This window comes from Toxotes jaculatrix, chromosome 14 (assembly GCF_017976425.1).
Source record: "Toxotes jaculatrix isolate fToxJac2 chromosome 14, fToxJac2.pri, whole genome shotgun sequence".
NCBI classification, from domain to species: Eukaryota; Metazoa; Chordata; class Actinopteri; family Toxotidae; genus Toxotes; species Toxotes jaculatrix.
Genome location: NC_054407.1, coordinates 25,255,435 through 25,380,027, shown reverse-complemented (window position 1 = coordinate 25,380,027; position 124,593 = coordinate 25,255,435). Strand labels below are relative to the sequence as shown.

Here is a 124,593-nt window from a genome sequence, read left to right as displayed (position 1 = left end):
TCAGGTCTAACTCCCAGTCCATGTTCCAGTTCAGCCCAAAGGCGCTGGATGGGGCTGAGGTCAGGACTCTGTGGAGTCCAGTCCAGTTCGTCCACACCAAACTGGGAAGACCTTTTCTTGATGAAGCTGCTTTGTGCACAGGAGCTCTGTCATGGTGAACACAAACAGCTGGAGAAACACTATTGTTTAAAACATCACTGTGTCTAACTTCACTGGAAACACAAGGCCCAAACCTCAGACCCAGTCCACAACACTGTCCACACAGTGCAGTAAGTGTGGACAGACATGGACAGCAGCGTCACAGAGCCATGAGTCACTTCACACCGCAGACCCAAAACCTGCTCAGACTCCTCTGGATGAATGGACGACCTCTGACCTGTAAACTCTGTACTGTGCACATGTCAGTACATGTACAGCTGAAAACCCTTCAGTCAGTGTTTAAATGCAGGAGACGATTGTTTACTGTTCTGTTTGTGCTGTAACATTAAAAACAAAAACAAATCAATTCATTTTAGAAATATTGAAATTAACACAGAGACTGTGGGAAGGTGCCAGTGGAAAACAGGTGGAGTGGAAGTGGGCACACACACACACACACACACACACACACACACACACACACACACACACACACACACACACACACACACACACACACACACACACACTCACACACAGCTGTGCGTTCACTCTGTGGTTTTCATTGTTTCCATTCAGTCTGGCTGTGTAACCTGGAAGTGATGACACACATTCAGCGATCAGTGATCTGAATCAATGTTTTTATAACTGTAAACTTCAGCAAACAAAAACCTTCATCACAGCGTCAGTCACACACTGATGAGCGAGAATTCTCCTTCATCTGCCTTTTGTTTCATCATCATCAGTTAAAGCTGTTTTTCTGTTTTTTAAGTCCCTGAGTTTGTGCTTTGACAGTAACTGGATCTCTGTGTTCTGTCCTGTGGACAGAAACAAAGACAGAGACAAATGTCCAGAAAAACTTCACCTGAAAAAGCAACTTCAGAACACACAGAGAAACACAACGTTCTCACTGGCTCTAATGTTCTCTGGTGAACTGGGACCCTGTTGCCAGAGGTGACTCGAAGCACTCGTTAATTTAATTAACATTTAGCTCAAACATTGACCATTAGCATGACGCAGGCCTCAGGATGTGAAACCACCCTTCACCCTGTGTTTGGTCCATGAACGCAGCGTTTCATTCACCTGGAAAAATGTCACCTGTGGACATAATTCATGCAGCCACTACATTTGTCACTGAAACCAAAGTGCTGGACCTGACACGTACTTCATGCCAAACACTGCAACAGTAAATTCAATATTTAAATGTACTGCTGAAGTTAAAACTTCTCAGACTCAAGGTCAAAAACTCTGACTGGTCCTCACAAAGACGGAAGAGTGAGTGCAGACACACACACTCTCTTATCTCTGTGTTGCTGTTGTGTTTTGTGCAGCAGAACAAACAGGAAACCACAGCGAGAATCGCAGCTCGTTCCAGTTCAAGCTGCTCTGCTGATCACAATCACTGATCAATGATCGGTCTCAGTCATTTTATTATTCACATTTAACATCAGCAGCATGTGGAGGCGTCACCGAGCTGCTCAGGCCTCAGGACGACAACACAACAACACACGAGCAACAAACGAACTCAGAGACGAAGCTTCACAGATGAGCTGAGCTGAGCGTTGATGGACAGGTCGAGCTGTTGCTGAGAAACTGACAACGAAGGAAATGACTGAACTTTTTCCACATGAAGAGTGTTTCTCAGTTTCACATTTCAGGGTTTTTCAGCAGCAACATTTCAGTTCGTCAGAGCAGGAAAGGAAAGAATCACTAACATCAACGGCTGCGCCATTTGAATTGGAAGCTGATGATACGAGATGAATTAAATCTCACAAAACTACAAAAAGTCACAGGTAAACATAGTAAAATGTAAAGTTGCAGTTACCGACCACCACAGAACTACGAAGCAGAAAAGAATAAAGACACAGGAAAGCAGATGAGATGTTCACTCCACGTCAAATAACAAAATAAATCACATGAAAGTTTTACATTTCTGTTCTTTGTGACTCTTCTTTGAAAATATAGATTTTTTTTTATGTGCCGTGTGAATTTATAAATGCATATTTATCTGTGAAAATAGAGATTAATTCTGTAATTTCAAAACTGAAAAATAAAACAACTGTTTATGTTCTAATGAGACACTTCATTAGAACTGAACCATCATTAATGTTAGTGGTTCCATTGTGTGGTTCCAAAAAAATTATAATCTTTTCTAGAGAAATTTATAAAATATATATAATAATTATTATTATTCTTATTGTTATACACATACAGTAACACAGTGTCCATCTTCATACAGACGACACTGTCTTGTTTCCGTCCGGCTTCTCTCCAGCTGAAGCTAAATGAGGAACACGTCTGTCCTCGATGTTCCTCAGAGTCTCAAACTCTCTCTGAACACTGGTGAGACAAAATGCATTTTATTCTGAAGGTCCCATAATTCCAGTTCACCTCTCTGCTCACAAACATGTAATGGTGCTGAATTTCAAACTGTCCAGTCTCATATGTCTGTGCACTTGTCTGCTGCTATGTGTGTATGTATGTGTATATAAGACTCCCTCCTGTATATAATGTGTTTCTTTTCCAAGTTTATTTTTCCTTTACAGAGTGTAGTTATTGTCTCCTTGTGAACTGCTGCTACAAACGAATTTCCCCACGGGGATTAGTAAAGTATCTCTTAATCTTAATCTTGATCTTAATCTTAACAAAGATCTGGAAGGCAGCAGTCTGACTTTGAACAGTGGGGTTCTTCTCTCAGGACGGGAACGTGACTGAACAGTCGACCATCGTGTGCGTTTCACTGTGATCTCCTTTATTCTCCTGCACGCTCCATCACTGAGCTGTGTTTCATTACAGCAGATAAATGTGCTTCTCATCACTGTGATGTGATGAGTCACTTTATCTCTTCCCACATTTAAAAGCACTGCTCACCACGGCTGATCTCAGGTCTGTGCAGGTCTGGACTGACGGCCTTCGGTCTGATTTTACGAATGAACCTCAGGAGGTTAAAGTAAATGTTCCTCTGTCTGAGTTTCAGGGTGAAGGTCAGAACAGGAACAATCTCATTCGACACCTGTGTCTCGAAACGAAAGGAAAACAGTGGAACATGTAAAGTGTTCAGGACTTGTTCCTGTAAACCTGCAGGTTTCACACTGCTGGTGCGTTCACAGACACACTCTGATACCACAGTCTGACTCACTGTTCACAGAAACAATTGGTTTTCTGATCACATGACTCATCCTGATGACGCACAGAACATGAACATGTCTCTTTCATATTCTGATAATCTCTGTGTTCATCTGCTGATCAGAAATCAGTTCCTCTGTTTCCATATTATCTGACATGAGTCCACAAACACAGCAGCTTCCTGGTTTGTGCTCCTTTAGTTCTAATGACAGCATTTCATTAGAACTAAGGCGGGGGGTGGGGAGGGGGGGTCGGGGCTGTTTGCAGGGGTTCCAGTGGGCTGTTTTCTTTTTCTTACTTACCTATACTTAGTACTTATGTAGTATTTATTATTACAATTTCTTTTGCTTTGACCTTCACTCTCCTGATCCCAGGAAACACTGTCTCATTTTGTCTACGCTGCAGTTGTATGTACAGCAAAGTGACAATAAAAACCTGATTTCTGAAAACTCTCATTGGGCCTTTTAAAATCCCACCGCTCTGTAACAAACCCCATTTTAGTTCTGAATGTTTCAGTAATCAAACACATTTTTTACTCAGACAAAGAGCCTTTAAAAATGTTGCTTGATTTGATATTTCTCATCTTCAGATGCAGCTGTGGGGCAAGTGGAGCCAATGTCAAGCCAACACAAAGAGTTATAGAATAAAGAACAGGACAGAGATTCAGTCTGTTGTTCAGGGTTTATTGTAACGTCACACAGGAAATGTCTCACAGCTGTTTTTCAGTGAAAGCAGGACGATCAGTGTGATATTTACATCAGCAGGACAGAAAGAGGAAAAACTCCATCATCAAAACAGCATCGCCGATAATAAGACGCAAAAAATCAAGAAAATCACAGGAAAACTTGTGTCACACAGAGAGATGATGTTAACAGGTGTATGATGAACAGCTCATATGATATTTACATGTTATTATACATGATAGAGGCACAGTGCTGCTCAGTGACTCGATGTTTCCGTGTTCAGAAAGTCGTTTGCCAACTCGTCATCGTCGTCTTTTTGTGTTCCTAAAAGACAAAAGAAGAAAAAAATATGAAATGAAAGTTTATCACACAAGAATCAAGAGATGCAGATTTAATCAAATGAACTGAAAACAGAACGTGAACAGTTTTTCAAAACTACGACGCACGTTGAACAGGAAGCTCCAGAAAGTTGTCGACAGAAAATGTGAATCAGTGATTAAACATTTTTTCATCAAAGGTGAAGAATTCAAGAGCTTTTTCATCTTTTTTTATTTTTAACCAGAAAATGTCGGGACTGTAGAACGAAATACTAATGTCGAAAACATCAAAGGAATTTTTGTTCATAAAAAACAAAAATCTTGAGATAATAACTCTGAGGTTCACCTTGATTTTCTCCTTCACATCAGTAGTTTAGATGAAACTTGTCTTACGACTCATGGACGACGCTGCGTAAAATTCTGTCTTCATGTGTCCTTCCCCTGCACTGTGCACCATAAATTGTGTCCACAGTGCCAACCCTGTCTCCTAACAATTATCTTCACATAGGACTGACACCGTTTGGACAGCTCAGCTCTCGGTTTAGGTTCTGGTCCCAGTTAAATTATAGGACAAGCCTACGCTGACCTGAAGCATGAGACAGGTTTAATTAACAGTTCAACCAAAACCACCATCTTGTCTTTGTTTCAACCATCCACCTCAAAATCTTTATGAATCCACATTTTGTGTGGTGAGAGACTGGGTTGATACTGGATTATTATTCAGGTTCTCTGAGGTTTTTATTGACTGATATTTTTTTTCTTCCTTCACCATCAACCTTCACCACAGCCCCGGGAGAGGAACCTCCCTATAAACGCAATCCGAGGTTTGACCGATCATCTGAGAGCACGAGGTCGTCATCGCTGGTGTGAACGACGGAGAAACGACCGAAACAAAAGGCGAGTTTTAAATGAAACAGACTTTATTTCACTTTGTTTGATTTTTAAGTGTTGTTACTGTCAGTCAAGCTCACCACTTCCTACTGATGTTTCACATTAAAAGTCTCCCGGGGAAGGGAGGGATTATGTCTTTTAAGATGCTAGTAGGCTTTTAATCTGAAAAATCTGGGCAGGAAGTGTTGAGTGTTATTGACATGTAGACATGAGATCAAAAAGTGGAAGAAATTTAAGGCTGAAAATAAATCTGATGCTCATTATTAATGATCCAAATGATTTTTCTCAGTTCAGACATGGATGGAAAGTTTGACTGAAAGGCTGTCGTCTCGGACACAGGCTCATGCTGTGGACTCGTACTCACACTGACTGATCCACAGCCGCAGAGTCATCAGGACGTTGAAGACGACGGTCTTGAGGAAGAGCAGTCTGAGGCACAGGATGGTCAGAGACACTGTGTTCACAGTCACACCTGCAAACAACAACAACAAACACACAAAGATGAAGCCAAAAACCAAACAGAGCTTTGACACTTTTAACCTGTTCAGTGAGATTCAGTACAAACCTGGTTCCAAAATGTCTCCACACTGAACAGACCCAGTTTCCCCTGAAACAGATCAGAGCAGTGATCAGCTGTGACTGTGATGACTCAGATTCACACATCACTGATCAAAACACTGAGCAAATGGTGTGAAGATACAAAATCAGGTTTCCTTTATAATCTCTATCATTTTTACCATTTATTGTAATTATTCATACACCGCTCACACGTTTTTCTCTTAGTGTTTATAAATCATGTTTATTTATTATAAGTCTGAGTGATGAATGTTCTGATAAAGATGATGTATCTTACCTTTTGTATCTTCTTCACATTTGTCTCCGTCTTCAGCCTTTACAAACAGAATCACGCTGTTGTACAGAGAGTCCTCTGAGATCCGAACGGCCTCTGTCTTACTGAAGTTGCTTCCATAGGTTTCATGTTTCTCCGTTGCGTTGTATCTGCTGAAACCAGTGGCCAGGCATGCGGTGGTGTTACCATCTGACAGTTTGTAGTAGGACGGTAAGAATTCCTCCCCTGAAAGACACAAAAGAAGAAGAACAACACATAAACTCACAAGAACAAAGTCCAAAGATTTGCAGCGAAACGACGCATCAGTGTGATGAAATCTGAAGTTTCCCAGTCGCTCGGCTTCATTTCTGTTTTCTGTTCAGGTCTTTTGGGAAAAGAGCGAGTTAAAGATGGGAAGTGACAGCCACTGTGACTGAAAAGGAAAAAGAAAAACTCAAACTGCACCAGAATCCAAAGAAGAAGAAGTCACTCACAGACGCACAGTGACTGAAACACAGCCTGAAACATCCACATCCAACATCCATCTGCTCGTTTACACTCAGCTTCCATGTTAGAGGCACATTTTTAGTTTTTCTTAATTGATAGAATCTGAAGTCTGTTAAAAACGTGTCAGTGTACTTTTGTCCAGTTCATGAAAATAAAAAGTCATAAAAGTCAAAGAACAGTTTTTATGTGATCTTTACGAAGCTGCTGGAAGTGAAGTGAAATTCATTGATTGAGAAAGGACAGACTTTACTACATTTAAGAGTTTTTTTATTTTTAGATGTGTATTTATTCATATATTCAGTATACCTATAGTATAAAATCTAATAATCTAATAATCTTTTGTATATTGGTTTTTAACTGTGTGACTCCGTGGTCTCTGAGCAAAGCTTCAACACAGTTTATTTTGTTTTGCACAGTAAAATAAAATCCTCTTGACTTTGAGGTTAATCTCAACACTAACGTCTCCGTGGACGATAAATCAGGATTTATATTTTCACTGGATGTTTGATGGCTCACGTTCTTCCACCGTGAGTTTAGCTCCAGCAGCAAACGTCAGTGTGTTTCCTCCGAGCTGTGTCGCACATTGTTGTTGTGTTGGACGGTTACTGCTCGGCTCAGTGTCAGAATATCAGGTTTTACTTCCTGATCAAATGTAAATGGAACATAATTCACTTTGTACTGTGACGTTTTTATTGTTACTGTTGAATAAATAAATAAAGTTTCCTCCGACGGGAAAAACAGCAACTGCATGTTAATTTTAGCTTTTCATTTTTATTAATATTAAAGACTTTTAATGAAAAAATTACCTTCATAGATTATTATTATTATTAACACTGACTCTGAAAAGCTATAATATACTGAAATAACTAGTTCTGTCATTGTACAGCTGTCAGCTGTCAGAAAGTGACAAGTTTAACTTTTCATTTCCGTTTTGTAAAAGTTTAAGATTTGACACAAACAACAAACACAAGATGCTAAATACAGTTATTTAGTGATTTCTCTCAGGCCTACGTCTGTGTGTGTCTCTGTGAGTCAGTGTGTGTTTCTACCTTCATTTAAAGTTTCTGTTAGTGTCACATGAATGTTGTGAGTCTGCAACAAGAGACGTGTGTAATCTAAATGTTGAACTTTGGACTGAACATCGTCCAAAAACAAAATCCCTGCGGCCGTTTTTCACGTTCACGTGTTAAATGTCACTCACGTGACAGAACTCTCAGTCTGATCCCAGATCCAAACACGATTCTGAAGTTGTTGTTATTCACACAGGAACTAAACCAGTAACAAAAACCAGTCCAGGACTTCAACATGAAGAGTCCCTCTCAACGCTGCACGAACCATGAGTCTTGGTTATTTTAAGTGTTTGTTTGTTTGAATGTGAACTGCAGGTTTCACCGGGTTCAACAGGATTCATGCCACTCAACACACAACCTAACACTCGCTTTGTTTTACTGTGAGATGTTAAAGTTTGAGTTTTAAACCTTGTTAATAATAAAAATTCCACTGTAAAGGAAATTTCCATGAACACCTGTGTGATATTTGTTAACTTACGTTTTTCTACCTGAACTTTGGTTCCAGCACCAAACAGGAGCTTGGCGACTCCGGACTGTGTCACACATTGTTGTTGTGTTGTACAAATAGAACTGGTTTAAGTTCCTGAGGTTCGCATTTTGTTTGTTCAATAAAACTTCTACATACGAAGAATCAGAAACATTCAAGCGTTAACATCAAAGCACAGTTTCAACGAGTTTTAAACGTTTGTGTGATTTAACCGACGCGGCTGAAGAGACCGAGATCGATGAGCCTTCTCTCAGCAGCTTAGTGTCACATGATACTAAACGTCTTTTACAGCAGATTGTGTGAGTTTCAATCTCACATTAAAATCTGAGGGAAATATTTCCTCACACTTACTTGTGATGATGATTAGTTTGATTCCTGATCCAAACACAGTCCTGATGTTATTCACACACACATTTATCTCCCAGCAAAAACCCAGTGGACTGAGTGAGGGAGGTGGTTTATATGTGTGTGTATCTTTAAACATAGTTAACTATGGATTTTATTTTGTGTCTCTGTTATTTAAAGGAAGTTAAATATTTTCTCTGCATTTTGCTTATTTTACTTTCGTCTCCTTTTCACCAAACGACTGGTTTAGTTTAAAGTTTGTCCGTTTGCTTAAACACGTTCGTCCTCTGAACAGCACAGACTCACTTTACTAAGATTACATCATCATCATCATCATCATCATCATTACATATTTTTATCAGTCTAAAGCTTTGTGTTATGTCCTGTTCTGTTTAGAATAGTTTAACTTGTATAAATGTGATCAGATGTGATTATCTGGGATTTTAACTCTTAACAGTGAAAATTCATTTGAAAGTGATTGATTACTGAGGAAAAGCTCTGACAGTAACAGTGATTATTAATCAGTAACCAGTCGGATTTTAACACCCAGCTCTTTCTAACACAGATTATCTGAGTAAACTTACGTGACGACACTGTGACTGTGACCCCAGATCCAAACAGGAGTTTGTAGCTGTTACTATTCACACAGTAAATCAGCAGCATTCAAAAACCAGTGGAGCTGCTTCATTAAACCGAACACTGCACACACCAGACTCAGGCTGTTTCACAGTGTCTCTTCATTCGTTGTTGTTTATCGCTTATTACACTTGGATCCTAATCCTTTAATAAAAGCTGGACTCACTCAGAAACACAGTTAATCTGATCCCACGGCCGAACGTCATTTTCCATCCACCTGTCACACAGACATTCACGCCCCCACAAAAACTCTGCTGCTGCGGATGATTCAGGTGTTTGTTTGTTGGCGTCTTTTTCAAATGACAGGGCTGGAAATATGATTTCATTATTCATACTTCACAAATTGACTGAACATCTGATCAAAAATGGTCACAGCTTCAGTGGCTCTCGGTTCAGTTTTCAAATATTTGCCTCATGGTTTGAGTTCGATGTGAAAACAGCAGCTTTCCACAGACAGGTACAGTAACTGCAACAGAAACACTGATGACGTGTTCATGGATCAGCTGATTGGAGAGTTAAATGGATTCCAGCAGCTCAGATTATCAGTGTTACTGTCCAACCATGTGTCAGTACATCAGTGCATGAGTCACTGCCACTGATGTTAGCGTGTTCTGACATATGACAAACTGCATGAACTGAATCAACATGAACGGCATCGCGATCACGTCATGATTTTACTAATTACAACTGTTCAACAACAAACGCTTCAACACAAACACAGATGGAGGTTTATCAGTAAATAACAAACATCTGTTTGTGTCTGTAAACAAACTGTTTGTCCGTCTCAACAGACCAGATGACACTGACACTGATCAGCTGATTTATGGTGTTTGACAATAACATGTTAAATCAGCTGAAAGCAACATGAACAGTTTCAGAGAACAAACACAGCTTCCTTCCCTATCATTTACTCTACGTGTGTAATTCAGTTATTGTCGTATGTGAAGAGAAACATGTTCAAGTTGTTCCAGCTGATAAACAAACAACAGCACAAAAACAAACTAAGACAACTTTTTATAAAACTTTCTACTCACGTGTTTGAATTCTCAGTCGAATTCCTGAACCAAAAATCACTTTCAGGTTGTTACTATTCACACTCTGCATGAAAGCTCAACAATAACCTGCTGACAGGACGCACACCGACGACCAGTGAACATGGAGTCATTTCACAGGAACTAGAATTTCAGTGTTAAACTACATGTGTTAACTTTTAGCACAGTAATTGGTATTTTGTAGTTTTGTGGCGTGTGTGTCACGTGATGTGTGTTGTCTGTCGTTTTATCCACTAGATTTTGCTGCTTGACTTGTTTTTGTGTGAAATGTGTCTCAGCTGATGGTTTTGTGTATGTGTTTGTGAGTCTGTCATGAAGAATGTTAATGTTTATTAAAACAATATTAACGAAGTCTCTGGTTCAAGCTCATTTTAGATTTGAAACGTTTTAAGTGAAAACAGCAGCAGATTCATAAAAACTGACGTGAAAAGGACACGAGTCCAGTTTCACCTGCACATTTAACCATGAACATGACAACTCACTGACCAATCAGCTGCTGAGTGAACTGAAACTGGACTCACTGGTTTCCACTGAGACACGAATCCCTGATCCGAACGAGATCTTTTGGAGTCCGGACTGAGTCACACATCAGTGAGAGCTTTAACGAGAACTGCAGCCTGATACTGTCGCTGTGTTTCTAACTATCTGTGCTGATTGTGTGACACTTCAGTTAAACCTGTGTCATCAGTTATTCTGATTTCAGACATGTTCATATATTCTAACTGATGTGCTGGTTCACAGGTCTCATTCGCATATTTTGTTCCTTATTACAACATTTGACTTATTGACACGAATGTGAGATGAAGCGATATCTTCACATAGAAATAATCTACATGTTCCTGCAGTGACCATCCTGTGGTTTGTTTTTGCAGTGTTTAATATTAGTTTTAATTGATAACTGATCAACAGAGCAGTTTGTCAATATCTAATTACAGCTGCATTGTTCACCACAGATAAACAGCTTCTGTAGTTGAATTCCATTTTTTCAACTTGTCAGTTAATAAGCTTTAATATGTAATATATGATATAATAATTTATTTCAGCCGCGTTCTTTTAAAGACTGTAAAATCTTACTGTTTTGTATTTTTAGCCGAGTTCCTCGTCCAAAGATCAGCCTTCGAGTCGCATCATTCACACACTGAGACACTTCAGAACACAAACTCACTGAGCAGCTGATTCAAGACATGAACACAGTCACACATTTCCACATGTTTTCAAAATGGTAGATTTTCACTAATGAACTAATATTTGCTGTTGATTCTGTTCTGTCTGAGGAGCTGTACACTCAGATGGATTTGACTGACAAATGAGTTCCATGATAAAACATTTCGTTCTCGTGACTCATCATCTCAAGATTTAATCTAATAAAGAAAACCTGTTTCTTTGTCCAAATAGTTAAAGCATTTTTTCATTGTAATGGAAGGAAACGAAATAGAAAAAGAAATATTTTACGTTGATTTTACTTATAAATTATTTGGAAATGGAAACTGCATTAATGGAAACCTGAGTCAAATATGACAATTTAAAATGCGACAGAAGAACAGTAGAGTTGACTAAACTTAATAAGTTCACTCTAAGAACAAATAACGTTCACATAAAAGTTGTTCGAAATATTTGTGCCCCTATAAAAATCATTAGTTCACAGATTATCTGGAAATTAACTTTAAATGAACTATGTAGTGATAAAGTGACTTACTGGTGTGAACTATCAGCTTTGTGCCTGATCCAAAAGTCAGTTTGTTGCCACCGTAATTCACACAGTGTCACACTTCACTGTAAATACACTGAGAATACACAGAGTCTCTTAAAAACTGCCCTAAACTTTTACAGTAACTATGAAATGTGAATGAAATCACATAAACTCTGGGGTAAAACATAAACTCTGACCTTTAATAGATGGAAATGAATTATTCAGTGTTGCATCTGTGGCTTAGTCTGTTTTATATTCAGGGTTGATAGGATGCAACTGACTCCTATCAAACTCTTTCAAATACATAAGGGGCTTATTTTCCACAGTGACCTCCAATATTTCTGTTAAACAACACGAAAAATTAGTCGATATGTAAATTTAATATTTTCATTGGATATTTCTCCCATAGAGATACAGAAGCTTTTAATGCCATTATCAGTGCCAGTGTCAGTTCATGTTATTTACTGATGCAACAACTCGCATGTTTTTTTTTAAATTTTGCTTCAGGTTTCTTGAACTCTGTGGGTCAGTTGTAATAAACAGTTTTTACTCACTGTCATGGACGATGAGTTTAATTCCAGATCCAAACTGGAGTTTTTGGAAGCCACCATCAGTCACACAGTTCAGGAAGTCTGAACAAGAACTGAGATTCTTCTTGACAAGAAGCGAAGGTTTTAAAGCCTTTGTTTATTTTTTCTCTTTATACATTTTTGAGTTTTCTAATTAGAGAAATTCTTTAGGGTTAAATTGATTAACTAATCAAAAGCAAATGTAAAATGGTCTCGAAAGTGCATCTTTTTATACTATTAATAAAACTTGTTCTTACTTGACTGAGTTTTTTCTATAAAATATCAATCAGTGTTAAAGTAATGATTGAACAACTCATTTAGTCTAACAAACAGTTTCACTTTCTGCCATTTCCTTTGGTAAAAAACACTAATTTATCCAAACTTCATTTTCTGCCAATTTTCTGTTAATTTGTCATTTCAGCGCTTTTCATCACATTTAACTGCAATTACATTTTTAGCAAATCTGCTATTGATATTCATAGCTATAAAAACAATATCTATTATTAACGCTTCAGCCTTTGGTGAATTATTAGTTAGCAAATGTTCAGTGATTGATTTCGTTGTTCTGTGTTTCATTATCTTACTGTTTTGTATTTTCAGCTCAGTTCCTCGTCCAAACATCAGCCTTCCAGTCCCGTCATTCACACTCTGGGATGTTTCATTACATAAACTCACTGAGCAACTCAGTGTGTGTGTGTGTGTGTGTGTGTGTGTGTGTGTGTGTGTGTGTGTGTGTGTGTGTGTGTGTATACTCATGTTTTTTTTTTCACATTAAGTGCTGAATCAGTTATATTTGAATATACTGCCGTTTTATTTGTCTTTAAATAATAAACAGTTTTTACTCACTGTCACGGACGATGAGTTTAATTCCAGATCCAAACTGGAGTTTTTGGTAGCCACTTGTAGTCACACTGTTCAGGAAGTCTGAACAAGAACTCAGATCCACAAACACTATTGCATTCAAATACTTTACAACATAAGATACTTGTATGTATTTTCTGTTGTATTTGTGATTTTATTTTGTAGATTTCTGGGTTTAAGTTATATCTGATGAAAGCTCTAGGCACTATTTTGATTGACGTCTGGATCAACAGGCCATCAGACGTTTGTTTGGTGAGTGTTATGTGGTTGGTTGATAAGCGGAGAACTGATACTGAGTAAATGGAATTATATCACAAATCTAAAAATGTTGAAAGTTTAATACGAATGTGATTTTGCTTATTGTGTGAAATTAGTTTTAACTCACAGGCTTCAATTACTAACTTGGTTCCTCTTCCGAAGCTGAGTTTTCTGAGTCCAGAGTCAGTCACACCATGATCGACCACCAAGCAAAAGCTTCAGATACAGAGTTTTGATACAGAGTTTGAAAGGTGTTTTCTCTAACACACACGTTTACACTTTTATAAGGAAACAATAACTCATTTGGTTCTACAGACAAAAAACTGAGTAAAGTGAAGTGACAACAAACTATGAAGTCAATTATTAACTACAGTTATTGTCTTCAGAAATTTTTAAAGAAGGTCATTTTCTTACTGCTTTGTACCAACAGAGTTGTTCCACTGCCAAAGAGAAGTTTTGCTCCTCCGAGATTCACACAACAACAACAGGATGAATGAAAACTGCCTCCAGCTGCTGACTGGTTTTAGTGAGAGCAACCAACAAAACCTGAATTTAGTGCTGATAAAAAAAGGCCTTTTAGAGAAATTAACTACTTTAAACCTGGTATAAACCATCAGTTGTTAGGTGATAATAAATTAAACAAACTTACTGGATTCAACTGTCAGTTTAGTGCCAGAACTGAAGGTGATTTTATAAACTCCAGAGCCAGTCACACCGTGATGGCAACAACTACAGGAACTCTGATCTCAGCCACAGGGGTCAAATTAATGTAATAAAATCTGCAGACCTGCCATCAATGGAATAAGAAATCTGTTTGTTTTTACCATAATGACGCAAGTAAGCAAGTGTTTGCACCTTAAAACAAGATTTAAATATATTCTATCAACACTAAAATAACAGGTAAACCTTTCTTGCAAACATTTGGCAGGATTTTATTTTGTCTGGATGTATTATCTGAAGGGAGATTGAAGGTGTTTGCATTTTCAGCTTGTTCTACCACCGTCTGTCATCAAGAAAATCCAGTTAACAAGTAAACTTTTTAATGAGTTTCACTGATCTACACTTGCTATATATTTATTTATTTACGATATAACTGAAGCCTTTTAAAATAACCAAAATTCTTTTTTCTTACTTGTTTCTACATGTAGAGTTGTTCCACTGCCGAAGAGGAGCTTCACTCCATTATTCACACAATGGTAACAGACTCAGCAAAAACATCCGGAGCCAACAAAGACAAACAGATCTTAGAAATATCACTCTCTGTATAGAAATTAATCTAGAATTAAAAACGTAAATAAACACTTGTTTAAAAGATATTTCTCATATATGAAACATGATGATATGTAAGAAAGAAAACATCAGGCAGTTAATAGTTGTCAATGCAAGAATTAACTGCGTAGTAAAGCAGGAAAAGGGTGTACTAATTCTGCGGTGGACATTATGTTCTTATAGTATTTGACTTTGATTTTCCACAGAATTCAGAATTCATTTCCACTCTCTGTGCCTCCACCAAAGATGAAGCTCAAACTCTGAGTGTTTCTGTCCTGAACAAATTATATTGTGGGAAGTTTCTCACAGTATCGTTAGTATAGTAAAACAGTATAGTTAATCACATCGTCTACAACCAGTTTGATTGTTTGACTTATTCTGCCCAAAGTTAGATGGTTAATTGTTGTTATTTTTATTACTGACTATTTCTCTGAGTGAAAAAATATTTCAAAATGAGTGTCTGTTCTATCACTGACTTTACAGTGGCACTACAACGCTCATTGTAGGAGTGTTAACATGGAGATGGACATAATGTTTAATAATATTGAAATTTCAAGACTTAAAGATGACTGTGACTGTGACAATGTTTTGTTTTGTATAGTATGTAATGTATGAATTTGAGCTTTCAAAGTTAAGGAAATACTAAATGTTGCTTGCCATAAACAAACTAACTGTAACTAACTTTACGTACTGAAGATTTCTACTCACTGCTCTTTACAATCAGTTTGGTTCCTTTTCCAAAGATAAGTTTCCAGTTTGATCCTGAAGCAGTCACACAGTGGATCTGCTCGAAACAATAACTACAGACTGTTTCCTCCTGAAACTTCAAGAGTGACAGTCAAAATATATTATTTCTTTTAAATAACAAACTGCTTTGTCTCCAAACTATGCATCTTAAATACCAGAAGAATTTCCTATTTGACACAGAAATCTGTTAATTCTACATTTACTGCTTCCCAACCTTGTTCTTTACTCTCATCATTTCAGCCACTTTCCACCCATGAATCAATTAATTAGTCAATAATTATCTTAATTCCATTCTCAAAAGCACAAACATGTTTTTCTTCCTGAACAAAATCTACAGTTTGAACAAATGAACAGTGATGGACTAAATTAAATCATTTGCAAACAGATGTATATTAAGAGTTTTTGAATTGAAATTCCAGCAGAATTTTCTACTGGATGTATAACGTTTGTTAATTAATACATTTTTTGAAAAATGTTATCATTAAAATGTAATGATCCTAAAATTTGTTTTCAGATCCATTTATCATGTTCCTTCCATCATAAGTTTTAAACTGTTAGTACTCACAGCTGTCTGTATCAGCTTCACAGTTCCTGTTGAAGCAGTCACACAGTGGATCTGCTCTGAACAATTATGACGTTACTTAATGTCATATGAAGATATTTGGTTCTATTTTGTGATATTTTATTAATATGTAAAAATACATTTTTACTAATCCTCTATGGGATTGTTTAAAACAACTGGATTAAAGTACAAGAATCATGACATATGATTAATCACAATAAATGTAATATTTCATAAATGAAACATTTACATAGGTCTGAAAGTTGTTTTTGGCTGAAGTTTAAGTTTATAGCATTAATAGAGGTTTTGGGGTTTTTTTGCTTTTTGGTTACTGAATCTGCTAGTGGACATTTCAGAAACTGTTAAACCAGGTGAAAAAGATTAATTCAATGTTACTTGTTTGTTATTTCTTACAAATTAATTAAATAACTTACTTGATTCAACCACCAGTTTCGCACCAGAACCAAAGATGAGTTTGTTGCCCGAGTATTGATTCACACAGTAACAAACCCAACTACATTAACCCTGAGGTCAGTGACACTGGTTATTTCCTCATAATAATTCTGTTTATACTTGGAACAGGTTTTTGTTTTGTTTTTTGTTTTTTTTTTTTAAAGGTGTTTCTTGTAATTCTTATTTGGCTTAAAAGTAACTAGGTTTAAGAATCAACATGAATTACACAAAGGTCTGTACAGAAAGTCAAATATTGATCAGTGTGTTGGGACCATAGAGGAGTTTTAAAAGCTGTTTTTATCTGAACTAAAAGGTTCATCTAGCATTTTTTCCTCCATACATGAGCTGCTCGTGTGCATTTCAGCCACTGTAGAACCAGATTTTTTAAAAATTAATTCAAAGAGTTAATTAGATCAAAGTTATTATTTTACAAATTAAGTAACTTACTTGATTCAACCATCAGTTTTGCACCAGAACCAAAGATGAGTTTGTCATTCGAATAGCCAGACACACAATAAGAAACACAACGACACAAACCCTGAGGTCAATGACATGGACTATTTCTTCACGAAGCTATCTACTTAATAAAGCAAGAGATAAAACTATTACTACAGTTATGTACAGACAAGGTAGGAAACCATGAAACACTACAAAACCTTTTTGTCTGTAGTCAAAGGTCAACTAGTGTTTCTCATTTGTACTGAAGTTGCTGATGGACATTTCAGCCAGCTGTAGAATCAGGTGATAAATGCCAAATTCTTAGATTCACATTTTATCAAACGCATCAGATTACATATGAATAAAAATGCTTACTTGATTCAACCAGCAGTTCTGTGCCAGAACCAAAGATGAGCTTTGAATTCCCAAAGTTAGTCACACAACAAGAAAAGCAGCTACATAAATCCCGACATCACAGACACAAACTATTTCATTACCAAACTAATCGATTTATATCTAACTAGTCACAAGTAAAAATTTATTCAGAGTGTACAGAACTCGTATAGAAGGTAATATTTCAGAAATGAAATACTTTGTCTTATGGTCCATCTTTTTTTTTTTGTTTTGGTCTGTGTGGAAGCTGCTGGTGGACATTTCAGCTACATTACAGTTATGATACCCGAACTAACAATGAACTCGATGCACTTTGGAGTTTTAAAGGCCACGTTTTAATTAAGTCTGCCATTGTTTCTTGCAAAGGAATAAAATAACTTACTTGATTTAATTCTCAGTTTTGTGCCAGATCCAAAGACGAGTTTTGAGTTTCCATAACCAGTCACACAGTAAGAACCTCCTCTACTTAAACTGAGGTCAGTGACTCTGCGTGTATCTGAAAGGCTCTATGGAAGGAATATATTCCTTATTGATCTTATTTGGCTTAAAAGGAATTTAAATTAAAGATGAGAATTGTAAACATATGACTAAAAAAACCAAAGCACCATAAATGTGTGTATGAAAAATATGAATGTTAAAACGTGGGTGAAAGGGAGTTCCTATCTAAAGTAAAAGTCATCTAAAAGTTTTTGAAGTATATAAGTTTCTGGTTTAGGTCCAGCTGAAAATGCTGAATTCCGAGAGTTCGAATAGATTAAACATGATTACTCACAAAGGAATAAAGCAACTTACTTGATTCAACTCTCAGTTTTGCACCAGAGCCAAATGTGATCTTATTCCCATAGTCATTCACACATTAAGAAACCCAGTGACACAAACCATCAGATCAAAACACTGAAAGTTTCTGGAGCATGAAAACAACACAGCAGTCAACTAACCATCAGTTCAGAAACACAAATAAAATTATTTTGCCACTACCATTTTTTTTTTTTTGTTTAAATTTCACAAATTTATCAAGTCATTTACTCAGAGTGGGTCTGGAGAAAGTCATGGAGGCATATTGTAAAGCAAGCTGAATTACATCCACTATTTAAAATTTTACCTTGCTCATTTTAAATGTTGTATGTCTCCAGTTATGATTTGGAAACCTGTCTGTCTCCTACTGAGATTGTAGAAAAAATAAAATGGGTGTCATCAGAAATCAGTGGATTACTATACAATGTAATAATATATGTACATGTATATATTACACTGAATGGGAACAGACAGGTTAAAGTGGATATTTGTCCTGTCATCAGTTTTTAGTTTATATGTCCTCTGTGGATAAATTCTAGATGATTTACAATAATAATAGTTGAACTTACTGTCCTCTATGGTCAGTTTGATGCCATCCCCAAAAAGTATCTTCCAATTTCCCGTCCCAGTCACACAATGTTTGTTCCCTCAACAAAAACTGCCAAAGGACCTGACATGAACAAATTTAATCACATCATCTGCAAACAGCTGTATTTTTACTGATAGATTCTTAATACTTTTAAGGATCCAGGATTGTGTTACATGACACATACTAATTAATTTTAGAGAGTATTCTTAATTATTTTGGGTTCATGTGACTTGTGCTTAAGAGATTTGCATCGTTCCTTGAAAATCTAAACATTGTTTTTATTAAAATGTAGCATTAGTTTGTATTTCGAAGTATGAATGGTGTTTGTAAAGCAAAAAATAAAACGTCATGAAAAACAGACGTCAGTCATTTTTTCTTTTGAATAATTGATTATTTCTTAATACTCACTGTTTTCTACTGTCAATTTGGTCCCTTCTCCAAAAAACAGCTTTCTGTCTCCTGAAGTAGTCACACTGTGGATTTGATCTGAACAATAACTACATGGACTATTTTGTTATCAAGGGAGAATAGTTACAGCTAACAAGAAAAAGATACTGCTGTTTAACTGCAAACTATTAAGTAAGATTAAATGATTGCATTTGATTACATAATTTAGAATTAAAGGACAGAAAGGGACGATCTGTTATTGTGAAAACCATGTATCTCCCTATGGCATTTTGTGGTGCAGAATCTTTATCTTCACTGTCATTGTCGTCATTCAGGGTGTTCGAAAGCGTAAAAATCATTGAAAGTACATTTTCAGTGAAATCAGTGATATAGTTTATCAAGTATCCATCTAAACTATGTTTCTCCAGCTTCAAGTTTTAATTAATGCCAGAGCCAAGAATGAGTTTAGACACTGTGACAGCAGGAGTAATGAAAACACACGAACCGAGGTGGACAACTGAGGGGAAAGGACCAAATGTATGTACAGCTAATGATAAACTAACAAAATGCACAAATGAAGGACTTTGTCTTCAGTTTTGATTTGTGATTTGTGGCTAAAGAAAATAAAACCAACCTGACTTGACATTTAGCTGTCATGGTATTTACTGTAACCATAAAACACATTTTAAATCAGTGTATCATGTAACTAGATAAATTCTTAATACTCACTGGTTTCTACACTTAGTTTGATTCCTTCTCCAAAAATGAGTTTAAAGCTTCCTGCTCCTGCAGTCACACAGTGAATCTGACTCAACAATAACTACATGGACAATTTCATTATGAAACTCTGCTATGGTTTTAGCAATGCTAAAAACAAAGTCTATATGAAAAAATATGTTGTTAACTGCAATAATTTCTATTATGTTACATTTATGCAGTTTAGTTTTGAGCAGCTGCAGTATTAAATTACAAGCAAGAAGATTATGGAGTTAACTTACTGGAAACAACTACCAGTTTAGATCCAGATCCAAAGATGAGTTTAGAAATTCCAGAGCCAGACACACTCTGAGAAATGCAACCACATGAACCCAGAGATGGACTGAATGAATTTAGTTGGTTTACTCCAGTAAATTTTGAAGAACGATTCTAAATAAAGTTAAATGGGTTAATACATCAAATATAATATGATTAACAGAATGTTATAATTCTGAATGAAATGCAGAAGCAATTATGGTTAAAAAATAAGGTTAAAATCATGGTGGATAGTGTGTGTATATAGTGTGATTAAATATTTTCTGTTCACCAAGTGACTTATGTTGTAATTTGAGAAATGTCTGTGGAACATATTTTTATAGCACTAATCCTTTACTTTTATAGACTTGTTTTCCAATAGTCTGACCTTCATTACATATACATATAGGTTAAAGTAAAAAGCCAACAGACAATAATAACCCTGAATAATCATGATACTCACTGGCCTCAGCAGTTAGTTTAACTCCTTCCCCAAAAATGATTTTCCAGTTCGCTCCCCCAGAACCAGTCACACATTGTTTCTTCTCAAAACAATATCTGATGTCTAAAGAAACTAACGGCGAGGGATTTAAGCACATACGCAAACAGTAATTCTGTATTTTTCTGTTCTTACTAATGACGCCAAAGTGTATAAGAGCCACAGTTATCATCGGCTCATCTCATCAATAATTAACACATCATGTCCAAACGCTACACACAACCCATTATTTCAGATGCATTAGCCACATCTGAACATTATTCTGACCACTGTTAATACGTTAAGTGATTTTATCTAATGAATACATGAATTCTTGATACTCACTGATTCCTACGGTTACTTTGGTTCCGTTTCCAAATAAAAGTTTCAAGTTTCCTCCTCCAGTAGTCACACAGTGGATCTGATCTGAACAATAACTACACAAACTGCTGCTGTTTAAATTAACACAAATTACAGCAACTGACAACAAATGACCTGATTTAATAGTTAAGAGCTTAAATTAGTTAAAATTTCTGCACCTGAAGAAGTTTATTAAGCTTCATAGCGAAATTGCTTGACAAAGTCAACATACAACATACATGCTGCCAAAATGTGTCATTACATTTTACTGTCCTGTTTCTGCATGAACTCACTGTTTTCCAGACCAACTCCCTAAAAATCCAACTATATTAACGTTATCTTTATAAATTCTTGATACTCACTGGTTTCTACAGTTAGTTTGGCTCCATCTCCAAAAGTTTGTTTATAGTTTCCTGTTCCATCAGTCACACAGTGGATCTAATCTGAACAATAACCACATGAGCTGCTTCTGCTTCAGTCACTAAGTATAATATTTAGTCACAACAATCTAGATGTAAAAACAGGAGAAATATTTTGCAATTTAAGAGTTTTTTTTTTTAGTTTTGATAGTAAAAGAGTCTGATCGAGGCCTCGCGTTAAATATATTAAAGAGTTGACTCTAAGACACGTTTGACATATTCTGACGAAAACATGCATGTTGGCAAAATGCGTCATGACAGCGTAGCTTTACTTAGGCTATAGGTTTTAATTTAAACTGTGTCAATGCAATGCATTTATTTATTTTATATCTATATTTATATGTATAGAAGTAAAAATGAAGGCCGCCTTTTTTTTTTGCTGGTATTATGTTGCGTAGTTTGTCTAGTTTGAGTTTGTGTTATATATCGACAAGGTTCTGAACATTTAAGCAACAAAAAAAATATTAATTCAGAATTAGGTTCAGAACAGATAGTGTAACTTACTTGAAGCAACAATGAGTTTTGTTCCTGAACCAAAGGAGAGTTTAGTTGCCACAGAGCCAGTCACACTCTGACAAACACAGTAACATTAACACAGTGACAAGCAGCTAATATTTTAAAGTTATAAAACACAGACATTAATTTTATGAAAGTTTTCTGAAAGTAACAATAGCATTACTAAAAATGTGTTTTTTTAAACCATTATGACCATAAGGCCATTTTAGCTCCTAGTAAACAACACCATGGTCATTAAGTGGCTCATTTTATTACTGGTATTTGGGATACTCACTGCTCTCTGCAGTTAGTTTGGTTCCTTTTCCAAAAATGATCGCCCAGTTTCCAGATGTAGTCACACAGTCAGTCTGAGCTGCATAGTAACTACATGAACTGTTTCCTCGTGCAGATACAAGCGTTACAGTTCACAGGTCAGGGCTCAGTTTTTTAAAAAATCTAAAGGAAAATTACTGCCACAACTGTAAGAAAAGATGTTTCAGAAATTGAAATCAGCCAAACGGTAACTGATTTATCATCATAAAGAGTAAAGCCACTCAATATATTTAAACAAATTTTTAAAAATATTGTAAATGTACTCCAAGTATTCGAGCAGATCTCAGATGTCAGATGTCACAGCAGAAACACCTTCAGAGTTAAAATTATACTCACTGGATTCAATAGTCAACTTCGTTCCTTCACCAAAAAGTAACCTTTGGTTTCCAGTTACAGTCTCACAGTGTTTCTGCCTTTAACAGTAACTACAGAGCTCACATGAAAATGAGAATATGATCACATCAACTGCAAGTTTTATTTTTCTACACTCAATTTTGTTTGCAGAGTTTATGGTTTACCAGTTTCTACCAGTGACGAAACATTGTTATTCAGTATCTTAAATTATTGACTTTTCTGTTAAATAGAAATATAGATAGAGATACTTTATTAATCCCCGTGGGGAAATATGACAAATGTTTCGTCACATATAGAAACTCAAAAAGAACTTATTAATCAAAGTTATGTACAGTCAATCAGCGCTGGGCCATGAAACCTTAGTCTGTAGAGATGGAGCCACTGGTGGGTCAGAGTCAGAGGGTAAATGTCCTGAAGGTCAAACCATTATAACCTTTGATCATTTTTGCAGTTGGATAAAAACCTTTAATCTCTTCAGAGAAATTGATTGATGACCTGCTCCCATGTGGGTGATGTTACTCTCCTTACTCCAAACAGACAGACAGTTTGGAGCTTTCCAAAAGTTAAATGCAGCAGATTTGGCAGAAGGCAGAAATACTCACTGCTGTCTACGGTCAGTTTGGTTCCTTCTCCAAAGATGAGTTTGTAGTTTCCAGAAAAAGTCACACAGTGAATCTGATCTGAACAAAAACTACGCAGACAGCTGTCCTCTCAAACTCACACTAACTGCACGCAACAAAAAAACAGGTAAAACTGTGGCAGCTAATTTGTATTTGGCTTCTTCACTTCTGCCTCCTCTGCTACGACTCACAGTTAATGTGAGTATTCAAAGACTAAATAATTTTTTATCTATATTTTTACGTAGTTTGCCAAATGAAAATACTTGAAACACACATGGTAATATCAGAGCTTCGACTGGAAAGGTGAAGTATTCGCAAACATTAAACTTCAATCTCAGAAAAACTTTTCCTCCCATCATCCTCTGAACTTACTTGTATCAATGATCAGTTTTGTTCCTTGGCCAAAGGTGATCTTAGTATACGACACACTGTGTTTGTTGCCATTACAATAACTGATGGAGGAAAAACCATCAGAGGACATGATGCATGTGGACACTGTGAGGAAAACTGAAAACTAAAACTAAAGACAAATCACTAAGATTTGAGACACGAGGTTTTTACCCAACAGCAATGATAAATCATGATGGCATCAATTTTAAGGCATTTAAAGAAACAGTGCACTCAAACTGACAGCTCTATTTCTATTCAACCAGGGATCCACCATTTTAAAGATCGCAGGGATCGCATGGACATTTAGCTTCAAACTGACTAGCTCTCCTGAACTTTATGAAATAAAACAGTTCGCAGTCGTGTTTTAAGCTCTAATAGTGATGGAACTGACTTACTGACTTCAAGGTTCAGCCTGATCCCCGACCCGAAGATCAGCTTGTAAGTTGCAGTATTCACACAACAGAGGACACCATTACACAAACTGCAGGCTACAGCTCAGCAGCTTCATATCAACAGTGAAGCAGCTCACAGTGCTGTAATACAGTGAACTGAACTTTAATGAGGAACAGCTGCTGTTAACATCATGTTTTATCTGTCCATGGAAAAATCTCTGAACAATCTCACTGTGACCCTGAGCTGAGTGTGACAGAAGTCACTAACTCTAAATGTGAAAATACAAACATGTTCTAATTTTCACTGAATGAGTTCTTATTATATTTATGTTTGTTATATTTTCTCAGTGGAGAAAAATAGACTGAAATGTTTAAATAATAATAAAAAATAAAGTAAACCTGTGACGTGTCACTGACTGAGACCAGAGAGTTCAGCTGAGCGGACTCACGTTTATCTACCGTCACTTTGATTCCAGATCCAAACGTCACTCTGGGGTTGTTTGTCCCACAGCACAAACCCACACAACGAAAACCTCCTGAGGCTTGAACACTCACGAAGTGTTTTCATGTGAAAAATGATAAAATCGGATTTACACATGAAACTGAATGAGGTGGTAAAATTTAACGTTTTAAACTCCTTTAAATAAAACGTCTGTTATTTCCTCTGTCGTCTGCTTCACACACCTTCTCAGTTTATGATTTCATCTGTTAAAACCTTCAAAACAAACTTTGATTTTCATCATTTTTCAGGAGATAAAAGAAAAGCTGGCTACCAGTTTACATTACGCTATTTTTAATATCTTCTGCTTTTATCTGGTTTTTGTTTTCGCCTGTAAAGTGTTTGAAAACTGAGTCTGTCGACTTTAAATGAAGCTTTAAACTTTACAGAATGAAAAGAATTCAACTTACTGGCATTAACATGCAGTTTAGTGCCACTTCCAAAGATGATCTTGTTCACATTCACACAGTCTGAAGCCTCAGTGCACAAACCTCACTGACTCAGCTAAGCTTGGAGAGGTGACATGAAGTGACAGTAGTGTTGTAATGTTATCTAAAAGTTCACACAGGTTCAGGTTAACTTCACATTCTGGTTCAGTCAATGAACAAAAAAAGCTTTGACACAGCAAGTGAGTAAATCAGTGAACAGCCACTTCAGAGCCTCAGAGTCCGACTGAAGGACGAGTCAAACGGGAACGCTCAGCGTCCACAGCGCTACCTGATGTTAGCCATTTAGCTCTTATCTCATTTACGGGCGAGATTGGAGAATCAGTGGGAACATAAAGTCTCAATAACTGAATTTACTTTGGTATTAAATCTCTTTATACAACATTCATTAATGCATCTATATTTCCTACTTTTCATATCTTATTTTTATCTCATCACTTGTGTTTTTTAGTTTCCGCTCTGTATGTTTATTAAATCATTTCAGTTTGTCCTTTTTAAACTGTCCCTTATTAACACTGTTCATGATGTGGATCAGTACTCACTGGGTTCAATGTTTAATCTGGTTCCATTTCCAAAGAAGATTTTAAATTGATTTCCAGAAGTCACACAACATGAAGCACCTTAACACAAACTCAGCAGACTAACAAACTGAACATATTATAGATAAACTAAACGTTGGGATTTACTGTATGTTAAAGAACTGAAGTCAGTGCTTTTCATTAATAAAGCGACGAATCACCTGATGTATGTGGTTACTAAGATCATAACAATTTTCCAGCAGTTTACGTTCATAAAAACTCTTTGAGTCTTTGTTTTATCTGAACGATTCTTCATTTTCAGGGTTATCTAAAGACGCGTTTTCCACCTGACAACAGAGGCAAACTTTCTGTGGAAAACACTGGCAACATCTGCTTCATTTAAAACATGTCTAACGTATCAGTACTCACTGGGTTCAACGTTTAACCTGGTGCCACTTCCAAAGATCAGCTTTCTTGCAGATCCAGTATTCACACAACATGAAGCATCATAACACAAACTCAGCCGACGAGGAAACTGAACCAAAGTTCATTTAGAAAAAAATATTTTAAACTGCATCATGAAAGAGATGAATCCTGATCTACAGGCATCGATATATTTATTATGATCATTTTTAAGATAAAAATGATGAAGATGATATTTTAACCAGTCACAAAAAAATGACTCTTTAAATTTTTGGATGACACCTAAACTGCAGCAACTTCATATAAAACATGATTTAAACCAGAACTAAATGTTTTAGTCTTGATTAATATATTAAAGATTCAGCTGATGTGTTTAATAGATTCATAAATCTTATTAAAATCACTGTCGCAACTTTTTACCAATCTATTCCCGTCCATCACCAGTCAAACCTGCTATTAGCAATGCTGCACATAAAACCAGTAAAATTCTGTATCAGTACTTACTGGGTTCAGTAGTTAATCTGATTCCACTTCCAAAGACGATCTTTTGATTAGTCACACAGTGTGAGGCACCATGTCACAAACTGAACCAAACTTCATTTAGAAAAAGGGGAAAAATAGTTTATATATTTAGCTTCTTTTTCATTCAGCATAACTGAAAGCACGTGTCCTGGTGTCTCATACAAGCTGTGTTTTATGTTGGACACTTTTGTCTGAATGATTATTGTCCAGTTGAAAAATAACAGCTCACTATTACACCAACATTTATGTGTCCGTTATCAGTTTCCATCAATAATCACTTTTACATGTTGATTGGATTTACTGTGCAGCAGAGAAACTAAATTAACTGATTTTGTGATGATGCTTTTGAATGTTACACTGATGCTTATAATTAATCTGACCTGGATCATTACAGCTGTGTTTATGATTTATATGATCCACACAGGTTTGCTGGGAAATATGCTCCATATAATAATATTTATGATGTGTTTTAGTACTCACTGGGTTCAATGATTAATCTGATTCCTCCTCCAAAGATGAGCTTATTTCCAGTATTCACACAACATGAAGCAGCATAACACAAACTCAGTGAGCGACCAACTGAACCAAACCTCATTTAAAAAACATCATTTTAAGATTGTTGAGACTTTTGTTGGGTCATAAAAATAGATTACCATTTTCATTAAGAGTACTACCACATGATAAATGACAAATGTTATCAATTATATGTAAAATCTCATTTTTACATGTGAGACTTTTGTCTGAATGACTATTGTCCAGCTGAAGAAAACAGGTCACTGTTTCATTAAAAATATGTTGTTATTATTCTTTTTAAATCATCAGTGAGTTTTAGATTCAGACTTTTACTGTGCAGCAGAGACGCTAAACAAACCAGTGATTAACAACAAAGCTTCGATGTGTTTTTGATTTCATGATTCATTTCATCAACACAACTTTGTTTTTAAAGATGCTGCATATGAATAATATTTATGATCCGTATCAGTACTCACTGGGTTCAACGTTTAACCTGGTGCCTCTTCCAAAGATGAGCTTTCCTACAGTTCCAGTATTCACACAACATGAAGCATCATAACACAAACTCAGCCGACGAGGAAACTGACCCAAAGTTCATTTAGAAAAAAATATTTTAAACTGCATCATGAAAGAGATGAATCCTGATCTACAGGCATCGATATATTTATTATGATCATTTTTAAGATAAAAATGATGAAGATGATATTTTAACCAGTCACAAAAAAATGACTTTAAATTTTTGGATGACACCTAAACTGCAGCATCATCCAAATAAAACAGAAACTGTTTTTCTTAGTTTGTGAAAAGTTGAAATCGTAGGTATACAGACGTTTCACCAATAATGTTGTATCGCGTTCATTTCTACTGCGCTGATAATAATTTAGATTTAGATTAGAACTTACTTGTTTCAATAATTAATGTGGTTCCTTTTCCAAAGAAGATTTTATATCCACCTCCAGCATTCACACAACATGAAACACCATTACACAAACCCAGCAGTGACCTGAACCAAACTTCATTTAGAAAAACTGTATTTTTGCAAATGAGACTTTTGTTTTCATGACATTACCACACACAACAATAAGTTGCTTAATAATGTGAATTAAAAGTCAATTTTGTTCAGAGGAGACACTGAACTAACGATACTTCATTTAGAAAAAAAAACATTTTTACATCAGCTTCAGGTTTTGTTTTTTTTTTAAAGTCACTATTTTCATCCAAAATGAAAACTAATAATATTATGAATTAAATGTAAATGATAATATTTTCTGTTCAGCAGAGACACTGAACTGAGTAGATAGATGTACTTTATCTATTCAGTTCATTGTCTCTACTGGACACAAATAGTCTTGATTACTACATTAATGACTCAGGTGATGTATTTAATGTGCTCATGAATCTTATTAAAATCTTTGTTGTAGTTGGCAGATTCTTCATGTTTGTGATCCAAATATATTTTCTACCTGACACAGTGTTACACTGAATTATTTTCTACTTTGATTTAAGAGCCTGAAAAGTCCACTCAGTCATTTCCATCACTGTCAGTAACTGTTCACTCACCAACGACCGCGACTTTTTACCAATCTATTCCCGTCCATCACCAGTCAAACCTGCTATAAGCAATGCTGCACATAAAACCAGTAAAATTCTGTATCAGTACTTACTGGGTTCAGTAGTTAATCTGATTCCACTTCCAAAGACGATCTTTTGATTTGTATTAGTCACACAGTGTGAGGCACCATGTCACAAACTGAACCAAACTTCATTTAGAAAAAGGGGAAAAATAGTTTATATATTTAGCTTCTTTTTCATTCAGCATAACTGAAAGCACGTGTCCTGGTGTCTCATACAAGCTGTGTTTTATGTTGGACACTTTTGTCTGAATGATTATTGTCCAGCTGAAAAATAACAGCTCACTATTACACCAACATTTATGTGTCCGTTATCAGTTTCCATCAATAATCACTTTTACATGTTGATTGGATTTACTGTGCAGCAGAGAAACTAAATTAACTGATTTTGTGATGATGCTTTTGAATGTTACACTGATGCTTATAATTAATCTGACCTGGATCATTACAGCTGTGTTTATGATTTATATGATCCACACAGGTTTGCTGGGAAATATGCTCCATATAATAATATTTATGATGTGTTTTAGTACTCACTGGGTTCAATGATTAATCTGATTCCTCCTCCAAAGATGAGCTTATTTCCAGCATTCACACAACATGAAGCAGCATAACACAAACTCAGTGAGCGACCAACTGAACCAAACCTCATTTAAAATATGATTTTTCACTTGATTGAATGATTGAAGTCAAGCTACATAAAAGCAATTTGTTCATTGTACATTTAAATGATAATTATGATATAAACTCTAAAATTAATTGTAAATTAGTGATACTCACAGTTTTCATGCTGTGAATTAATACACTGATAATTATTACTCTGCAAACAGTAATTATGATTTTCATTGTTCTGATTGAGGAAACTGTTCAAGCAGTTTGTCAAACAAAACTCTAATTTGTGAAAACTTAACATGAGAAGACAGAGCTTCCAAACCGACAGCGCTGTTACACTCAAACGTTTTCTACTTTGTGCCGATTTTTAAAAAACTTGTTTACGCTGAGTATGATTTATATCAGTACTCACTGGGTTCAATGGTTAATCTGGTGCCACTTCCAAAGATGAGCTTAGAAAATCCTCCAGTATTCACACAACATGAAGCATCATAACACAAACTGAGCAGTGACCAACTGAACCAAACCTCATTTCAAAAATGACTTCTGACCAGTTAAAGTCCCTATTTAGTTTTTATAATAAATGTATTATAAATATGTTATAGATAAACTAAACGTTGGGATTTACTGTATGTTAAAGAACTGAAGTCAAAACATTTCTAACGTATCAGTACTCACTGGGTTCAATGGTTAACCTGGTGCCACTTCCAAAGATCAGCTTATATCCACTTCCAGTATTCACACAACATGAAGCATCATAACACAAACTCAGCCGACGAGGAAACTGACCCAAAGTTCAATTGTAAAAGCAGCAACTGCAAATATCAGCTCAAACTTCAGATTTGATTCAGCAGTTTGTTCCTCTCATATCACCCGTGTTTTTACAGCTGAGAGTCTGAATCGTTATGGTTCAGTCACAAAAACTGGTTTCTATTAAAACAACAGGACATTATTGAAATTTACTGTAGAGACTCTACTGTGTGGTTTCATGAACCAAACTTCACTTAGAAAAATATAGTTTTTACATTTGAAACTTGTGCCAGAATGCTCACATTCCAGTTACATGAGTGAGACATTATAAATACATATCATAAAGAACATGTAAATCTTCATATTCATGACAAACAGTTTTCAGTCAGTTCTCTTACACTGATAACTGTTAAAAACGGATGTTTATGTTCATTTTTGTTGCAGTGCGATGATTTTGGATTTTTTGGTGTAAATTTGATGATTTTTCTGTCTGAATTATTTTCTACGTGATCATGAGCTGAATGAATCATTTCCATCGTCAGCGGCTGTTCACTCATCAATGAGTCCAGATAATTACAACTTTAAAAAATATATATTCTTATGTTAACAGGTTTAATTTTCTGTTAATGATGCTCCTTTGAAATCATTTTGAAATGAGTATCAGTACTCACTGGGTTCAGTGGTTAATCTGGTTCCACTTCCAAAGATGAGCTTATTTTGATTGACATTAGTCACACAACATGAAGCACCATCACACAAACTGAGCAGTGATGAACTGAACCAAACTTCAGTTAAAACTTAATGCTCTCTCAGCTGATGTGTTTCTTATGATTCTAATTAGGATCAAAACAATCTTTTAACCATTGAGTGTAAATCTTTGAACAGCTGCAGCATCATGTTCAGCTCACAACAACTTAACACAACTTACTTCAACTAATAACCATCTGTTTTTAATGATCTGTTCTGGGTTTTATGGGTGATTAGTTTTTAAAGATGCTCCACATCAAACATCAATGATTAATATCAGTACTCACTGGGTTCAATGATTAACCTGGTTCCATTTCCAAAGATGAGCTTATCTGCAGCATTCACACAACACGACGCATCATCACACAAACCCTGCAGTGACCAACTGAACCAAACTGCACTTAGAAAAATATCGTTTTTAATCTAACTGAATGATCATGTTCCAGTCACATGACCAAGCTGCTTTGTACATTTATATCATAATTAAAATATAAATGTCGATATTTGGTGTATGTGTGAGTTTATACTTGTTCCAGTCACAAAACAAACTCTGCGACCTGAACCAAACTTCATTAAGAAATTTGAGAATTTCGCCTGAAATTTGTGCTGATTTTATGATTAAAGAGTTCAAACGTTTTCCATCACTGTCAGCAGCTGTTCATTCTGCTTTTATATGTAAAACACGTTTGTTACATGTTTTCATGTAAAGACGCCTCATTAACACTCGTCATGATCTGATTCTCTGTGAATTTCCATGAGCCACACAACAAGCTGTTTTACCAGCGATGCCTCTGACTGATACACTGCACAACAGTTGATGTGTTTATGATTTTATGATTCATTTCATCAACAGGAGTTTGTTTTTAAAGATGATCCATATAAATAATATTTATAATCTATATCAGTACTCACTGGGTTCAATGGTTAATCTGGTTCCACTGCCAAAGATCAGCTTAGTTGCACCTCCAGCATTCACACAACATGAAGCACCATGACACAAACTGAGCAGACTGATAGACCGTTATCAGTTTCCATCAATAATCAGTTTTACATGTTGATTGGATTTACTGTGCAGCAGAGAAACTAAATTAACTGATTTTGTGATGATGCTTTTGAATGTTACACTGATGCTTATAATTAATGTGACCTGGATCATTACAGCTGTGTTTATGATTTATATGATCCACACAGGTTTGCTGGGAAATATGCTCCATATAATAATATTTATGATGTGTTTTAGTACTCACTGGGTTCAATGATTAATCTGATTCCTCCTCCAAAGATGAGCTTATTTCCAGTATTCACACAACATGAAGCAGCATAACACAAACTCAGTGAGCGACCAACTGAACCAAACCTCATTTAAAAAACATCATTTTAAGATTGTTGAGACTTCAGGTCATAAAAATAGATTACCATTTTCATTAAGAGTACTACCACATGATAAATGACAAATGTTATCAATTATATTTAAAATCTCATTTTTACATGTGAGACTTTTGTCTGAATGACTATTGTCCAGCTGAAGAAAACAGGTCACTGTTTCATTAAAAATGTGTTGTTATTATTTTTAAATCATCAGTGAGTTTTAGATTCAGACTTTTACTGTGCAGCAGAGACGCTAAACAAACCAGTGATTAACAACAAAGCTTCGATGTGTTTTTGATTTCATGATTCATTTCATCAACACAACTTTGTTTTTAAAGATGCTGCATATGAATAATATTTATGATCTGTATCAGTACTCACTGGGTTCAACGTTTAACCTGGTGCCACTTCCAAAGATGAGCTTTGTCCCACCTCCAACATTCACACAACATGAAGCACCGTAACACAAACTGAGCAGACTGATGAAAGGAGCCAAACGTCTTTTTGAATTGAAAACAGCAGAGATACTGAACAAATTAGCCACAATAATTTTTGCTCCTGATTTTGATGAATTATTATTATTATGGTCATGATAAGTTTTCTACTGAATTATATCGTGATCAAAAAACCTTTGTAAACATGAACAATATTTATGATTAGTATCAGTACTCACTGGGTTCAATGGTTAATCTGGTTCCGCTGCCAAAGATCAGCTTTTGGTTCCCAGTATTCACACAACATGAACAACCATAACACAAACTCAGCTGTGACCAACTGAACCAAACTTCATTATAAAAAAACTGAATTTACACCTAAATGTAATTTCAGTGGTTGGTTCTTCTAATGTAATCGTTTTTATTTCTTTTCTTTAATACTTATTTGGTTGATGTATTTATTATAATTACTGTTCCTTAAATCTTTGGATGGCACCTAAACTGCAGCAGCAGCCAAATTAAAGAGATACAGGTTTTCCACCTGAGAACAGTGTTAAACTGAATCACTTTGACTTTCTGTTGGTTTTATGAGTCTGAAAAGTGGAAGGAATTTTGTGTTTATCCCTGAAAAACGCTGAAAAGTTTGCTTTTAGCGACGCCTTCATGTTAATAACATGTATGACATATGTTAGTACTTACTGAGTTGAACATTAAGTCTGGTTCCATTTCCAAAGAAGATCTTATTTTGATTTGCACCAGTCACACAGCACAAAGCTCTATGACACAAACTCAGCAGGTATGAACCAAACTTCATTTAGGAAACAGGATTTTTTACAGTTTTGTCCAATCAGAGAAATATTGTACATATCAAAGAAAGTCCCTGTTTCCCTTTGATGAACTGAATGTAAATGTTGATGATAATTATACATTAAAGCATTAAAGTCAAATGACTTTATTAATACGTTGATGAATCTCAGTTTGTTTGTTTTTTTTGTTTTTGATTATTATGATCATGACAGCACATCCACACTTTGTCTCTATGTCTCTATTCTTCATTTTTGGTGTTATTATGGGATGTTTTCTTCGTTACTGAAAAGCTTACATATAGATGATGCAGGTTTTGTAACTGACAACAGTGTTATGGATCATTTATGAAGTATATATGAATTATTTTCCACTTGATGAGGATCTTATGATCCTGAAAAGTCAAATCAATCATTTCCATCACTGTCAGCAGCTGATCACCCACCAAAGACTCTGACTACAACCTAACACAGCTTACTACAACAACTGAGCGTCTGTTTGTCTGCGATCGCTTGTTTTTAAAGAAACCACATGGAAAATATTTCTGATCATGTGTCACTTTCAAAGATGAGCTTAGAACAACCTCCAGTATTCACACAAACTGAGCAGAGACCAACAAACCAAACTTCATCTAAGAAATTAAGAAATTAATTTAACATGTAAATATCCAGAATGATTTAAAACAATGTTTATGCTTAACGTACCTACTGATGTGTTTATGATTTCATGATTCATTTCATCAACAGGAGTTTGTTTTTAAAGATGATCCATATAAATAATATTTATAATCTATATCAGTACTCACTGGGTTCAATGGTTAATCTGGTTCCATTTCCAAAGAAGATCTGATATCCACCAGTATTCACACAGCGTGAAGCACCATAACACAAACGCAGCTGTGATGAACTGAACCAAACTTCATTTAGAAACATATCATTTTTACATTTGAGGCTTTGGCTGAATTTTTTAGATAAATGCTGCCATGAAACATAACTGTCTGTTCTGAAGTTGTTTTAAATGAAATGTAAATTCTGATCTTTACAGCAGAGATACTGAACAAAATGATTTTTGGGTGAAGCTTTGGATCAATACTCTGATTCTGATTAACACAGTTGATTTATTTTATTCTGACAATCATGTTATTTTCTAACCTAATTTGGAAGCTAAACTTTTTAAAGATGTCTCATATAAATAATATATATGATCGATATCAGTACTCACTGGGTTCAACGGTTAATCTGGTTCCACTTCCAAAGAAGATCTTATTTTGAGCTCCAGTATTCACACAACATGAGGCACCATGACACAAACTCAGCGCTCGGTGATGAACTGAGACCAAACTTCATTCAGAAAACTGAAAACTAATTTTACACTTAAATATTCACATTTGATTTTATATCAGCTACTTTCAACAAATGAAACGAGGCCAGTTTGTTTGTTTTTCATCATTTGTGAATGAATGAATGAATGATGATATAATTCACCCATAAGCTGCTTTGTTCACTTAAAGTAACTGTTGAATTTAATATATATAAAAAAATTAGATATAAATTTTGTTTTAGCAATTTTATATAGTTTATCTGTAAAACACTGTAAAACTGATTTTTAATAACGTTCCACATAAGTAATATTTATGAGTTATATCAGTACTCACTGGGTTCAATGGTTAATCTGGTTCCACTTCCAAATGTCATCTTACTTTGACCAGAATACACACAGCGTGACGAACCATAACACAAACTCAGCAGTGATGAACTGAACCAAACTTCATTTCATAAAAACATGATTTTGTTTTAAAGACTCGAGTTGACATTCACTGCACATCAGAGCTGCTGATTAATAATTAATGATTCAGCTGATATTTTTGATTATGATCAAAGAAACGTCTTTAAAGTTTTGTTTTTAGCTAAATCATTTTTCTTCTCTTTCATCTAAAGATGAAGAAAAATATAAATACACATGTAAACGTTTTACTTCACAGGTTTACCTTTATGTTTATGATGCTTCATATAAATAATATGTATGATCTCAGTACTCACTGGGTTCAACGGTTAATCTGGTTCCACTTCCAAAGAAGATCTTATCTCGATTTCCAGTATTCACACAACATGAAGCACCATGACACAAACCCAGCGCTCGGTGATGAACTGAGACCAAACTTCATTCAGAAAACTGAAAACTAATTTTACACTTAAATATTCACATTTGATTTTATATCAGCTACTTTCAACAAATGAAACGAGGCCAGTTTGTTTGTTTTTCATAATTTTTACGTTTGAGGCTTGTGAATGAATGAATGAATGAATGATGATATAATTCACCCATAAACTGCTTTGTTCACTCAAAGTAACTGCTGAATTCAATATATATTAAATATTAGATATACATTTTGTTTAAGCAATTTTATATAGTTTATCTGTAAAACACTGTAAAACTGATTTTTAATAACGTTCCACATAAGTAATATTTATGAGTTATATCAGTACTCACTGGGTTCAATGGTTAATCTGGTTCCACTTCCAAAGAAGATCTTATATTGATTTCCAGTATTCACACAACATGAGGCACCATGACACAAACTCAGAGTGACGAACTGAACCAAACCTCATTTACAAAGATGAAAAAAGCTGATTTTTAAACGACGACTCGAAAACAAATAAATAAAACTGAAATGAAGCCGGTTTGTTCTTCTCTGACTTGAATTTTCTGATTTTCCTGATCTCCCGTGTTCCATGAATAACATTTGGTAATAATCTGTTTCGGTACTCACTTGCTTCAATCATCAATCTGGTTCCATTTCCAAAGAAGATTTTAAATTGACTTCCACCTCCAGCAGTCACACAACGTGAAGCATCATAACACAAACTCAACAGAGCGACAAACTGAATCAAACTCCATTTAGAAAACTCACATTTTTAAAATGTGACTGAATGTTTACGTTCCATTCACACACGTAAGCTGCTGTTTGGACATTACACACTTCCATTATAATCATTATGTGCATTTAAGTGTTGATGTTTCAGTGAAGATACTGAATTGATCATTTCTTCGTTGACGTGTTTATGACTCTGATTCTCTGTCGTTCATACACTACGCTCTTTATAAGCGACTCTTTGACCTTTGAGTGTGAAATCCGATCAGCAGCGTTCGGCTTTGTTGTTCATGTGTTCATGTGCCGTTTTAAACCCGTTTGTGTGTTCGCTCTCTGGTTGAAAGGAACTGAACTTACTGTTGTTAACATGTAGTTTAGTGTCTCAGTGCGAAGCCTCAGTACACAAACATCACTGACTCGATGCCAGAACACGGTTTAAAACCCACATGTAACTAGAGGAACAGCCTGAATCCAGCCCAGCATTCAGCTGAATCCCAACTCCAGCTCAACAAACTCTGCATCATTTCAAAGCACAAAACCTCCTGAGCTCATCTACGCAAATATCTGTGCAGCAACAGGAGTGAACACAACACATCCCAGGAAAATGGACAAAGGAAGGGAGACGAAAACTGGGCCCGTCAGAAACTGAGTCAGAGTTTTACAATAAAGAGCCTGATCATCACTGGACCCAAAGCAGCTCAGAGTGAACAGAAGTGTCAGCTTATTGTTTGAGCTTCATCATTTTCAGGCTGGTGCATTAAAAGTCTCCTGTTCAGAGGCTCAAACTCAACATGTCCAGTTTATCACACATGAAACAACATTTGACATGTGAACCTTTCACATTCTGCTCTGATGCTTTTAAAAATGCTCCATATGAATATTTCTAATATACATCAGTACTTACTGGGTTCAATGGTTAATGTGGTTCCACTCCCAAAGATGATCTTATACACACCTCCAGAATTCACACAACACGAAGCTCCATAACACAAACTCTGCTGAGTGGCACCCTGAACCAAACTTCATTTAGAAAACACCATTTTTAAATTTGACTGAATGTTTATGTTCCAGTCACATGACAAAGTTGCTGTTTGTACATTTTATGTTTAGGTTTTAAGTAAAGATGCTGGAGCAGATGTTTGTCAGTGATTCTTTCAGGCGTCGGTGTTTTGTTTTTATAACTGTTGTTCCTCGCTGTGTTCTGAGTGTTAATAAAGTTTAAATGAACATCAGATCAGCAGCCTGTGTGTCTGTGTATGAACCCTGTTACAAACTGAACTTACTGTCGTTAACGTGGAGCCTCGTGCCGTTTCCAAAGACGATCTTGTCACTGCCTGAGCCGTATGTCACACAGTGTAAAGCCTCAGTGCACAAACCTCACGGACTCTGCAGCATCGTCCACATTAAAAAACACTGCTCCACTTTGTGTCTTTAAGGTTTGGAGATGTTTGGTTTCCATATCATAACATCAGTAAAGTGGATTGTAAACTGAGCAGCTGCTGAGTCATCACAAAGCAAAAACAGCTGATGAAGGATGAGACTTACTGGACTGAACCACCAACAGAGAACCAGAACCAAAGATGAGCCGCTCACGTCCACCAGCAGTCACACAGCATGAGAGGCCTGAGCAAAAACACTGCAGCACAACCAGCACCACCATTACAGGCTCAAAGGTCAGAGGTCACAGCACAGAGACCACAGCTGGAACCAACGTGTCTGAGGCCTGCCACTGCAACAGGTCTGAACATGTGAACGCTTCATGTATAGATACAACAATTCATGATCTGACACTTTAAAAATGTAAATTCAATTTCTGATCAGGACTCACTGGGTTCAATGATTAATCTGGTTCCACTTCCAAAGAAGATCTTATATCCAGCGTTCACACAGCGTGAAGCACCACAACACAAACCCGACAGCGACCAACTGAACCAAACAGAATCTGTAACTGTTCATGCTCCTGAGGTGAAGAGAACGTCACTGAAATCACAACTGAAAACAAAGATTATATTTGATAAATTCACTGACAGAGACTTTTTTTCACGTATGAAATCTGAATGGTCTGAGGTCTGAGGCTCAACACTTTTGTCATGTATGCAGTATAAATGTATAGATGTGTATAAATCACTGAGTGTGAGGAATAACAGGCTCAGTGGACTCACATTAAAGCTGTAACATCACATCATCAGTTACTCACTGCTGTTAATAACCAGTTTGGTTCCTTCTCCAAATACAATCTTCCGTCCTCCAGCTGAAGAAGTCACACAGTGTCTCTGTCCTCACACAAAATCTGACTGCAGATCAGCTCAGCAGCTCACATTAGTACATGAACATGCCAATAAGTTTAAAATGAGTCTTTTCTGTGTCATTATATCATGTACAGATGACTCACTGCTTTGGTTCATAATGATATTATTGATCTGCTTGTTGGGATCAATAATCTCAGCATATTAAGCCTGAATTAAACTGGGTTTCTAACATCTTCAGTCTGTTCTGTGGAGAATTCACATGCATGAAGTGAACACGTTGGATTTACTGGATCAAAGTGACAATAAAGTTGTTGAGAAGTGAAAGTGAAGTGAAGTGAAAAGACCAAACGAACGGAAACAGAACAGAGACTTACTGGAGTCGACCGTCACTTTGGTTCCAGAACCAAACAGGATTTTATCGTAGCTGTCGCTTTTCACACAGTGTCGAGTCTCAGAGCACAAACCTCAAACTCTCACAGCTCAGAGCATCATCAACTCTTTACCAACAAAATAAGAAACCAGCAACATGAAAATCATCTACGACGTGATGAGAAGGACAGAAGCTCGTCCACAGTGTCCTGATGTTCACAGGCAGCAGCAGGTTTCACATAAAGTACAGTGAAGGTTCAATCAACCAAACAATCACATGGAGGACGTCTCCAAATAAAACCTACAGCTGCCTGGAAGATCATTTTTATTATTATTATTATTATTGTTGTTGTTATTCTGAGGAAATGATGCGATGCTGCTGGTTCTGACGGTAGCTGAAGGAGCACACTTACACGACTCCACGCTCAGTTTAGATCCAGCTCCAAACACAGCACACAACAAAAACACAACCCGACAGACACACACCGACTCTGCTCCTCAAAACTGACGACGAGGACAAAAACCATCAGACTGAAACAACTGGACTCATCCAACCCCAGTTTCTCCGTCAGGTCAGAGGTCACCTGAATGCAACGCGACATGTTAAAGTCGTGACGTGCTGATTGGGTCTGAGCTGGACTGAAGTCTGTGCTCAGGTGAGCTCACCTCTCCACACACCGACAGCCTGACTCTGATTCTTTACTGCTGCTGTTCCTCAGGTTTTTAGAGGGAATCAGAAAGTTTCTTACTTGGTTGGACAGTCAGTTTAGTTCCTGCACCAAAGATCATCTTCTGTCCTCCTCCAGTTTTCACACATCAGGAAACACTTCAGCAAAAACCCTCCGACTACAAACCTCCACAAACTAAACACAGCTACTGAGAGTTTGTTCTGTCGAGCTGAACCTGGCGGCGCTCAGGTATCAATAATCCTCTGCTTTTAGTTCAGTCACTGTTTCTAAACGTGTTTGTAGCTAAGGCCAGTTTGTGAAGTGAAATCTGAACATTTTGAATAATTATCACATTAAAAATCCACGAGTCTCATTCAACGTGATTAAAAGACAAAATATTAAAGTTTAAAATCAGTTTTTTGTTCATTAATAAATCCTTCAAGTCTTATTTTTCAAATTCTGTTTTTAAACAAGTTATAAAAAAACAAATTAAAGTCGTTTCCAATAAAAATCAGTTTGGTTCAAGAATTTTCTGGAAGTTAGAGGGTTTTTTTTGTGTAGCTCTGAAACATGATTTTTTAAAATCGTGTTGAAATCTTCAGTAAAAATAAAACATTTAGGATTAAAACTGTTAGCATCTTAAAACGGGAGCATCGCGTTGAATCACATCTGGATGTTTCCGAGGATTCGTTAACATCAGGAGGGAATGTGATCAACTGAAGACAGAAAGAAACCGAATGAATCATTTGACTGATTCTGATGTTGAACTCACGGCTCTGGACGTTCAGTCTGGTCCCGGATCCAAACACCAGTTTACCAGTACCAGCTCCAGTATTCACACCATGAGACACCACAGGACAAAAACTGATCTGAGCTCAGCTGTTTAAACCCAAACTGCTGCCGTTTGCCTCAGCATCTGTTTCTCAGCTGTTGATCTTTAAATATCACAAACGTGTGAGTGAAACTTTTCACTTCATTTCTGTTTCATGATAAAAACTTATTTCTGTGAACAACCTGTAAAACACGAAGCTCAAACCAAAGTTTCACAGCTGAGCTGAAGCTGTTTCTAAGACATGAACTTCACATTGACTGAGACTTTGGTTCCTACACTGAAGTTTGAGGAGCTTAAATCTGAATCTGATGGTTTTGATGTTAAACTTACGGCTCCGGACGTTCAGTCTGGTCCCGGATCCGAAAACCAGTTTACTGTAAGAACCAGTCCCAGTCACACCGTGAGACACCACAGGACAAAAACTGATCTGAGTCCAGCTCCACATTCACACAGATTTCCATCCTGTTAAAGCTCCAATGTTTCTTTTTGTTTTAGCTCGTACGTGTTTTCACAGTCAGCAGCTGTTTGTGATGAAATTCTCCAACGACCTCTCTGAACACTCAGCATCAGAAAACTCATTTTACTTTCCTTACAGTAAATTTCCACCTGATCAGGTTACTCATAACTTTAACTCACTCACTCACTCACTCACTCACTCACTCACTCACTCACTCACTCAGCGTCTTATTTTCCCAAAGTGAAGAGGAAAAATCTGCTGGTTAATGGTTAATTCATCTGATTCATCACTGAACAAACACCTGTCAGGACTCAACTACAGACCAATAATCAGATTTTCGGATTTTTCCATCTTACCTGATTCAACATTCAGCTGAGTCCCTCTCCCAAACATCAGTTTCTCTGCACCAGTTCTCACACTGTGACTGACAGCTGACTGAAAACCTGCAGCCTCTCAGCTTCACACTCACTTCTACAGAAACAAGCTGAAAGATTCTCAACATTAACGATTTATTCTCCTAAACCTTCAGGGTTCAACCACAGAAGAATGACTCGGCCACACGCTGATTATTTGCAGTTTAAAAATGTTGTTTGACTTTCTCTCTTCTTAAAAATGATAATGATGATTTTTTCCATCTTACCTGATTCAACATTCAGCTGAGTCCCTCTCCCAAACATCAGTTTCTCTGAGTTTCCTCTCACACTGTGACGAACAGTTAACAGAAAACCTCAGAGCTCCTCGTCTGTCTCAGGCTCAGCTGTTAATTTACTAATCCTATTTATCATTTTTACAGCCGTGCTTATTAATCTGTATGATCAGATCATGGAACAAACACTGAACATGAATAAACATGTTCTCACATCTGCAAACATTTAAAGTTAAATGACTGAAATTTCAGAGAAAATGAGGTTTTAGAGTTTTTCTGTACTTTGAGATGAAAGAAATGAAAAAGTCTGAGTGTTAACGGCTGTAAAACATCAATTTTCTGTTTTTATTTTCATTTTATTTTATTCAGTTGTGTCTGTATAATTCAGTGATGAACCTGTTGTGGGTCTTTTTGTTGTTGATTATTAAATCCTTATTTTTTTACTGTTTACTCTTCAGTTTAACACAACATTTAAATCTGGATCAAATAATCTGGGTTTGAGGAATTCAGTCTTTCAATGTAACTATTATCATTATGTCATTATTCTGTATTTTCTGATCCTGATGATTACCACAATTTTATATTATAAATAAATAAATATACACACACACACACACACACACACACAAAAGAAAAAAACACAGTCTACATGTTACTTACTGGTTTGTACAGTCAGTTTTGTTCCATTTCCAAACACAGTTCTGTATCCTCCCTGACCAGTCACACCGAGACACACAGCTCAACAAAAACCAGTCAAACCACACACTGGACTGGGATCAGTTTACGTCACATGACTGAAACGTTTAAACTGGATTTTAATCTTAAAAACGTGTTTGTTTGTTTGTTTACTGACCCGTGGACACGACGAGCTTCGAGCCGCCACCGAACACCAGTTTGTCTCCAGTTCCATACACACCACCGCACACACTCATACACAAACCTCATGCATTCAGATAAACCTGACAACAAGAACCAGTTCATGTTTTCATCTACGGTACATGATGAAACCCATATATTTTATATGTGTGTGTGTGTGTGTGTGTGTGTGTGTGTGTCTTTCATTTAGGCAAAATTTTAACTTTCAATTCTTTGATTTATTTTAACTTAAAATGTGTAAATCTCTCAGTTTTTGAAAAAAAAATTAATTATATAATAATTTGAATTAAAAATTTTCTCATTTCATAACTTTTTAATTTTGTATCATAATTATCACTTAAAATCAGCGTATTTAGTTTTACTTTAAATACTTTCTCCATCCTTCATCTTTCTACAGCCTGATTTTTAGAACATGGATTTTTTTAATGTTGTTTTACATGATGTTGTAATATGTTCATGTTTTAAAGAAATTGTGTTGCATTGTGTTTAAAACAGTTTGATCCTCGTTACTCGTCAGGATTCTGTGATCATTCCACAGAAAACAGCCTGCATCAGTCAGACTACACAAACAAACAAACAAAAATAAAACAGTTTCTCTGTTCAAACATGTGAAAGCATCAGAAATATAAAATCTCTCACCAGCATCAACGATCAGTTTGGTTCCGATGCCAAAATAAAGTCTGTCTGTTCCCTGATTATTCACACTGTGACACACACTCTGACAAATACTGCTGCACGACGCGTCGTCTCTGTCTATCTTCTATCAAACTGCTTGATAGAATTAATCTGAATTATTTATTATGTGTTATTTTAAAACAAACTTGTTAAGTTTTCCTGTTTGTTTTCTTTTATATTCATCATCAGGATTTTGTGATAAAAGAAGAAAAAAGATAAATTAAAGAGTTTTATCAAAACCTTTGAAAGCGTGAATCTAAAATTGTATTAAAAATATAAAATCTCTCACCAGCATCAACGATCAGTTTGGTTCCGCTGCCAAAGTAAAGTCTGCCTCCCTGATCCTTCACACTGTGACGCACACTGTGACACATACTGCTGCTCTCACACCGATAAAGAACCAGATTATTATGAATAAAATTTCTTTGTTCCTCATTTGTTCGAACTTTTCCTGGTTGTTTCCAGTGTCACGTGTCCTCGTCTTATATCTTTATCATTGTTTTTAACTTCATTACAACTCGTCAGGATTTTCTAAGCGTCTCAGAGCCTGAGGACTATGTCCATGTCCACACTGAATTTACAAACGTGGAGTCAACTCAGTGAAAGTAACCACAGAATCACAGAGTGAGACCATGAAAAGATGTTAACAGTCACTTTGGTTCCACTGCTGGAACCTCAGCCAGATGGAAGATTTCATCTTTTCTTTTTCTGTAATTTTATCTCAGCGTTTCCTCTTTTATAGTTCACCCTTTCATTCATCACTCTCTCATTACAAACAAACTCTCAGCTTCTGCTGGTTCTTAGTGTTTAATCCAGTTTGATCCTTTCACTGATTTGGCTCTGGAGCAACTCAGATGGAACAGGAAGCAAACTGCTTCTATCAACACGTGTTAAACTGAACAAAATCTTCATCTTACCACTTTCAACACTCAGTTTGGTTCCACTGCCAAAATACAGTTTGGTTCCTGCCTGATTCTTCACACTGTGACACACACTGCGACAAAAACTGCTGAGTCATGTTGTCGCTCACTTTTTGTTTCTATCCATTTTCCTGTCGTTTCTTCACTGATCTTTATTTAAATGTGAATGTTTCTGTCAGATTCGCAGATGATGTTTGAATATTTCCACTTTAGTTTCTGATTATTTGTGTTTGTGTTTTGGTTTCAGTGCACGGCCTGCTGCCTGCGTGTGTCCAGCTCAGTCTCTGACACACACTGTGACACACACTGTGACACACACACTGTGACACACACTGTGACACACACTGCTGCACTCACACTCTGACACACACACTGTGACACACACACTGTGACACACACTGTGACACACACTGACACACACTGTGACACACACTGTGACACACACTCTGACACACACTCTGACACACACTCTGACACACACACTGTGACACACACACTGTGACACACACTGTGACACACTGTGACACACACTGTGACACACACTCTGACACACACTGTGACACACACTGTGACACACACTCTGACACACACACTGTGACACACACTGTGACACACACTCTGACACACACACTGACACACACTGTGACACACACTGTGACACACACTCTGACACACACTCTGACACACACACTGTGACACACACACTGTGACACACACTGTGACACACTGTGACACACACTCTGACACACACTCTGACACACACACTGACACACACTGTGACACACACTCTGTGACACACACACTGTGACACACACTGTGACACACACTGTGACACACACTCTGACACACACTCTGACACAAACTGATAAAGAACCAATTATCTGTTCATTTTCTCCTTTTTTATTTATCTGTTCCGTCTCTGCTGGGACTCTGTGTTTTCACTGATCTGTGCTGTGATGTTTGACTGGTGCAGCTCTACATTAAAAACATTGTTAATGGTTGTGATGATCCTCAGCAGAAGGTGAAAACCTTTTCTGTAACAGTTCAAGCGTTTAATCAGAAACTCACCAGCAGCTGCTCACACTGACCTCACAGAGTCCCCATGTCCACCGTGTCCACTTCAGGCTCTGTCTCCTTGAAGCTCTGTCACATCAGGTTGACAAACAGCCATCCTGTCCACAATCCAGTTTGCTGTCCTCCGTATCCCATAATCCACTTTTGTTTGGTCACTTGTTTGTTGTGTCCCAACTCAAGCTCCGCCTCCACCGAAGGGGCGTGGCCTGAACGCTAACAGAAGGAAACCAGATGTTTTGAGAATGTTTAAATCTGTAAGTCATCAACTCTAACATCAACATGATCGATCAATCGATGGGATGGATAAATCAGTCGCTGCTGATTGGTTAGAGCAAAATAGCCCCTCCCTCCCCCACCCAGAAAACAGCCAACATGACCTGTGTGTGACGCTGAAGCCTGAAGAGGAAAAACTGGAGATTCAGTCTAATTATTAGAATCTGACCAATAATCTGGTCGGCGTCATGTTTCCCTGAAACTTATTTGCTGGAGCAGTTTTGTTGTAGGACACAGAGTCGAGCCTGAACCAGCACAGCAGCTGTTGATCTCATCATCACGTCACTGTTAAAACCTAATACTTTAACCCTTTGTGCAGATCTGTGGCTGCTGAGAAAAGCTCAGTAATCTGTTACTGGGTCGAAGGTCCAGGGCGGAACACTCAGGGAAACACGGGCAGGAATTCGGATCGGACCGTTCCTTCCTTCACACGCTGATACCTGAGGTAAAACTAAGCTTCCCATTTTTAGGTTTTGTTGTTCTGGTGTTTAACATCTCACATTTTCAGACTGTCTAAATGATCCAACTCTGTTTGAAGTAACCTGAGGCGTTAACTTCATGCACACAGCACCGGACTCTCACAGTGGAAAGTTTGTGTCACGGTTACCTGTTGCTCTTCTCCTGGGTTCCTGCCGGTGCTGATCAGGTCCATGACGCCTCCTCAGCTGCTCCTCCTCTGAGATAAAAGCTGTTCCAGGAGTAAATTTATAGCTTCTGTAACAGGCAGGAAGGAAAGAGCAGAAGGGATGTGACCTGTTTCTGAACCAAACGTCAGCTCAGAGAGGAAACTGCAGCTCTCACCGTGTCTCTTTATGTCCTCCATCCTTCCATGGAGGCTGAGCAGGGCTCTTTAATCCACTCTGACGATGAGCAGCGGTCAGGATGTCCAGGGGCCCCACATACCTGAGGGCCCAGAAACAGAAATGAGTAAGGAAGGCCAGGTTTCTGATGACCGTGGGACGTTTCTTCAGTAGGACAGGTTTATTTGTACAGCACTTATACTGCAAATAACTCAATATGATATCTGATCTTTTCATTGAATAAACTGAAGAAGAAAAACACAGATTTTATCCCTGAACATCAGTTTGATGGTGTTTAATCAGTTTGAATGTTCCACTGACCGATGGAAGGAATAAACACATTTTCCTCACCGACGTTCAGCAGCTAAACTGGGACACTAACTGAACACAGGTCCTGTCTGTTAGCACAGCTTCCCATGATGCAGCAGGAGCCTTACCAGGTGCTTCTTGTCCTCTTGTCAGGGATGATGGGCGTGTGCCTGTGAACCTCACTGACTCAGGCCTGGGTTTTCTCAGACTGACATGACAGAAACCACAGGATGGGAAATCAGATTAGCATTAGCATTAGCATTAGCAACTTAAAGCTGTGTGTACTGCTTCACCTGTACAGGTGCTCGTGCACAAGAAAAACCAAACAGGGACCCACTCGTAGAAAACCGGCCCACAGTTCCACTCTGATCCAGGACCAGCATGAGTGCAGGGTCCATCAGCTCCATTCTCCACATCATCACATCATCTCCAGGGAAAAACAGAGTCTGAGCTGAAACAGGTGAAACAAACAGCTGTTTCTGTTTCTGCTGCTCACACAGGTTGGATTTTATTTCAGTATCCGAGCTGATATTTGACACAGCACTGACACAGAGCTTCAGAGTTCAGAGTGAATGGATCCAGTGTGTCTCGACACCAGGGGGCAGCCTCCCTCTGAGGTTTCCTGAGACTGTGTCTTACTTTTTGTCTCAGGTCTGAAACTTGTTGTTTTGAGTCTCACTGCTTTTGTTCAAGTCAAGATCAGTAAGAATCATTCATTTCAAATAAAACTCAACACAGTTTCTTCAGTCAGTGTGTGAAATGTGTGGTGATGTTCCCTCTCCCTCCTTCTCTTCATCCAAAGCTTCTTTAAAATCACTTCTGTCACAGAGACTTATGGATTTAGTGCAGGTTAATTCTTCATAATGATGTTTTCATTCGTGGAAAATCACCAGAGACACAGAATCATTGTGTTTTCATTAGTTCAGAATGAGCTCTTCATACCTACACAGGGAGCAGCTCCTCTTCCACAAAGCCCACCATGTTGCACCACCATGTTTCTACAGTAGCCCTGAATGGACAAACCAAACACTGGCTGTAGAGAGGCTCAGGAGAGGGGGATTCACCACTAGATGGCACTCAGTCTTACACACTGCTCCTTCAACCCTCCTGGAAAACATCATTTAAATGTTCTCTGAGTGTTAGTCTGACGTTGACTGTCAGCTTCTTTTTCTTTGTTCAAAAGCTAAATTAGTTTGTTTGCTTGTTGTTGTCTTTTCTTTGTGGTGGGTTATTTGTGATTAACTTGCATCTGATGACTGATGTTTCATTACCACTGCAAAAACCACTTCCTGTGCATGTTTGCACAGTGGAAACAGAAATGCATTGTTGTTCTGATCGTGTTACCTGTGACAGAAGCTGCTGCGTCTGTCGCACTGAAAACAGAGAGTTAAACAACATGTGGATGTTTGTGAAGGAGTCACCTGAGACGACGTGAGACGGCGTGAGACGACGTGAGACGACGTGAGACAGCGTGAGACAACGTGAGAAGCAGAGCAGAGGTGTTTTCTGTTGATGTGAAACTGAGCTGCTGTTGCTTTCTGTCTGATCTTTATCTGCAGCTTTGGCTTCGACTGTTGAAATGTGGTTCCAACCGATGAAACTGCTGCTCAGACACAAACCACGTCAGACCGTCAGCGAGCAGGTGGCCGTGCTGCGAGTGAATACAGGCCCATGTGGAAAAACTCAACACTGACTGTAGAAAATACCCGAGTCATTATCTGACAGTCATGACGGAGCACTAGTGTCCTGTTACTCCTGCTCATACTGAAATCCTCCCTCAGCCTATGTTCATTCAAACAAAGGTAAAAAAGGTATTTCACACATCAAAACTTTATTTACACAACACTTCAATTCACTTCAATTTTATTTAGATTTCAAAATAAAATGAATTCTTCACACATAATAATAAAATAATTTTGATAATGAAAAAAAGAGCTTTGATCCCAAATGAGTGAAATTAATCGAAAAGAGACCGAGTACAGGAAAATCATTAAATACAGAGATGAAAAATTTAAAAAAAAGAAAAGACAAAGGACTGAAACAGTCTCACGTCTGATCAACAGATCATCGTTTGACAAAAACAGAAAAATCCTTTTTTAAATGTTTGAAAAGTAAAACAACCTCTGATGAAATCAGATTCGAACAGTTTGATCTGAAGTGACCACAGCCCTCACACGATCAATCAATCAATCAATCAATCAATCAATGAGTCTGATTAGGTCCTGGTCTTACTGGTGGACCATCACTGGTTGGTGGGGCGCTGCTCTGAGCTGGCTGTTAGAAGAGCAGGGCTCTGATGGTGAGGATGGTGCTGAAGGCCAGAGCCTTGGTGAACACCACTCTGACTCCGTTCATCACCAGCAGGTAGAAGTTCAGCTTGGCTTTCTCTGCACAGGAGAGAGAGACAACAGCTGATTCCTACCCGAGTTCAACCCACCAATCGCTGATCAATCACAGAGTTTGGTGACGGACTCACCTGGACGAAGGTCGGCACAGAGGTCCACTGTTTGGTGGAAACAGAAAACACATGGGTCAGAGACACAAACACACAGAGGATCAGTCTGTGAGCACTCTGCTGAAAACCATGAGCAGAAAGCTGTGATAAATAAAGGCCATTTAAAACTTACTGCAGACTCACTGAGCGGAGTAATAATTTATCTAACCTGGACTGGCTTAATACTCTGTTTCCCATGAAGTTGGAATGAAATATATTTTCCCTCTTCCTGTGAAATGATTGTGACTGTGATTTATTATTGAAAGATAAAGTTTCTATCTTCTCAAAACTTTATTGATCCGTCTCCTCCAGTGTGATTACTGATGTGTACAAACAGGAATGAAAAGAGGAATGTGTCTGAAAACAAAATTACTCCAGCGTTATGGGCAACAGTGTGTTTTATATATACACAGCGTAATATTTCATATGTGCACATACATGTTGAATGAACAGTGATGATTTAGATCAGTGCTCACAGTCACTAATCACAGAGTAAAAACCAGAACAAGCCTACTGCTGACTCAGCAGCTGAGCTGTTTCAAACCGGGACATACAAACACATTGGCTGATTATTACCTTGATCAAGAATCTGACCATCACCTGGTTGAGGACTCTGATCATCACCTGGTGGAGGACTTTGATCATCACCTGGTTGAGGACTCTGTTCATCACCTGGTGGAGGACCCTGATCATCCTTTGGTGTGTTGTCACAGTGGAGTTCGGGGGGTCTCTGAGCCTGTGTGCCGTGCAGCTCACAGGAGTCGATCTGGTCGATCTGTTTGCTGAATCCAACGTAGAAGTACGTTTTCTGCTTCTCGAACAGAACAGCGCTGCTTGTTCTCAGAGTCACTGATCTGTTCTGCATCTTCAGAACCATTTCACCAGTCTGTGGACGGAAATAAGTAGCCAGACAGACATCTGGACCCACAGCGTCTGTCGACCCTGGAGGGCCCTGCAGAGGACTCAGGACAAACAGCGCTGGCTTCACAGGGGGCCGATCTGAAAAACCAGATCCACAGCTGGTTAGTGGACAATGGATAAAAACAGATCCAAAGATTTTATTAACACTAAGGTGGAGTCACAGCCCGACCCTGACACAGAACATTCTCAGCCTTTCAAGCATCTACAGACATCACAACATCGAGGTGCAAAGTCTGACTGACTGAGTTACTGTAAATGTCCTTGGACTCTTCACTGGTGATTGTTTTACATTTTTCTTATTGGTTGTTTCTGTATGAAAAGCATTTTTAGCTCATTGTCCAATAGATTCAACACCACTCTGACTTTATTCTAGAATCACTAAACGGTTCAGTTCAGTTTTAGAGTAAATCATAGAACGATTCCATCTGTTTCCTTGGTTTTTAATGATTCACTTGTTTAGAAAATAAATGTAAAAATCTGCATAAATAATAAACACTGTATCCTGATCTTATGTATTTTTACAAAGATTTATTGGAGTGGGATCTCTTCTGCGTGTGATTGTAAAATTCGTCTTTATGCAGACGATACTGTTTTATTCTCTGATTCGCTGCTGATTCAGTTTTATTATCTGCTGAGAAAAGTCTTTCTTACTCTCCTGTTTTCTGTCAGTTTGACTGATTAACCTGCTGCAGTTTTATTCTTTGTTAAATTTGGGACAACTTATTACTGCACTGTAACTGAAGTTACTTTTTTTTGTGTATCACTTTTGGCCTCTGCTAATGCAAAATAAAGTTTCCTGTCATTAAAATTATATTCATTAATATTAGTATTAAATTTGTTTGTTTCTCCACAGACAAATAATTTAACAACAAAGACATTTCTGAGACTATTGAAACTGGATTTAACAACCTATGTTTCATTCAACTGTTCTTAAAGTCACTCAGACACATTTAGTCACAGTTATTGTACAAATGAACTTTACCAGTATTTAGTGTTATCATTATTATTAATATTATTATCAGTCTGAATTTTAATTTCTCAGACGAACAGCGCACTAAGAAATGATGACATTTTTCAAACTGAATTTGAAACCAAATGTATTTATCTGATGCTCCATATTTAAAACCACTTAAGTTGTTCACCCCTTAAAAAACATTATTAACATTTCAGGACTTTTCAAAGTTATTAGACCGTCTAGATGAAGGATTTAGCTCCTGTGTTTAATACACCGTCAATATTATTATTATCATTAGCAGATTCTGAAGTGCACAGAGACAGTGTAACATGTCAAAGACTTAGATTGAATTTAAGACTTAATATATTTTCTTTAAACCCACATAAGTCCCTTCATTCACAAACACAAATGTTAGACTTCAGAACAGATTGAGTTTCTGTTCTGGCTTCAATAAACCAGTAAACACATTTATCATTTTTACCACCTGTTACTTTTCCTGCTTCTTTGCTTTTTCATATAAATATATTTCAACCAATGTTATTTCAGAATTTCTCATTATTATTATTTTGACAGTCTTCATTGTTCCATCACAAAGAGCACACCAAGACTTTTTAAAACCCAATTTCAGACCTAGTAGATTTTATTCGACAGTAGGAACTTAAAACCACTGAAGTATGGAAAGAAAAAATCATTCACTGAGGACTGTTTGGGGACTTGAAGACATCCTGGAGGACAGATTTAACTCCTGGCTTCAATAAATCACTACACATTTAAAACATTTACTGATTTGATGTTTTCACTTTAAGTTCTGTTTAATTCTTCATCTCTGATCAGCTTCTGCTTCACAGCCGCTCGTCGTCTAACGGCTCAACTTTAAGCTTTAAAACACAAAGAATCGAGTCCTAAACCAAACACAGCCTGTGAAAAGAATGAATTCTCGTTACGTTAAGAAGAAGAAAGTTTGACTTCTTACCTCTGGGAATCACGGTGAGTTCGATGCGTCTCCCGAATGTTAATGGATCACAGTGTTACAGCCTCATACAAAAACCTCAGAGCTGTCAATCGTCCTCAGAGCAGCTGAAAATGTTCAAAATCCACTTCCACAGACAGACACCGAGCTGTGAGACACAGAGGGACAGACACACAGAGTCTGAGGGGAGTTTTCATCCGTTACATGTCAGAAAGAGGAAGATTTCAGCAGCGCATGCAGCAGCAGAGCAGAGACATGAAGCTCAGGAAAGTCAAGAAATGGATGTTTTGATGGAGAAGAGAAGCAGCTGAGGACTCACCTGTTCCACACACTGGGTTCCTTTGCTTTCTGATGGTTCTGGATCTTTCCAGACTCAGACAGAGGCTTTAGAGGAGACGGGAGGTTTTTGTTCAGCTCTGTGTGGACTTTCACACAGCGTGGTATACCAGCCCAGCACAGTGAAAAAACCTCGTACAAAAACCACGACGACACTCTGCTGCCACCAGAACAGAAGCTACGGCACTCTGCTCACTTCATCCTCCAAAGGACAAATTTCTTCTTTCTTACATCCAAACACGTTACGTTAGCATTTTTCTCTCCTTATCACAACATTCCTAATTATTCTGTTTTCATGCAAAAACCTTTCTTTTGAATTTTGAATTCTTGTTATCATCACATAAAAACTTATCTCATTAAAGAAGCTTTTTGTTTCCAGCTTGTTTATTATTTTATCTTTATTTTTCTGTAACATGAAAGCATTGTTAAAAAAAGTTTTGTTATACTAATATATTTCATTTACAACATTCCTGTTGGAACAACATCCAATTTCTTTTCTGTCTCGTTACACAAAGAATCTGAAGAAAATGTTTTTTGTGTGTGTGTTTTGTTGTTTGGTCCTTGGAGGCCACCGTAGATGTCAATGTTATCAAATTTTAAGAAAAAACACAGCACAGTATCAGTGCTTAGTCCAGCCCTCACTCAATCAATCAACCAATCAATCAATCAATCGATCAATGAGTCTGATTAGGTCCTGGTCTTACTGGTGGACCATCACTGGTTGGTGGGGCGCTGCTCTGAGCTGGCTGTTAGAAGAGCAGGGCTCTGATGGTGAGGATGGTGCTGAAGGCCAGAGCCTTGGTGAACACCACTCTGACTCCGTTCATCACCAGCAGGTAGAAGTTCAGCTTGGCTTTCTCTGCACAGGAGAGAGAGACAGCAGCTGATTCCTACCAGAGTTCAACCCACCAATCGCTGATCAATCACAGAGTTTGGTGACGGACTCACCTGGACGAAGGTCGGCACAGAGGTCCACTGTTTGGTGGAAACAGAAAACACATGGGTCAGAGACACAAACACACAGAGGATCAGTCTGTGAGCACTCTGCTGAAAACCATGAGCAGAAAGCTGTGATAAATAAATGCCATTTAAAACTTACTGCAGACTCACTGAGCGGAGTAATAATTTATCTAACCTGGACTGGCTTAATACTCTGTTTCCCATGAAGTTGGAATGAAATATATTTTCCCTCTTCCTGTGAAATGATTGTGACTGTGATTTATTATTGATAGATAAAGTTTCTATCTTCTCAATTCAATTCAATTCAATTCAATTTTATTTATATAGCGCCTTCCACAATCAAAATTGTCTCAAAGCGCTTTACAGAGACCCAGAGCCTGACCCCAGAGCAAGCACTTAAGGCGACAGTGGCAAGGAAAACTCCCTTTTAACAGGAAGAAACCTTGAGCAGAACCTGGCTCAGATGGGGGACCCTCCTGCCGATGGCCGGGCTGGGTGAAAGGAGGAAAAGGAGGAAGATAGGACAGCTAGGAATGGAGGAGAGGGGGAGAAAGACATGCAGCATAATACAGACAATGTGGGTCAGTATTTACATTACAGTTAGTGAACAGTTATTGGATAATGTGTGCTCAGCAGATTAGAATTATGAAACAGAGCACGGAGGCAAAAAGCTGTCATGACTGGTAATTATTTACATTACAGTTTGCAAAGAATATTAATCAAATATTTATCTGTAGCAGAACGGAACATTAAACATGTTAGAAATAGATCATTGTAAACAATAAACAGCAGCAGGTGGGTGGAGCCAGGACCATAGGACAAGCAGCTCCGGAGCCAGAGGTACCTGCAGAAAGGTACAGAGAAAGAGAGACCAGAGAGAAACAAGCACAGGACTACGGGACAGAGAGGACACAGAGTTAATGACATGTAATAAAGGCTAATAAATTTGAGAGTGGGTCTGAGGAGAGAAAGAGAAAGAAGAAGAAGTGCGCAGTAAATCATGGGATGTCCCCCAGCAGCCTAGGCCTATAGCAGCATAACTAGGGGATGATTCAGTTGCCTGAGCCAGCCCTACTAAGGGCTATATCCTTAACTGTAACAGTGTCTATAGAGATAATTGTGACTAACTATAAGTTTAATAAATAACTAGGACTGTAACTACAACTAATTATAAGCTTTATCAAACAAGAAGGTTTTAAGCTTCGTTTTAAAATTAGAGAGGGTGTCTGCTTCCCGAACCCAAACTGGCAGTTGGTTCCATAGGAGAGGGGCCTGATAGCTAAAGGCTCGGCCTCCCATTCTACTTTTAGAGATTTTGGGAACCATAAGCAAACCTGCATTCTGGGAACGAAGCAATCTGTTAGGATGATATGGTACTATCAGCTCTTTGAGATATGAGGGAGCCTGGCCATTGAGGGCCTTATATGTAAGGAGAAGGATTTTAAAATCAATTCTGGATTTTACAGGAAGCCAATGAAGAGAAGTTAGTACAGGAGTAATGTGATCTCTCTTGCTAATTCCAGTCAGTACTCTCGCTGCAGCATTTTGGATCAGCTGGATGCTTTTTAGAGAGTTAACTGGACATCCTGATAATAGGGAATTACAGTAGTCCAGCCTAGAAGTAACAAAAGCATGGACTAATTTTTCAGCATCACTCTGCGACAGAATGTTCCTAATCTTACTGATATTGCGCAGGTGAAAGAAGGCGGTCCTAGAGACTTGTTTTATATGTGAGTTAAAGGACAGATCCTGATCAAAAATAACTCCAAGGTTCCTCACAGTCGTACTGGAGGCTAAATTAATGCCATCCAGAGTAACTATATGATTAGATAAACTGTTTCTGAGGTGTTTGGGACCAAACAAAATAACCTCAGTTTTGTCTGAATTCAGAAGAAGAAAGTTACAGGTCATCCAGGCCTTTATGTCTTTAAGACATGCCTGAAGTATGGTTAACTGATCTGTTTCGTCTGGTTTCATAGATAAATATAGCTGGGTATCATCCGCATAGCAATGGAAATTTATTCCATGCTTCCTGATAATATTGCCTAGGGGAAGCATGTATAAGGTGAACAGTATCGGTCCAAGCACAGAACCCTGTGGAACTCCATGACTTACTCTGGTATATATGGAGGGATCATCATTAACATGAACAAACTGGTATCTATCTGATAGATATGATTTAAACCAGCCTAGTGCTGTTCCTTTAATCCCAATAACATGTTCCAATCTATCCAATAGGATATTATGATCAATGGTGTCAAATGCAGCACTAAGATCTAGCAGGACAAGTATAGAGACGAGTCCATTATCTGATGCTATAAGAAGGTCGTTGGTAACTTTCACCAGTGCTGTCTCTGTGCTATGATGAACTCTAAATCCTGACTGAAAAACTTCAAACAAACCGTTCCTATGTAGATGGTCACACAACTGAGTTGCAACAGCCTTTTCAAGAATTTTAGAATTAAAGGGGAGATTGGATATAGGTCTATAGTTTGCCAAAATGTCAGAGTCCAGAGAAGGCTTTTTAAGTAAAGGTTTGATAACTGCAACCTTAAAAGCCTGTGGGACATATCCTGTAACCAACGAGAGATTTATCTGATCTAATATGTGAGTGCCAATCAAAGGCAACACATCTTTAAGAAGTCTGGTCGGGATAGGATCCAAAAGACATGTTGATGATTTAGATTTAGAAACTATTGAAGACAATTCAGCTAGATCTATGGGAGAGAAACAGTCTAACGACAAATCAGGACTGGCAGACATTTCTAAAGATGCTGTTCTAGACATACCTACATCATTAACAGTTGTAGGCAGGATGAGATGGATTCTGTCTCTAATGTCTACTATTTTGTTGCTAAAGAAGCTCATAAAGTCATTACTAGTGAGAGCTAGAGGGATGGATGGTACAACAGAGCTATGGCTCTTTGTCAGCCTGGCTACAGTGCTGAAAAGAAACCTAGGGTTGTTCTTGTTTTCCTCTATTAATGATGAGTAATAGGCAGTTCTTGCCTTACGAAGGGCTTTTTTATACGTTATAAAGCTGTCTTTCCAGGCTAGGCGGAATTCCTCTAAATTAGTGGATAACCATTTCCTTTCCAGCTTTCGTGATATCTGCTTTAAAGTACGTATTTGTGAATTGTACCATGGAGCTAGCTTCCTCTGATTACTGCCCTTTTTTTTCAAAGGGGCAACAGAGTCAAGGGTTGAACGCAATGAAGCAGCAGTATTATCAACTAGATAGTCTATATCTGCTGGAGTAACGTTTAGGCCATTGCCCTCTGTAAGACTGGCACATGGCAGCGGAGATAATAAAGATGGAATAGCTTCCTTATATTTGATAACAGCATTATCAGACAGAAATCTACAGTAGTTAATTTTTTTCTCAGATGCTGTGCAGTTCATTATTGTAAATTCAAATGTTACTAAAGAATGATCAGATAAAACAGGGTTCTGAGGGAATACTGTCAAATATTCAGCTTCTATGCCATAGGTTAGTACAAGATCAAGGGTGTGATTAAAACAGTGAGTTGGTTTGTTAACATTTTGTAAAAAGCCAATTGAGTCTAATACTGAATAGAAAGCAGTCTTAAGGCTGTCATTGTGGGTATCGACATGAATATTAAAGTCGCCCACTATAATTACTCTATCCGTACTAAGCACTAAATCAGATAAAAATTCAGTGAATTCAGACAAAAACTCTGAGTAAGCAGCAGGTGGACGATACACCACAGCAAATAGTACTGGTTTTTCTGTCTTCCAATTTGGATGTGAGAGGCTGAGGATAAGGCTTTCAAATGTACTATATTTCGGCTTAGGTCTAGGATTAATTAATAAACTTGAGTGGTAGATTGCTGCCACTCCTCCTCCTCGGCCTGTGCCTCGAGGAATGTGATAATTAATATGACTAGCAGGGGTTGACTCATTTAGACTGACATACTCTTCCTCCTGCAGCCAGGTCTCAGTCAGACAGAATAAATCAATCTGCTGATCCATTATCAAATCATTCACTAACAGAGATTTAGACAAGAGAGATCTAATGTTTAATAGCCCACATCTGATTGTGGTGTTTTTAGGTTCAGATGCTTTTGTAGTATAAATTTTTTTGAGGTTTTTATGAGTAACACCTCTTGCATTTTTTAATTTATGCACTTTTTGTTGACGGGGAGCAGACACAGTCTCTATAGGATAAAGGGAATCGTTAGAATGGTAGGAATAATAAGAATCATGAGAATCATGGGTGGGTGACAGCTCTAGAGAAACTGCAGAGAAGCGTGTAGGACTGCAACTCTGCATCCTGGTCTCAACTCTGGGTTGTCATGACTTTGGTTTTCTAATGAAATCTGTCATATTTCTAGATATGAGAGCTGCACCATCCAAAGTTGGATGGATGCCGTCTCTCCTAACCAGACCAGGTTTTCCCCAAAAAGTTTTCCAGTTATCAATGAAGGCCACGTCGTTTGCTGGACACCACCTAGACAGCCAGCGACGGAATGAAGACATACGGCTAAACATGTCATCACTGGTCAAATCGGGCAGGGGTCCAGAGAACACTACAGAGTCCGACATTGTTTTGGCAAAGTTACACACCGACTCCACATTAATTTTAGTGACCTCCGATTGGCGTAATCGGGTGTCATTACCGCCGACGTGAATAACGATCTTACCAAATCTACGTTTATCCTTAGCCAGCAGTTTTAAATATGATTCAACATCGCCCGCTCTGGCCCCAGGGATGCATTTAACTATGGTCGCTGGAGTCTCTAACTTCACATTTCGCAAAATGGAGCTGCCAATAACCAGAGTTTTTTCCTCAGCGGGTGTGTCGCTGATTGGGGAAAATCTGTTTGAAACATGAAGCGGTTGATGGTGAACCACGGGCCGTTGTTTCATGCTATGTTTCCTTCGGACTGCCACCCAGCCGCCCTGGCTTCCCGGCTGCTCGGGAGCTGCCGGGGAACGGCTGACAGGAGCTAACGTAGGACGGCTAGCTGTAGCTAATTTAGGCTGGTCCGCATCAGCTACAGGGGGCTGACTAGCTAGCGCTGCTGCGGGGCGATTATCTATGGTGCGGAGCCGAGCCTCTACTTCCCTAAGTCTCGCCTCCAATGCTACAAAAATGCTACATTTATTACACATACCATTATCGCTAAAGGAGGCAGAGGAGTAACTAAACATCTCACACACCGTGCAAGAGAGAGGAGAGACAGCAGGAGAGACAGCAGGAGAGAGAGAAGCCATTGCTAACAGCTAAGCTAGCGGACCAGAGTTAGAGTGATTAGAGTGTAGTGTTAGGTTCCGAGGGACACGTGCACCACAGATGTTTAACTAAAGCAATATACGTGTACAGGAATTCAGAGATTGACCACAGAACACGGCAAAGTTAGAGTTGATTAATAAGCTAGGATAACACTCGTAACACCACAGTGCAGAAGCAGCAAACAGGAAGTGACACAATACGTTACCACCTGGTCGGGGACTCTCAAAACTTTATTGATCCGTCTCCTCCAGTGTGATTACTGATGTGTACAAACAGGAATGAAAAGAGGAATGTGTCTGAAAACAAAATTACTCCAGCGTTATGGGCAACAGTGTGTTTTATATATACACAGCGTAATATTTCATATGTGCACATACATGTTGAATGAACAGTGATGATTTAGATCAGTGCTCACAGTCACTAATCACAGAGTAAAAACCAGAACAAGCCTACTGCTGACTCAGCAGCTGAGCTGTTTCAAACCGGGACATACAAACACATTGGCTGATTATTACCTTGATCAAGAATCTGACCATCACCTGGTGGAGGACCCTGATCATCGCCTGGTTGAGGACTCTGGCCATCACCTGGTGGAGGACTCTGACCATCACCTGGTGGAGGACCCTGACCATCACCTGGTTGAGGACTCTGACCATCACCTGGTGGAGGACTCTGACCATCACCTGGTGGAGGACCCTGTTCATCGCCTGGTTGAGGACTCTGGCCATCACCTGGTGGAGGACTCTGACCATCACCTGGTGGAGGACCCTGACCATCACCTGGTTGAGGACTCTGACCATCACCTGGTGGAGGACTCTGACCATCACGTGGGGGAGGACTCTGTTCATCAACTGGTGGAGGACTCTGACCATCATCTAGTCGAGGACCCTGACCATCACCTGGTTGAGGACTCTGACCATCACCTAGTGGAGGACTCTGACCATCACCTGGTGGATGACTCTGACCATCACCTGGTGGAGGACTCTGTTCATCACCTGGTCGAGGACTCTGACCACCACCTGGTCGAGGACCCTGACCATCACCTGGTGGAGGACTCTGACCATCACCTGGTGGAGGACTCTGACCATCACCTGGTCGAGGACTCTGTTCATCACCTGGTCGAGGACCCTGACCATCACCTGGTCGGGGACTCTGACCATCACCTGGTCGGGGACTCTGTTCACCACCTGGTCGGGGACTCTGACCACCACCTGGTGGGGGACTTTGACCACCATCTGGTCGAGGACTCTGACCATCACCTGGTCGAGGACTCTGTTCCTCACCTGGTCGAGGACTCTGTCCACCACCTGGTCGAGGACTCTGACCATCACCTGGTGGAGGACTCTGACCACCACCTCGTGGGGGACTCTGACCACCACCTGGTCGAGGACCCTGACCATCACCTGGTCGAGGACTCTGACCATCACCTGGTCGGGGACTCTGTTCACCACCTGGTCGGGGACTCTGACCACCACCTGGTCGGGGACTCTGACCACCACCTGGTCGGGGACTCTGTTCCTCACCTGGTCGAGGACTCTGTCCACCACCTGGTCGAGGACTCTGACCACCACCTGGTCGAGGACTCTGACCATCACCTGGTGGGGGACTCTGACCACCACCTGGTGGGGGACTCTGACCACCACCTGACCGAGGACTCTGTTCCTCACCTGGTCGAGGACTCTGACCACCACCTGGTCGAGGACTTTGACCACCACCTGGTCGGGGACTCTGACCACCACCTGGTGGGGGACTTTGACCACCACCTGGTGGGGGACTTTGACCACCACGTGGTCGAGGACTCTGACCATCACCTGGTCGAGGACTCTGTTCCTCACCTGGTCGAGGACTCTGTCCACCACCTGGTCGAGGACTCTGACCATCACCTGGTGGAGGACTCTGACCACCACCTGGTGGGGGACTCTGACCACCACCTGGTCGGGGACCCTGACCATCACCTGGTCGAGGACTCTGACCATCACCTGGTCGGGGACTCTGTTCACCACCTGGTCGGGGACTCTGACCACCACCTGGTGGGGGACTTTGACCACCACCTGGTCGAGGACTCTGACCATCACCTGGTCGAGGACTCTGTTCCTCACCTGGTCGAGGACTCTGACCACCACCTGGTGGGGGACTCTGACCACCACCTGGTCGAGGACTCTGACCACCACCTGGTGGAGGACTCTGTTCCTCACCTGGTCGAGGACTCTGACCACCACCTGGTCGAGGACTCTGACCACGACCTGGTCGAGGACTCTGATCACCACCTGGTCGAGGACTCTGACCACCACCTGGTGGAGGACTCTGACCACCACCTGGTGGGGGACTCTGACCACCACCTGGTCGAGGACTCTGACCACCACCTGACCGAGGACTCTGTTCCTCACCTGGTCGAGGACTCTGACCACCACCTGGTCGAGGACTCTGACCACGACCTGGTCGAGGACTCTGACCACCACCTGGTCGAGGACTCTGACCACCACCTGGTGGGGGACTTTGACCACCACCTGGTCGAGGACTCTGACCATCACCTGGTCGAGGACTCTGTCCACCACCTGGTCGAGGACTCTGACCACCACCTGGTCGAGGACTCTGACCACCACCTGGTGGGGGACTCTGACCACCACCTGGTCGAGGACTCTGACCACCACCTGGTCGAGGACTCTGACCATCACCTGGTTGAGGACTCTGATCATCACCTGCTGGAGGACCCTGATCATCCTTTGGTGTGTTGTCACAGTGGAGTTCGGGGGGTCTCTGAGCCTGTATGCCATGCAGCTCACAGGAGTCGATCTGGCTGCTGAATCCAACGTAGAAGTATGTTTTCTGCTCCGGAGACAAAACAGCGCTGCTTGTTCTCAGAGACATTAATCTGTTCTGCATCCTCAGATTCATTTTACCAGTCTGTGGACGGAAATCAGTAGCCAGACAGACATCTGGACCCACAGTGTTTGTCAACCCTGGAGGGCCCTGCAGAGGACTCAGGACAAACAGCGCCGGCTCCATAAAGGACTGATCTGAAAAACCAGATCCACAGCTGGTTAGTGGACAATGAATAAAAACAGATCCAAAGATTTTAATAACACTAAGTTGGAGTCACAGCCCGACCCTGACACAGAACATTCTCAGCCTTTCAAGCATCTACAGACATCACAACATCGAGGTGCAAAGTCTGACTGACTGAGTTACTGTAAATGTCCTTGGACTCTTCAATGGTGATTGTTTTACATTTTTCTTATTGGTTGTTTCTGTATGAAAAGCATTTTTAGCTCATTGTCCAATAGATTCAACACCACTCTGACTTTATTCTAGAATCACTAAACGGTTCAGTTCAGTTTTAGAGTAAATCATAGAACGATTCCATCTGTTTCCTTGGTCTTTAATGATTCACTTGTTTAGAAAATAAATATAAAAATCTGCATAAATAATAAACACTGCATCCTGATCTTATGTATTTTTACAAAGATTTATTGGAGTGGGATCTCTTCTGCGTGTGATTGTAAAATTCGTCTTTATGCAGACGATACTGTTTTATTCTCTGATTCGCTGCTGATTCAGTTTTATTATCTGCTGAGAAATGATCAGTCTTTCTTACTCTCCTGTTTTCTGTCAGTTTGACTGATTAACCTGCTGCAGTTTTATTCTTTGTTAAATTTGGGACAACTTATTACTGCACTGTAACTGAAGCTACTTTTTTTGTGTATCACTTTTGGCCTCTGCTAATACAAAATAAAGTTTCCTGTCATTAAAATTATATTCATTAATATTAGTATTAAATTTGTTTGTTTCTCCACAGACAAATAATTTAACAACAAAGACATTTCTGAGACTATTGAATCTGAATTTAACAACCTATGTTTCATCCGACTGTTCTTAAAGTCACTCAGACACATTTAGTCACAGTTATTGTACAAATGAACTTTACCAGTATTTAGTGTTATCATTATTATTAATATTATTATCAGTCTGAATTTTAATTTCTCAGACGAACAGCGCACTAAGAAATGATGACATTTTTCAAACTGAATTTGAAACCAAATGTATTTATCTGATGCTCCATATTTAAAACCACTTAAGTTGTTCACCCATTAAAAAACATTATTAACATTTCAGGACTTTTCAAAGTTATTAGACCGTCTAGATGAAGGATTTAGCTCCTGTGTTTAATACATCGTCAATATTATTATTATCATTAGCAGATTCTGAAGTGCACAGAGACAGTGTAACATGTCAAAGACTTAGATTGAATTTAAGACTTGATATATTTTCTTTAAACCCACATAAGTCCCTTCATTCACAAACACAAATGTTAGACTTCAGAACAGATTTAATTCTAACCCAAACAGCCTGTGAAAAGAATGAATTCTCGTTACGTTAAGAAGAAGAAAGTTTGACTTCTTACCTTCAGGAGTCACGGTGAGTTTGATGGGATCCCCGAATATTAATGGACCACAGTGTTACAGCCTCATACAAAAACCTCAGAGCTGTCAATGGTCCTCAGAGCAGCTGAAAATGTTCAAAATCCACTTCCACAGACAGACACCGAGCTGTGAGACACAGAGGGACAGACACACAGAGTCTGAGGGGAGTTTTCAGCCGTTACATGTGAGAAAGAGGAAGATTTCAGCAGCGCATGCAGCAGCAGAGCAGAGACATGAAGCTCAGGAAAGTCAAGAAATGGATGTTTTGATGGAGAAGAGAAGCAGCTGAGGACTCACCTGTTCCACACACTGGGTTCCTTTGCTTTCTGATGGTTCTGGATCTTTCCAGACTCAGACAGAGGCTTTAGAGGAGACGGGAGGTTTTTGTTCAGCTCTGTGTGGACTTTCACACAGCGTGGTATACCAGCCCAGCACAGTGAAAAAACCTCGTACAAAAACCACGACGACACTCTGCTGCCACCAGAACAGAAGCTACGGCGCTCTGCTCACTTCATCCTCCAAAGGACAAATTTCTTCTTTCTTACATCCAAACACGTTACGTTAGCATTTTTCTCTCCTTATCACAACATTCCTAATTATTCTGTTTTCATGCAAAAACCTTTCTTTTGAATTTTGAATTCTTGTTATCATCACGTAAAAACTTATCTCATTAAAGAAGCTTTTTGTTTCCATCTTATTATTTTATCTTTATTTTTCTGTAACATGAAAGCATTGTTAAAAAAAGTTTTGTTATACTAATATATTTCATTTACAACATTCCTGTTGGAACAACATCCAATTTCTTTTCTGTCTCGTTACACAAAGAATCTGAAGAAAATGTTTTTTGTGTGTGTGTTTTGTTGTTTGGTCCTTGGAGGCCACCGTAGATGTCAATGTTATCAAATTTTAAGAAAAAACACAGCACAGTATCAGTGCTTAGTCCAGCCCTCACTCAATCAATCAACCAATCAATCAATCAATCGATCAATGAGTCTGATTAGGTCCTGGTCTTACTGGTGGACCATCACTGGTTGGTGGGGCGCTGCTCTGAGCTGGCTGTTAGAAGAGCAGGGCTCTGATGGTGAGGATGGTGCTGAAGGCCAGAGCCTTGGTGAACACCACTCTGACTCCATTCATCACCAGCAGGTAGAAGTTCAGCTTGGCTTTCTCTGCACAGGAGAGAGAGACAGCAGCTGATTCCTACCAGAGTTCAACCCATCAATCACTGATCAATCACAGAGTTTGGTGACGGACTCACCTGGACGAAGGTCGGCACAGAGGTCCACTGTTTGGTGGAAACAGAAAACACATGGGTCAGAGACACAAACACACAGAGGATCAGTCTGAGTTTGACAGATTGTTTCCTGCTCATGTGAGGAATGCTGAGACTCTGGGTTTCGTACTGTTCTTGTTGTTCGTGAAAGCCTTGTGCATCTCACAGGAGTAGATGGTCTCATTGCTGAATCCAGCGTAGAAGTAGGTGTTCAGGTTCCTGGACAGAGCCGCGCTGCTGGTGTTCAGAGATTCTGAACCATTCTGCACATTCAGAATCATTTCGCTTGCCTGTGGACGGAAACCAGTGGCCAGACAGACATCTGGACCCAGCGTGCCCGGCGCCTTCCCCACCCACCCATCAGGCTGCAGAGGACTCAGGATAAACAGCCTCGGATCCACAGGGGACGGATCTGAAAACCCAGATCCACGGCTGGTTAGTGGACAGGTGGAGTCACAGCACAGAGTCACAGCTGAGCCCTGAAAACCTCGTTTACCCTGCAGGGTTCAGCTGATCAACACGAACACGAAGCACCGAAAACACGACGGCAGCAAACATCACTCAGCACATTTACTCCAGTCCCTCACTGGAGACACTTTACACATCTGTACACGTGTGACAGCTGCGTGATCAGCATGTTCAACATGTTATTACACATGAAACGAGCCAAAGGTTCGAACAGCAGAGCTGAAACAGGGTTTGCAGGGATCCAGTGTGTTTGGTTTTTTCTTTAGTTTTTATTTAGTCTTTATTATTACGATTTTTATTTTATTTTTTTTTTTACCTTCACTCTCCTGATCCCAGGAAACGCTCTGGTTTTGTCTGTCAGTTGTTTGTACAGCAGACTGACAATAAAGCTTGATTTGATTTGAAACAAAGCAGAAGTGTTGAAGCATCAGGTTTAACACACATATGACCTGTAACACAAAACCCTGCCGTCAGCCTGTGCTGCTGCGTTACTGTCAGCCACAGAGACGACCCCATGAAGTGTGTGTGTGTACACTGTATGTACGCACACACTGTGTAGCATTCCACACTGATTCTTATTGTTATATTAGTATCACAGCTTAGTGTCATATGTTTTTGATATTTATCATATTGATTGTTGTTATTAGTTATTTTTACAAAGACTTGTGATTTTTTCCGAGACGTTTGAATTGAAAGAAGTCTGTGATGTTTGAAGCGTGTTCGTTTCCTTCAGCCTGTGAATGTCTCACGGGCGGTTTCAGCGTGTGTGGAAACACTTTGCTGTGTCAGAGATTCAGTGCCAATAAAGTTTATTATAAATATTAGTTGATGAGTTTTGTGTGACTTCTCATCAGAGAAACAACAAACCTAATATTTTTTATTTGATCACATTGAAAACGGAGGCGACAGGTTTCAGTTCAACTCATGTTTCTTTACTTTATCATGATTCAATGTTTTATTATTAGTCCGAATTTTTATTTCTCAGCAGGAGATCAACACAAAAACACCACACCTCAAAGGTCTTTGAATTAAAACCAGTTCAGACCAGTTCAGACTAGTTCAGTCCAGACCAGGACAGACTCAGTTCATGAATCATGTTTCATGTTTTTCTCCTCTGTAACATCTGTGAGCTCTCAGCCTGTAATTCTTCCTCCGATGAATTTATCATTCATCAAAATCTCATTTTTCTTACACACACAAAAAACAATTGTAACGTCTGTAAACGTAAAAACGTCCTCAGGATTTTTGGAAACAGATTTAAATGAATCACTTTTCAAACTCAAACATTTGATTGTTTCAGGTTTTCACTTTTCTCTCTGACGCGTTTTAACGTCTGGAATCAGGTTTTGGTTCATGTCTTTTTACATATGAGGCGTCAAGAGCTGCATCTCATCTCAGCGACTTCTTACTGTCAACATGGCTGCTCATTATTCTCATTATTCTCATTACTCTCAGGGTCAGTGCTCGAACCAGCGCTGCAGTTTCAGGACTTTGTCTGTGTGAATACAGACGTCTGCTTCACAGCCGCTCGTCGTTCGACTGTTCTTAAAGTCACTCAGACACATTTAGTCACAGTTATTGTACAAATGAACTTTACCAGTATTTAGTGTTATCATTATTATTATTATTAATATTATTATCAGTCTGAATTTTAATTTCTCAGACGAACAGCGCACTAAGAAATGATGACATTTTTCAAACTGAATTTGAAACCAAATGTATTTATCTGATGCTCCATATTTAAAACCACTTAAGTTGTTAACCCCTTAAAAAACATTATTAACATTTCAGGACTTTTCAAAGTTATTAGACCGTCTAGATGAAGGATTTAGCTCCTGTGTTTAATACACCGTCAATATTATTATTATCATTAGCAGATTCTGAAGTGCACAGAGACAGTGTAACATGTCAAAGACTTAGATTGAATTTAAGACTTAATATATTTTCTTTAAACCCACATAAGTCCCTTCATTCACAAACACAAATGTTAGACTTCAGAACAGATTGAGTTTCTGTTCTGGCTTCAATAAACCAGTAAACACATTTATCATTTTTACCACCTGTTACTTTTCCTGCTTCTTTGCTTTTTCATATAAATATATTTCAACCAATGTTATTTCAGAATTTCTCATTATTATTATTATTTTGACAGTTTTCATTGTTCTGTCACAAAGAGCACACCAAGACTTTTTAAAACCCAATTTCAGACCTAGTAGATTTTATTCGACAGTAGGAACTTAAAACCACTGAAGTATGGAAAGAAAAAATCATTCACTGAGGACTGTTTGGGGACTTGAAGACATCCTGGAGGACAGATTTAACTCCTAGCTTCAATAAATCACTACGCATTTTAAAACATTTACTGATTTGATGTTTTCACTTTAAGTTCTGTTTAATTCTTCATCTCTGATCAGCTTCTGCTTCACAGCCGCTCGTCGTCTAACGGCTCAACTTTAAGCTTTAAAACACAAAGAATCGAGTCCTAAACCAAACACAGCCTGTGAAAAGAATGAATTCTCGTTACGTTAAGAAGAAGAAAGTTTGACTTCTTACCTTCAGGAATCACGGTGAGTTTGATGGGATCCCCGAATATTAATGGATCACAGTGTTACAGCCTCATACAAAAACCTCAGAGCTGTCAATCGTCCTCAGAGCAGCTGAAAATGTTCAAAATCCACTTCCACAGACAGACACCGAGCTGTGAGACACAGAGGGACAGACACACAGAGTCTGAGGGGAGTTTTCATCCGTTACATGTGAGAAAGAGGAAGATTTCAGCAGCACATGCAGCAGCAGAGCAGAGACATGAAGCTCAGGAAAGTCAAGAAATGGATGTTTTGATGGAGAAGAGAAGCAGCTGAGGACTCACCTGTTCCACACACTGGGTTCCTTTGCTTTCTGATGGTTCTGGATCTTTCCAGACTCAGACAGAGGCTTTAGAGGAGACGGGAGGTTTTTGTTCAGCTCTGTGTGGACTTTCACACAGCGTGGTATCCACCCCAGCACAGTGAAAAAACCTCGTACAAAAACCACGACGACACTCTGCTGCCACCAGAACAGAAGCTACGGCACTCTGCTCACTTCATCCTCTCAAAACCAGATTTTTCTCACATTAAATCATTTTCATGTTGGAATTTGAGAGTTACCACATAACTTTCTAACCTCATTAAAACTGATTTCATGTTACAGCTTCATCTTCATAAGAAGAAACTCTGTTATCACATGATGCCACATTAGAAGGAGAAAACGATTGTTTAGAGCTGCTCTGGTTTTCTCTTATTTTATCCCTCCAATCACAAAAATACATTTTACCATTTTTGTTAAGTATAGATACATATATGCAAACAGACAATGAACAAGCTAACCCTGTACTACAGGTTACTTATACATTATAAGGTACAACAACAACAACAGGCACATTCAATTGGGCAGTACTGTCAAATATTCAGCTTCTATGCCATAGGTCAGTACAAGATCAAGGCTGTGATTAAAACAGTGAGTTGGTTTGTTAACATTTTGTAAAAAGCCAATTGAGTCTAATACTGAATAGAAAGCAGTCTTAAGGCTGTCATTGTGGGTATCGACATGAATATTAAAGTCGCCCACTATAATTGCTTTATCCGTACTAAGCAGGTGGACGATACACCACAGCAAATAGTACTGGTTTTTCTGTCTTCCAGTTTGGATGTGAGAGGCTGAGGATAAGGCTTTCAAATGTGCTATATTTCGGCTTAGGTCTAGGATTAATTAGTAAACTTGAGTGGTAGATTGCTGCCACTCCTCCTCCTCGGCCTGTGCCTCGAGGAATGTGATCATTAATATGACTAGCAGGGGTCGACTCATTTAGACTGACATACTCTTCCTCCTGCAGCCAGGTCTCAGTCAGACAGAATAAATCAATCTGCTGATCCATTATCAAATCATTCACTAACAGAGATTTAGACGAGAGATCTAATGTTTAATAGCCCACATCTGATTGTGGTGTTTTTAGGTTCAGATACTTTAATAGTATTAATTTTTTTGAGGTTTTTATGAATAACACCTTGCATTTTTTGGTTTATACACTTTTTGGGTGACAGCTCCGGAGAAACTGCAGAGAAGCGTGTAGGACTGCAGCTCTGCCTCCTGGTCTCATGACTTTGGTTTTCTAATGAAATCTGTCATATTTCGAGATATGAGAGCTGCACCATCCAAAGTGGGATGGATGCCGTCTCTCCTCATCAGACCAGGTTTTCCCCAAAAAGTTTTCCAGTTGTCAGTGAAGGCCACGTCGTTTGCTGGACACCACCTAGACAGCCAGCGACGGAGTGATGTCATGCAGCTAAACACATCATCACTGGTCAAATCGGGCAGGGGTCCAGAGAACACCACGGAGTCCGACATTGTTTTGGCGTAGTTAGCCCAGAACTCTTCCCTTTCCCAAGCATTCCTAATTTTGGTGCTCGACTGATTATTTAGTGCCAGAATGAAGTCATGTACTTTGGAAATGATTCCTGTCTGATGTGGAGACGGGAAATTAGGGAAACACTTAGAATGAAAATTACAAATTTGAAAATAGTGAAAGAACTGAGTAACAGGGAGGTAAAACTATCAAACACACCACCTACACATACAGTTATGAACTGTTTAACACTGAAAATTAAAACACCACCTAAACTGATACCAGATCTGAAGTGTGTTAAGAACCACGAGATTATCAGTGTATGTAGAAAGTTTGGTGGGTAAAGAGGAATAAAGTAAAGAAACTGGTTCTGGTCCTGTTCAGAGTCTCTGAGCACCGGGTTCAGGTCAGGGAAGGATCCTGGTCTGGTTTACAGAGAACGTTCAGCCTGTTTATTTACACTGAGCCTGAAGCTGCATCTCTCCTGAACCTCAGCCACAGAGCTCTGGTTCAACCACAGCTCATAAACCTTGGCAGCCTGTTGGTGGAGGTGGATTCTGGCTCCAGCGGAATCCGTCTTCTCAAAGCTCTCAGCAAGAAAACGAAAATCAAACTGTTTCCTTTAAACCTGAGAAAGTTTCCAGTGTCTGTTCAAAGGGAAAAGTCCTGAGCTAAACCTCCTGAGTGGAACCTGGCAGTCTGCAGAACTTTGTGAATGGTTTGGGGAACTTTCTCTGGGTCTCGGGTCTGTGTCAGCTTGTTCTCCAGCAGGCGTCTGTGGAACTGGAAAAGTTCCCGACGTCTCTGGTTCTGTTTGGGGGTTGAGGGGGGCGGGCGTGGGGGGGGTTGGGGGGTAAAAGGTTTGGTCAAAACTTTCCAGGTGAAGAACAGTAAACGTGTGAAGTTTGCTGAGACGTGAGGCTCCGACCCTGGACCCAGCTGTTCTCTAAGAGAAGAATCTGGATCTGGTTCCAGTGAAACCTGGTAAACGTGTGAGCTGCTGTGCTCTGAGCAGGATCTGGGGACCTTTCCTCTGAGGTCAGGACCCTCAGACCGGACTCAGCTGCTCTCTGTGAGGACGTCTTAGACCCGGAGAACGTCTGACAGGTTTTTGTCGAGGCGTCAGGTTGACTTCACCCTCCGTGGTACGTATCCACTGTGAAAAACAGTCGTACAAAAACTGTTGAACTGTTTCTCTATGGCAGACAGCGAGCGGCAGCTGAACGCGGCTTGAGGGTTTTTCCCATCAACCCCTGTGGCTGCTTTGAAGAGAGGAGGGGTCTTATCTGATGGGATTCAACACTCGCGAGCTGCAGAAGAAGCCACGAGTGTCGTCTGTGACATTTAAAGACACAGGGACAAATCTGATGAGGGTCATGTGACCTGATCAGGTGACCTGATGACATCAGAGAGGTCACTGATCATTAATTGCTGCTGCTCTCATTTAATAAAAGATTTAACTTGAATTTTAAAAGCAGCTTTTTATATGATCAGCAGTGAACCTGCCAGACTCACAGCAGAGTCCCACTCTGAGTCCAAGTGTTGGACTCAGTGATACTGGTCTTCAGGAGCAGACCGGCCTGACTGAGACGCACAGGTGAGTTCAGACCCTGAGGTTAGAAACCACGTCCCATCAGCTGAGACTGATCCACGTTCGCTGTGGAGACGAGTCTCTCTGACCAAAAACCAAAATCATCACTGTTCAGGAAGAGCAGGAGAGGCCACGCCCCTCCCTCCATCAGCAGGGTGTGTGGAGATGGTCTCCACCTTCAGGTTTCTGGGCGTCCACATCTCTGCTGATGTCTCATGGAGGACAAACACAAGGGCCATCGTGCAGCGGCTGCACTTCGTCCAGGTCCTGAGGAAGAATGACCTGGAGAGGAACTGCTGCTGGACTTCTATCAGTCTTCTGTGGACAGTGTCCTCACGAGCTGTTTGGGTGTGTGGTCTGCTGGCTCCACGGCGGAGGACAGAAAGACTGAGTGTGATCACGGGCTGTCCCCTGCCTACCCACAGACCCCTCACATCCAGACTCACCCCTGGACCATGAGGACTCTGATGACCCCGTGTGTCGGAGGACTCTGATGTCCTCGTCTGTCTGAGGACCTCCAGGATCACTGAGGGTTGTCTGGGTCGTTTCACTGCCTCTGCTGAAGCCGAGCAGCTGAAGGATTCTTCCAGCACAGACTGCAAACGGCACTGAACAAAGAAATGAAAATGGACACAGAGTGAAGGGAGAACATAGTTTACATTTATTTAAAGGCTGATTCCACCAGTTCTGAAAGTTTACAGAGAGACAAACACAAAAAGCCTCAGTTTCCCGTCAGAAACTCTCAGACTCCACCACAGATCTGCCGCCGACAGCCTGAAGCCTCCTGAACACCTCAGAGAGGAAGCTCACCGCCAGGTCACAGTCCATTTAGTTCTTACTTCAAAATAAAAGACCAACCAAAAGGCAACGAGAAGCGGCCCGGTCCAGATCCAGGTGTGAGCTTCAGACAGAGCTAACGGCTCTCTGCTCTCCTCGGCGCTGCTTCTTCTTCCACCTCACATTCAGTATTTTATCTTTATTAGTTTTCAAATACATTTTGTAAATGCAACATGAAAAGCACAATCACAGGGAAAACAGACACGTCTCTGCAGTCTGCTGTAATAAAACGCCCTCGATGGGAAAATAAAAACAGGCTTTTATTTTTTAATCCCTCACAACTAAACGATGAAACTTACACTTCCAGATAGAAAACCACTTCCTGCTTTAACCCAGACAGGAAGCTTCTTACAGTGCTGCAGTCTAAACCACCTCATCCTGCTAAAGCCCAAAGCCTCGGAGCGCCGTGATTGGCTGGCTGTCACTCGCTGCTTTCTGACTGGCTCTGAAGCTACGAGGGCTGACGGCAGGTAGCTGCTGTACACGGTCAGTGGAACCTGTTCAGGAACCCAGGAACCTTTTCAGAGAACTCAGAAACTTTTCTTAGGTTTGATAAGAAAATGAAAACAAAGATGGAGCAGGAGCTGTTTTCTATTTTTATACCTGCGGCGTCTTCAGTCCCACCTCCCCCCTCTGCCTGTCTCCTGCCAGACAAAACGCAGGGCTGAACAATTAGCTGATTAATCAATTAGTCCAACAGCAGAAAAATAATCACCAATATATTGATAAAGGATTAATCCTTCCTGCTCCGGCAGCCTCAGCAGAGCTCAGAGCTGCCAACACATCAATCGACAGCTGATAATCACCAGGAGATGAACCGTTAACAAACATAACCATTAAACAGCTTTTTCTAATCTGTTACAGACGCTTCGGTTTCACCGTTCAACACATGAATAAAAGATCAGATCTTCACTGCACAGACGGGACTCTGGGTCCTGAGCTTGGTTCTCTGTAGTTCCTGGGACTCTGAGGCTGAACGGGTTCTTCAGGTACCAGGTGAATGACAGCAGAGCTGCGGGGCCTCCACACACTACAGTCCATTACACACCAGCTGCACAGGGTCGAGCTGCAGTCGTTCAGCGGTTACTGAAGAAGAGATAGTGGAAAACATTCAGGCTGAGCCAACGACCTGTACACACCTGTCTGTCTACCTGTCTACCTGCCTGTCTGCCCGGCCCTCCGCCCGCGGCCTCGTGCTAACCTTTACAGCGGTCAGTAGTAATGGGACAGTGAGCAGGCACAGAGCAGACACAGCTGCTTACAACTAGTAAAAAGGCCGAACATGAACAGAAAGAAACAGGAAGTGCAGGTTCAGAAAGCGAGCAGGGTTCCATCTTTTCTTTAGTTTTTTTTTTTCTTCATTAAATAAAGAAGAAACAGGAAGAAGAGGCCAAAGAGGAAGAGAACCAGGAAAATATTTAAGCTGAAAGCTAACAGACACACCTGTGTTCACCTCAGAGGGCATGAAGCTAAAACTGCTACGAACAAATCACAAAATACAGGTTTTTTTTGTTAATATCTGCGACTCTGTAAGCTAACGATAATACTACCCCTAAGACTGACGGGGTTTGTGTCCTTAGCCCCCCTCCCTCGTACGTCTTCCTTTCCCATGACGTTTACTGGCGACACAAAGCCGTCCCACGGTCGGGTCTCACGGCTCTTCCCTCAAAAACATCGGACGTCGAGCGAGCATCGGTCCAGGTGAGGTCACACACCTGGCTTCACAAAGCAGCGTCCAGTCCTGATTCTCACAACACGGCTAAGAGACAAGGCCCGTTTAAAGTCCAACTATGGCAATATATATTTATTTATATATTTATATAGCTGTAACCCAAACCGTCCTTTCTTTCCTTCATTCAACCAATCAGCTACAGAGCCTTCCCCCTCCTCCTCCACAGTAATGAAAATGAATGGAGAGATCAGAAAGTCCAGTCTGTTATTTTGTCCCCCGGTGCTTCACCTGGCGTCCCCCCCTGAACGTGACCACCACACCGTCCTCGCTCTCTCACAGCGCCCTCGCTTCAGTCTGCGGCGGTGGAGACGCTAAAAACCGGCGCTCCGACGGGACCGAGCAGACGTCCAGGAGGTGGCTTTTTTTTTTTTTTTTTTTGTTCCAAGGAAAGAAGGCGTTCTTCCAGATGAGAGAGGAGCTGTGGAGATGTGGCGTCTGTCCAAATCCGGGGGGACAATGGTGGTGAGGGGGGGTTATGTTCCTCAATGTTCAGATTTCCGCGGGTTGAAGGAAACCTGGCGGTGGCGTGACACGTGACACCATGGGTGAAGAGATCCCGCGCCCTCCGATCCAGGAGGGGCGTCACCGCTCCTCGACAGCCGAGGGGGGTGGGGTGGTGTTTCAGCCTCGTCGGGGGGTCGTATCACCTCCCCAGCCTCCACCGATTCTCACCGGTTTAATTTTCCATTTTAATTGGAGCTCGTCTTCGTCAAACTTCGTTTTTCTCCCTCCCGTTTCTCCTGGTGGTGGTTGTTTTGACGTCCGGACACAAAGCGCCGCCTCCGGCTGCCATTCAGTGAGGCGGGTTCATGGTGCCGTGACCTCGCTGCTGCTTCTGCTTCTGCTGCAGGAGGAGCTGCTCCAGCGCCGACGGGCCCGGCTGCATCATGGAGCTCGACCAGATGGACTGCAGAGGAGAGAGGAGAGCACGGAGTCAGACGGACACACTCACCTGTCTGTGATTTCAGTCCTGTATCCACAGCTTTAACCTTTTGTTTATTAAAGAGCTGAAACAAAGCATCGGTAAATGAATTAGCAGCTGTGAGTATTTCCTGCTTTTTGGTTTCGAATGTGACGGTAAAGTGAGAATGTTCTGGGGCTTTGGGCAGGAGGATCAGATTTCAGCAAAGCTTCATTTAAATCATTTAAATAAAAGTTTTAACTCTGACAGAGAGAAAAGCCTGAGCTGTAGCTGGACTACGATCAGACCAATCAGTAATCAATCAGTATCAATAAACCTGCTTCTGGTGTTGAAAGCAGTGAAGCTGAGTCTAACGTCACGTGGTGTCACTGTGTCTGTTTCTGTGCAACGACGCTTCTCAACAAACTGTGTCAGGAACGATAAAACCGAAGCAAAGCGCCCGCAGGGACGTGTAGGACCTTGAAGCTGTCGAGCAGCACGGTGGAGGACGACTCCTCCATAGGAGACTCCTGATTGGTCCAGGAGCTGCCGCTCGGCCCGGTCTGGTGCCAGCTGGTGTCAGAAGCTGCAGAGGAGGCTGCAGCCGGCAGGTAGTCCAGGCCGAACCCAGTCACCGCTCCTGAAAAACAAAAATAAACATCAAACATAAAAAGGCTAATTATTCAGATGTGATACTGTTCATTACAATTATTCTGTTTCAGAAATCAAAATCCTTTTTTTCCTTTTTTGCATCTCAATGTAAATATTTCAGTTTCTTCTCAGTCTGAAAATTAAGATTTTAAGTGTCTAAATTATCCCTCAGGACCCTGAGGACCCTGTCCCACCCTCACCGGTCTTGTCAGCCTTCCAGCGGTCCACTACCCTGCGGTCCCGGCTGTCCGGGGTGCCAATGGGCCCAAAGTTAGAGAAGGGCATGGCGCCGTGGTTGTGTGTGGGTGGGGAGGACGGCAGGCTGCTGGGGTTGGAGGAGTGAGGGGACTGGCTGGCTGGGGTGGAGTGGTCTGCCAATCAGAACACATCTCACATCAAAGACATGCTACAGTGATTAAGGTGGAAATGTTCTACTTTATGTCTCTACAGGTGTGATGTACCTGAGCTGGCAGGGAGGGAGGGGGACCACGGAGTCCCTTCAAAGAGGGAGTAGAGGGACGGCTCCTGGTGCACCATGGGAGCATCGGGCTTGGAGCTGGGTGGCAGGTTCTTGCCGTAGGCCTGACTGAAGATGCTGTTCTGGTTGTACTCCTGAACACAAAGACAAACACGGAGACGTGAGATATTCTGATCCAGGACGTGACATCACGCTTCTGTGTCAGGGGTCATGTGCGTTTGCTGGATCCACTGTGAATAAATACCAATGCTGCCCTCCGGTGGACAAACCAAGATACAGTCACACCCGACCTCTGACTGACTGTCTTCATCCCTGTCCTGCAGGGATCAATCATTTCTGGACATATTCTGTCCTTTAGCATCAAACACCTGCAACACCAGATTGAGCATCCCCCATAATGCACCTTGATGGCGTCTCTTACTCACTGTGTATAGTATTTATTTTTCCGGTAAATGAGTCTTTACATTTTGGACATTTTGATAAATTGTTGTATAATCCGAGTGACTCTGTCTCTTTGCTGCTGTGACGGATGCTGTTTCGTCGTCGTGGGACGAATAAAGGTTTGTCTCGTCTTATCTAATGACGTCATCAGGCCACAGAAAACATGAATGGTAGTTACAGCAGATCAATGTTCAACCATCATGTGGTGCAGTGTTCAGCTGTCCACATACTTTTGGCCATGTAGTGTATGACTGTTTGTGATGTAGCTGCTGCTCTGACCTGCATGGGGAAGCCAGGAATGGGCAGGAGAGAAGATGATTGGCTGACGACGTCGGGGCCGCTCTCCATCCTGGTCTGATTTGGCAGCTGCAGAGACGAGGGACAGACAGCATGAGGACAAAGACACAGCTGCTGGACAACATTGCACACTTTGTTTCACTCCCTTCATACAGCAGACCTGCAGGAAGTCGAGCACAGTCCTGCGACACAGCTCTGGATTTACTGAGCTGCTTTTAAATTCCAGGTTAACTCGAAAGCATCAGAGCGAACCATGTTCCAGCAGCTCTTTCACAATAAAAGTCCAGACACAGACTGTTTGAGGGATAAAGGTTAGAAAACCCTGAGCTCATTTAAAATCTCTTCTCTGTGCTTTTATTTTTTGGATTCCTCCTCTTTGATCTGTCACTCTTTCATCATGACTTCATCACGCCATCCGCTGTATTTTGAAATGCAGATTTTCGAACACATCACATCATGCAGGATATGAGTAAAGCCACAACATGCAGGTTGTTCAAAAGCCACTTCAACTCACACAAAGCTGAAATAAATCCTGACAGTGTCACAGCCTCTGCTCAGCCTCAGGTCGGACAGCACAACAGACAAGCTGCATTTTGGACTGACTGCCTGACTGCCTGACTGCCTGACTGACTGACTGACTGACTGACTGACTGACTGACTGACTGCCTGCCTGACTGACTGCCTGCCTGACTGACTGCCTGCCTGACTGACTGACTGCCTGACTGACTGCCTGACTGACTGACTGCCTGACTGACTGACTGACTGACTGCCTGACTGACTGACTGACTGCCTGACTGACTGCCTGACTGACTGCCTGCCTGCCTGACTGACTGCCTGCCTGACTGACTGCCTGCCTGACTGACTGCCTGACTGCCTGACTGCCTGACTGCCTGACTGACTGACTGACTGCCTGACTGACTGCCTGACTGCCTGCCTGCCTGCCTGACTGCCTGCCTGCCTGACTGACTGCCTGACTGACTGCCTGCCTGCCTGCCTGACTGCCTGCCTGACTGCCTGACTGCCTGCCTGACTGCCTGACTGCCTGACTGACTGCCTGACTGCCTGACTGCCTGACTGCCTGACTGACTGCCTGACTGCCTGACTGACTGACTGACTGCCTGACTGACTGCCTGCCTGACTGACTGCCTGCCTGCCTGACTGCCTGACTGCCTGACTGACTGCCTGCCTGCCTGCCTGACTGCCTGCCTGCCTGACTGACTGACTGCCTGACTGACTGCCTGACTGACTGCCTGCCTGACTGCCTGACTGCCTGACTGCCTGACTGACTGCCTGACTGCCTGACTGCCTGCCTGACTGCCTGACTGCCTGCCTGACTGCCTGACTGCCTGCCTGACTGCCTGACTGCCTGACTGCCTGACTGCCTGACTGACTGACTGACTGCCTGACTGCCTGCCTGACTGCCTGCCTGACTGCCTGACTGCCTGACTGACTGACTGCCTGACTGAATGCCTGCCTGACTGCCTGCCTGCCTGACTGACTGCCTGACTGACTGCCTGACTGCCTGCCTGACTGCCTGCCTGACTGCCTGACTGCCTGACTGCCTGCCTGCCTGACTGCCTGCCTGCCTGCCTGACTGCCTGACTGCCTGCCTGACTGACTGCCTGACTGAATGCCTGCCTGACTGCCTGCCTGCCTGACTGCCTGACTGACTGCCTGACTGCCTGACTGCCTGACTGACTGCCTGACTGCCTGACTGCCTGCCTGACTGCCTGACTGCCTGACTGCCTGCCTGACTGCCTGACTGCCTGCCTGACTGCCTGACTGACTGACTGACTGCCTGACTGACTGACTGCCTGACTGCCTGACTGCCTGCCTGACTGCCTGACTGACTGACTGACTGCCTGACTGACTGACTGCCTGACTGCCTGACTGCCTGACTGACTGACTGCCTGACTGACTGACTGACTGACTGACTGACTGACTGACTGACTGACTGACTGACTGCCTGCCTGCCTGCCTGCCTGCCTGCCTGCCTGACTGACTGACTGACTGACTGACTGACTGACTGACTGACTGACTGACTGATTGACTGACTGATTGAATGATTATTCTTATACACTTATACATCTAATATCACAAGGTGGAGAGGCAAACTGCTGAGCAGAGTGTGACCTGGGACCAGGATGGCACTGGATGCAGGGGGTCGGGGGTTCAGGGTGGGGGTGGGGTGGGGGTTGGATGTGGAAGACAGGGCTACATACAAATATGTTTGGTCCAGGAGCAGTGCTAAGAGGGCCAGCCAGGGCCTGGAAGAAATCAGGAGGCTTAGTAAAGACGAGCTCCTCCTCCTCCTCAAAATCTGCTAGAGTTTTTAACAGGTCAGGAGGTAGAAGAGGCGAGCTCTTGTTGTCCTAGTGAGAGATGAAGCAAGAAGAAAAAGAACGGGAAGAAGGAGGAGAGAGAGGGGGTAAAAAAAAGAAGAGAAAAAGAAAGAAAGCAAGCTGGTGAGACAGAGGTGAAAAGAAGGAAAGTTACGCTGAAAGCTACAGAAGCCTGGAAGCTAAAAACAGATCAGAGACAGTTCAACATCACACAGGAAACCTGAGGGAACAGGACAAATCACACCTGGTAACACTCAAACCTCCTGAACAACTGGAAACAATCTTCAGAGCGAGCAGATATTTTCCCTTTTTCAGAACAAAGGAACTTGTTTTCTGTTCTTGCAGAATTTCAGTTCCAGCGTGACTCAGTGCACTGACTCTCCGACTGTGTCTGGTTCCACTGTTTCTATCTGACTCTGAGTCTTTTATTCAGGATCCCTAATCACAGTCACACACATCTACACATGATCCTGTCCTTACTATATCTCTCAAACACTTCAGATGCAGGCACTGATCTTATCTGATGAACCAAACTATTTGAATTCTGTGTGTATCCGTCTGTTCCAGCTGTGGCTGCTGTAACTCACAGATCTACAGCATGTATCTCATATTTATTTCTGATGTTTAGATGTTATTTTATTTCTCTTTGGGGTAAGATGCATTGATAAGGCCACTGGGACTTGGGGATTTGTTTTTGCTTCCCAGTACCCAGAAACAAACTCTGCTGCAGAGCCAGACCTGACATCCAGACCAGTACAAGGTACTTCAAAAACACGGTTCAATGTATTTGAAATGAAAAAAAAACAAAACTTCATAATCAGAAAAGAGACAAGTACGAGGAAAAACCTGAGCAGGAAAAAAAACGCAGCACAGAGACAGAAAGGCAGCATGGGAGGACCTCCTCCTCCCTCACTGTCCCACAGAGAGTCTCACCTCAAATGGGGGCCCCCGGGGCCCGGCAGAGGTGTCCTGCTCTGAACAGATACCACCTGGTGGGGGTCTCTTCATCCTGTCTGCCATTACAGCCAGACCGTCTCCCATCCTGTAGGACGGCTCCCAGTAGAAGTCCTGCATCTTGACGTCAGGGTACTTGATCTTCTTGTCCATGTTGGAGAGCTGTGGCTGGGTGGGCGGCTGCAGCTGGTGCTCGTACAGTTTCAGAGGGTCCTGAGCTGTCATGTAGAAGGCCTGCTGCTGCTGCTGCTGCTGCTGCGGCTGCTGCTGCTGCTGCGCCTGTTTCAGGGACATCTGCATGGGATTCATCTTCTGCAGGGCTGCCTGCGCCTGGTTCCACATCTGAGTCGGCTGGTCCTGGACCTGCATGTACTGCTGAGACAGACAGGCAGAGTCAGACACGCAGAGACGGACGGGCAGAGTCGGACAGGCAGAGTCGGACAGGCAGAGACGGACAGGCAGAGACGGACAGGCAGAGACGGACAGGCAGAGACGGACACGCAGAGTCGGACAGGCAGAGTCAGACAGGCGGGGTCGGACAGGCAGAGACGGACAGGCAGAGTCGGACAGGCAGAGTCGGACAGGCAGAGACGGACACGCAGAGTCGGACACGCAGAGTCGGACACGCAGAGACGGACACGCAGAGACAGATACGCAGTGCAAACATGGGGAGCACGATAATATGTAAAAATCCAGATAAGAGAGGGGGCTGATGAGAACCATGTGATCTGACCTGCTGCAGTCCCGGGTGGTGAGGTGGACTCTTCCCCAGGCCGACCTGCTGAACCGGTTTGGTGGGAGACTGCTGCTGCTGGCTCAGTGCCTGAACCTGCAGCTGGACCGACTGCTGCAAAGCCTGCTGGGAGGGTGGCTGGCCCTGGGGCTGCTGACTCTGGGAGGGGCCCTGGTTCATGAGCACTGGACCCTGCCCCGAGGACCCAGGCCCCTGACCTGGCCCCGGCCCTGAGGGCCTCTGCTGACTGTAGGGAATGTGGGACTGCTTCCCAGCCTGGACCTGTGTGCCGGCCTGGGAGTGGACAGCCGGCTGGAGGAAAGGTCCAGGGACGGACACTCCGGTGGAGAAGGTGAAGCTCGGATTCACCTGAAGCCCAGGGAATGCCACCGGGGGAGGGATCACATAGGCTGAGGGTGGGAAACCTGCAGAGGAACCAATCAGGAACCGATCAGGAACCGATCAGGAACCAATCAGGAACCAATCAGGAACCGATCAGGAACCAATCAGGAACCGATCAGGAACCAATCATGTTCTGTTGAACATTTTCCCACTGGACAAAAAGACACTTGAGGAAAAGTGTGAGCTGTCACTCAGCCTCTGGAGTCAGATGCACTGATTAAAACACAAGTGTTAACTACATCAGATGCAGACGGACAACTCTGTGTGTGTGTGTGTGTGTGTGTGTGTGTGTGTGTGTACCTGGTCTGCTGGGCAGTGGTGGGAAGGCTCCAGGATGATGGATGGGGATGAACTGGGAGGATGTGGTCTGAGTTTGAGTGACGGGGGTCTTCTTCGCCTCAGACACCGGAGTCTTCCTCAGCTCCGTCTGAGCCTTCACCTGAAGGACAGAAAACAGGTCAAACCACATGATCAGCTGCTTGGACGCTGCTGCTGTTTGATACTGAACGCAGCTGAGCAGCTCTCGGTGCTGAGGACAGGTGTAACAGTTTGGCGTCTCTACCTGTTTTCCAGCATCAGTAGTTTTCTCATGACCGGTTTTCTTCAGCTCGCTCTTCCTCTTCCCGTCCCTCTTCAGCTCTCCTTTCCCAGAAGCCCCGTTGCCCTTAGCGAAGTCTCTGCGCTCTTTGCCACCATCCTTCTGATGATGGTTCCGCGCTGGCTCGCGGCTCTGCTCTCGGGGTCTGATGTTCTCCTTGAAGGTGACGACGGGTCGGTCGCTCCCGTCCGGCCACGAGCTCTGCGTCTTCCCCGCCGACAGCACCGACTTCAGGCCGGAGTTTCCGCCGTCGTTGGGCATCTGCTCACCGTTGGACGACTCCTGCAGAACGGCCGCCTCCTTCTCCTGCGGCTCCTCGATGGCCTGCTCTGGAATGTCGGTAATGAAGACGAGGAGACCGTCCTCGCTCACTCTGCACTGAATCAACCTGCAGAGAGGAAATGTCCTGTCAGGAGGCCGTGACCTCTGACCCCTCGCCTCTGAAATGACTTACTCAGGATGTTTGTCACGCGGTTAGCACCGCTAATTCAACTGTTTAGTTCGTTCAAGTGGAAGGTTGAAAAACAAAGAGGTGAAAAGCTCAAACTGAAGTTTAACATCAGTTTGGAAACAAAGGACAAAAATCATGGTGGACAGACAGAGACAGAGAGCAGCTGGCTGCACTGAGCTCTGTCTGCCAGTGAGACTGAGCTGCTGGACGATCTAATCTGATCCACACCACCCACCCTCTGTGGAATCAGAGGAACACTCACCCTGGCTGGTTGTCGGCCACCCACTTGCCAAGACCGATGAGTCTCTGGTGTCGGGTGTGGACCGGCAGGCCGTCTCTGTCCACCAGGATGCCCTGATGACCTTTAGTGAAGTCCAGAGACCTGAAACACCAACAGATATCAGTACATGGGCACAAAATGACTGATTACTGTCCGAGGGAATACTCATGCCTCTGTACCTCAGAGCGGGCCGGAGAGCCAGGAAACCCTGAAGCTCAAACTCCTCTGGCAGGGGTGTGACTGAGAAGAAAACAAACGCACCTTCAGCAAAAAACAACTCATATACAAAAACTACTGCAGTTACTGTGCATCTGTACATAATTCAAATTAAAATAATCAACACCAGGATGTGTCCCACCTGAGGAACAGGACACATCGTCCTCCTTGGGCTGGAAACTGTTGAGGATGGAGACCAGCCAGGGCCAAATACTGAGAGACAGGAAGAGAAGTGTCAGGACAGAACAAATCAAACAGCGAGACATTCACTGCACAGAAACCACCAAATGTTCTAAAACTCTGCTGATTCAAAGACAGGGGGACATCAGACTTACTACTGTCTCTTGTCAATGGCGGCCTCGTGGAAGATGCTGGGTCTCAGTTTGAGCCAGTCCAGAGAAACTTTGATGGCCGGCAGAGGACACTCCCCCATGATCTCCTCCCCCCTGTTCTTGTTGAGCAGAACACGGCTGCACATGATGCCCAGGAAGGACACTGAGGAGACAGGAAGTCACATCAGACTCCACAAAGCACCCAACCATCGTCACAGCAGAGACAGCATCTGGGGCGCTCATCATTTGTAGTGATGTGATAAGATAGAAAGGGCAGATATCCCAGAATTCCCCACACATGGGCCCCACCCAGGTAGATGACATCACTGGGTTTAGATGAATCTTCCACTACAACTTCTTCTTTCGCACTAACTCATTTCTGGACACACACCTGTCAGAGCGGGGACCAGAGGCTTCTCCGCTGCCTAGCTAGCATCTACTGATAGCCTGCGTGTGAGGCGTTTAGGGGACGTGTGTAAAGCAGGTAACACCTTCCCCCTCTACACTGCTGCTCGGACCAGAGGAGCCGGGGATCAAAACACCGGCCTTCTGTTCAGTGGACGACCCGCTCTACCACCTGAGTCACAGCTGCCCCAGGCATACGAGCAGTATGGAAGCAAGTCAAACTTGGAAGTATTAGAAGTATCTATAGTACTGCTATTGGTCACAGTAATTAATTAACCAGTAATAGCAGTAACAGTATTTTCAGTGAGTATTAGAAGTATCATGGGAGCGTATGCTGTTCTTACTGAAGAGTCCGAGCAGCTGGAACCAGCTGATCTGCTGCTCGCTGCTGTACTTCTGCTCACTGACGTCAGTCGTCAGGTCTCTGAGGTGGTGGAGCTCAAACAGGTTGATGACTGTGATGTGGACCAGCTGCTGAGAGCTGAAGGCTTTCTGCAGGATCAGCCTCTGCATAAACACACAAAAACAAAGGTGCATAAGCCACATCACCAAACAGTGAGTGTGAAACACCGGGCGCTGGACGTTCTCTCTCTGTTTTACCTGAAACTGCTCCTCCAGTTTCTCCCTCAGACCGTCCAGTTTGTCCAGACTCTTACTCAGGTAGACGTGACCGTGGAATTTGATGAAGGCCCTGATGAAATCTGACACACTCCACTTGGTTTTCACCTCATCACGACTGCAGAAACACAGAGTGAGGATGGAGGATTTTACACAGCGAACATTAGAAAACATCAGAGTGTAACGTTCCAAACTCTCTGGAGGCTTTCATTTCTTCTCAGAGAGAACAAGTCCTCAGGCTGAGCACCAGACAAGCTGTTCTCCCTGCCTCTGGTTTTCTGGAATAACCTCCAGTAATCCGTTTATTTGCTGTGTTGTTACCTCTCCAGGGCCTTGGACAGGGCCTTCTGTAGGTTGGTCGAGGCTGCTGGGAAGGGGAACTTGACTGCGATGCTGCGGCAGTAGTAGAAGATGGTGGTGAGGTGGTCTCCCTTCGAGGAGGCCAGGATAGCCAGCTGGTTGTATGGCTGACCTGGAGCAGCCACAGAGGAGCGTCAGACCACATCCACAGAGACAAACTACAACCACGAGAGCCGATGGGAACCTGCTGTAATCTCACTGAGCTCTTCAGTGTGTTTAGGCTGAAGGACGGGCCAAGTTTTCTGTTCCACGGTTGGAAACAGCAGGACTGGACCAGTTATTTCACATGGAGCTTTTTACACTGAGTTTAACAGCTTTGGGAAGTGGGTAAATAAAATTTCAGTAAATCTGTATAACAAAGTAAAAAATGATGGAGACATCTGCTCATTTATTGCTCTGGCTAAGGCACATACTGACACAGCTGATGACAAAACACAGAACCCACAGAAGATATACACCAGCTGCTGTCTGCAGTGCAGTGCGTCACACTCACCATTCGATGGAACCAGCTGAGCTGCATGTCGGTAGTACGACTCCGCCTGGCTGGTCTGGTTACGGTAACGAGCTGAAACACAGAAACATGTTCTGCATGTTTGTTCGATTACTGAGAAAAAAACAAAGAAGTCCGTCCTCTCCTCCGCTCACTCTGATAAGACACAGCTGAGATGATATTTTAGAATTTTCAGGCATTTTGTAGACAAGATAAATAATCAATCAATCAATTGAGTAAATAGTTAGCTGCAGTCCTAAATAAAAAGCCGCGTGGGTTTTCCCACCGATGTCTCCGAGGTGGACGAGGCAGTGCTGGCAGATGTAGGAGCAGGAGCTGGGCTGTGGGGTGACGATGGCACTGGTGCTGCTCTGTTTATTGCTGATGATGCCGAGCTGAGACGATTTGACGCGAGACGGCAGGTCCACGTTGAAGACGGTGCACAGCTCCTGCAACAGCTGGCAGACAACAGAAAACGAGGTCATTCATCTGATCCACCACGTTCTAAACACGCAGTACGTTTACCAGCATCTCACATTCAGCCAGTGCTCTGAGGAGTTTGTGTCTGAATCTGCAGGGACAGTGTTTCTCTGACGTGGATGTTTAACTACAGTAATGTTTGGGTACAGCAGGTTCTTCATGATCAGGTAATCTTTTTCAGCAGAGAGCTGTTTTTCTGAGAAGAAGAGCAGGTGCTATTCATCCGTCCGTCTAATTTCAACAGACCGATCTTCTGACTGAGGACAGAAACGAGCCACCGCTGGTTTGACAGGATGGACCAGCTGGAGACAGTCTCCTTCACCTTCTGGTCCATTCTGTCACAATACGACTGCATTACGTGTAAATGTCACAGAGCATCAGTGTCAGCCACGCATACTCCCTTGTTTGTTGAACAACTACGCTCACCTGCCCAGCAGGGGATTAGAATGACGATGATGTCTGTCCGGGAGTCTGTTCATGACACCCCCACCCCACCCCCCCACACCACCCCCCCACACCACGTTCACCTGTGTTAGTAAAACACAGCTGAAACCCAACAACACCCAGAGCCAAAGCACTGCATGTTCTTAGACGTTCAGGTTCTGTTACAGTCATCCAGCCCTTCTGAGGCTGGCTCTTACCTGTGTGTAGAAGCCACTAGCTGCCTCCAGAAACAAGGACAGGTTGGCCTGCACCTCGCTGCGGTTGGGGTTGGCTCGGTTCTTGGCCTGGCTCTGCAGTGTGGTGATCTGGTTCTTAAAAGCATGATTCCACCTGAGAGAAGACATGAAAACACACCTGATTAGGACTAAAGAAAGCACTGTGTGCTAACAGAGTCTGTGAATACACCAGCTCCACACAGGCCTGTGTTTAACAGGCAGGGTGTAGGATTTAGAGCAGGGGTGTCCAAACTGTTCCACAAAGGGCCAGTGTGGCTGCAGGTTTTTGTTCCAACCAATGAAGAGCAAACAGTGTGACCAATCAACTGTCTGAAGACTGAGATCAGTTGATTAAATGAGTCAAGTCTGGTGTGCTGCTGCTTGGTTGGAACAAAAACCTGCAGCCACACCGTCCTTTGTGGAACAGTTTGGACACCTCTGATTTAGAGGGATGAGTTGGCAGAAATGAAACGTAACATTCATAATTATGTCTTCATCAGTGTTTAACTGCCTGAAACTAAGAATCATTGTCTTCGTCTTCCACAAAGCCTGCCATGTTTCTACGGTAGCCCAGAAAGGACAAACCAAAGACGTTTCGTTACCTGAGGGCTGCCTATGGAAGAGGTGAGGGGAGGGGGATTCAGCTGTTTGCAATCTGCAACCTCACCACTAGATGGCACTAAAGCCTACACACTGGATTCTCTCTGAAGTGATTTCGGTTCTGACAGTGTTGTGTGTCCTGTGCTGTAGGAGTCAGAGCAGCTTACAGGTCTTGCTCCACCTTCTTGTCCAGAGCGTACTCCAGATCAGTCACCAGCATTTTCTGGTAGAGGTCCTGCAGAGCCTGCCGAGACGTCCACACCTCTGCCGCCCCCAGCTTCGAATCTACAGGACACAGTGGACACAGACGCAAGTCAGCTGGACAATGAGCGCGGTGGAGGACAGGTTGGGAAAATTAGGATCCCCAGGGCTAAGTACTGAACCTCAAAACATTTGTGGAGTAGACAGAAGTATCAGAAACTGTTGAGCAGTGAAAGTTTGCATCAAACATCAGTTGAAACTTGTTGGTTTGTTGTCTGAGAAGATAATTCCAGATTTAAACCATAATCTGTCAGTTGTAGACAAACTTCTCACACAACTGTTTAACTTTAGAAAACATTTCATATCTAAGAAGTTTGACTTTTTCAGTGAAACAAAAATGGTTTTGTAGAAAAACAATGTAGAAAGCAATGATTCATCAATGAATGAATCTGATCAGAAATCGTTTTTTAAGCAAACCTGTCAAACACCTGCAGATTGCAGCTCCACAAAAGCTGGGATTTGTTCTATATTAGTTCTATCTTTGGAAACAGAAAATCTTTGGACTGATGGTCAATCGGTTTCTGACAGTTTACAGACAAAAGCATTATATAGAAAAATAATCAGATCGATTGATAGTCAGAGAAATAACCATAACCTAACCTCAAGCTGAAAAATACTGAAACAGCCTAAAAATAATAAGTCAATTAGAGGCTAAAGCCAGAGCTCGTTAAAACAATGACAAGATGTCCCTCCAGTCTTTGACCAACAACCGAAGGACAAAATGTACACTGACACAAAAAGCAACACACTCCTCACACCTGAAGAGATCATTAACAAAACTGTCAGTAGCTTGAGCTTTTCAGTTGACAAGTTACAGATTTATTTGTGTCATGTGCAGCAACACTCACATGACAGGAAGCACAATTTCCCTCCATCTTTGCAACAAACACACAAAAAAACTACACATAAGGACTTTTAGTTCTTTTGATGGATTTGCAGTCCTGAGTCTGATCTAAGGTCATGCAACCATAACTTGGGTCCATGTTTTTGAGGTTGATTATTTTGCATTAATATGACCAGAAAACCATCAAGCCACACATTTAACGAGCATTTGGTCGACCTGAAGGAGACAAAAGCCTGAATCAAAGACGCGTCTGCCTGGTTGTGGGAAACGTTTGTGTGTTTCTGTTTAGACTGGAAATCCATGTAATCAGCATCAGATGTGTCAGACGGTCCTCCAGAAAAAACTCCACTCCGCAGTAACAACCGTCACACCGCTCTCAGGCCCGCAGGCTGAGCGCAGCCGACTCTACCAGACACTCTGGCGGGAATACAATCACCATGAGAAGCTGCTGCTCTGTTCTAATAATCAGGCTGCACTGTAAAAATAGGTAAAGTGAGCGGTGAATCTGAAGCGTGCCAAACAGTGCGGTCTGTGGGAAAACAAATCGACCCACTCGTGTAAAAACTTTTTAAAAATCCTGACTGGTGTGTAGCAGGAAGACGCCACAGTGAGAAGCATCATGAACTACAGCTACGGATAAGGACAGAAGTCACACTCAACACGCAGCTCTAATTAACTGAGGACACAAACCAGTCAAGACAATCATCAATCAAATCAGACAATCAAAGGTGGGGAAGGGGCTGCCTGCTCTGTGGATAGAGTCTCTTTTATCATGTGATCCATTAATTAATGATGAAACTGTCATGCTTTATCTGTATATACACCGACTTTGTTCACACTGGTGTTTGTCTAACAAAGACCTTTGTTGGTTGAAATGCTGCATCAGTTGAAAATTGTGGGAACTTGAAATTTTCAGTCTCCTTCTCATGTTTTTCCTCATCTGCCAGACTTCCCCCGGCAAACCAGATGTTCAGAGCTGCAACCCAGATTATTTTCATTATCTTTTACTAATCTGCAGATTTTCTTCTCGTTTGGTTTCAGGCTCTGTTGCAAAATCAGAGAGAATCATGAAAAGTCATGAAGTTGAACCTGCTCCAGAGCTGGGTAGCTGTGCAGCATCTGTTGCCACGGTGATCTAACCAGTTTAAAAGTTTAAAAATCATCTTTGTGATACCAGAAAACCTGAGTTAAGCGCAAAGAGAGAGGGATAACCCACTAATCTGAGATGGTACAATCCCCAGATCACATGTCATTATTTCATCACCCTGAACGCAGCCATCAGTGTCATCAGCCCACTGTTTACAACTTTCAACAACTTGGCCTAGTGAAATATCTGGATTGCCTGACCCAAGGCAACAAGACAGAGACTGTGACCACTCAGCAGGAATGAGCAACTATTTCAATAACAGAATAACTGTTTTAGAAATCTTTTCAGGAAATATGATGATACCATCTGCTGCTGTTTTTATCTTGTCAAACGTGAGGGTTTGCTGCTTGTTTTGATAGTAGACTGAATATCTTCAGGTTCTGAACAAACCGAGTCTGAAGGCGTCACCTCTGGTTGTGAAAAATCATACTGGGAATTTCTTTTTTACTTTTGCTTCAACACACCAAGGTGAGGCAACAAATCAAGTTTCTCTGCCCAGTGATGGTGAAGACACAGGATTTGACTGCATGTGAATAAGCAAATCCATAAGCAGCCCGGGATGATTACAGGTGAGAACAGGTAACTACAGCATGCACATACAAACTAGTCAGGTACACTGACAGAGGAGAATATAAGAGGCGATGATCAGACCTACCTGTCATGTCAGCTTTCAGGGCCTCTGCCTGTCTGCTCGGATGTAAACAGAGAGGGAGGGGGTTAGACAGGACCATCAGAGAGAGACACACATCACCTGACCTCACACATACTAACAACATGTTACATATATATCGCTTCCTCATTCCTGACAATCCAATGAGCTAACGCAGGTAGAGCCGTGACCGTGATGCCGCCGTGGCTTCATTTATATATTTAACAGCTCATATCAAATGTCGGCGGGTTCCGGCACAGTGGTGGCACCGGCCTCTGACTAACACCTGGATCCAAAATGCGACTAAATATACACAAACAAACCGTCAGTTAGCCACCACCCAACGCTGCTAATGAACACCTCTACATTTAAATCACAGAGTCCATCAGCTAAACATACAGCTAAACACACATTAACCGCTCATTAAAACACGGAGGAGGCCTGTGTTATCCACATTTAATATGTAAACGCATCGGCTTGCTAATGCTAACCTGACGTACGCAGGAAGATGCTAGCAGGCTAAAGCTAGCTAGCAATAACACACTTGGTCTCTCTGTGGCGGGTAAACACAAATTTAAGCTTAAATTCAAATCAACTAAAGACAACAAATGTTAGATCTACCTGCAGCGACACCGACTCGTATCAAACACCACAAATATCCGACTGAACGCGTGTGAAGAGACGCCGATGGCGGCATCGACTGTTTGTTGATATGGGCAGCTAGCTGTTAGCTGCTAGGCAGCGCCAACGTTAAGCTGAGGGGGTGGTCCCCAAACCTGCTAGCTTTAGCGTTAGCAACCGAACCAAACAATTCCCCTGCCGGTCTAAACCGTCCGTGTCTGAGCGGTCCTGTGCCGCCAGGTGAGAGGACAGGTGGCACCGCTCTGAGCTTACCGTAGGTACTGGGCGCAGAGGTTCATCCTGCCGGATCGACAGACTCTCAGACAGCGACTCGTCCAGAAGCTAACGCTTCTCCCGGCGCCATATTGTTCCTGTCTGACCCGCACCGGGATGGAGGAGGGGTGAGGGGTGAGAGAGGGCGGGGGTGGGGGAGAGTGGGGGGGGGGGGGGGGGGGGGGTGAACTGTGAATTTTAACAAACCAACCAATCAACTCATTACTTTTACATTGCAGGTCTTTTTCTCATAAATACACACAAAAAAACTTCAAGCAGGTTCCTTTAAATGTATTTCTACACTGTGGGATCAGTACGCTTACCTAACGAAAGGATCGGAATATTTTTTTTTTATTTTGACGAACTTTTTATGATTTTTTTTAAATTAGTTGAACACCCTGTTAATAAAACTGTCAGACAGGTAACTGCAGGAAAAAAGGAAATGATAAAGCTGTTATCAGTGGGCATCAGTTTGTTGCTCACAGAGGCCTCGTAGGTTAACCCACCCATGCATGTTCATGACTCACTATGTCATAACTCTTACTCAGTAAAAGGGCCACAGCTGTCAGTAAGGATCATGTATCTCAGGATGTTTTTGGGGAAATCTGAACTTTAAAGAACTATAACTACTTTCAGATTCAGTGAACTAGGCCTGAAAACATCAATTAATTAGATTAATTGCGCAACTAATTTTAATCTTAATGTCCATCATTGCTTTTTTCACCCCTTCTTTGTGAATATTTGTTTTGTCCTTCCTCTTCTCACTCAGCCCAGTGTCACGATCTTTTCCTTACTGATTAATGCAAATCAAATGCACAATGTCAGAAACAGATAAATATGTGTAATTGTATGTGTTCAGTTACAAAGATTAACAAACATGTTGAGTCCCTTCTCTGTTAGTCTCCTTCCACTGTTCTTCCAGAACATGTTCTGCTGTGTCTCAGTGGTGAATAGTCCGCACTAGTCTGACTAGATAGACCGATGCGTATGAACTGATGAAGCCCCTTGGATAAGAGGCGAAACGTCTTCCCAGACAAACATATGTCCAGTTGCCTTCGATTCAATTTTCAAAGAGAGAACTATGACCTGGATGAATGAGAACATTCACAGACACCCAGCATCTCATCACAAAGTCACGGCTCCTGTATGTTTTCACTTTATTCTTTTTATGACTGATATGACCTGACTGATGTTTGATGGTCTCTGAGTGTGTTTGGATGCACTCAGGCACATCATCAGGAGCCCGCTGTATGATTCAACACAGCAGTAATGATCCAGTCTGCTGTGTGAGTGTCTCTTTAACAGACCGACGCTGCTTCCTCCAGCATCCTGCCGCAGACTCACCAGCCTCGCCTCTCTCTTTGCGGCGGCGGACTCTGCTACAAACAACCGACGACCCGCGAACTCAGAACCGCACAGGACCGGCGCCGGACCGGACCGGGACACAAGAGAACAGAAGAAAACAGAGGAAAACAGAAACACCATGACAGAAACCACCAAAACCCACGTCATCCTGCTGTCCTGCGGCAGCTTCAACCCCATCACCAAGGGACACATCCATATGTTCGGTGAGCATCTGCGCTGTTACGGGGGTGGGGGGCAGGGCTGTGTGTTTTTGGAAGATGAAAATCACCCGAAACCCTCAAATATGAATAATAATAACGGTAATAATCCTAATCTGAATCAGACAGAAAAAATGATAAAAATGTGAATGAGGTTTGGTGCGTGTGTTTCGTCGCTGTCCAGAAAGGTGGTGCTGAAATGGCGACGGCTCGAACAAGATCAAGACAAAACACATAAAACAGAATAGTGACACAATAAGAACAACACAAAATCCGGGTCCGCACCGTGTGGACCCGCTGCGGTGGATCAGGCCTGAGGGACGGAAACGTTCCGTGTGAATCCGCCGCAGGCCTCGGGCAGCGTGTGGCGCAGAAAGGAAACCTCCCCACACGGATCCTCCGGGATCCTGAGTGTTCAGGCACAAACTGCACAACTAAGAAACGAACAGAAACCGTCAGCCGCAGGCGGCTACAGGCGGCCGCAGGCGGCTGCAGCTCCGGCAGGTAGTGCCTTGCTCATTGGCGTTTTCCTGCGTCATTAAAGAGCAGGAACAGGCCTGATGAGAGAAACAGCAGCAGATGAATTATTCAGACACAGAAGAGAAGATCTCTGCTGCTGGTGTTACAGAATAACCTGAACACAGCGTTTCAGTGTTTCTCCTCTGATGGCAGATGTTGTACAGATGTTATGATCACATCCTGCCTGTTTACAGAGCCTAATGTTAGCCGGTGAAGGAGAACCTCTTCATTTCTAACTCACACTCAAACAATTCACCCATTACTGTTAATCACACTGATTCTAATTGGATCACTCATGGGCTGTGATATATTAAGGGAGCTTTAATGGATGATCTGCACAGTTTCAGGGATTAATCCCTTAAAAGCGACCACATAACATGAAAAGCCTCGTTTCATTTCTACTAAAGCAAAACTGAGACGTATGAACTGCCTTTAAATTATCCAAACAAATAATCCAATAAAAAACTCTTAGAAGCCTGATCAATAACAGATAACGAAACACAAGAACAAAACTAAAACCTTGTGTTTAATATTTAAAGTGAAAGTGAAGGTGGCGTACATCTACAAACACACAGCACGTGGACACAGTGCACACACACACACGGCAGGTAACAGAACGGAAATAAGCCACTGAGAAGCTGAAGCTCAGTGCTGCCAGTGAGAAACTGAGCAAACAGATTAATGTAACCACACGTAACCGCGTCGTAAGATTTCAGAGACGTACTGACAACGTTCAGACAACGTTCAGATGTGACTGACTGCCCAGAGACCACTGACAGCTCTCACATCTGCTTTCACAGCCGCTTGTTCCTCTGCCAGAAACTGGTTTAATGAATAGTTTGTCCCAGTTCCATCCTGAATGTGCATACAGTGAGTCTGTAAGTTATCAGGGTGGAGCTGGAACACAGCATCTGTTAGAAAACCGTGTCCAGTCAGGAAAGATTCATGTTGTATGAGTGAAGGAGATAATTAAATATGTTTGAAACGTATAAGCATGTTCTGAGCTCTTTCTCTGTGTGAGAGGAGGTGTCTGCGCTCTCAGAGGCTGTGCTGTTGTGAGCTGTAAGGTGTTCCTGTTATTTTGTCCACCTGCTGTGGATAGTGAGCACAGTTCCAGACCTGCTCTGGACTGGGAACATGAACGTGGGCTGTGCTCAGATCAGCCGTTCCTCTGTGACGCTGATGCTTGGTTTGAGCTGCAGCTCAGCAGCCACATTCCCATCATGACCTATTTTCTGTCTCTGCGTCTCGGTCCTTTCCTCCGGGCTCTGTCCAATGCAGCCTTTCCTCTTTCTGAACTGTTCCTCCTGAGGGGCAGAAGAGAAGACACCAACAACATCCAACATGATCAGAAGAAGTAAATCTTTAGTTGTCAAACGGTGAAAGCACAAAGTGAAACCTGAAATCACACATGAAACACACTTCACATTTCCACTCCACGTCATTCAACCTGAGAGCTGCAGGTCTAAAAAACAGACTGATAATCTGGTTAATCAAAGACGTGAAGAGATCGAAGGCGAGGCCGCGGCGTGAGTGAGTCATCAGCTGAGGTCACTGTAACAACACAAACAGGAAGCGACAGGAACAGGAAACAGTCTTCACTCAGACACAACAACCATTTAAACACAGGCCCGCACCTCGGACTCACCGTCACAGGAAGCAAAGACGTTTGATGTGCACTGAGACCCGTCCATACAAAAACCGACTCAGCTTTTCTCTGGAGGCGTCTTATCAAACCATAATGATAAAGGTTTTTATGTCACTGGCAGCAGGGCTGCATGTTGTCATCAGTCACGGTGCGTTTCACTGTGTCACTGCTGGACCTTCCACAGAAGATCACAGCAACTGAGCCAAACTGAAACTCTCCATCAGTCACATTCCTGCTGCAGGAGCAGGTTACCGTCACTGTCGCCATGGTGACAAACTGTTCAATAGCTTTGGCTGGTCAAAAAAAAAATTGATTGGGAAATCAGATGGAACTTTCAAAATAAGAGCAGCAGCTCACAGATCCATGCGGGAGAAAGTGAGTGCTGTGCCTGAAGGCAGAACTCAGGGTTTTCTGCCACATTCAGCTCTGAACCTGCTTCATGAACCTGAACCTGACGGCAGATCTGGTCTCTGATCTCAGGACTAACCCAAATGTTTGTTATGTTTCTTAGAACATGAATAAGTCTCTGAGCTGAAGAGATGATTCAGACGCTGCCGTCGCTGTTGTCAGCTGATTTTATCCAATCAGATAAATGAGTACCAGTGTTAAATAACCACCTTTAAGGCATCATAACAAAATGTTTTAGTGAAGAATTTGTGTTGAATCAGTTAAATAAATTGTAAATTCATTGTTATCACTGTAAATCAGCTCACAGATCATTGGTCAGGCCAGAGGACGGGACAGACAGATCTTTTTGTCCCCTCTGGAGGCCTGAAATAAGTTCAAGTGACTTTAACTCTCGTCACACATTGAATTTAAACCAGGAAACAAACAGAAGCTGTGATGTGTGCAGGTGCACAGCGAGCACACTCACAGTCCAGACTTCATCCACCTCAGCTCTGATTACTGCAACGTAAAATCACTGCAGCCAACACGAATCAGACAGACAGAAGGAGACGTTTGCTCGGGACTCGGCTGCAGCTGTGTGCTGCGTTGCTTTTGTTTCGCTCAGATTTTTCTGTTTTTGTGTGTGTTTGCAGAAAAAGCCAGAGAATATCTGCACAAAACAGGACGCTTCATTGTGATCGGAGGGATCATCTCACCGGTGCACGACTCCTACGGAAAACCTGTGAGTTATGATGAGACGCCACAAAAGAAACACAGCAAACTTCTTAATGAGTTTTCTAACATGTCAGACCATTCACTGAACAGTAGTAGTAAAACAGTAAACAGTGCTCAGACAGCAGCACCTCTGTGTTTGGTGTCGAACACCATCAGTGGGCACAGATAACATGGGGCTGCATGCAGCTGCAGCTCTGTGCTGCGTCTCTGCTGCTGCTGCTGTTGTTTTCCACTCTGCTTCCTGCAGGAATTAATGAAGGTCTTGTCCTACTTTTGCTCTGCCTCTATAGAAACACTCAGCATGAATAATAGATGGTACAGAAATACACTTTCAGCCACATCAGGAATCTTTGCTGCTCATTTCTAATGTGATATTTTTTTCCCAGGATCACCTGCAGCTGAGCGATGCAGCTGACGGTTTATTAATGGTGCAGATTATACACATCAGTTATGAGCCTGTTAATATGTCAGAGATCATCAGACCTGGTACATGACTCATCCACCTGCCGGTCATCACAAACCCACGCACCCCCGCGCATCTCTCTATCTACTGACTTATTCAAAGATCCCCTGTGGTACCGACGAAGGTGGTGAAGCTGAAGACTTTTAGCAACTAAACACAGATGCAAACAAAGTATTTTAAAACCCAGCAGTGTTTACATGCTGTATCGGGCTTCATGCTAAGCTAAGCTAATGAGCTGGTATCACTCTAACATCTAACTCAAGAAGGAGAAGATGATTTCCCAAAGCTTTGAGTCAGAGTTTCTCCATCTTCTCCATCAGAGATACTGATCAGATGCTCACAGTCATCACACACCTGTTCAAACCCCACACTGTGGAAGACATGGACGCAGCACCCGTGACGTCACCCATTCGTTGCGGCGAGTCGGTTTTATTACCAAACCATGGGCAATGGAGCTGCGCCATCTTGGATTTTAGTGGGAGTGTTCCATATTTGGTGGAGAGGCGGTTACTCTACGGGTCAGCCGGCAGAGAACCCGGCCGCTTAGCTCAGAGAAATAAAATATAATGAAATAAAATAAAATAAAATTGTAGCCTAGTATTTCCACAATAAACGGACTATGAGAGCACGGAACACACCGCAACAGCGTTCCTAACATTAGCTGCTCCGGTCCTCTATCTGTATCAGCAGCGACCAGAAATCGGAAATTAAGTCACAAGCTAGCGGCTAAATATGCTAATACATGCTAATTAGCGCAAACATCCAGGTAAAATGGGGAGAAATTTACTTACCGAAAAAACTGCAACACAGACTCCTTCGACGGTCGGTTAGTACAGTCTACACTACAACAAGCCATACTGTCACAGAAACCTATCCGAACATTGGCAAACAAACACGAACACTGCAGCCCTGTCAACCGCTGGAGGTAGCCGGAGGCCTCTGGATGTAGCCGCCTAGCCCAGCCGATGCTTTAGCAAAGAGCTAACTGCCAGTGCCTGTCTATGGAGCGGTCACTCAGCGTAACCGTAAAGTTGGCTATTATAACATGGGGGTCAGTGGAGAATTGCTCACTTCTGGAGCCAGCCCCCAGCGGCAGCCGAGGAACTGCAGCTTTTTGAACGCGGAAGTGATCCTCACTGCTGAAACCTACAACTCCCCCCTTTGGTTCGCGTGTCAGAGCAGGTGAACATCTGCTGGGCAGAGCCCTGCGTGGAGCAGTTTAGTAGCACGAGTCTGTTACGGAGAGTCTGAATGGACAGTGTTTGGTTCAGCAGGTTAAACCAGGATCCTCAGACTCTCTGTGATCTCTGATTCAGTCTTTCTCTCCAGCTGTTCACACAGTCCTGATGTGGTCATTTATACAGTGTACATGTGGACTGACCATCTTCCTCTGTGGGTCTGCAGGGTCTGGTGTCCAGCAGACATCGTCTCACCATGTGTCAGCTGGCTGTCCAGTCCTCAGACTGGATCAGGTGAGACAGCTTTGGTCTTTATCAGACTCCTGTGCTGGACTTTTTTCCTCTGTGTGTTGGAGACGGTTTAGTTAATGTCACTCACTCCTGTGCATCCATCACATTTTAGCTACATCAGTAGATCAAGCATCAAACACCCACACAGCCCCAGGTGGAGGTTTTTCATGTTAAACTCTCAACCAATGAAAAATTGAAAAACAAAGATTGTTTATTTTCTAAATATCAGCTTTGACTGTGGCTTATTTTGTCCTGAATTTTCAGTGTTATCAAGATAAACTTTCAGAGGTTTTAAAGGAAATAATCCTCCCCTTTCCTGAAAGGCTTTTACTGTGAAATACACACAGGAAGTACTAGTTTTACAATGGAAAACAGCAGTGTGTGTGTGTGTGTGAACCCTCAGTGAGTGTGAGTGTTTTTTTCTGGATGTTTCTGTTGGGGGGGTGCAGGGTGGACCCCTGGGAGTGTTACCAGGACACCTGGCAGACCACCTGCAGCGTGCTGGAGCATCACCGCGACCTGATGAAGGTGAGACGTGTTAAAGTTCCTCGCGACGGTCGCGGGAGTTTGTCTTTTATCTTCACCAACACGTCTTGAACCTGATTTAATCTCCACGCTCGCTCCGTCTCCGTGTGACCGCCGTCTGACTCCGGCCTCTTCTTTCCTCAGAGAGTCACCGGCTGTATTCTGTCCAACGTCAACACGCCGTCCACGACTCCTGTGATTGGTCAGCCACAGAACCAGACTCCACCCATCTACCAGAACCAAAACAACATGATTCACAAGCCCACCGCCAGTGAGTGTAACTCTGCCATGTTCATCATGTATCACATGAACACCCACACAGAGGACAGGACAGGGAGCTGGGGTGGGGCTGATGCTGATGCTGTGGGGAGAGCTCTGTGACTCTAAACGTCCCCTCCTCTTCCTTTGTGTGTCCCTGTCTTCAGTCAAACTGTGGGGGAAGATCAGCGAGAGTCTGGGGAAGATCTGCTGCGTCCGCCCGCACATCGACCGCTTCACCTTCGTTGGTAAGTAGACACAACGCTAACACAACCACATCAGGACAAGGACCCAGGTCCACAGCGACTGGGACATTTTACTGATGCTGATCAGCAGTCGGTGTTCTGAGTTCACTCGAGACCTGTTCCTGTCTGAGGACTCAGTCACACCTGGACGTCCAGCAGCATCATTTTCAGCCCAGGTCAATCAGTGGATTCAGCGTATATGAGTGTATATAGTGTTATTATGTCTGTATATACCTCTGTGTGATTGGTTGGCAGGTGTGTGATCAGACCTCAGGTGTCTTGTCTTCCTGCTGCCTCTCTGCTCGGTGTCTACATGCAGCCTTTTACACTGTTTTCATTTCCTTCATCTGTTTCCTTCTTTCTCAGAATCAGGTTTCACACATACATTTTTACATACAACAAATTTGCTGTGGCAGTAAACATGAATAAACATAAACAGTATCAGAATCGACAGTTTGTTTTTCATGATGGCTGCAGTGTGCCGCTTCACACACTGAAATAAAAAGTCCAAACCACAGAGCGGCAGCAGGAAGTGTGAGGGACCAGACTCCTGTCAACACACAGCAGCTTTACTGAGTGTGTCCACACGTTGGAACAATCACACACACTGAACTCATGTGTTTCATCCCGTCAGATGAAAACGCTAACCTGGGGACTGCGATGCGATACGAGGAGATCGGTGAGTGGCCTCTCCAGTATCTGATCCTGAGCAGACTCAGTGTGGTGTCCTCTGGTTTCCTTCCTGCTGTGTCTGATCTCCTTCTGGTTTGTTTGTATCCAGTAAACATGTTGTTTACTGAGGACGTGTCTCTTTCCTCCTGCCTGTTTGTCGTCTGTAGAGTTACGCATCTTGCTCCTGTGTGGCAGTGATCTCCTGGAGTCCTTCTGCATCCCTGGCCTGTGGAAGGACAGTGATGTAAGCACACTGTAGCCCCGCCCCCACCCACCCTGCAGCCCCGCCCCTCAGCTCTTACCTGCTCATAATGATTGACGGGTCATTTCGATGTTGTTGACAAAGGAAACACCTGCAGAGAAACTGCTTTAACACCTGTAACAGGCAGCGTCTCCTGCCACCCTCTGACATCCAGCCACCAGCAGGAGAAGGAATCACATCAGTTACTGAAACAGTAACTGAGTAAAAATACTCTGTCACAAGTCAAGTAGAAAAGTATTAGCATCAATCCAGACATTAAAATGTTGCTGTGGTGAAGATGAAGCTCATTTGAACGAATCAAATCGCTCCATTTTGGGAACAGTTCTTTAATTCTGAGGACACAGGTTATTCTTCTGAAGTCTACTGTCTTCATCTCTAACAGGATGAAATGCACAGGTGTGCTGCACCTGCAGAAGTGAGTCCAGCAGAGAGCAGCTTAAGGCTGAATCAGCTGAGGCCAACACCAAAAGAGCTTCCATGAGAACGCTGCAACATCAACATAACTAAACACAATGAGTTCAAAGGCTGCAGGGCTATCAGCAGGACACCTGCTGCCAGTGTGGCTCTCAGTGAAATTCATCAGCAGTGTAAAAAGCCAACAGGCTCCTGATAATACGTTGGTTGCCCCCTGTAGTCTGTGATTGGCTGCTGGGGACAGGTAAACTTTCCTGTGTCAACAACGAAGATGCCGTGGTGAAGTGATGTTTCCCTGGTGCTGAGAGTTTCACTCACCTGATGTGTGAGGCACAGTTTACAAAGTGTTTATGAAGGGAAGTTATTGGCTTTATTAATGGTTGATAATCATTTCCATGCTGAGGCAACCCACAACATGGCAACCCAGAAGTTGTTCTCATTCGTAACTGATCTCTAAAGCATGATGGGTAATGATGTGTGGCTCATTAATAAAGCCATTAGCTGCAGCTTAGGAAACATTCTTACAAATCCAGTTCGACTTGCTGATGTAAGCAGTAGCCAGTTAGCTGCTAAATTAGTCAGTTAGTGAAAAGTTTTCGGTCCTAAAGTCGGTTTTGTGGAGCAGCCTGAGGACGGTGGTGATCCTGTGGTTTCAGATGGAGGTGATCGTGGGGGATTTCGGGATCGTGGTGGTTCCTCGTGACGGCGCCGACACAGAGAGGATCATGAATCACTCGTCTATTCTCCGCAAACACAAGGTCAGAGCACAATCTCGTTCCGTCCTGTATGTCAGAGCAACGTCCGCCTTCGCTGTCTGATCTCTGTGGGATGTTCTTGGTTTCAGGACAACATCATTGTGGTGAAAGATGCCATGAACCACCCGCTGTCCATCGTCAGCTCCACCAAGAGCAGGTGGGAATCAAACAGGCGTGACGTTGTTTCTGTTTCGTATCTGTTTCACACAAACCTTCGTTTCCACCAACTTAAAGATCAGTTACAGACCCACTGGGCTCAGCTCAGGGACTCTGCAGGCTTTTAATAATTAAGCTTATTTAGTTAATTGGTGAATCCATCCATCATTTATCCATCCATCATTCATCTATCCATCATTCATCCATTCATTTTCTGCTGATTGTCCAGGTCCATGGACCAGGACAGTGATTAGCTCCTTGAAAACACATGAAAACATGATGAATAAATGGTTGGTGTGAACATCAAACAGGTTTTAAATTCATATTTGATGTAAATCATATTTTAACTGATCTGAATTGAATGAATCTCATGAAGAGCTGTTGTTGGAGATAGAAGCTTTTATAGGACAGTGACTGAGAGTTCAGTAGATGAAACGTAAACTAAGAACTGATCTGTCCTTTACACCCCCCCCGTCCCGCCCCCCCACAGACTGGCCCTGCAGCACGGTGACGGTCATGTTGTGGACTACCTGAGTCAGCCCGTCATCGACTACATCCTGCAGAGTCAGCTGTACATCAACGCCTCGGGATAGAGACAGCAACCAGAACCTCATGAAAACAGGGAAGGGGGGGTGGGGGGGGTGGGGGGGGGCACCTACAACCACCATCATCTATACAAATATACCCCCCCCCCACCCCCCCCCCCGCCCCTCCCGCCCCGCCCCCTTGCCCCCTCGCCCAAACTACAACTTCCTTGTCTGTCTTCTGTGTCAAACATATACTCTTCTCTGAGCTGTCGCTTTCCAGCAGGAGCATTAGTGTCCCTCCTTCTCTCTGTGTCATGTGACTTTACCATCTGTGTGTGTGTGTGTGTGTGTGTGTGTGTGTGTGTGTGTGTGTGTGTGTGTGTGTGTGTGTGTGTGTGTGTGTGAGTGATGGGCGGTATGGTGGAGGTATGGAGATGATCCCTCAGTGCTGCAGAGCCGTCGTGTCGCTCTGTTGGTTTCTGTCCTTGTTAACGTTCGGATGCATGACACACAGCCGGGCATGCTCAGTGTGACGGGGGCACGCGTCTGTAACGGGACTAAACTCTAATCTCATGCACGAACAGCTCAAACAGATAAAGCCGCTGATTTCACTTGGTCCAGGCGTGTTGTTCGCGTCTGACTTTCTCCACAGGTGTTAGACCTGTTCCCTGAATTCATTGTTAAAGTTGTGCAGGTCGTACCACAGCCTCTGGGTTTCCTTTTGACTTGATTTCTATCACAGTAGTTATTAGAAAAACAAACTTTACGTTTCATTGAGCTGACGCCTCAGTGGTGGAGCTGGTGGTGGAGCTGGTGGTGGAACTGGTCTCCCTCTATCAGCAGCTGTACTGCAGCTTTTAGCAGCCAGATATTTCCCCCAGGAGCAGGTGGAGACCAAAAACAGAGCTAAAATAAATGTGCTTGTTGTGAGTTCAGGTGAGAAACGGTGAATGTAAACACAAACAGTTTACAGACAGATGTTCTTGCTTGAGGCGTGTTCGGTGCGACGCTGTGCTCCCGTCCCAGAATCCCTCTAAAATCTCATCTGTGCACATGGTTCATTCCACCGTGCTAAATCAGAGCTCATCATATGTTCAGCCACAGGTAGCCATGGCAACAGTACAGCTGCTTCAGGCTCTGCTAGCAGTTACTGACAGGTGAGCGTTACCTGTCCACGGGTTGAACTGGACACAAAGACTTCGAAACATTTTAACATGGACGAGGTGAAAGAGACAGAACGGATTATTGTCTCAAGTCAGGACGGACGGAGGATCCTGAGAATCAATTGACGCTGGTGATGAGGAGGAGGAGGATGGGGATGATGAAGATGGGGACTTTTCTAAAACACATCCTCAGCAGCATTGTTATTGTTGTTGTTGTTGTTGTTGTTGTTGTTTCCTCTTCCTTTGCTCCGGTTCGCTCTTCTTGGACTGCATGCTTAGACTGTTTGGTTCTGGCATGAATGTTTATCTCTTGGTAGATTATGATCTGTTGTGATTGTGTTTGCAAAAAAAGAAATAACACAAAAGTAAACATTATAAATATAAATATAATTTACATGGTGGGGGGGGTTGGGGGAGCGGGGGGCGGGCTCATCATCACCCACGTCCCACGTCTGTCCATTTTCTATTCACTCTGTAAATGTACAGATCTGAACATGCTGAGGATCAACACAATGATTTCTACATCTGTGTGTGTGTGTGTGTGTGTGTGTGTGTGTGTGTGTGTGTGTGTGTGCGTGTGTGCGTGCGTGTGTGCGTGTGTGTGTGTGCGTGTGTGGTCGCTTTGAGTTGTATCATGTAGCTGAAATGATCCTGTTTCTGTATTAATCTGCCTTTTGCTGCTCTGACTTCTTTTGATTGTAAACTGTGATGCACTCAACAACTGAAGTGTCATTTTTAATGTGTGTGTGTGTGTGTGCACATCAGTGTGTGTGTGTGTACATCAGTGTGTGTGTGTGTGTGTGTGTGTGACTTTAACATAATTTTATTGATGCTTAAAAAACATATAACTGAAAAGGTGGAGATTAGTAAGTTATTATAAACCACTTTAAATCCATGTTTAGATGCTGGACTCAGCCTGTGTCTTTCATGAGGCTGATTCCCTTCAGTTGTGGATATGACTTCATTTCCTTTAGTCTTATTAATAATATATAATAATAATATCTTGTATCTTAAAGCTGTAGAAGCAGATTAGAGAGTTCAGCTGCACAGAGAAGGAAAGTCTGTGTGAGTCCCCATCAGCTGACACACGTGTGAGTATGACTGGTTGGTCCTATTGGACTGTTGCTGGACTTTGGACCTCTTCACTGGAGGCTGAACACCTGGACGTGTCTTAACAAGGTTGGTGGACGATGGAAATAAGTCCAGGACTTTTTCAGACATGATGGAGTCTTGTCTATCAACATGAAAATGAATGAAATGAATGAAAATGAAATTGGATCATCGTAGCACAGAGGACTGTGAAATCAAAATGATTTATTAATGAAAATGACTTAAGTAGAATCCAGTAAAACAGGTAAAAATTCGGATCTTCTCACCCTCCAGCTGGACACTTCAGGTGGGACTTGTGACATGTCACATGCTACATCATTAATTGATTAAGATTGATTTAAGTAGCAGATTAATGGAGAAAGAAGATAATGGTTATTCACAGTTCTAATGCCAACGTGTTCATTTCAAAATATTAAGTGTGTTTTCTTAAAATTCTGACATAATGAGAATAATGAGAAAATATCTTGTCGATGTCTTTCAGCTCATTTTAGAACTTTTATCCATTTCAGGCGTTTAGCTTCCGTCCCCAGAACATGAGCTCCATATAAAAATAAAAAGAAATTCAGATTTATCAGACAAATAAATCTAATCAAAGTGATGAAGATTTAAAAAGCGACACGTAGTAAATCAGGAAGAAGTGCAGCAGCTTTTATATGAGAAGAGTAAAGATTGATAGAAATGTTTCAGACACATGAAAAACAAAAGAACAAATAAAAACACCGAATTTAAAAAGATATAAAAACTGAACTTGTATGTACAGAGATAAATAGAAAACATTTACATTCATACATCATTTCAGAAATATCAACACAAAAAATATAGTTTCATCAGGTAAAGATATGGGTTCAATACAAGAATATTAAATATATTTTATACTCAACATGTAGGTGTCATTATTTTGGTGTTTATTGGAGAAAATCAGTAGCTGTTATGTGCAATAATGCAAAAACTGTGTTTGATGTAAAACACATTTGTGGGTCAGACGTTCTGGAGTGTTAGTCTTTCTGTTGTTCGTATGTTAGACAGGATGATGTGTTTTCTTCTCCTCTAACATAAAATTACTTTAAAGTAATTTTGCTTTCTCAGGTTATTCTGGTATTTACTGTGAACAGTAAACCTCAGACAGGTGGACAGCCGTGAGGCGTCAGAGCAGATGAAGGCTGAGGACAAAGGTCTCCTGCTTCTCTGCGACAGATTTGATCATTTACAGGGAAGAAAAATGAAACTGGATGGTTCTGAAAAATGTAATGTCAGATTTACACTCTGAATAGGATTTATTCTTTAAACTTGATGGTCCTGTAAAAACAGTAGTTTAAAACTGACTGTGACCACCCTTTGTTTTCTAAGACTGGGTGGGTTTGGGTTCTCTTCTGTAAAACCAGACCTTGGCAGCAGGTAATGACGCTCAGGCCTCCTCAATGAGGCGGGTGTTGAAGCAGTCGCTGGGGACGGTCTTCAGGATCTCCTCCAGGTTAGCGATGTCTCCCAGGATGGTGTCGATGTCCAGGTTGATGCCAGCCAGCCGGCGACGCATGGCGGCCTCCTGTTGCTCCATCTCCCTGAGCCGAGGCCTCAGGTGACCCTCCACGTCTCTCTGAGCGCCGGCCAGAGACTCCTCCAGCTGCTTCAGATGATTTTCATCCACAACGTCGGGTTTGTCTGAGGAGAAGAAGAAGGAGGTAAGAAACCTGTGCTGCAGGTATTTCTACAGTTTACAGGTGTTAATGTCACATCTAACGCTTTCCTGCTGCATTAACTGATGGAGGCAGCAGAACGAGCTGTAAACACAACAGTGACGTCAGACAGGAAATCAAAACTATGAGCTGAAAGCTAAACGCTAACATGCTAACACGCTGCGTGGAGCCATGGGGTCATTTGATCCCGTGCTGACACAGGGAAACAGGTATGCTAACAGTTAGCAGCACCTTTTTCTCTGCTGACACAGGGAAACAGGTATGCTAACAGTTAGCAGCACCTTTTTCTCTGCTGACACAGGGAAACAGGTATGCTAACAGTTAGCAGCACCTTTTTCTCTGCTGACACAGGGAAACAGGTATGCTAACAGTTAGCAGCACCTGTTTCTCTGCTGACACAGGGAAACAGGTATGCTAACAGTTAGCAGCACACTGTAACCTCCTGCTCCCACGCTGTGTTTTTACACCAGTGAGGTGTTCACATCGTGTCCTACAGACCATAACGATGAGCAGTTATGATAAAATCTTGTACTTACTCATGTTAGCCAGCAGGCTGTTGACGTTTCGTAGTGTTTTCCCCACAGCGTCTCTGGTCTGTTTGGCGTTGCTGAAAGCTGCAGCCGCTCCGACAGCAGCCTGCAGAGGAAACATTTACATCATTGACTTTTTGTCTCTCAGTTTGTGAGTCTTTTCCCTGGCAGGTTGTCTCTGTGTGGACAGTTTACCTGTTCAGCATCAACCTCCAGCCTCCTGGCATTATCAAGCTTCAGTCCCAGGTCTTCAGCTACATCGACCGTCTTTGTCTTCAGATCCTCTGCCTCCTTCCTTAGTTTGGAGGCTTCATTCACCAGATTGGCATGAGACGGCAAAGATCCAAACATTCCCTGAAGATAGAAAACAAAGCGCCCAGTCAGCTGACGTCCAACACTGTGATCAAAGCAGTTTGCATGGACAGACTGAAAGAATATTGACTTCTATCAAAGTGAGACCAGAAGCCATTTGATGTGAAGCACCTGAAACCAGAAAAAATGAGTATGTGGATGTTGAGTTTGCATCACACACCCATAACGCAGATTTTTGTCTTCTTCTATTAAACATAAACTTGAGCTTGTTGTTTTTCTCTTTTGATGGAGCATGGCTAACAGTTCCCCCTGCTTTCAGTCTTTGTGCTAAGCTAGGCTACACATGTCCCATTTTTTCAGAGTGTACACAACTGGTTTGTACCTCCAGACTGCTGACCAGGTCCTCCAGCTCACTGATGGATCCCAGAGTGCTGTGGTAATCTTCGGACACATCTCCCAGAACAGACAGCGTCTCATCGTTGTTGCTAACAGCCTGCTGGATGGTGGCGTTGATGCCAGGAAGACGTCCGATGGCGGCGTCAGCCAGAGCTCTGCTGCCGTCTATCTGCTGGTCGAATCCTGAGGAGGAGGAAGAGTCGCATTCAGTCCAGCTCTATGTTTGTGGAGAGAGAGTCCATGAGTCAGCGTGACTGCGTACCTTTCAGGGTGTTGAGTGCGTCGTCCAGCTCGTTGGTGTTGGTGTTGATGCGTTGCAGAGCGTCCTCAGTGATGGCCTTGGCATCGTTGACTCTGTCCAGCAGCCTGTTGAACTCCTGCAGACAGAGACAGGTGACACCTGGGTCTTAGATCTCAGTCTTTTGTTATTTCACGTTTTGGACCATGGGAGTTTGAGCTGTGCAGGTTAATATTTTAAGCTGTTCAGTGTGAGCAGCAAAGCAGAGCTGCATGAATTATGTCAGTACCTGCTGGGCAGCTTTGCCCTTGGCGAGCAGGTTCTCGCTGGTGGCCTTATCTTGCTGCACGCCGTCCTGCAGCGCCTCGAAGCCTGAGATGTTCCCATCCACCACCTTCTTCAGACCGTCCAACCTGGAAACCATGTCGTCCATCTTCTCCTGAGCATCATGGGAAAACATAGGGGTTAAAGATCTTACACAAAAAAAATAAAGTTACTCATTAAGGATGTTTTCCAGGAGAAGTTTTCTGAAAGTGAACACCAGATTTTAATGTCTGGCAGCAGCCGTTACCTTCAGGGATGTTGGGATGTTTCGCTCCATGTTGGCGATATTTTTCAACATGCCATCGGCCATTTTGCTCTCATCTCTGGCCTCGCTGCTCAAGCGGATGGCCTGGTTCTCCAAACCCTTCACCTGGGCAGAAGTCTGGTCGTACCTGAACATGCACAGATATCATTCGTTTAACGAGAGTCTTCCTTCTGTGAGTCTCCTTTTACGCATGAAATGTTTTCATGGAGGAAACTCCACAACGTCTGCAGCAGACTGACCAACTGAGTCATGTTCCTGAATTTATCTACAAACCTCAAACCTGCCACTTCCTGTATGACAGCAGAATTTGAAGCTCTATGATTGGATGATTGTCACAGCATCTCTGCCTGTGGACTTATTTCCTATTGTTCTTATGACATACGAGACAGAGTCTCGTCTGACACCTAGCAACACCTGGACAATCATACCAGACATGTGACCCATGGTCTCTGTGGAAGGAAGAGGAGGAATCAGAATCAAACAGAAGCTACTCACATAGTTTTCAGATCTCCAATCAGCTCTTTGACTTTGTTCTCTTTGTTCATGAGAGTTCGGACCAGAGCCAGACTCTTCTCAGAGTCACTCAGAGCCTCGTTGGCAGTTTGCTCCACAGAATTAGCCTTTGTCTGATGCCTGTAGATGGACAGAGTGGGTGACCGGTGACAACGGGGAAGACGCAAACATCTAAACATTTTACCAATATATCAGTGACACCATGAAATCAGTAAAATGGACTTACTTATCTGCCAGGCTGACAGCTGTCTGCACCAACGAAGACAGGAGGTTTGAACCCAGCGGAGCATCTCCAAGAGGAAACTCCTGACAGGATGGAAGAAAGAAAACAGCTTTTAGTGACAGGACAACATCATCTTCTTAAAGCAGCACTGTTCCTGATGATCACTCTGTTTAATCCACCTCCAGTCAGTCTGGGTTTCTCTCTGTAAGGCAGGTGAGGTGATTCTGACCTTTTTACCTGCTCAGGTCAGTGATTTTAATCCTGGAGTGTCATTGTTCAGTGCTAGTTACAGCCACAGCAGCTTCCTGTTTGTGTGAACGGTGAAAGTGAAAAATGTTTTTGCCAACATGGAGGTTTGTATGAGCAGCAATTTAACAACTAACAAAGCTCTGTAAAAGCTCATCACGTGTAAAAGGTAAAGCTCTTAGCCGTTGCTGCTTACAGCTGATCTGAGCTTGGTCTTGGCCTCCTCCAGTTTGCGTTTAATCTCCGCCATCAGAGCCTGGACCTCCTCCACCTCAGTCTTGTAGGCTTTCTGCCGTTGTTCGATGTCGTCGGCTGTGTCGGCGATGTTCTGGATGTCCTGTCCTGTGGTCAGCTGACTCCTGCTGATGGACGACAGACGACCCTGCAGCCTCTTCTCTGATTCTGTTGGACACAGGAGATGTGACGGTGATGCACAACATCCTCTTATCAGATTTATGTGACTGAGAATTTCTCCACAACTTCCCCAAAACATGATCTGAAAAGTGTTTTTGTCTTTGTATGAGCTCTTTGGTCCACGCTGCAGTCCCTCTGATGTCCACTAGATGCTGCTAGAAAACTTCAGTCAGTACAGTTTTCACACACACCTCAGAGATGATTGATTACTGCTGCAGAGAGAAGAGGTTCAGGCTGTGGCCTGGATGAGCTCGACTGCACGTCTCAGCTCAGATTCCTGCAGCGGATGAAGACATAATAAGTGACGGGAGAGGTGAGTGGCCGTCTTACCTGTGAGATGCTCGGTGGTGTCCTGCAGGTCGTTCACCTGCTGCTCGATGGCTCTCAGGGCGGCCTCCATCTGAGAGCTGTCGGCTGGTGTCAAACCTCCGTCCATGTCTGAGAACTGAGAGTCCAGCTCCTTCAGTCTGGCAGCGTAAGCTTCCATCTGTTGCACAGGAAACATGCGTGAACAGGTGAACACTACTTTAAACGTGTTGTTGAGTTGTGCTGCTGCCATCAGCCTCTGTACTGTTCACACCTCTGCTGTTTAATGATTAGAGTGACTGGAAACTGTCGTTAGTTTCATGGAACCAAACTAAGCTCAGTCACAGTCGATGAACGATGAAGTGGCACAGTAAGCAGGATGTGAGCTGTACCTTTGTCTTGATGGGGCTGAAGCAGGCGGGGCAGTCCGATCGGTGACACCTCAGACCCTCGAAGCCCGGTCTGCACCGACAGCGGCCCAGATCATCACACTGTCCGGACTCAGAGCCCTGGATGTCACAGTCACACGCTGGTCCATGAAACAAGAGAGGAAACCACGGTTAGAAACATTTATGGTCGGTGGTTTAAATAGTTTGAGACTCCAGGTCAGAGAATCTGAGCGTCCTGACTGAGCTGTGGTTCTTACGTCTGCAGGCGTCGGTGGGTCGGCTGTGGTAGAAACCTCTCACACAGGCCTCACAGCTCCGTCCCGTCGTGTTGTTCAGACACTTCAGACATTCGCCGCTGCTGCGATCGCAGCTTCCCGCCGCGCTGACATCAATGTGACCGTTGCACTGACAGGGTGTGCAGGGGCGCCGCGCTCCAGCATCTCCTGCAGGGTCTCCATAAAACCCCTCAGGGCAGCCCTGTTCTCCGGGCGTCTCGTCAGCAGAGTAGCAGTCTCCGGTCTGAGGGTCACAGCTGCCTCCTCTGCAGCTGCAGGGCTCGCAGGGGCTGAAGGCTCCGTCTGCAGGGATCCTGCGTCTGAAACCAGCGGAGCAGCGCTCGCAGAACTCGCCCTCGTATCCCGTGGGGCAGCTGCAGGTCTGAACCCAGCGGGCCGGGGCGCCATCTCCACGCTGTGCTGACACCAGCTGCACGTTGTCGAGGTAACCACGTCCTGAAAAGACACCATGGTTCAACTCCTACTGATCACAATGCACCAGCTAATCCGTGCAGGACTGTGTGTTTCCTTGGAGCCAGAATAACAACAACATACTAGCAGGTGGAGTGAAAGCTCACCGTTTTCTCCGAACGTTGCCCGGATCTTGACGGCGCTGAGGTTCTGGAGGAGGGTCTGGAACTGGAGGGAGGAGAGCTGAGGCCTCCACCTGCTGCCAGGCTGCTCATCCAGCCTGTGGGTCAGACAGAAGACATGGATTCACACTTCACAGCACAGACTGAGGCGTTAAGCTGCTGCTGCCATTGCATCAGTCTGTTCCTGAAATGTTTACAGTCAGAATCTGAAAATTCAGTGACCGTGTCTTTACTGTGAATATTGCTCTGAAAATGTTTCTGATGGCGCGAGCTGTGGCGTTTCCTCTGAGGGAGGAAGTTTCACCAAACAAAAGAATCTGTGTTCCCTTCAGATGAAGCTGGAATATTTATGATGGAGTTATTCAGTGAGAAACTCTCCCTCAGTTTGTTTGGAAACCAGAGTGAACACATGGAAAACCTCCAGAAAACCATCTGACTGAACAATAAGGATCCTGTAGAAAACATGACTCCATTTTTCCAGTGATCTGGAAAAGTGTTACCATGAACCACCATCGTAACCCTGAAAACTCAGGCTTAAACCTGAAGTTAGCTGGCTAACCACAGATCCTGCAGGCTGATTCTCTGACCTGAACCTGTAGTTGATTTTCTGACCACAGGGGACGATGGACCGCAGGTCGCCCAGCGAGGCCGAGACCTTTAGACCAGCACCTTCCAGGATCACGTCGTTGGTGGACGGGTGTCGGACGCCTCGGTCCAGACGCAAGGAGAAGGAAAAGTCCTGACCATAACTCAGCAACTGGTTCCCCAGGTAAGGAGCTGTGGGAGAGGGGAGGAAACACCTGGTCAGAAGGAGGAGAGGAAACGAGGAAAGGATAATGCTTTAAAGAGGGAAGGAAAGAAGGACTAGGAAACATGAGGAGGAGGAAAGAGAAGGAAATACGGAGAAAAGACAAGAGAAAAAAGATGAGACGGAAGGAGGAAAGGTAGGCAGAAATCAGATGACAGATACGGGGGGCGGGGTTTATTCTCACCTGGGGCGTACAGGTAAACAGGCAGGCTGTTTTTGGAAATCACCTCCAGGTCCTGGTGCGTCGGCGACCACCGGAAGTGAACCTCACCGGGGGTGACGCCTTGAGCCGTCGCCACCTTCCAACCCTCCGGACCTGAAAACACCACACAGTCTGAGACTTCACACACCGCAGCAGCTACCGACGCTTTTACTTTGAAATGAACCCCGGAATCCACTGTTAACTTCTCAGGCTGTCACTGGTCTTTTATTGTGAAATGAAGGGGTGAATGTTACCGTGAGCGAAGGTGGAGGTGATGTTGTGGACGGAGAAACCGGACTGTGCAGAACACCGGCTGCTGTGGCCGTAACAGAAACATGGAAGTGTCTGAGTCCCAGAATCCTCTCTGGGCTGACGTCTGAGAACCACGTCAAACAACAGGAAGTTAGAGTGGAAAATCACACACACGCACACGCACGCACACACAAATTTAATTAATTTTCTGTTGGAGTAATTAATGTAAAAAAAATAGTTTTAAGTGAAAGTACTGAAAGGAGCGGTGCAGCTATTTAAAGTTTAAATGCAGAAGTTCAATCACAGAGAGTTCAAGAGTCAGTCCAGGAGGAAGTGCTGAAAGGAGCTGAAGTGTTAGTTGGAACTGAAGCAGTGAAAGGAGCTGAAGTGTTAGTTGAAGTACAAATGCAGATTTAAAATAAACCTCCTCAGACATCGATATGAGGTGAGCTTTCACCTTTGCGAGCAGCCGTTCGGTCCGATCGGGCCGTCCGGACAGCGGTCACATTTTTCTCCTGTAACACCTTCTTTACAGCTGCAGCGCCCCCTGCTGTCACACGTGGCGCTAACGGAACCTGAAGGAGAAGCAGCGAGTTGAGACGTCCTGCATCTGTAATAAAACTCAGCAGTGTGTCTGAGGTACAGGTGTGTTGTGGTCTCTCACCTGTGGAGTTGCAGCGGCAGGGCGTGCAGCTCTGTCCTGCCCCCTCCAGGTAGAAGCCGGCCTTGCAGCGCTCACAGTGGCGACCCTCAGTGTTTCCCTGACAGTCGATGCAGTGCAGGCCGAAAGCGTCGCGAAGGCAATACCGAGATCTCCCATTACACTCACAACGCAGTGTGGCTGCAGGAGACAGAGGGCGAAGGTCCGTGTGAGTCTGCTCATTCTGGATTTTGTTTATTGTGATGTTATTTACATTCTGTTTGCTTTGGGTGTTGATGTTTTGGTGCATTTGTTTCTGTGATTGAATCTCTGACTCATGCTTCCAGTTCATCCTCTGGGAGCAGGAATGAGAGTTTGTTTATTTAAAAGTCAAAGCTTTGCACTGATGACGGAGCTGGTGGAAAATCCTCTGGGAAACTTAGACTGTGGAGACAAATCACAGCTTTTCTTTTCCTGTTAAGCCCACTCAGCTTTAACATGACCAAGCAGAGCATTAGAGCTATTTACAGAGTGTGAAGCTCCTTGTGTGTTCTGTGGTTGACTGCTCCTCCCAACCTGAAGCCCTGAACAAATCATCGGACTCCACTGACCCCGCCCCAATCAGCCAACGCCTCGTCTGAGGAAACGCCACAGGATCGCAGGACGGTCGCTGACGAACACCCAGAGATCCCGTGGCGTTTCCTCTCAGCACTGAGACTTAAAGCTTCATTTCAAACTGTGACAGTGGGAGAGTTTCAGCAGGCTGCGGCTTGTTACTGGACATTTCACACAGAACTGACAGAGTCACATAAACAGCAGTTAGTAGTAAAGAATGAGAGTGTGAGGTAAAAATGAATCTGTGCAGCAGAGACCGTCTGACAAACACCAGCTCAGACGGCGTGAGAAACTCTGTGAGGCAGCGAACACATCAGGATCAAACCTCTGTGACGCCCCACAGTCTTTATCAATCATTAACGTCGACAGAGGAAGCAACTGATAAAAGGATTGTGGGAAAAGAGAAAATTTAAAAAAAATTAGAAAGTAATAGTAAAAGTGAAAAACCAAAGAACTGAAGCAGTGACTGTGATTGGTTTCTCCACAGTGTCACAGAGGCTGAGGTGTGTTTAAGGTGCGTCTGTTTGTTCGTCCGTCTGACCGTCGGGTCGAGGTTGACCTGAGATCACTCAGCCTCTGATTCAGCGATTCATGTAGCGGCAGCAGCCTCTAACAGCTCGGTCACTGTGGTTCAGAGAACATCAGAGAGTGACACACCGTGACTCACTCTGTGATACGGGGTAATGTTCACCTGAGCGCCGCCGGCAGCCGTGAGCTCAGGTGTTATGGCTTTAATCGGACAGTTTCCAACATGTGTCTGACACGATTCCTCCCTAATCACAAAAAACACCAACCCCTGAGGAGCCACAGTTTCACAACTCAGCTGTTTCTTTTATCCCAGGGGAACAAAAACACACACACACATAACAAAGTCCCACCCAGAGACAGTTTCTGCGTCACAGCCTCACACAGTCAGAGTTTAACCCTGAAGTCCTCATCCAGGTTTCTGACCCCGGGATGATGTTTCACTGGTTTCCTGAGGCTTCTGTCCTGCACAGACTCTTCATGTTGTTTCTGTTTGTAAAACTCAGAGCGGTTAACTGTGCTCAGGTCAGACTCAGTCAGTGCTAAACTGGTAATAACTTTCCTCCCTGTGGGGGAGGCGGCTCCCGTCTGAGGTTCAGGCCTCACCCACAGGTGAGGGAGAGGCTGCCTGAGCCCGACCATGTTTGCAAATCATTCTCCTTTCTCTTTTTCCCTTTTCCAGGCCTCCATCACTTTCTGACCTGACACAGATTCATTCATCGCTGGTTCAAAGCTCTGAAACGTGTTTAGCTTTCTTACTTTCACTGACTCATCATCTGTGTGTTTTTCTGATTGTCTTCATGTCCTGTCCACCTGTGGTCGGTTTCTCCTGATGCTGAATCACTAACGAGGTTTTCCTGTAACTTTTCTCGTGTAAACCTCAGTCTGCAGAGTACTGACAGAGAAGAGCAGCAGGTTTTACAGGCTGATGTTCACAGCGTGTGAACAGAAAGGAGAAGCTGCTCATTGGACAGGAAAACCGCTCAGATCTGTCGCCGTGTGCTGCTGCTGTCAGGCCTCAGGCCACTCTGCTGCATCTATGCTAAACTCTCACTGCTAACTGTCTTCATCAAACATATGCAGGGTTTGGAAAAACATCATTAAGGTCCTTTAAGCGACACAGTGCAGCGATGCTGAGTTTGGTCAGCTGTCTGTGAGGAGGCTGTCAGCTGAGCTGGAAGTCTAAAAACAAGAATCAATAAACAATAAATCAAAAAGCAAAAAATAGGAAGAGGAAACACTTACAGTAATATGTGTGTGTGGCCTGAACGGCACAAACCACAGCCAGAACCCCGCACAGTGAAATCCAGCTGCTGCTCTTCATGTTGTGTGAATCCAGAAATCAGATCAGAGTCGAATCTGCTCAGAGCAGAAAATAAAAGATTCGCCCGGCTCCTCAGACTTTTAACTCCTCTCCTGCTGCAGGTCTGTACACGCTGCACATACTGGTCCACACTTACTCACGTGTGATTCACAGAGTACACACACTCACACTCAGACACGCACACGCACACACTCAGCCAGAGGATGTGATGGCTGCAGTGTGTCAGCAGCTGTGTGCGTTGGGACAGTGCGGGCGTTGTTCGGGACGTTTCCTGGGACTTTTTCATCACATTTACATTTTTTTGACACAAAGACATTTCACAAGAGACAAAATGAAAAGTCATGTTTCTGTGGACAGTGGACAGTGAATACACAGTGTGTAGAGCAGGCGGAATGGTCCCAGTAACACAACATAAATCCTCAGAGCACCTCCACCTGCATCCACCTTTATCTGGTGTCATAGAACTTCAGAGGTGAAGAGGAGGTTTTTTAAAATGTGTTACTGTCCAACAAAAACATGGAGGAAACAACACACAGACGGCTGTGAAATAAATACAAACAACAAATGAACAAAGAAAAGAATGAAATGAGAAAAAAGAAAGGAAGCCTCAGCAGTGTCTCCACTAACATAACACACCATCATACACATGATACACATAAATGCATCAGTATTAATCATCCATCACACAGGTCACTGTCACTCAGGTTGTACATTTACTTCAGTAGGACTTTGCAGGACTTTAACCTGTGACAGTCAGAGTACAGAGGATATGACCCGACTCCTTTAACTGTGCTGATGAGTTTTGATCGTTTTCTGTGGATTTATCAGGGTTGTTTGTTTGTTTGGTGTTTGTGTCCTCGGAGCTCGAGGACGAAGTCCCGGCCTGCAGGTCGGAGTTTCTCTCCTTCCTGCTGTGGGTTGTTTCCATTTGTAAACTGTATCCTGAGGCTGCAGGTCTGACACACCCTGAACCTCAGACACACACTTACTCACACACAAACACACATTATGATCCATCACACACACCCTGCCAATACCTGCTTACACACTCCAACACTTTCCCCACTGCTGAACGGCACAAATGCACAGCCCGAGGCTTTACAACACACACACACACAGACACACACGCACACTGCCACGCCCAGTCTGGTCCTGTTACCATGTCAACACCACACCCTGAACATGTTATCAACACCTGGCTGGATCTTAGAGCTGCGCTGTGCTGTGTGTGTGTGAGGGAGGTGAGTGCTGCAGTGATTTACAGTGTTTCCTCCTTTGGACACTCTGGTGAGAGGAGCTCAGGTGAGACCTGGGGACCGTCCAGTAAAAGACACGTCGAATAAAGTTTAATCCAGTTTAAAGTGTTTCACAGATCACATCTGTCCAGGCAGTTATCCCGTCACTCAGCAGTCAAACCAGTTCAGCTATTAGCTAAGGCTAATATTATTAGCTAAATATCTCTGGACTTAGCTAATAGCCAAATCCAGAGATATTCTCTATTTCTTGCAGGTGTGATAAGGTCATCGACCCAGAACCAAGTCTGGCATTTTTTGTTGGTTTGAATCTGCGTCTGGCTCAGACTGATGAGCCCAGGCCTCCTCCTGTAGGCAGCTCTGGGTGGATGAGAGGTGGGGTACACCTGAGCAGGTCACCAGTCTGTCATGGGGCTGACAAACAACCACTGACAGTCTGTGCAGGTTCTCCGTCCATTCATCCATTCATCCATTCACAGTCACACCCTGGGCAATATAGGAAGGAACCGGAGGGAGAACACTCCACACAGAAAAGCCCCGGCCAGTGGACTCAAACCCAGAGCCTTGTTGCTGTGAGGCGCCGGTGCGAACCAATGCACCTGGATTTATTTTCATTCAATGTGTCTCCAGTCCAGACGGTGGCGCTAACGCCCGGGTGAGCCGGTGTCTGACCGGCAGTGAACAGTAGCAGGACGGGGTCACCGGGAGCGGTGTGTCCGTGTCTGAAGCTCGGAGCCGCTTCTGCTTTCACTGCTCGGACTGTGAGTAACACACTGACCGTCGGTAGTTACATGTGTGAACTGAGTTGTGTTACAGGTCACCGGTGTTAGCAAAGAGCCCGGAACTCAGCGCGAGTTAGCACGAAGCTAACGTTAGCTTAATGAGCTCATTATTGTACAGTTAAAGGCTGAGTCAGGTTCACTCATTGGCTCTTTAACTGTTTAGCTCCATAAACATTTTAGATTTTAGCTCAGTTTTTTTCGTTTTATATCACATTTGAACACTGTGTTCGCTTAGAAGTGCAGACCAGACTCCATTGAAAAACCTGGGAATTTAAAGTGAGAGTCTGTATCTGCGACACACGGCTCTTTGCACATCATCGGAGCTAACTGCTGCTGTCGTTCCTCATTTCTGTCCCCAGTCCACCGATAACGTTACGTTGGGAGACGGCTCCGTAATTGGAGACTCCCGTTTTGTTGGTTACGTGATGGTGTGGCCTTAACATTGAGGCAGAAAGTCGGAGCACGGAATATTTAATTCTATTTTAAATACACATAATAATAAGGTTTGTCTATCTGTCGCTCCAACTAAAGTTTTTATTTATTCCTAAAACTCTTTAGTCATGAAAAGATTAAACTCGAGTATGTTATCAGGATCAGCGAAGACGAAAATGTACAGATGTTTGGGTGGAGTTTGGTTGTGATGCTCTCTCTTGTGACTCGGGGGTCTACAGAGGAGGAAGCGCCCCCACCCGTCGGCCCACCATGGCGGACATCAAGAACTTCTTGTATGCCTGGTGTGGGAGGAAGAAGCTGACTCCTAACTACGACATCCGAGCTGCAGGGAACAAAAACAGGCAGAAGTTTATGTGTGAGGTGAGTTTTCTCTGTTTCTGTTTCTGTTGTGAGGCGTCAAACTTTTTCTAACCTTAAACTCTCCTCCGCCCAGGTCCGAGTCGATGGCTTCAGCTACATCGGTATGGGAAACTCCACCAACAAGAAGGACGCTCAGACCAACGCTGCCAGGGACTTCGTCAACTACCTGGTCCGGGTTGGAGAAATGAGCGCAGCAGAGGTCCCAGCTCTGGGGGTCAGCACGGCACAGTGGTTCTTATGTTGTCTGTGAATGATGAGGTGAAAACGGATTGGCTGGTTTTCTGTAAAATATCCAGAAACTGGGATATATGAAGAGTGACAGTGATCAGCTGACACAGCATAAATCACAGGACTGGTCCAGAGATTTCAGTTGTTACCCTCCTGCTCTGAACTCCCACCTCAGGCCCCAGCTGCACTCTTTACTTTTCTAAAGTGTGAATGGATAAATTGTCTACGAGTGGATGAATTAATCACTCAACCATCTCTGCACTAATCAGAAGCCTGTGGCATCAGCTACCATCCTGATTGGTTAGTAAATGTCATGGAAACATATCCACCGTTGTTCAGCGGCTGAGTCTGAGTCTCGTGTCACCAGGTGAGCGCTCCAGACGGCGGTCAGCCAGGTGGAGGAGGAGACAGCGGCTTTGGAAACCTGCCCTCCAGTGGTCCTCTGCCACCTCACCTTGTAGTGAAAGCAGAGCAAGGTACCAGTTGAATCGCATCTGTAACCAGGTCACAGGTCACACGTCAGTAAATGTGCTGAGTGTTTGTCTTTGTTGGTGTTAGACGAGGGCTGCAGCAGTGGGCCGGTTCCAGGAGTGACTGGACTGGGTTACTCAGGAGGAGCAAACTGTGGGTGGGGAGGAGGAGAAGGAGCTCAGTGGGACAGAGGAGCCAACCTGAAGGAGTACTACGCCAGGAGAGACGAACAGGAAGCACAGGCGGTACGTCATCATCATCATCATCATCATCATCTAGAAAACTCCAGCTGATTCCCACTGAGTGAATCCTCAGAAAGCTGCGGGTTCAACAGTCTCAGTCTCTGAGTAGGTTTTATATTCTGGTCTTTCTTTGTCGTGGTTTTTTCGTAGACTCTGGAGTCAGAGGAGGTGGATCTGAACGCTAATCTTCACGGGAACTGGACCCTGGAGAACGCCAAGGCCCGTCTGAACCAGTTCTTCCAGAAGGAGAAAACCAGCTCTGAGTATAAATACAGCCAAGTGGGACCGGACCACAACAGGTCTGGATCAGGTTTTCATTTTTACAAAACTATAACAGATACTTTGATCATTGATCAGTCTGTAAATGGTGTTTGATAATTCTGTTAATCGTTCAGTCCTTAAAAACAGAAAACAGGAAAAACAGACTGTTTGAAAAATGACGCAGTGATTAAATATCTAACATCTTATTGATGCATCTTCTGTCAGATCACCTACTGCCCCTTACTTCTTTCTGAAAGACTCACCCATCATGTGCTGTAGACAATAGATGGGACACATGGTTGGTAGTTGAAATCCCACGTGTGGTTTTTCAGGATGTGCCTGTATGTTTTTCTGCTGTAAACTCAGAGACCTCCGGAGTGTGTCGGCTACACCAGAGAGATCTCGCTGTTTGGTTCATTCCTCATCAGACAAACCTGATGTTGCACCCACACCAGCACTGTTTACACCACACTGAAACCAGAGCAGAGAGCAGGCTGAGACAGGGACCCAGACACCGGCTCAATCCTGGTTTAACGCTCATCTCAGAATAGACACTTGCGGAATGAAAATGATTGATAGACTGACAGATGATAGGTTGGACGAAGACAACTTGCTAAATGTCCCGTCCTGTGAAAAAACAACCAACATTGAGCTGGTGAAATGGGCAGGTGGAGCCTCCATCTCCATCAGGGAACACAGAGGTGACGCCAGAACTCACAACCACACTAAAGCAAGACATGGGACAGCGTTTAGGTGCACTAAAGGTGTCCCATGGGTGCAGCTCGGGGCTCAGTGGAGTCTGGTTGTGATTTCTGGTGTCACTGTTCACCGCAGGGCAGAGAGCAGCCGGGAGAACTCTGAATCAGAGCCGTTGATTGGTGTTTTGTAATCCCAAGTCTGGCAGAAAAACATACAGGCTTCCTCACAGCAGGTGAGTTCATCCCTTCACTTTAAGGTTTTCTTCATGGCTTTTAGTTTGAAAAGCTCAGAGGAAGTGAAGACGCGATGTTGGTGTTTGTCTCTGCAGGAGCTTCATCGCGGAGATGCAGCTGTTTGTGAAACAGCTCGGCAGAAGTAAGACGCTCACACTAATTTCTTCCTGTGTGCTGTCATGTTTAGTTTCTAATCATCAGAGTAGAAAGCGACCTGCGTACCTGTGTAACAGCTGCTGGTGTCGGCTCATGTCTGCAGGGATCACGGCGCGGGAACACGGCTCCAACAAGAAGCTGGCGGCTCAGTCGTGTGCTCTGTCTCTGATCCGACAGCTTTACCACCTGGGAGTCATCGAGGCGTACTCTGGAGTCACCAAGAAGAAGGAAGGAGAAACTGTGCGAAAATCTCCAGCGTCAAGTCTCGTTTTATCTGACACATCTGCGTCACGCAGAGTCGGCTTTTACCGCATCAGGAAGGGTGTTTGACCGCGTTTGTGTTGTGCTGTCTTTCATGTCCAGTTGGAGGTGTTTGAGGTCAGCGTGTCTCCAGACCTCCAGCAGCAGCTGTCCAGTGTCGTCCAGGAGCTCGGAGTCCAGATCCCCCCACCGGTGAGTGACCTGTCCCACGCTGGTCTCATCAGAGTCCGGAGACACAACAGAATCATCTAATACAGCACGTTTGATCTGACACCCCCTGCTGCTTCCCCCCCGTCCAGCCCGCCGACCCCAGCAGCTGGGTGTCCCTGGTTCAGGGGAAGATGGCCACCTTCGAGCCATCACAGCGTCAGAGCGGAGCCGGGGTCGTCCCCTGGTCACCGCCCCAGGTCAACTGGAACCCCTGGACCAGCAGCAACATCGACGAAGGACCGCTGGCCTTTGTGAGTCTTTTGTTTTACTTGTTTCATCAAGATGAGCTGTGAATCTTTATCGGCAGAGACTGAATTCAGGTGGTTTACCTGATGATGTAGGATTACTTAGGGCAGAACTTCTGCCTGAGCTGTGACGTGGTTCTGATCTCTTCCTCTTCAGTGCACTCCGGAGCAGATCAGCAGCGACCTGCACGACGAGCTGATGTTCCAGCTGGAGCACGACGACAACCTGCAGAAGGTCGGTGGAGGCAGCGGGAGGAGAGTTATACTTCAGAGTCGTATTCAGTAATCCTCCACGCTGGTCCTCCAGCTGTTCACTTGTTTTTGTCTAACCGTTAAAGTAATCTGTGTGCAGCTGTAGAAGGTAAACTCTTCATCATCATCATCATCATCTGATCCAGTCTGGATATAAGAGAGTAACACGAGTCTCTGTGTGGTTCAGATCCTGATGGAGCGCGACCAGCTGCCCGTCAAACGGTTCGAGGAGGAGATCATGGCGGCCGTAGAAAACAACCCTGTGGTGATCATCAGAGGAGCGACAGGCTGCGGTAAAACCACTCAGGTGCCTCAGTACATCCTGGACCGCTTCGTCAAGGGAGGCCGGGCGTCCGACTGCAACATCGTGGTCACCCAGGTAACGCTCAGCAGGCGGCTCCTGCGTTTTTGCAGTGCGGTGTGGGAAATGTGTCGAAGCTGAAATAATAAGGTTAAATACTTGAATTAAAGAAAATAACAGACTCACAAACAGTTGAAGGTTCAGTGGAATGTTTCAGACTCAAATCAAGATTTAAAGTTGAGCTTCTGAATCATTAATAACTGTTCATGTTTTTAGACTCCGCTCTGAACTGTGAGGACTCTCACAGTGCGTATTTCCTGAGCCTACTGAGGCTCAGCCCTGATTGGATGTCCTCTGTCCTCTCTGCAGCCCCGACGGATCAGCGCCGTGTCCGTGGCTGAGAGAGTCGCCTACGAGAGAGGGGAGGATCTCGGGAAGAGCTGCGGCTACAGCGTCCGCTTCGAGTCCGTCCTTCCTCGACCCCACGCCAGCGTTCTCTTCTGCACCGTCGGTACGGAAACAGAACCGTTGACAGAGGTTACACCCGTTAAATTATCAAATCACCAGCACTGATGTCATCAGTGCTGCCAGCTAATGGATGTGGGGTCAAAGTTCAACATTAAGATCAACTTCCTCTCATCCCTGTTCTCCAGAAGCTGGAAAGCCGGCATTTTCAGCTGCTTCCAGATTGAACCGGCTCAGGGTGGATGTGATCAGTGCTGAGTGTCAGCGGGACAGTGATGGGCGTGGTCTGTGTTTCAGGTGTTCTGCTGCGGAAGCTCGAAGCAGGAATCCGAGGCATCAGTCACGTCATCGTTGATGAGATCCACGAGAGAGACTTAAACGTAAGTTCATTCACAAACTGTTTCTCCTCATCCTGAAACGTATAACACAAACCGTGATGGGGGGGTGGGGGGGCACTCCACCCATCCATCCATCCACCCATCCACCCATCCATCCATCCACCCATCCATCCATCCATCCATCCACCCATCCATCCATCTTCTATACCGCTTGATCCGTCAGGGTCTCGGGGAGCTGGATCCTTTCCCAGCTGGCTACAGGCGAGAGGCAGGGTTCACCCTGGACTGGTCGCCTGTCAATCACAGGGCAGACACACAAAGACAGACAACCACACACACACACACTCACACCTTCGGGCACTGTAGAGCAGCCAGAGGAGCCAGGAGTCGTTTCCAGCTCAGTTTCAGAGATTCATGGTAAAGTCCGGCCATTTCCTGTGATGTTGGACACTCCTTCCCTCTTTGTGCCTGTGTAGACGGACTTCCTGATGGTGGTCCTCAGAGACGTGGTCCAGACCTACCCAGAGGTCCGCATCATCCTCATGTCTGCCACCATCGACACCACCATGTTCAGAGAATACTTCTTCAACTGTCCCATCATCGAGGTGTTTGGACGAACCTTCCCTGTTGAAGGTACCTGTGACGTCCAGCATTAAAGAAGGGACACGGACAGATTTTACATTTGTCGGAATAAAAGTGGGAAAAATATTGAGTCATAAATCTTTTTTTTTTTTTTTTTCCCAGAGTATTTCCTGGAAGATTGCATCCAGATGACCAAATTTGTCCCTCCACCCATGGACCGAAAGAAGAAAGACAAAGACGAGGAGGGAGGAGAGGATGATGTAAGAAATGTTTTCTTCTGATGGTGCAGTCAGTACATCAGGATCTAAATGTCCCACTTTGACAGGACAAACTCAGAGACCAATATGTCTTCCTGTCACATTCAGAGTGGCGGCGTCAGACGGGGTCGTGCAGGAGAAAGACAGGAAGTTGGTTTTATGTAACTGCATCAGAGTGGTGCTGGGTTTGTCCCTGTGTCTGCAGACTAACTGTAACGTGATCTGTGGGCCGGAGTACACGGCAGAGACCAAGCATTCGATGGCTCAGATTAATGAGAAGGAGACGTCCTTCGAGCTGGTGGAAGCTCTCCTGAGGTACATCGAGACGCTGCAGGTGGTCGGAGCCGTGCTCGTCTTCCTGCCGGGCTGGAACCTCATCTACTCCATGCAGAGACACCTGGAGACCAGCCCGCACTTCGGTACACATTTCCTCACATCGCACATCGCGCCTGCAGGAGTTAGACTCATCCGACTGCAGTCACGACCACGTCACTGCAGTCGTCCCACACCAAGGACAGACACAGTGGACGGTTAAACATTAACCAGGTCCTCTAAACGTTCTTCAGAACAAACGAAGGACCTTGAAATGATTTGGTTTTACGCTGAGCTGCACTGTCTGCACCAGCTTGTGTTTGAGCTCCTAACGTCCAAATTAAGTTCTTTACATTTTTGTTGTGCATTTTCAAATGTATGTACTCTTATTTTGAAAGTGTCAAACTGCATGATGTTTTTGGATTTGTTTCCAGGAGGTAACCGGTACCGGATCCTGCCGCTCCACTCTCAGATCCCCCGAGAGGAGCAGAGGAGGGTGTTTGAACCGGTTCCTGACAACATCAGGAAGGTTCGAGTCTCAGATCTGTTGTTTTCAGGTTGTTTAGTGTAATTCAAACTAGTTTCCAGGTCCAGATTTAAAACTCATTCACAGAGAAGAGTTGAATTTCTGTGGCATCTGTGCAGCTTCAGTTCGTTTCAGATTCACTGCTGTTGTTGATGTCGCAGGTGATTCTGTCCACCAACATCGCAGAGACGAGCATCACCATCAACGACGTCGTCTACGTCATCGACTCCTGCAAGTGAGTGCGTCAGACCGTCAGGGCCACGTTTTACGCCTCGGTTTACAGATCAGACTGTCGGTGTCCTGACTTTGTGTTCGGTGTCTCCACAGGCAGAAGGTGAAGCTCTTCACTTCCCACAACAACATGACCAACTACGCCACGGTCTGGGCCTCCAAGACCAACCTGGAGCAGAGGAAAGGTCGAGCAGGTCGAGTTCGACCCGGGTTCTGCTTCCACCTTTGCAGCCACGCTCGCTTCGAGAGGTATGACCCCTGACCCCCAGCCCCAGAAACATGCCCAGCCTACATGGGGCGGAGCTGTTCTAATTTCCCGTCAGGCTGTGATTGCAGGCGTGTGTGTTGTGTCTCTGCAGACTTGAGACTCATATGACTCCGGAGATCTTCAGGACTCCGTTGCATGAAGTCGCTCTGAGCATTAAACTGCTGAGACTCGGAGCCATCGGACACTTCCTGTCCAAGGCCATCGAGCCGCCGCCGCTGGACGCCGTCATCGAGGCCGAACATACTCTGAAAGGTGCGGTGTGTGTGTGTGTGTGTGTGTCAGCCTGTTCAGCATCGGAACTGACTGACGTCTCATGTGCTGCAGCTAACAAGCTAATTTTCTCCCAAACCTGCTAACAGATGTTAGCTGTGCGTGTTTCTTTGTTTGTTTTGAAAAGCCTGAGTATAATTTACGATGCATAAAGCGCAGCAGGAGCAGCCTGAGCTGCTCGACCTGCCGTGTCTGAAGCATCACTCAGCGTTTTGCTGTAAAATGAATTCCTAACTGTCCGTTTGTTTCCGTGTTTCAGAGCTGGATGCTCTGGACGCTAACGACGAGCTGACTCCCCTGGGACGGATTCTGGCTCGGCTCCCCATCGAACCTCGACTGGGGAAGATGATGATCATGGGCTGCATCTTCCAGTCAGTCCCTCCGTCGCTGTACTGATGAATCAGCTGACTGGGTGGGGGTGGGGTGGGTGGTCTCTGGATGATAGCAGCCTGTGTGTCTGTGTCTCTCTCCAGTGTCGGCGATGCGATGTGCACCATCTCAGCTGCCTCCTGTTTCCCGGAGCCTTTCATCAGTGAGGGGAAGCGTCTCGGCTTCGTCCACAGAAACTTTGCCGGCAGCCGTTTCTCCGACCATGTGGCTCTGCTGTCAGTGTTCCAGGCGTGGGACGACGTCAGGTCGGTCCGAGCCTGTGGATCGCTCCGTTGTTATTTTCTGCCGTTGCCTGTGGAAGGCAGCGGCCCTCTCACAGCGCGTGGTCTGACTCTGTGGCTCTGCTCTTCCTGCTCAGGATTAACGGTGAGGAGGCAGAAAGTCGTTTCTGTGAACACAAACGCCTCAACATGTCGAGTCTGAGGATGACCTGGGAGGCCAAAGTCCAGCTGAAGGAGATCCTGGTCAACTCTGGGTTTCCTGAAGGTACCTGAACACACCACCGATTCGCTGTGGTTAGAGGGGAAAACCTTCCTGTCTGAGTCGACTGACTCTGAGCTCAGGGAGATGAACGCCCGTCAGGGTGTGAAGAACGTATCTAAGAAATGTTTTCAGTTAATAATGTAAACGATTGCAGCTGTTTGTTTAATTAGTTGGATGTGCTGTTTCCAAAACATCAGGAAATATAAACCAGATCTCTTCAGTTTACCGTCGTACGACACGACGAGAGGAAAGCGTGAGGAGCTCGTGCAGCGCGAGGCTGTGTCCGTGTTCCTGTTTCTGAGAAATGCTCGGTGCAGAGCTCAGTTTGTTTCCTCACCTTCTCCTCTGTCCCTGTCAGAGTCTCTGATGACCCAGATGTTCAACACGGTGGGACCGGACAACAACCTGGACGTGGTGGTCTCTCTGCTGACCTTCGGCTCGTACCCGAACGTCTGTTACCACAAAGAGAAGAGGAAGATCCTGACCACCGAGGGACGCAACGCCCTCATCCACAAGTCCTCTGTCAACTGTCCCTTCAGCAGCCACGACATGACCTACCCGTCCCCGTTCTTCGTCTTCAGCGAGAAGGTAAAAATCAGTGATTCCTCGTCTCTGACCTCCTTTAGCTTTTCACGAAAACACAAAGTGGAACATCAGCAGCGATTGTTTTCATCTCATCTTCAGAAGTCTTGATGTTTTTTTAGCAAAGCTGGAATCTTCACTGCAGCGACTGATCTTTGAAAATAACCAGGAAAATGTTTGTAACTCAGGATGTTGTTGTCGTTGTTGTGATTGTTGTC

At 43.1% G+C, this 124,593-nt stretch overlaps 7 protein-coding genes across 60 annotated transcripts in view; 2 read left to right on the top strand and 5 right to left on the bottom strand.

Annotated features, from left to right (window-relative positions):
• Nucleotides 1–3,931: 3,931 nt before the first annotated feature.
• LOC121193496 (M1-specific T cell receptor alpha chain-like) lies at nt 3,932–45,378 on the bottom strand. Its single transcript, XM_041055856.1, has 6 exons — nt 45,374–45,378; nt 41,299–41,360; nt 6,009–6,230; nt 5,721–5,762; nt 5,520–5,627; nt 3,932–4,271 (listed from the first exon to the last, which is right to left on the bottom strand). Coding segments are annotated over exons 2-6 (411 nt in total). The 5' UTR covers nt 41,336–41,360; nt 45,374–45,378; the 3' UTR covers nt 3,932–4,269.
• A 2,699-nt stretch (nt 45,379–48,077) lies between these two features.
• LOC121193424 (basic salivary proline-rich protein 2-like) lies at nt 48,078–70,134 on the bottom strand. Of its 50 annotated transcripts, XM_041055727.1 has the most exons (8): nt 62,843–63,118; nt 62,527–62,671; nt 59,792–61,141; nt 59,672–59,719; nt 58,658–59,623; nt 49,302–49,415; nt 48,708–48,734; nt 48,078–48,618 (listed from the first exon to the last, which is right to left on the bottom strand). In XM_041055727.1, the coding sequence occupies exons 3-8, from the start codon at nt 61,128–61,130 to the stop codon at nt 48,509–48,511; spliced, it is 2,604 nt and encodes an 867-aa protein (XP_040911661.1). In that variant the 5' UTR covers nt 61,131–61,141; nt 62,527–62,671; nt 62,843–63,118; the 3' UTR covers nt 48,078–48,508. The 50 variants fall into 50 exon arrangements, 42 of the variants coding, with proteins under 42 accessions (XP_040911661.1, XP_040911660.1, XP_040911671.1 ...); XM_041055726.1 differs by having other exon boundaries at nt 49,302–49,397; nt 58,664–58,711; nt 58,784–61,141; XM_041055737.1 differs by having other exon boundaries at nt 58,658–58,927; nt 59,168–61,141.
• LOC121193520 lies at nt 63,240–66,879 on the bottom strand (the record flags this gene model as incomplete). The annotated part of the gene is made up of 4 exons (XM_041055862.1): nt 63,240–63,714; nt 63,804–63,830; nt 63,949–64,230; nt 66,840–66,879. Coding segments are annotated over 4 exons (459 nt in total), but the record flags the coding sequence as incomplete, so codon positions are not given.
• A 762-nt stretch (nt 70,135–70,896) lies between the features above and the next one.
• On the bottom strand, nt 70,897–89,402 carry smg7 (SMG7 nonsense mediated mRNA decay factor). 4 transcript variants are annotated; one of them, XM_041055689.1, is made up of 23 exons: nt 89,311–89,402; nt 88,423–88,454; nt 85,683–85,800; nt 84,898–85,030; nt 84,063–84,234; nt 83,780–83,851; nt 83,248–83,398; nt 82,909–83,044; nt 82,653–82,815; nt 81,907–82,066; nt 81,714–81,784; nt 81,535–81,595; nt 81,338–81,457; nt 80,589–81,012; nt 80,327–80,465; nt 79,625–80,049; nt 78,871–79,266; nt 77,818–77,967; nt 75,578–75,664; nt 74,841–74,991; nt 74,580–74,750; nt 74,208–74,368; nt 70,897–73,734 (listed from the first exon to the last, which is right to left on the bottom strand). In XM_041055689.1, exons 1-23 carry the CDS (start codon nt 89,334–89,336, stop codon nt 73,621–73,623), a joined length of 3,633 nt encoding a protein of 1,210 aa, XP_040911623.1. In that variant the 5' UTR covers nt 89,337–89,402; the 3' UTR covers nt 70,897–73,620. The 4 variants fall into 4 exon arrangements, with proteins under 4 accessions (XP_040911623.1, XP_040911624.1, XP_040911626.1 ...); XM_041055690.1 differs by having other exon boundaries at nt 78,871–79,263; nt 89,311–89,390; XM_041055692.1 differs by lacking the exon at nt 89,311–89,402 and adding an exon at nt 89,038–89,147.
• Nucleotides 89,403–90,706: 1,304 nt separating this feature from the next.
• nmnat2 (nicotinamide nucleotide adenylyltransferase 2) lies at nt 90,707–100,005 on the top strand. The gene is made up of 11 exons (XM_041055828.1): nt 90,707–90,878; nt 94,080–94,168; nt 96,029–96,096; nt 96,543–96,621; nt 96,763–96,889; nt 97,044–97,124; nt 97,756–97,800; nt 97,961–98,037; nt 99,126–99,227; nt 99,314–99,381; nt 99,871–100,005. Exons 1-11 carry the CDS (start codon nt 90,794–90,796, stop codon nt 99,971–99,973), a joined length of 924 nt encoding a protein of 307 aa, XP_040911762.1. The 5' UTR covers nt 90,707–90,793; the 3' UTR covers nt 99,974–100,005.
• Nucleotides 100,006–103,205: 3,200 nt separating this feature from the next.
• On the bottom strand, nt 103,206–113,322 carry lamc2 (laminin, gamma 2). The gene is made up of 20 exons (XM_041055698.1): nt 113,186–113,322; nt 110,825–111,001; nt 110,618–110,735; nt 110,163–110,284; nt 109,891–110,022; nt 109,486–109,675; nt 108,884–108,996; nt 108,288–108,761; nt 108,034–108,170; nt 107,666–107,822; nt 107,118–107,323; nt 106,679–106,758; nt 106,435–106,572; nt 105,922–106,066; nt 105,640–105,789; nt 105,375–105,489; nt 105,099–105,295; nt 104,600–104,758; nt 104,411–104,510; nt 103,206–103,839 (listed from the first exon to the last, which is right to left on the bottom strand). The coding sequence occupies exons 1-20, from the start codon at nt 113,262–113,264 to the stop codon at nt 103,586–103,588; spliced, it is 3,243 nt and encodes a 1,080-aa protein (XP_040911632.1). The 5' UTR covers nt 113,265–113,322; the 3' UTR covers nt 103,206–103,585.
• Nucleotides 113,323–115,166: 1,844 nt separating this feature from the next.
• Nucleotides 115,167–124,593, top strand: part of dhx9 (DEAH (Asp-Glu-Ala-His) box helicase 9) — an 11,513-nt gene continuing 2,086 nt past the window's right edge. For both annotated transcript variants that reach the window (XM_041055688.1, XM_041055687.1), the window contains exons 1-25: nt 115,167–115,278; nt 115,971–116,112; nt 116,186–116,326; nt 116,708–116,816; nt 116,899–117,056; nt 117,204–117,352; nt 118,342–118,388; nt 118,506–118,642; nt 118,766–118,855; nt 118,963–119,124; nt 119,276–119,353; nt 119,558–119,749; nt 120,041–120,182; nt 120,434–120,516; nt 120,951–121,107; nt 121,219–121,316; nt 121,519–121,732; nt 122,060–122,154; nt 122,313–122,386; nt 122,479–122,631; nt 122,742–122,902; nt 123,180–123,291; nt 123,394–123,555; nt 123,669–123,796; nt 124,152–124,381. In XM_041055688.1, the coding sequence (XP_040911622.1) occupies nt 116,002–116,112; nt 116,186–116,326; nt 116,708–116,816; nt 116,899–117,056; nt 117,204–117,352; nt 118,342–118,388; nt 118,506–118,642; nt 118,766–118,855; nt 118,963–119,124; nt 119,276–119,353; nt 119,558–119,749; nt 120,041–120,182; nt 120,434–120,516; nt 120,951–121,107; nt 121,219–121,316; nt 121,519–121,732; nt 122,060–122,154; nt 122,313–122,386; nt 122,479–122,631; nt 122,742–122,902; nt 123,180–123,291; nt 123,394–123,555; nt 123,669–123,796; nt 124,152–124,381 (3,183 nt within the window). In that variant the 5' untranslated portion in view covers nt 115,167–115,278; nt 115,971–116,001. The remainder of the gene's footprint in view (nt 115,279–115,970; nt 116,113–116,185; nt 116,327–116,707; nt 116,817–116,898; nt 117,057–117,203; nt 117,353–118,341; nt 118,389–118,505; nt 118,643–118,765; nt 118,856–118,962; nt 119,125–119,275; nt 119,354–119,557; nt 119,750–120,040; nt 120,183–120,433; nt 120,517–120,950; nt 121,108–121,218; nt 121,317–121,518; nt 121,733–122,059; nt 122,155–122,312; nt 122,387–122,478; nt 122,632–122,741; nt 122,903–123,179; nt 123,292–123,393; nt 123,556–123,668; nt 123,797–124,151; nt 124,382–124,593) is intronic.

Bases quoted from the DNA above. Each gene is read 5' to 3' on its own strand.
- lamc2 (XM_041055698.1), bottom strand. From the start codon at position 113,264: ATGAAGAGCAGCAGCTGGATTTCACTGTGCGGGGTTCTGGCTGTGGTT. The intron at 109,676-109,890 runs GTGAGAATAAAC...CCTCTCCCACAG, and splicing joins TGTTTACCTGTACGCCCCAG to CTCCTTACCTGGGGAACCAG. The intron at 107,823-108,033 runs GTACAGCTCACA...CCTGTGCAACAG, and splicing joins TCAGCCCCATCAAGACAAAG to ATGGAAGCTTACGCTGCCAG.
- LOC121193496 (XM_041055856.1), bottom strand. From the start codon at position 41,335: ATGTTTGGGAGAGGGACTCAGCTGAATGTTGAATCAG. The intron at 5,763-6,008 runs GTAAGATACATC...GATCTGTTTCAG, and splicing joins ATGTGAAGAAGATACAAAAG to GGGAAACTGGGTCTGTTCAG. The intron at 5,628-5,720 runs GTTTGTACTGAA...TGTTGTTTGCAG, and splicing joins TGGAGACATTTTGGAACCAG to GTGTGACTGTGAACACAGTG.
- LOC121193424 (XM_041055717.1), bottom strand. From the start codon at position 61,130: ATGGAGCCGGCGCTGTTTGTCCTGAGTCCTCTGCAGGGCCCTCCAGGG. The intron at 49,416-58,657 runs GTCAGATTCTTG...CACCAAAGGATG, and splicing joins GGGTCCTCCACCAGGTGATG to ATCAGGGTCCTCCACCAGGT. The intron at 48,735-49,301 runs GTAATAATCAGC...TCCACCAAACAG, and splicing joins TGGTCAGATTCTTGATCAAG to TGGACCTCTGTGCCGACCTT.
- smg7 (XM_041055689.1), bottom strand. From the start codon at position 89,336: ATGAACCTCTGCGCCCAGTACCTACG. The intron at 81,458-81,534 runs GTACAGAGGCAT...TTGGTGTTTCAG, and splicing joins GCTCTCCGGCCCGCTCTGAG to GTCTCTGGACTTCACTAAAG. The intron at 74,751-74,840 runs GTACATCACACC...TCTGATTGGCAG, and splicing joins CTCCCTCCCTGCCAGCTCAG to ACCACTCCACCCCAGCCAGC.
- nmnat2 (XM_041055828.1), top strand. From the start codon at position 90,794: ATGACAGAAACCACCAAAACCCACGTCATCCTGCTGTCCTGCGGCAGC. The intron at 94,169-96,028 runs GTGAGTTATGAT...GTGGGTCTGCAG, and splicing joins ACGACTCCTACGGAAAACCT to GGTCTGGTGTCCAGCAGACA. The intron at 98,038-99,125 runs GTAAGCACACTG...CTGTGGTTTCAG, and splicing joins GCCTGTGGAAGGACAGTGAT to ATGGAGGTGATCGTGGGGGA.